At 35.4% G+C, this 137,704-nt stretch overlaps 20 protein-coding genes, 1 long non-coding RNA gene and 3 other non-coding genes across 37 annotated transcripts; 11 read left to right on the top strand and 13 right to left on the bottom strand.

Annotated features, from left to right (window-relative positions):
* Positions 1-2,609: 2,609 nt before the first annotated feature.
* LOC105166039 (snakin-2) lies at positions 2,610-6,117 on the bottom strand. Its single transcript, XM_011085248.3, has 4 exons — positions 5,979-6,117; positions 4,458-4,537; positions 3,853-3,904; positions 2,610-3,039 (listed from the first exon to the last, which is right to left on the bottom strand). The coding sequence occupies exons 1-4, from the start codon at positions 6,094-6,096 to the stop codon at positions 2,858-2,860; spliced, it is 432 nt and encodes a 143-aa protein (XP_011083550.2). The 5' UTR covers positions 6,097-6,117; the 3' UTR covers positions 2,610-2,857.
* Positions 5,941-6,624, bottom strand: LOC105166040 (gibberellin-regulated protein 1). Its single transcript, XM_011085249.3, has 3 exons — positions 6,473-6,624; positions 6,344-6,386; positions 5,941-6,252 (listed from the first exon to the last, which is right to left on the bottom strand). Exons 1-3 carry the CDS (start codon positions 6,542-6,544, stop codon positions 6,071-6,073), a joined length of 297 nt encoding a protein of 98 aa, XP_011083551.1. The 5' UTR covers positions 6,545-6,624; the 3' UTR covers positions 5,941-6,070.
* A 2,695-nt stretch (positions 6,625-9,319) lies between these two features.
* LOC105166041 (putative alkaline/neutral invertase B) lies at positions 9,320-13,131 on the bottom strand. Of its 2 annotated transcripts, none has more exons than XM_088882757.1 (5): positions 13,007-13,131; positions 11,781-12,232; positions 10,899-11,330; positions 10,247-10,805; positions 9,320-9,809 (listed from the first exon to the last, which is right to left on the bottom strand). In XM_088882757.1, exons 2-5 carry the CDS (start codon positions 12,186-12,188, stop codon positions 9,514-9,516), a joined length of 1,695 nt encoding a protein of 564 aa, XP_088738883.1. In that variant the 5' UTR covers positions 12,189-12,232; positions 13,007-13,131; the 3' UTR covers positions 9,320-9,513. The 2 variants fall into 2 exon arrangements, with proteins under 2 accessions (XP_088738883.1, XP_011083552.1); XM_011085250.3 differs by lacking the exon at positions 13,007-13,131 and adding an exon at positions 12,843-13,000.
* A 9,106-nt stretch (positions 13,132-22,237) lies between these two features.
* On the bottom strand, positions 22,238-26,592 carry LOC105166065 (uncharacterized). Of its 2 annotated transcripts, none has more exons than XR_016066452.1 (7): positions 25,683-26,592; positions 25,501-25,591; positions 25,181-25,259; positions 24,436-24,507; positions 24,293-24,364; positions 24,132-24,205; positions 22,238-22,810 (listed from the first exon to the last, which is right to left on the bottom strand). It is a non-coding gene; the product is annotated as an uncharacterized LOC105166065 (long non-coding RNA). The 2 variants fall into 2 exon arrangements; XR_002287466.2 differs by having other exon boundaries at positions 22,238-22,745.
* A 1,087-nt stretch (positions 26,593-27,679) lies between these two features.
* On the bottom strand, positions 27,680-31,043 carry LOC148787505 (uncharacterized). Its single transcript, XM_088882813.1, has 9 exons — positions 30,609-31,043; positions 30,427-30,517; positions 30,111-30,189; positions 29,364-29,435; positions 29,221-29,281; positions 29,062-29,133; positions 28,146-28,271; positions 27,964-28,054; positions 27,680-27,726 (listed from the first exon to the last, which is right to left on the bottom strand). Exons 1-7 carry the CDS (start codon positions 30,759-30,761, stop codon positions 28,182-28,184), a joined length of 618 nt encoding a protein of 205 aa, XP_088738939.1. The 5' UTR covers positions 30,762-31,043; the 3' UTR covers positions 27,680-27,726; positions 27,964-28,054; positions 28,146-28,181.
* Positions 31,044-34,045: 3,002 nt separating this feature from the next.
* On the top strand, positions 34,046-39,666 carry LOC105166066 (uncharacterized). The gene is made up of 6 exons (XM_088882629.1): positions 34,046-34,503; positions 34,595-34,685; positions 35,401-35,474; positions 35,575-36,093; positions 37,671-37,742; positions 39,303-39,666. The coding sequence occupies exons 1-6, from the start codon at positions 34,351-34,353 to the stop codon at positions 39,423-39,425; spliced, it is 1,032 nt and encodes a 343-aa protein (XP_088738755.1). The 5' UTR covers positions 34,046-34,350; the 3' UTR covers positions 39,426-39,666.
* A 129-nt stretch (positions 39,667-39,795) lies between these two features.
* On the top strand, positions 39,796-43,554 carry F3H (flavanone 3-hydroxylase). The gene is made up of 3 exons (XM_011085253.3): positions 39,796-41,360; positions 41,995-42,423; positions 43,134-43,554. The coding sequence occupies exons 1-3, from the start codon at positions 40,995-40,997 to the stop codon at positions 43,437-43,439; spliced, it is 1,101 nt and encodes a 366-aa protein (XP_011083555.1). The 5' UTR covers positions 39,796-40,994; the 3' UTR covers positions 43,440-43,554.
* A 1,366-nt stretch (positions 43,555-44,920) lies between these two features.
* Positions 44,921-45,543, bottom strand: LOC105166067 (uncharacterized). The gene has a single exon (XM_011085287.2). It carries the CDS (start codon positions 45,439-45,441, stop codon positions 45,043-45,045), a length of 399 nt encoding a protein of 132 aa, XP_011083589.1. The 5' UTR covers positions 45,442-45,543; the 3' UTR covers positions 44,921-45,042.
* Positions 45,544-46,977: 1,434 nt separating this feature from the next.
* LOC105166043 (uncharacterized) lies at positions 46,978-49,417 on the top strand. 2 transcript variants are annotated; one of them, XM_011085256.3, is made up of 4 exons: positions 46,978-47,366; positions 47,481-47,612; positions 47,702-47,772; positions 49,016-49,417. In XM_011085256.3, exons 1-4 carry the CDS (start codon positions 47,139-47,141, stop codon positions 49,317-49,319), a joined length of 735 nt encoding a protein of 244 aa, XP_011083558.1. In that variant the 5' UTR covers positions 46,978-47,138; the 3' UTR covers positions 49,320-49,417. The 2 variants fall into 2 exon arrangements, with proteins under 2 accessions (XP_011083558.1, XP_011083557.1); XM_011085255.3 differs by having other exon boundaries at positions 46,980-47,366; positions 47,475-47,612.
* Positions 49,418-54,892: 5,475 nt separating this feature from the next.
* LOC105166068 (uncharacterized) lies at positions 54,893-56,618 on the top strand. Its single transcript, XM_011085288.3, has 4 exons — positions 54,893-55,455; positions 55,578-55,640; positions 55,855-55,929; positions 56,029-56,618. The coding sequence occupies exons 1-4, from the start codon at positions 55,084-55,086 to the stop codon at positions 56,410-56,412; spliced, it is 894 nt and encodes a 297-aa protein (XP_011083590.1). The 5' UTR covers positions 54,893-55,083; the 3' UTR covers positions 56,413-56,618.
* Positions 56,619-58,863: 2,245 nt separating this feature from the next.
* Positions 58,864-62,032, bottom strand: LOC105166044 (tubulin beta-1 chain). The gene is made up of 3 exons (XM_011085257.3): positions 61,409-62,032; positions 59,810-60,079; positions 58,864-59,712 (listed from the first exon to the last, which is right to left on the bottom strand). Exons 1-3 carry the CDS (start codon positions 61,809-61,811, stop codon positions 59,036-59,038), a joined length of 1,350 nt encoding a protein of 449 aa, XP_011083559.1. The 5' UTR covers positions 61,812-62,032; the 3' UTR covers positions 58,864-59,035.
* Positions 62,033-63,365: 1,333 nt separating this feature from the next.
* On the bottom strand, positions 63,366-70,285 carry LOC105166045 (arginine--tRNA ligase, chloroplastic/mitochondrial). 2 transcript variants are annotated; one of them, XM_011085258.3, is made up of 18 exons: positions 70,023-70,285; positions 69,234-69,301; positions 68,896-69,035; positions 68,641-68,716; positions 68,387-68,488; positions 68,086-68,301; positions 67,832-67,912; positions 66,701-66,784; positions 66,408-66,512; positions 65,902-66,080; positions 65,505-65,589; positions 65,212-65,398; positions 65,008-65,077; positions 64,712-64,781; positions 64,351-64,440; positions 64,143-64,211; positions 63,926-64,024; positions 63,366-63,751 (listed from the first exon to the last, which is right to left on the bottom strand). In XM_011085258.3, exons 1-18 carry the CDS (start codon positions 70,129-70,131, stop codon positions 63,641-63,643), a joined length of 1,941 nt encoding a protein of 646 aa, XP_011083560.1. In that variant the 5' UTR covers positions 70,132-70,285; the 3' UTR covers positions 63,366-63,640. The 2 variants fall into 2 exon arrangements, with proteins under 2 accessions (XP_011083560.1, XP_011083561.1); XM_011085259.3 differs by having other exon boundaries at positions 69,234-69,305; positions 70,023-70,085.
* Positions 70,286-71,522: 1,237 nt separating this feature from the next.
* On the bottom strand, positions 71,523-75,985 carry LOC105166047 (BRCA1-A complex subunit BRE-like protein). Its single transcript, XM_011085260.3, has 13 exons — positions 75,790-75,985; positions 75,535-75,622; positions 75,267-75,441; positions 75,065-75,155; positions 73,958-73,993; positions 73,724-73,822; positions 73,274-73,401; positions 73,117-73,165; positions 72,904-72,993; positions 72,739-72,792; positions 72,175-72,240; positions 71,862-71,959; positions 71,523-71,784 (listed from the first exon to the last, which is right to left on the bottom strand). Exons 1-13 carry the CDS (start codon positions 75,865-75,867, stop codon positions 71,721-71,723), a joined length of 1,116 nt encoding a protein of 371 aa, XP_011083562.1. The 5' UTR covers positions 75,868-75,985; the 3' UTR covers positions 71,523-71,720.
* A 265-nt stretch (positions 75,986-76,250) lies between these two features.
* On the top strand, positions 76,251-76,347 carry LOC148787504 (small nucleolar RNA Z161/Z228). Its single transcript, XR_016066543.1, has one exon. It is a non-coding gene; the product is annotated as a small nucleolar RNA Z161/Z228 (small nucleolar RNA).
* Positions 76,348-76,460: 113 nt separating this feature from the next.
* LOC148787503 (small nucleolar RNA Z105) lies at positions 76,461-76,533 on the top strand. Its single transcript, XR_016066533.1, has one exon. It is a non-coding gene; the product is annotated as a small nucleolar RNA Z105 (small nucleolar RNA).
* An 845-nt stretch (positions 76,534-77,378) lies between these two features.
* Positions 77,379-85,113, bottom strand: LOC105166048 (putative E3 ubiquitin-protein ligase LIN). 3 transcript variants are annotated; one of them, XM_020695406.2, is made up of 18 exons: positions 84,597-85,110; positions 84,040-84,099; positions 83,106-83,975; positions 82,904-82,961; positions 82,394-82,795; positions 82,237-82,301; positions 80,877-82,133; positions 80,422-80,566; positions 80,079-80,333; positions 79,672-79,981; positions 79,468-79,592; positions 79,262-79,381; positions 78,944-79,075; positions 78,559-78,681; positions 78,375-78,485; positions 78,019-78,162; positions 77,675-77,923; positions 77,379-77,584 (listed from the first exon to the last, which is right to left on the bottom strand). In XM_020695406.2, the coding sequence occupies exons 3-18, from the start codon at positions 83,774-83,776 to the stop codon at positions 77,567-77,569; spliced, it is 4,185 nt and encodes a 1,394-aa protein (XP_020551065.1). In that variant the 5' UTR covers positions 83,777-83,975; positions 84,040-84,099; positions 84,597-85,110; the 3' UTR covers positions 77,379-77,566. The 3 variants fall into 3 exon arrangements, with proteins under 3 accessions (XP_020551065.1, XP_020551064.1, XP_020551063.1); XM_020695405.2 differs by having other exon boundaries at positions 83,106-84,099; positions 84,524-85,113; XM_020695404.2 differs by having other exon boundaries at positions 83,106-84,099; positions 84,597-85,113.
* Positions 85,114-88,727: 3,614 nt separating this feature from the next.
* On the top strand, positions 88,728-94,159 carry LOC105166049 (filament-like plant protein 7). Of its 4 annotated transcripts, none has more exons than XM_088882907.1 (6): positions 88,728-89,066; positions 89,372-89,551; positions 90,028-90,199; positions 90,319-92,785; positions 92,863-92,920; positions 93,435-94,159. In XM_088882907.1, the coding sequence occupies exons 2-6, from the start codon at positions 89,447-89,449 to the stop codon at positions 93,912-93,914; spliced, it is 3,282 nt and encodes a 1,093-aa protein (XP_088739033.1). In that variant the 5' UTR covers positions 88,728-89,066; positions 89,372-89,446; the 3' UTR covers positions 93,915-94,159. The 4 variants fall into 4 exon arrangements, with proteins under 4 accessions (XP_088739033.1, XP_011083567.2, XP_011083564.2 ...); XM_011085265.3 differs by having other exon boundaries at positions 89,369-89,551; positions 90,028-90,172; XM_011085262.3 differs by having other exon boundaries at positions 89,369-89,551.
* Positions 94,160-94,572: 413 nt separating this feature from the next.
* LOC105166050 (F-box protein At5g67140) lies at positions 94,573-97,186 on the bottom strand. The gene is made up of 5 exons (XM_011085266.3): positions 96,997-97,186; positions 96,752-96,898; positions 95,986-96,121; positions 95,161-95,259; positions 94,573-95,072 (listed from the first exon to the last, which is right to left on the bottom strand). The coding sequence occupies exons 1-5, from the start codon at positions 97,092-97,094 to the stop codon at positions 94,860-94,862; spliced, it is 693 nt and encodes a 230-aa protein (XP_011083568.1). The 5' UTR covers positions 97,095-97,186; the 3' UTR covers positions 94,573-94,859.
* A 3,927-nt stretch (positions 97,187-101,113) lies between these two features.
* On the top strand, positions 101,114-101,881 carry LOC105166051 (peptidyl-prolyl cis-trans isomerase). The gene has a single exon (XM_011085267.3). It carries the CDS (start codon positions 101,153-101,155, stop codon positions 101,669-101,671), a length of 519 nt encoding a protein of 172 aa, XP_011083569.2. The 5' UTR covers positions 101,114-101,152; the 3' UTR covers positions 101,672-101,881.
* Positions 101,882-104,047: 2,166 nt separating this feature from the next.
* Positions 104,048-109,538, top strand: LOC105166052 (protein PSK SIMULATOR 2). 3 transcript variants are annotated; one of them, XM_011085268.3, is made up of 13 exons: positions 104,055-104,490; positions 104,607-104,926; positions 105,758-106,080; positions 106,214-106,306; positions 106,390-106,480; positions 107,158-107,251; positions 107,396-107,493; positions 107,653-107,722; positions 107,923-108,026; positions 108,121-108,234; positions 108,519-108,595; positions 108,694-108,738; positions 108,823-109,538. In XM_011085268.3, the coding sequence occupies exons 2-13, from the start codon at positions 104,657-104,659 to the stop codon at positions 109,301-109,303; spliced, it is 1,860 nt and encodes a 619-aa protein (XP_011083570.1). In that variant the 5' UTR covers positions 104,055-104,490; positions 104,607-104,656; the 3' UTR covers positions 109,304-109,538. The 3 variants fall into 3 exon arrangements, with proteins under 3 accessions (XP_088738927.1, XP_011083570.1, XP_020550957.1); XM_088882801.1 differs by lacking the exon at positions 108,823-109,538 and having other exon boundaries at positions 104,048-104,490; positions 108,694-108,742; XM_020695298.2 differs by lacking the exon at positions 104,055-104,490 and having other exon boundaries at positions 104,787-104,926; positions 105,742-106,080.
* An 875-nt stretch (positions 109,539-110,413) lies between these two features.
* Positions 110,414-110,520, bottom strand: LOC148787502 (small nucleolar RNA Z279/snoR105/snoR108). Its single transcript, XR_016066538.1, has one exon. It is a non-coding gene; the product is annotated as a small nucleolar RNA Z279/snoR105/snoR108 (small nucleolar RNA).
* Positions 110,521-115,318: 4,798 nt separating this feature from the next.
* Positions 115,319-116,062, top strand: LOC105166053 (chaperone protein dnaJ 11, chloroplastic). The gene has a single exon (XM_011085270.3). It carries the CDS (start codon positions 115,399-115,401, stop codon positions 115,852-115,854), a length of 456 nt encoding a protein of 151 aa, XP_011083572.1. The 5' UTR covers positions 115,319-115,398; the 3' UTR covers positions 115,855-116,062.
* Positions 116,063-117,269: 1,207 nt separating this feature from the next.
* On the bottom strand, positions 117,270-123,330 carry LOC105166054 (cell division control protein 48 homolog C). Its single transcript, XM_011085271.3, has 10 exons — positions 122,210-123,330; positions 120,283-120,899; positions 119,415-119,567; positions 118,968-119,084; positions 118,775-118,879; positions 118,566-118,631; positions 118,403-118,467; positions 118,089-118,290; positions 117,712-117,849; positions 117,270-117,624 (listed from the first exon to the last, which is right to left on the bottom strand). The coding sequence occupies exons 1-10, from the start codon at positions 123,141-123,143 to the stop codon at positions 117,577-117,579; spliced, it is 2,445 nt and encodes an 814-aa protein (XP_011083573.1). The 5' UTR covers positions 123,144-123,330; the 3' UTR covers positions 117,270-117,576.
* A 7,867-nt stretch (positions 123,331-131,197) lies between these two features.
* LOC105166056 (kinesin-like protein) lies at positions 131,198-134,932 on the top strand. Of its 3 annotated transcripts, none has more exons than XM_011085274.3 (7): positions 131,198-131,581; positions 131,680-131,728; positions 131,865-131,916; positions 132,350-132,513; positions 132,673-132,783; positions 133,559-133,710; positions 134,567-134,932. In XM_011085274.3, coding segments are annotated over exons 1-7 (879 nt in total). In that variant the 5' UTR covers positions 131,198-131,231; the 3' UTR covers positions 134,568-134,932. The 3 variants fall into 3 exon arrangements, with proteins under 3 accessions (XP_011083576.1, XP_011083574.1, XP_011083575.1); XM_011085272.3 differs by having other exon boundaries at positions 134,562-134,932; XM_011085273.3 differs by lacking the exon at positions 134,567-134,932 and having other exon boundaries at positions 133,559-133,785.
* The last annotated feature ends 2,772 nt before the right edge of the window (positions 134,933-137,704 follow it).

Here is a 137,704-nt window from a genome sequence, read left to right as displayed (position 1 = left end):
TCATATTTGATAAAATGTTAGGATATTTGGCGTTATAAGATCTTTTATTTATAGAATGACAAAAAAGGACATGCTACTATTTGAATCAAATAAGTTGTTAATCCTTGACATATTTTGTATTTAAATATTTATGAAATACTTTCATAAATAGTTCACATTAATTTAACTCCAAATAAAAAAATAATAGATAATTTTTTTTTTAAAAAATAAAAATTATTACATAAATTTTTGCTAGTCGAATATTAACATATATATAATTGATATTTTCTTTATCAATAACTATTTCTAGTTGTATAATTTATAATATTTTAAATGTATATTTTCTCAGTAAATTTTTTATATTTAATTATAATAATTTATTATTAAATAATACACTATTTTCTCTTTTTCAAATTAAAAAAATTAAATAAAATGCTTTAAAATGAGATAGATAGAGAGAGCGTATGCGTGTATGTGAGAGGGAGGGGGAATTTATTAAAAAAATACCAAAAAAACAAAATTAGTAAAGTAGGATGATTGTGAATGTTTTAGAAAAGTAAGTGGCACCGCAGTCAGTAACCGCGGTGCCACATTTTTTATAAAAAAAAAAAAAAATTCTCTGTGTCACCGCAGTGGCTAACCGCGGTGGCACATTAAAAAATATTTTTTTAATAAAATCTATGTCATCGCGGTGACATAGAGAATTTTTTTTTTTTATAAAAATTGTGGCACCGGTGCCACTTAATTTTCTAAATTCTTCAAAATCACCCTATTTTACTAATTTTTCTTTTTTTGACATTTATTAAATAAATTCCCCGAGAGGGAGAGTATGCGGGGAATAAGGGTATTTTTGTTTAACGACAATTTAATCTTATAGAGCTTATAAGATGCTTTTAAAAAAGTCAAAAAATTTAATTTTTGTAAAAAAATTATAAGATTCCAAAATCATTTAAAAAAAATTACCAAATACTTTTTTAGAATTTATAAGCTCTCAAACATCTTATAAAATATTTTGGAAAACTTATAAATTTAGCCAAACACCATCGTACTTCCTTGTTATATCTAAAAGTGGTCTGATTATTAATTGCTGAGATAATTTTAAAAGAATATCCTAACTTCATAAATAATTTTCATCTAACCAATATTTTATATCTTAATTTGCATATTTGTTAACGTTAATATGCGTTAAAGAAAATCGTAATGGAAAAAAGGTAATTTAACCTTATGTGATATTATAAATGTGCAAATTATCTTTTTATGAATTTTTTTAGTAATTTACCCCTGTATTTTTTAAAATTAAGTATTTTACCATTCTAAATAGGGGGATAAATTGCTTTATTTTAAAAAATATAAAAAAATAAATTATTAATTTTTTTTAATAATTTAATAATTTACTCATTTATAATATAGCAGATGTTTAAATTATTTTAAACCCAAATCGCAATTGATATAAAGTGTTTTAACTTGGGGAGCAGCTGTGACTGAGCCTACATTTGGGCCTTTTCAGTTGGACAAAGCTGTACAACGGATCCGCACAGTTGTGGCAACTCAAAGCCCACACGCATGCTTAGTTTACGTATTAATTATCAATGTCAAATATATATAATTAATTAATAATATTATTACAATAAATTAAAAAATATTATTAGAATAAATTAATATTCATATTAGTAGGAATCAAATTTATAATTTTTTGTTATTATAGGATCATAATTTGGCCAAATAAATTTTACATTATTGGTGTAATTTGGTGATGCTAAGTGCGTTGATTTCATCCCATTTTGAATAAAAATAAGAAAAATTAACTAATATATAAATCCCATATCAAATAATATATACATTTAAATATAAAAAAATAATTGGATACACTAATTATTTCAAATCAAAGACTATAATTGCAGTCTTTTTTTTTCGAAATTTGATGTAATTACATAAAAATTCCATATAATATAAAAAATTATATCTAACATTTTTTAAATTTGCTTGCATCTAACAAATAAGTTCATCTGTTAATCAAAATTTACCAAATTTATTAATATTAACAAAAAAATTGGTTAAACATTCATGTCTATTTCAAATTGACTTATTACAGGTCCAATAATTTTTTTTACAATCAAATTATCCTTATACATCTTCACCCGTTAATACGTGTTAGAGCGATGTAAACTTAAGTGGTATTAAATATAATTTTTCAAAATATAAGTATTTACATGTAATTATATCAAATTTCAGAAAAAAAAAAATATAATCATCCCAAGATTGTATTCAAATGAACAAATAAATAACAGAGAATTATAATTATAGACAAACATTTAGAGCCCGTTTGGTTGTGTTTTCATTTTCATTTTCAGTTTCCAACAATTGAAAATGTGTAGAAATGCTTTATTGATTTTTGTGTGAAAATTGAGAATATGTTTGGATTAGTTGTTTCCAAATATCGGTATATAGGTGTGAGAATATTAAATATAAGTATATGTATTTTTGATGTGACAGAAAGACAACTATGACAAGCCCATGTAACCTATATAAATTTCAAATTGAGAATTAAAATAGAAATGCATTATCACTAAAAATGACTTGACCAAACAAATTTCCACCTACCTAAACAATAAAAAGTGAAAAAAATCTCATTGAAAACACAACCAAACAAACTTATATTTGTGAGACTCAAAGGTCCAAGTCTACTACTTAAGCAAGACATCCTCGATACATTCAACTTGTTATAATCAATGCATTCTTCCATAAACATTCTCACACATAAGAATTCTGTGAATCAACCTTGAAATTGGACATGACAAATACTCAATACCAGATGGAGTGCAATTATTAATACAAATACAGCACATATAGGGAAAATGAGGTTATTAGCTAGCAAGTTTCAGGGGCACTTTTTCCGGCCACCGTGAGTAGTCATGTTAGAATAGCAAGGGCAGACGTCAGCGTTGCCGGAGGTGCCTGGCGGCACGCAGTTGCACCTCGCGCAGCACGTCCCACAAGCCCGGAGGCACACGTTCTGCCTCGATGATTGTTGGCATCGTCGAGTACATTCCTTCCCGCAATCTGTGTATGAACATCATGTACATAAAGTATTTTTTAGGGGATAAATCAAATTATCTCCCTAAAATATTGAAAAAAGGCAAAAACTTGCTTTGAGAAAAAAAAGAGGGGTCAAAGAGCCTCTCCAATCTTTTAATAAAGAAGCATGTCAATACCTTTCGCTGGGTAGTGTAGTTTACTCATCCATTTTACGGTTGATTTTAGCTATTTAGTCTGTAACTGATCACTTTTATCCCTAATTACTAACAATTTGCACATATTTCCATAGAAAATACATAGAATCCATATAAGAAAACCTCCCAAAGAAGAGAGGGCGATATAAATAAAGAGAAAGTGATAATATTTTTCAACTTTTATATTTAGTAATTAGGGGTAAAAGTGACCACTTAGAAACCAAAATAGCTAAATCAATCGCAAAAATGGGCGAGTGAACTATATTACTCAACACAAAGGGTAATAATATGTCTCTTTATTAAAAGGTTGTAGAGGCTCTTTGCCTTTTTTTTTTTCAGGGTTTTTTTTGCTATTTTTTAATATTTTAGGGGGTAATTTGGATTTATCTCTTTTTCTATATATACCGATAACTTGAATTTTATATATGTGACGTGTATTTATAAATTGATTTGAAAGACTCTATTTCAAATTATTGTTTTATTTTTATTCTATATATATATATATATTCTACATACACAACCTATATAAATGAAGTAATCTATAAGATAAAATATCAATAATCAGACGTAGGGTGGCAGTACTTGTGATTAGATTAGTTAGATGCAAGTAATGTTAATATGTTGTTGATAATAATAAATTAACCTATTTTCATGTCAGCAAAAGAGTACTGTCCCATCCCATCGCTGTTGATGACCTGCAAAATAGAGAAAAAGCAAATATTTTTAAATAAATTACTTTATATTTTGAATTAAAAAATTTAAATTCATAACATTAAATTTATTGTGCTTGTATGAATAATTCTACCTTAAAAAAGACTTGAAACTGTTCAATTCTTATTTTAAGCAATATCGGGATACATTTTAAATCTCATAATGTATAGTTATTTGAAATTTTTTTTCTAAATCTACGTTCAGATACATATCTATTCGTCTGAATGGAGCCTTACTGGAGTTATATTTCTCAACTCCATAAAAACTAGAACAAAAAGAAAAGGAATAATGACATTTACATCCCCTAACCTATGGTTTGTTTGCACAAACCATCCTTGCCTTTTGCATAATTACAGAAATTATCCTGACAACAAAAAAGTAGGGTAGTTTGTGTACTGATGCTGATGTTTTGGAGGGTACATTTGTAATTATAAAAAAATAGGAATAATTTATGTAAACAGACTATAAATTACGATGTATAAATGTAATTATTCCAAAAGAAAAAAAAAAAAAAAAGAACCATAAAATTAAACCCACCTTTTCATGTGTTTGAGTAAGAGAGAGAAAGAGGAAGGCAGAGATGAGGCAAGCAGCAGAGGAGTTGGAGATTGGCATATCTGCAATTTAAAGAATTAGGTATTGAGTATGTGATAAAATGAAAGAGAAAAGGGTGGTATTTATACACCTTTTCTTTTCTTGATTTGTTAAGTTGTTGAAATTGTCCGAAAGTGCAGGCAATTGAGGATTCAAGTAGTCGGATTACGGACATCATCAGAATAGAAACAAAATTGTATAATCCAAATTTCATAACCAGGAACCACTTTCCCTACAGGAATTGTATTGGAGTTGTGTGAGTAGTCATACCATCACTTGATTTATATTAGAATAACTTTGGTATAATTATGAATATCTTCTCGTTATTCGAAAAATTATGAATATTTCTTTGATTTTGACGGTGGTCCGACAATTAGCCGAACTCATTACTCTCCATTAGGTTCCATCCATATTTTGTGATAAACTGATCAAAATGTCATCGTGGATTATAAATTATACTTTTACTTATTTAAAAAAAAAAGTATGAAACTTTTTAATAGATTAAGTGACAAGTTTTTTAAAATTATTCAAAATTTTCCATACGTTTCATCCAATTTGTTTACAAATTTTCAATTTTTATTTTTTTTAAGAAGAGAAAAGTTGTGGCAAGGGCAAGTTGATGTCAATAATTTCATCAAACATCCAGTGGTATTTCTAAACTTTTAAATAAAAAAAGATATTCGTAATTATATCAAACATCATAGAAGCTCATTGGATTTCTCTAATTACTCTGTGATTTAAGGTTGGGATTGGCCAAATTGGAGAACTACGATGTAATTAAATCACAAAATAAGTTCGTTTCCTTATTTTTTTTGGAATAATTACATTTATACCCCTTGATCTATGGCCCGTTTACACAAATTATCCATATCTTTTAGATAATTATATATACACCCATCAAAATATTATTATCACTTATACAAACCACCACTTATTTTTTTGAAAAATTAACATTAACATCATTACACAAACTACCCCTACATTTATCGCAACAATATTACAACTGTGAAATATCTGAATTGAAGCATAATTTCTATTTAGAAAGTGAATTCTACTATAAGTTTATGAAAAGGTAAGATGGAATAGAAGCAGTCTTTAGAAATAAATCTGAAATCCAGCTATTTTAAGCAAATTTGTGTTAGATCAATTCGATTACATAAGTAGATCAGATTTGTATTTTTCGCAAATCTAACTTTTTGTGATGTTTGGCCGCTTTTTCAATATTTTTAGTTTTGGAATTAAATTTCAGCCAATCCATGCGTTGGTAGAAATTATGATCAGTAGCTTTTAATTCTAACACGATTATTCTTTACCTAATATACCCCAAAAATATTTTTTTAAATTTTTTTATTAATCTTAAGCATGACTTTAATTTGGAAATTTGACTACAATACGATATTTGCATAATAAATTGTAAAATTGTGAATTCAAAAACCAGAATTGCTTTTTCCTGAAATGGATTACCCAAACTCTGAGATCCTTGCAGTGAAACTAAATGCTTCACATATGTTATTGCAAAGTGCAGAGAGCACTCATTTGAGGAGGGGAAGATAGTCTCAAGGGCATTTAGGTCTGTTGCCATGGGTGGTCATGTTGGCGTAGCATGGGCAGGCGTCGTAGTTGCCGGAAGTACCCGGCGGCACACAGTCGCACCGAGCACAGCATGTCCCACAAGCACGGTGGCACAGCCGTGGCCTGGACGACAACCTGCACCTCCTTGCGCACGCCGCTCCACAATCTAAAAATACAGAAACAAAATTGTGAATGTAGCTAAGTTGTGCAGTGTATATGTTGCATGCATAAATCTTGTTTTTAGTATAAGTGTGCACCTATTTTCTGAAGAGGAGTTGTGTTTACTGCTCTATTGAGTACCTGAACGGATACAAAAAGTATGTATTTTGGTTAATAATTAGAGCAAAAATTGCATATTAGAGAAGAAAAAATGCAAGTGTTTTCACCTCTTGTTCTCCTGCAACAAAATGGACAACAAGTGCAAGAAAGAAGGCAATGGAAACTTTGGAGATGGTCATCCTTATAACTTGCAAGAAGAGATCAAAACATTGCTAATGTTGCTTTCTAGTTCAAAATCAAGAACTGAGGGTGCTTTCTTATATAGGATAAACTATATCATCACTCCTCGATATTAGATTTAATTATACAAACACTCCACATCCTTTGCAAAATTTCAAATACACCCCTTAAAATTGTAGTTGTAATTACAAGTACATATCCTATTCAGAAACAGAATTTTACACAAACACCTCCTCAAGGGTGTATCTGTAAGTTTACAAAGTACATGGAATGTTGTATAATTAGGTCTTACCTCAGTAGATGTCGATATAATTTACCCTTTTATATATAGCAAGATACATAAATTTAGAATAAATTACATCGACACCACTTGAGGTTCAATCTAAGTAAACAAACTCTCCTCGCCCTTTGTACAATTACATGTACACCATTCGAGGGGCGTTCTGTAATGAATCTCAACAGTGTTTGTGTAAAATTTTACTATTGAATAGAGAGGTTATTTATAATTACAATTACATTAGAGAAAATAAAAAATATATATATATTTGAGAAAACTTAATAGATGTAGACGAATACCTAATGAAAATGGATATGGTCCAGGTTTGTTAGGCATCGAATCACAAGATTTCAGATTCATTAATATCTAAGTTTTTGTTGAGAAAGCGGGCACGACAAGTATGTGTTAAGGACTTGAAATTATTTGCTTTATTGAAAAAATAAAGGACATAAATTTAAAGAGTAAGTCCGACGTACAAGAATACCAAACTATTATGTGCATTTAGCTATACATCAAATTCTGAGGGCTATAAGATGTAATTTTACCAAGGGCTCGTTTGGTTGTCTATATTGTATTAAATTATATAAATACTTAATCATATCACATTTAGGTTTGGTAAAAGTCGAAGTAAGGTTACCTTCGATTATACAAACTTTCGCTGTTTTTTGTAAAATTACAAGTACACTCTTTAAAATTGTAGTTGTAATTACAGGTACACTTCTTATTCAGTAACAATATTTTTTATAATACTTATTAAATAAATTTACAAGAACTTCGTGTTCGTTTGATCAAATCAAATCTCAAGAGATATCGACATAATTCACCTTACAGAATAGCTATTAATCTTAGAAACGTCTCATTTATAAGTCCGTAATTTATATACCAATTCAATTTAGTAATATTTTTAGGAAGAAAAAAGTCTATTTCTTATGCAAATTTAGCCATGTAGTTAAGTAAATGTCTCGATATTTCACATCAGGGGACATCTAACACGTGAGATATATCTACTATACAAAAACATAGCTAAATACTTATTTATATTCTAGCATCAATTTTTTTTCTCAAATGTCATCTTGTCCAATCTCATGCTACAACCCAACGAGTCCCGAGGCCAAAAGGTAACACCAAGTTTCACATAACAATAAGGATTAATTACATTTAGGTCCCTCTAAAAATATAAATTACACATTCTCTCAAGAAAGATTTAAAAATACACTTACATCTTCTTTAAAAAAATTCTCCGTTTGCAATTGACTTCCTTTTGTTTAGGGTTCAGACGGAAGATGTTAATGTCAACAAAAAAATTATATAAATTTCTGATTTTATTACGGATGCAATAATTTTTTAATATTATTATTATACTTATTAGGGGATAAATGTAAAGATTGTCCCGAATTATAGCAATTGTTTAGAAAGTAGCCGTTGAAGGTTGATGAATGGACAAAACTAATCATCTTTGTTGCATCTATTTCTTAAAAATATCTTGTTCAAATATTTCAGCTAATATTTCAAGAAATAAATACTACAATACTATACACCTGACCTCATATATAGAAAGTAAAAATATACAAACAAAAAATTGACTAGTTTTTCCATAGGACAATAATTTACGAGTAAATTTTATTATAATTATACCCTTTTGACTTCATATATATTACACGTACCCCTTATAAATATAAAGATATTACTAAATAAACTTTTGAATAAGAAGTAAAATTTAAAATTTATTTAACTTTTTTGAAACCTCGGTATTTTCCGTCTGAATTTTGAGGGGAGAGGGTAAGTTACTTTGGGGATGTAATTCCCTAATAATAAATGAAAAACATAGCATAGGTTGGGCAGACGTAGGACAACATATGACAGCAATTTCAAGTGTTAGCTTAGAATAATTAACGTACGTGGATTCAAAGGGTGGTTGGCCGATCACCTGTGGCCTAAATGTAAATCACTGGACTGAAACCATCTTTCTGGTCCGCCGGCTTTGATCAGGAGGGTAAACGACTATGACCAGTACTCACCTCTCTACCAGCTACCCTCTACAGAGACCTTAAACATACGAGAAACAGACATAAAAGAAAATTGCGGAAGGATCGAATATCACGTGTGTTTTATGGTTCACACGTGAAGAATTGTATCCCGGGGTCGGAAATAGACAAAAACGAGTTAAAGAATCTATATAGGGGTTACCCCACAAAACGCTGGCATGTATGACTAGAGAACTTGACAGGTCCCGTTGTAAGAACTCGTAACATGTTAAACTTTTCATGGATAGAAAATAATATCAAAGGTGAACAGAGAAAGAACAGGGCGGCTACGGCAGCAGCCACTCCAATGAACGACGCCTTAGCATCTACTGCACCCACATAGTCACTGCTTTGATCAACCTCGCTCTGAGAAGCGTGCCACGGCTCTCAAGACTTCACATTTCCAAAGACACACTTATCTGTTATAAAGGCAGAAATACAAGAGAAAACTTAAGAACACCTGAATATCACAATTTCTGAATGACAAAACCACAATCAGATTGTGTTTATTGCCTCTATCCCCAATGTTCCCAAATTGTCTTTTCTTAAAAAGTTCAACGGTGACAATCAAAATCCATACAAAAACGTCGTATTCTTTGCAAGAGAAAAAAAAGTATAGCAGCAAAACTCTGTCGAGTTTCAATTTTTAATACAAGTATACATGCTGTCAACACATCCAAGAGGCAGATCTTTTCATGTGTGGTTTCATCTGTTTGTCTTCCTCCAGCGATATCATGCCCAAATGAGAGGGATCTTCCAGCATCATTTTAGCAACCAAATAACCAGCAATGGACCATGTCTGGTTCTTACGGGACTGTTTCCCCACGTAACGCCCAAGCTTTCCGTCATAGTATTCAGCCCAATGATCCTTCAATAGACGAGTTTCAGCCAGCTCAATGGCACGTCTTGCTAACTGGGGTCGTCCGGATTTGATGCACGCAGCCGTCAGTAGCCATATAAGGACTGCATGAAGCATCAAAAGACAAGCTCTTAAACTTACCAGACAAAAAACACTACAAGAAAGACCTTGTTTTTAGTCATAGCTAATTTACACTGCCTAAAATGAAAACCACAGTGAATATAATTAACTATAGCTATAAGCAATGACTATTGCTCGTTGTCTTAGCAGGCGAGGACAAAACATTACACTACAGTTAAAAACCATAGCAAATACTTGGACCAAAGCTAAAACTATGACAAATATTGATTAATCGTGGGCTATAAGTTTTACATTGGTTTGTGTGTTTGTGTTTGACAGTATTTATCTACCATGGTGTATAAGGCATTCCCATTATAATTTAGGGAATAATCCATTTTCTTTGCAGGGAAACCCAAAAGAATGTATGTATTACAATGTTTCAGAGACACAACAATGGATACAAGAAGTTATAGAAAGTTACCTGGCCAAGAACCGCCATTGTGGTAACTCCAGCTAGTGTTCTTCGGATCACAGCCTGTCACTATTCTCCACTCATGACTTTCCATGGCCGGATAACAAATCTTCAACGGCATTTCTCCGACCAACTCCGCCCAACGTGATTCAATGAGATCCATTATAGCTGAGGCTTGCTCGGGAGTCGCCAAAGATGATAAGATTGCAACACAGTTTCCCAAGCAAAACCAACGGAAGTCCATTCTTGCAGGACTCACATTCCCGATGAAATAACCACCACGGGTTGGCATGAAATCAAACACCCAATCTGGGAGGGAATCAGGCATTACGTTGAACTTGTTCACTGCAGTGTGTGAATACTCCTCTGTCTTGTAACGGTAAATGTCATTAAGCTGTTTGATATCGAGCCAAAAGTAACTTCTCATGTGAAAACTAAGTGCATGCAGACGTTTAACTATTCTATCAGCACAGTCCTTGCCCTCCTCGTCCTGCTTAAGTAGAAGCAAAGCGCACCTCAAGGCCATAAAGAATAATGCCTGTATCTCTATTGGATACCCATAAACACCCTGGAAAATAGATACATTGAAAAACAATTATTTGCAATCCATGAAGAAAATGACAAACTCAACATATATAATGATAGGTTTCATGATACTCACCATTCTGCGATCAATCATGCTACACCCATCAGCGCACAACAGGGTGGGGAATGTATCAAAGCCTTCCGACAGGCATAACGTCAAGATTAGTCTAATGCCCCTCTGGCATTCCGGCATTTCAGCCAAAGAAGTGTCACCAGTAGACTTTGTATATGCTCGCAGCAGAATAATCCACCAAAAGCCTGAATCAACAGGAGCCACTCGACCAATAGCACATTCCCCAAAATCGGCAATTATTGTTTCAAAGTTTCTTACAGGGTCATGAAGTACTTTGAAACTCGCTGGCATCACCCCCGCCCCTAAAGTGAAATTATCCACTTTTTTCTCCCATGATTGAAGCCGCAACGTTTTGAGAAGAAAATTCTTGACGATTTCAGGTTCACCGTTCATCAAGAAGGCTAGAGCACTAGGAACAAAATCTCTGACAAAGACCTGTCACCAACTTATTTTTTAGCTTTTGTAACTTATAATTAGAGGATATAGAAAATTTTGTAGAGATCCATATGCTTATAGAGCCAACATAAACATGCCACAAAATAGATATAAAACTGAAAATTTGAGCGATCATGAAGCAAAACATGTTTGCGGACAACAAAGTAAGCATATAGCAATTGCACAAATTGGTACTCCCTATAGAACATTTCTCGTGCTGGATAAATCATTTATGTATACTGCAATAGAAGAAGTTCAAACGGATTGATGTCTAAGCAACAGCTTTTATTGGCAACAAATGACGCAACTTTCATGCATCACCATAACTAAATCAGAGCCAAGCCTATCTGACATCAAAACCAAACACAGATCGTTTCACAGATAGATAAGTCATTCTCATAACCGACGTAATTTATGGGCACTTGGAAACAAAACTATCACAAGCCTCACCTGATCATAATTTAGTTCTTCAGTTGAATGATCCAACGCAGCGATAGTCCCGACAGGTTGCCCACGAAAGTGAACTATTGACCGCTGCAAGGCAACCCATGCCTCAGCCACTATTGGATGCGTCTCCACACAAGTAAATGATCTTGGAGTGCTTATGCCGGAACGTGCTGGGGAAAGGATACTATCAAAAACACGAGATGAGTTCTCGCTATTTCTGTAAAATTGGCGGGGCGGAGACGAGATCGACAGTTCACTAAAGGATCTCTCATCGAACGATCTCTTCCTCTCTATGTTGACCGGCCTCGGTCTTTCCAACAATCTTGACAAATCTGAATCTCCAATTTCAAAAATCGTCGCATTGGATTCATGATGTCTGGCAGTTCCATTGACATCAACGGTAGGAGACATCTTCGTCAAAAGATTGGTTCAAAACAATTGCCGGACTTAAAGATCTGCAGTTAATGAAAGAAACACCGATGTTAAATAGTAAGGAGTCCAAACTCCCATGAACTGGAGTCAAACCAAAACTGCTGAAATTCTTACAAAACTAACATCACAACTCACGAGCACTCAAGTCAACTCAGAGAAACAGACAACTAATTGTGAGGTCAGAGGATCTTTTTTAAGCACAAAAAACACAAAAAATATCATTCTATCACATGATGTTAGAATTCCTGCATATAAACAGAATATTTAATCACATATGAGGTGATCGGTACCAAATAGCGTGGATCACACCTCCATTACTTTCTTAATCAAAGATTTAAATACTCCATCATTAACAGCTAACAAGGCGGGTCAAGAAGAAAGATCCAAAGGCATCGATTGGATGAGATTTCTTCAATTAATAAACAATGCAAATATTTAACCTCAATCTGAAAGCAAATTATCACCTAACCCACAAACCCTCACTAATTTCTCAAAACCATACAACTCAAGCAGATTATGAACACAAAAAATAAAAAAAAAAAAAAGAAATCAGAAAGAAACTAAAAAAACCCCAGATGAACAGCAGAAAATATAAAAAATTATAGCAAGAAAAGTTGAAGTTGAGTAGCAAACCTTAGAGAACTTTAGGCAAAAATTCAATCTTTAGTGGATATGAGAGAGAGGAGAAGAATTGTTGAATAAAGACTTTGGGGCGAACGAGGCTATTCTTTATATATATACCTATACATATATAATATATCTGCATGTAGGGAGGGAGGAGGGCGGCGGTGACTGACCTGATGATCCGGTTGCGGATTTGGGGTTGTGGTGCTGGACTTCCACATGCTGACATTTAGAGGTCACCGCCACGTCGGATTTTATGGGAAGGTCCGACCGATTATTTGGGGAATTCCACGGATGCCTTGTCCTTTTCTTTCTATTTTCCACGCTGGAACTTTTGCACTGCTGGAAAATACCTGTTGCTGCTAGAGTACGAAATTCTTTCTTACTCGCGTGTCTTGTAAGGAAATGTTGGGTGCTTTTTGACTTGCGAGTGGGAGCGTGTCTCGAACGCGCACATAATGTTCGTGGTTGGGATTTCGGTTTTTTATGCGGACTTTCTATAGTTGTAATGAAGCGATATCTTCCATGGTAGATCTTCTCGGCGCGTACCACTTGGAACAGATCGTACGGCCTCGGCTAAATGGCTTGACGCCACGTGGCGGAAATCGGCTTGTTCCTGCGTATAGGGGTTTGGAATATATAATTAGAGTTTGATTTAAGTGGTAATTTACAAATTCCTCCCCCGAATTACGACCAATTGGTGCTCTCTGCAAAAAAAAACAAAGAAAAGGAAAACTGCTTTATCATAAGCCAAAAGTTGTTTGTATAGACACCTCCAACGTCAACTTTGGGCTTAACTTTTGCATAAGTCCTCGGACAGGGGCCAGCAAAAAAAATATCAACACTTTGACGTTCAAATTATTAAATGATGAAAATTAAAATTGAAGTTGTAAGAATGCAATGGAAGATGATAATTCAATATAAGAATACTCTATAAAACATTTCCCTTCATCGAGGGGGTAAGTCCCCCTTTTATAGTGTTCGATTTCCTACCAACATAAAGAGTCCATTGTCCCAATCTCTTGAATTCTTAGGGAGACGTTGAAACTAACTCATAGTCTTCCTAGATTCTTGATCATCCTCCATAGCAAAGCAACTGTCATCCCTCCTCGCTGTCCAATTGAGGTTCAGTCAGGCATGAGTGAAAATGCGTTTATGTCCAAGTGGCCGCCCCATTAGCTTCCTATATAAGCGTTTCTTGGTCTTTCTCAAGCTTCTTCATTTAATAGTCTCCTTGTATGGATTTGGGATTTCTTTCCCCCTTGAGCTATGTGTGACCTTGGGTCTCTTTTGGGTCTTCATCGGATTAGGCTCCATCCTAGTTCGCATACATTTGTGGGGCATCACTAGTCATTAGCTCGTGCATTCAAATAAATTCTAACGCAATTTTTTTAGAACTCGATAATAGTTTAAATACACTTGAACATTGATACATTTAGTTTGACTCGAATTATTTACAAACATAACCACCTTTTTGAATTCTGAGCCAAGATAAGGGAGAAGGAAACCAAACTCATCTTGCAAACGGACAATGGAGAAGAGCATGCCAAATGTCTTGCTTCGTGGGCAATGAGCACCACAACAAATTGTTGCAAAAATGAGTCCTGAGAAGGTTAAAGTCTAAGAAATTTGTGTAAATAATATTGACGCTTTTAATATATGTATATATAATTATCCAAAAGGTAGGAATAATTTATATAACAAACTATAAGTCAGCAAATATAAATGTAATTATCTCTTTATTGGAGGATTAATGTTTGTACATGGAATGCAAGATTATTTTAAATAAGGAAATTTTGCAGACAAAAAAGGAAATCATAAAGACAATTGCCAAGAAAAATAATGTTCTAAGCCGTAATTACAAACCAAATTAAGTTTCAAGAAGAAGAAAAAATTACACAAAAGAAAAGCTTAAAAGAGGATTATTTTCTGAAAAAAAATTTATAAATGTTAATAGCTTGAGCATCATAATTAATGATGTTCCAGTGAGGAAAATGTATCCTTGAAGATTTCTTGGATAAATAAGATTAATAGAGAAAAATCATACAAAATACAAGTTTAAATAAGAGGATTAGTTTCATGTGTAAATATATATAAAAGATAGATAATTTAGACAAAAAGTGTCAAGAACTTTGCCCAGAATTTAGATATGGGAAACAGGGGAGAAATGAGGAGAAGAGTTGCAGAGAAAAACTTTATAAAATTTTCATTGAAAAATCTCAAAATGTTCATTTCCACTACAAATAGAGCTAACGGGTCTCTGCATTAATTGAAATTACAATTCTCAAAACAATATTCCTAGAATTACATGAACAATGCCGCGCCTCAGACTCTGACTCTTTCCTTTAACAGCAACCTGAGCTTCAGTTGTTCAGGGCTTTGCCACCCACGCCTGTACCAGCTTTTGCCACGTGTCCTTCCTGCATCTCCTTGTCAACCTTCAAAACGACGTCGCTCTCAATCATAATCCCCAATTTGTTGGATTTCCCTAACCCTCTGGAAACGGTGTCGTCCTCCCTTTCAATCCCTAATTCCTCTTCTGATTTGTGCACCCTTTTGATCGAGTGGTTCTGGTCAGTCTTCTTCATCCAACGGCTGTTTAGTGAAAGCGCGTTTCCAGCCAAAGTCGTGACATTCCCTCCTCCTTTTTTTCTTCCTTGTCCCCAACGATCAAACTCTGGATAACGGGCTGCCATGGAATAGTAATCTTCCCAAGTTGCTTGTTCTGGTGATGAGTGTGACCAATGGATGAGAACTTGAGGAACCCCAACATTATTCCTGGGAATCAGCCTTCTTGCCAATATAGCAAGAGGGTACACCTTGTAGACTTCATCTTCTAGCTCTGGTAAATTCACGGAAGGAATGTACTTAGAGCCTATTTTCTTCTTCAAAAGTGAAACATGAAAAACAGGATGTATCCTGGATTCTGGTGGCAGAGCTAGCCTGTAAGCAACTTTCCCAACCCTCTCAATTACTGGGTAAGGTCCAAAATACCGAATAGACAATTTCAGATTCTTCCTCAAGGCTACTGAAGCTTGCTTGTAAGGCAGTAATTTGAGAACTTCATCACCCACATTGAATTCCCTCTCTGTCCTCCTCTTATCAGCATATATTTTCATTCTTTGCTGAGCTTGCTGGAGGTTCTCCTTCAGTAACTAAAGAACCTTAACTCTGTTCTTCATCAACTCCTCAACATCTGCATGGTGACTTTGCAAATAAAGGCCTATAGACAACTGGTTAGGAGGGTAACCATATAGAGCCTCAAATGGAGTAGCCTTTAACCCTGAATGGAAGTTGGTGTTGAACCAAAATTCTGCAAGGGATATCCACTGTGACCATCTTTTTGGATGTTGATGACACATACATCTAAGATAGGTTTCCAAGCACTGATTTACTCTTTCTGTCTGGCCATCAGTTTGAGGATGATAGGCTGTTGACATGTCTAAAGAGACTCCAGTTAAACCAAATAACTCCTTCCAAAAATGACTGGTGAAAATTTTATTCCTATCAGTTACAATACTGACAGGTAATCCATGTAACTTGTAAATGTGATAAAAAAAGATCTTTGCAATGCTAACTGTTGTATAAGGGTGCTTGAGGGCAATGAAGTCGGAGTATTTGGTTAACCTGTCAACTATAACCAAAATAGCTTCCTTACCATCTGACTTAGGTAAGCCTTCTATGAAGTCCATGGGAATGCAAGCCCAAGCTTGCTTAGGTATTGGTAAAGGCTGCAACAATCCTGGGTATGCCTTGTTCTCACTTTTTGCCCGCTGACATACCTCACATTCCTTGACCCAAGTGTCAACCTCCTTCACTTTTGGCCAGAAAAACAACAACTTTAACCTCTGCAATGTACCTGTAATTCCAGAATGCCCTCTTAATGCAGAGTCATGCATTGTTTGGATGATTCTTTTCCTCAGTTCCCCATTGCTGCCTACACATAATTTACCCCCTTTCCTCAAGATTCCAGAGTGATAGCTGTATTCAGGATGTGATTGAGCATCTAACACCTTGGCTTGAATAACAGGTTGAAACAAGGCATCTCCCTCATAACTCATTTGAAGCTCTTGCATCCAATGGGGTATTTGTGTGGAAATAGCATAATTTTCAAGTTTTTCTGCATCATATTCCACTCTTGAGAGTGCATCAGCTACCCTATTCTCATTTCCCTTCTTGTATTGCACCTCATAACTCAACCCAAGCAATTTGGTCACCCATTTTTGTTGGAGAACTAAGTCTACCCTTTGATCATGTATGTGCTTGAGACTCTTTTGGTCAGTTCTAATAATGAAGTGATGACCTTGTAGATAGTGTTTCCACTTAGTGACAGCTAACAACAAAGCCAAAAATTCCTTCTCATATGTGGACAGGCCAAGGTTCTTTGGTGCCAATGCCTTATTGAGATAGGTTGTTGGTCTTCTTTCTTGCATGAGAACTGCACCAATCCCTCTCCCACTTGCATTTGTCTCCACAACAAAAGGTTTAGTAAAATCAGGGAGTGCTAACACAGGGGCAGTAGACATTACCTCCTTTAGATGTTTGAATGCCTCTTCAGCCTCATCATTCCATAAAAATGCATCTTTCTTTAGAAGTGATGTCAAGGGCTTGCTTAGGAGACCATACCCCTTAATGAATTTTCTGTAGTATCCAGTCAAGCCTAAGAAACCTCTCAAAGCCTTGAGAGAAGTTGGAACAGGCCACTCTTTCATACATTGCACCTTTTGTGGGTCAGTAACAACCCCCTTTCTTGAAATGATATGTCCCAGATACTCTATTTGCATTTGTGCAAAGTTACACTTGTTTTTCTTTGCATAAAGCCTGTGTGATCTCAAAAGCTCCAGAACCTTCCTCAAATGGAGTAAGTGATCATTCCAGCTTTGACTATAAACCAAAATATCATCAAAGAAAATCAATACAAACTTCTTGAGGAATGGCTCAAAAACCTGGTTCATCAATACTTGGAATGTACCTGGAGCATTGCATAGCCCAAAAGGCATAACTAGGAACTCATAGTGCCCACTATGTGTGATGAAACTGGTTTTAGAGATGTCATCTTGTCTCATTCTGATTTGAAAATACCTAGACCTTAGATCAATTTTGTTGGAATACACTGCCCCATGCAATTCATCCAGTAGCTCATCTATCACAGGTATGGGAAATTTGTGCTTGATGGTAAGTTTGTTGAGGTATCTATAATCAACACACAATCTCCAGCCTCCATCCTTTTTCTTAACAAGCAAGACAAGGGAAGCAAATGAACTCTGACTTGCCCTGATAATCACTCTTTAGCATTTCTTGTACAATGTTTTCAATTTCTGTTTTTTGACCATACGCATACCTGTATGGAGGTTGTTTCCTTGGAATAGCATCAGGTATGAGATCAATCTTATGCTATATAAGTCTCTCAGGTGGAAGGGATTAAGGTTCCTGAAATACATCTTCAAACCTCTGAAGCAATCCTGTGATTAAGGGGTTCTCCAACTTCTGATTAAAATTGCTGTGAGTTGAAAGGAGCTGATGTACTAAGCTGTAGGTCCTCCTTCCCAGCAACTTACTCAAGGGCCCTGCATTGGAAGCCTTGGGTGTAGCCTTCCCTGTCATTGTCTTCAGAACAATTTCCCTTCCTTTATGAGTCACAGTGATTGTTCCTTCATCATAATCTAACTTGACAGGATTATGGGATTTAAGCCAATCACACCCCAACACAAAGTCACATCCCCCTAGTTGAAGTGTTCTAATAGGATACAAGAATTTAGATTCTTGCATTTCCCACTCTAGCATAGGGCATAGCTTTTGGCTCACCAACTTGTAACCATCAACCACACTCACCTTCATTGGTGTGACCTCTTCAGTCTCAAGGTTCAATGCTCTCACCACCTTCTCATCTATAAAACTATGTGTACTCCCACTGTCAATGAGTATGTGGATCTCTCTTCCATTCACTTGACCCTTGATCCTTAATGTTCCATTGCCTATGCTTTCACACATAGCATGTATTGACACAGTAACATCCTCTTCTTCCACTCCTTCAGTTTGTTCCTCCAGTTGTCCATTATCTTCCTCATAAGCCTTAACTTCCTCTTCATTCATTAAAACATAGGAATACCTCACCTTGCACTTATGTCCAGGCACAAAGACCTCATCACAGTTATAGCATAGATTATTTTCCCTTCTTGCTCTCATTTCAGCTTCAGTAAGTAACCTTCTAGGCTAACTGTTTTCATTTCTCGCCTTGAAGGTAGGCTTGTAAGCTGGGGCTTTACTTACAGGCCTGTAAGCATTCTTCAGAAGATTGTTCTTCAGGGGCTGCTGTGACTTCTTGATAATAGCATGTACAACTGACTCCTGTTTTCTTGCAAACATAATGGCTTGATTGAGGGTTGTGGGCTTCAGTGTAGCTATATGCCCCTTGAGTTCTTCGTTCAATCCACTAATAAATTTCATCATAAAAAACTCCTCACTTAAGTGTTTGTTAAAAATCAACATTTGAGCTTCTAACTCCTCAAACCTCTCTAGATAGGCGTTTATAGTTGTTTCTTGGTGAAGTCTGTTAAAGTATGTTACCACTCTCTCATAGTCCACATCTTCAAATCGTTCCAGGACATTCACAATGAACTCCTGCCAAGTGGGCACTCCTCTTTTTTCCACATAACCTTGATACCACAGTTCGGCTCTCCCTTGCATATGGATCGAAGCCAATGCTGTTTTCTAACCTTCTAGGATGGGTATCATCTGAAAGTAGCGAGTGCATCTTCTAATCCAAACTCTGGCATCTTCTCCATTGAATAGTGGAAACTCCATTCTGTGAATAGAGTTATAACTCATCGCATTTGAGTTGGTGTTTTCTCCACCTTCAGTCTGCTGTGGAGCTATCCTTGAGGAGGATCCCTTGTCCACGGTAGCAGTCAGTCCTTCCCCGAGTATTGATTTGTTCCTGTTGTAGTTCTGCAACTGAACAACTACACTCTGAAGTTGTTGTTGCATAGCAACAATGGTGTGCTCAATGTTTATTACAGTGGAGTGTAATCCTTCATGTGCCTCTGTTAATTGATCAAAACGAGCATTATTGTGTTCCTCAGCTACCTGTCATTTTGATCTTTCATCCACCAGCATAATATCAGTTTTTTTTGTGCTTCTTGCAGTTCCTTTAATCTAGTGTTGTCTGCCATTTTTTAGTCCAAGGATCGGGTGGCTCTGAGGCCAAATGTCAAGAACTTTGCCCAGAATTTAGAGATGGGAAACAGGGGAGAAATGAGGAGAAGAGTTGCAGAGAAAAACTTCATAAAATTTTCATTGAAAAATCTCAAAATGTTCATCTCCAGTACAAATAGAGCTAACGGGTCTCTGCATTAATTGAAATTACAATTCTCAAAACAATATTCCTAGAATTGTATGAACAATGTCGCGCCTCAGACTCTGACTCTTTCCTTTAACAGCAACCTGAGCTTCAGTTGTTCAGGGTTTTGCCACCCACGCCTGTACCAGCTTTTGCCACGTGTCCTTCCTGCATCTCCTCGTCAGCCTTCAAAATGACGTCGCTCTCAATCATAATCCCCAATTTGTTGGATTGCCCTAACCCTCTGGAAATAGTGTCGTCCTCCCCTTCAATCCCTAATTCCTCTTTTGATTTGTGCACCCTTTTGATCGAGTGGTTCTGGTCAGTCTTCTTCATCCAACGGCTGTTTAGTGAAAGCGCGTTTCCAGCCAAAGTCGTGACAAAAAGCCTTTGAAAATAAACAAGTTAAAAGACAAAAAGAACAATATTATCGAAATTACTAAAGAAATAATGTTTTGACTCATTCAATAATACAAATAAAGATTACATATACAAAAAAATATTTATAATTGTGACAAGTTTTAGGATAATCTATTATAATGTACTCTTTTTCTTAAAAGCTGAAAACATATAGATCATATAGAGAAAATTAGAAAGCACGGGGAGCTAAAAGAGGTAAATTTTTTCTCCGTCTTAGAAATTGAGCCACGAGCTCGCTCTGTGACAGTAATGGATTCTTCGAACAGACCAATAATCCTGAGAACATAAAAAGGTTAAGCTAGTTGGGTAGGTGACGAAGACACTCCGACCCAAATTATAGTCTTCTTGGATTCAGAATGACATTACCTTTTGATGAGTACCTGTCAACATATTTATAGAGTGTCCAAAGATATATTTGGTATATGCTCATCAATAGCGATTTTTCTTAGACCATGCTCCCGAATCATAGGTAATTGATACTCCTTAATTGTAGTCATATTATTTTCGTCAATAAAGTACTTAGGGGGATCCTTACCATATTAGAGATTTTACCATCCGGAATGTCCATTATGCCCTTACGTAACGGAAAATTTAAAAAGAAAGAATAATGTTTTCAATAACTCAATAGAACAAAAAGGAAAAATTGTAAAATTTTCAATAAATCAATAGAACAAAGAGGAAAAATTATAAAATTAATCCTGTAACTAAGGGGGTGGCGTTATTGGTCCTGTAATTTTATGATTAGCAATTTTAGTCCTATAAGTTTCAAAAGGGTCGCAATTTTAGTCCTCTGCACAAATTTGGTAGAATTACAATCGATTTTATCCTTTCCCAGCTTTATGAGCATTTTAGTCTATTTTTAATTATTTTTCATCCTAATGCATAATCTTGCACATACTCGGTTAGGATGGCATTAAGACCTATGTTTATTGAAATAATATTTATTTATATTGCATTTAGATATTTTTTTCCACTAACGGAGGAGATTTTTTAAGAGAATAGAATCGGACAAAAATTCAAGCTACAATAGAGAATAATTTTAGATTTTGAAAGATCAAAAATGAAATTTCTTTATGAAAATTCTAGAAAAGGGAGAAGATTATCTCCAAACACCGAATGAGGGTTCGAGTGACAACCCAGAGTATTTTCAGATCTTGAAAAAATAAAAAAAGAATTTCATCCTAGAATTCTAAAGAAGACCATAAAACCGGATCCTGAACCTCTTTCACAGGAGGAACAAGAATGATGGAAAATTCACTAAATTTAGAAGATGCTACCAAAAAATATGGTGAAAAATATAGGCAACCAAAGTACATGGTAGATTACTAGCAAGGAGAAATGAAATGGGTAATTTCCTCTTCACTAATACAATTATGAAAATTATGATTAAAGGAGTGATTAAAAAACACTCAAGCCGGATACATGTTTTTTGGTTTTTATTTGGGTAGAAAAAGAAAAGGATTGGCAACGGAACGACGCTGTCAAAGTGGGACCATGAGAGCTCTCCAGACAAAGAAATGACCAGTCTAAGCATAGCTATTGCACACAACACCAGGCCTTAACTAGATGATATGAACAGAGATAAATTTGCAGAAATTCAAGTAATCAAAAATGGGGATGTGAAAGAGAAGAAAACAATAGAAGATGGGAAGAAAAAATTGCTTAATTGGGTTTCATAATAATGTCTGAAAACTACATCCCTTGCCTTTACAACAAAGTTGCAACAAAATGACAAAATCAAAAAGGAAAATTAAAGCTGAAATGCATTAAAATTCCTCAGAAGAATGTCGGACGTCCTTCCCCTCAGCTGGCGATCGGTGGGATCGTTTTCTCCTTCAGAGACTTTTAAGGACAGCAACTCCACTTCCTCACAGACATGCGCATCCTCAGCCGTCCACGTGGAGCCCAATTGGCTCGCCTTGATGGGTCTGAGCTAAATCCCGAATCTCCTTCCCAAATCGATTGCGCCCTAGCCCCTATGAAACAATGTCGTGAGACTCAGTTGATTTCAATTTATCCCCAATTCCAGAGATTACTTCAATCGAACGGTCCATGTTAGCTCCTTCCATTGTGCGGTCAGCTTTAAGAGTCGCATTTTGGCTGAGAAACGCGGCACTTGATCGCGACAGCTCAGACAGTTGTTCCACAAACCTCTACTCATTATCAGAAGGAATCAATACTGGTGTACCACCCTCAAGCAGGTAACAGTGAAAGGACACTAGACAAAAGAAAAATCACAAGAAAATGTGCAAGCATAAACTAAGTTCTAAATATGCAACATATGAAAACAACCACTAATTGTTCAGCATTGAGATCAACATCCGAAAACCTGCATTATAGATTAACCTTAGTAGGAGAGCACAACGGAACAACTACAGGTGCACACACCAAATTTGTAAACAGTTTAAGACATGCATTATAAGGACCATACCTAGCTATCATTGTAAACTGACAAGTAAAAACTATACCAATAAATGTAAAAGTATCAAGTATTTTCAGAAGTTCTTCGTCATAAAGTTGAGTGCGTATATCATACCCGCACTTCTAGACCTAGCAAGAACACTACCGTCAGATTGCTACAGGGATACGACAAGAAGGGTGAAAGAAGAAAAGGAAATTGAGCGTCATAATATTTGGCTGGAAAATGTCAGCAGAGATATTTTAATTTTAGTTAGACAAAACCAATAGCTAAACACCTCGGCAACAATAGCTTCAAGAAATGTAAATAGTAATTTAGATAATTTAAATAAGTCTTGTACAAAGGAAAATTTTGAGAACAAAGAAAAACTCAAGACCAAAAGGAAATCATAAAAATAAAAAATAAAAAAAATTGTTGGTACTTCTCTTCAGAAGCTGCTGGGGCATGCACAGTCTATTCGACACCTTCTTTTGACATGAAGATGGAGGAGAAATAAATTAAAGAGAAGGATGAAGAGGAGAGGGGCAATGAGAGGGGTAGAACGAAAGAAAGATGAAGAAAAAGTTGTCATAGCCCAAACTACTCATTCAAGCTCTTCTACTATAACCCCGGAATCTCTGATTAATGGTGTTCGAGTGGAGAAAAAGCATTGTAAGCGTGGTATCCTAGAAACTTTTCGACAAATAAAGAACCATTTAAGAGGGTTCTGCCTTGACTAAATTTTTTGCTCAATATAATGCATATATTTGGATTTTGCTTTGACCAAACGACAATCTATATCATGGACTTTTGAGAGAAAATCCAATTAATAACAAATTGGAAAATGTTGAGCCAAAAAATCAACTAAGTAAAACTGAAAAATAAAGTATCCTATATTTTAGGCAGATGTAAAACCTCTTCCCTAGCTAGGTTCTTATTTGTTGAAAAGGTCAAGGTGAGCTCAATACCACAACTATACTACTTTTCCTCCATGGAAACATCATATTCAGAGAAGGGCAAAGGTGCAACAAGAATATATTTCACAGGAATTGGGTGTTAGTCCAGTATTTCCAAAGGGTGCAACATATCATTTTGCATGCATGCATATCTAAGCATAACAGAATAAGGAATGCGGAGATACCTTTAGATTGAATTGCAGCCTACAGGCCTTTCCCCTTCACTTGACTTACGAGCACTTCGCTTTCTATGAGCCATCTGAAGATTTGCAAAAGGCAGATTTGCAACATATCATTTTGCATGCACGCATATCTAAGCATAATAGAATAAGGAACGCGGAGATACCTTTAGATTGAATTGCTGCCTAGGGGCCTTTACTTCACTTGAATTACGAGCACTTCGCTTTCTATGAGCCATCTGCATATTTGCAACATATCATTTGCATGCACGCACATCTAAGCATAACAGAATAAGGAACGCGGAGATACCTTTCGATTGAATTGCTGCCTAGGGGCCTTTCCTTCAGTTGACTTACGAGCACTTCGCTTTCTATGAGCCATCTGCAGATTTGCAAAAGGCAGATTAAACACCTCATTACTCCATGCTACAAGAAAACCTTAAACTACTTAAGTGAAGTACAACTCACAAGTCAAAATGAATACATAGTTTCAGAAAGTTTTGCAGAATCACAGGGGAAGATTTAAACAAGGACAAAACGAACAACTCCTTTTACAAGCAATAATTCTTTTCTCTGTCAACACTGACTTGTAAACTTTGACATATTTCTACCCAACTGAAGCAAATAATTCAAGCAGAGAAATACCTAATAACATACTTTTCAAGCAGAGAAATATTTTTACCCAACTGAAGCAAATAATTCAAGCAGGAAAAAAATAAGTTTAACCTATGTCTACGATCAGCCCAACATATTTCTCCACTGCGAAATATCTAGCAATAGGAAAATCCTATGTCTACGATCAGCCCATGGAATTACCTCATAAAACCATCACGATACATCAGAGGGCTATAGATAAAAGCATGTTTACAATATCACCAATCAGGTTTCTCTGTTATCATATACTATCACTTGTATGCTATGCCAATTCAGAAAATTTATCCAAGAACCACATGCTGCGAACCAGAAAAGCAAATTTAAATTATCATAGCAACCCCTGAAAGAGAAGATTACCAGTACAGCATAAAAAGGATATTAAACACCAATAAGACAGTCACCTTCTCAGAGGTCTGCAAAGGATCTGATTCTTTTTTCGATGTTTCACCCCTTCCACGAGTAACAGTATTCTTGCCTTTTCTGTCGGACAGAAAATCACCAATCACGAATAGAAAGATAAAGAAACTAATGCTATGTTTGGATCTTGGATTTTGGTGACTGAAGTACTAAGCGAACATATTTTTTCGCTTCTAACATTGTAACTTGTACTTTATGTTAGACACTGTCTTCGAATTTAACTTTTCCTCACTAAAATCAATGGGTAAACATAGTCCCAACGTTTTTCAGGTGAAAGCAAATAGAAAGCGAAAGAAAAACTAACCAGATCTATGCTTGTAAGTGAAAGCCTCCCTGTCCTTCAAACCCAACATAAGTTCCGCTTTTGCAGACTCAACTTTCTGCTACATTTTCATCTGCACCAAAAATTCCCAATTATTCATAATTTTTCAACCCTAACTCAACTCCCACACAAAAAATTAGACTTCACACAACCAAGGAAATTACCTTATAAATAACTTGGTGCAAATATTTTCGTCTTTCTTCAAGAAACCGCCTATCTTTCTGCAGATTCTGGGATAACGTCACTAAAGCGTTGAAAACACTATCCCATTCTTTCTCGCGGCCGGCGGCCTTGTCGGGGGATTTGCGTTTCCCCATTCCAGATAAGATGAAATGTGATAAAACAGAGTAAGCAACAAACGGGAGAATAATGTAGTAGGACTGACTTTGGGATATCACAGAGAAGAAGAAGAAATCGCAGAGGGAGACAAATTGAACGTTGGATCGAAATGAAGCCTCCAATGGTCGGAATTTTCAATCATAAGCGGGCAAAACAATGAAAAAGATGGTAGATAAGGTCAAGTTGTCATAGCCCAAACTACTGATTCGAGCTCTTCTAATATAAGCCCGGAATCTCTGATTAATGGTGTTCTAGTGGAGGAAAAGCATTCTAAGTGTGGAATCCTAGAAACTTTTCGACAAATAAAGAACCATGGAAGAGGGTTTTGCCTTGACTAAATTTTTTGCTCAACATAATGCATATGTTTGGATTTTGCTCTGACCAAACGACAATCTATATCATGGACTTTTGAGAGAAAATCCAATTAATAACAGATTGGAAAATGTTGAGCCAAAAAATTAACTAAGTAAAACTGAAAAATAAGTATCCTATATTTTAGGCAGATGTAAAGCCTCTTCCCTATCTAGGTTCTTGATTGTTAAAAAAGTATTCAAGGTGAGCTCAATACCACAACTATACTACTTTTCCTCCATAGAAACATCATATTCAGAGAAGGGCAAAGGTGCAGCAAAAATATATTTCGCAGGAATTGGGTGTTAGCCCAGTATTTCCAAAGGCTGCAACATATCATTTTGCATGCATGCATATCTGAGCATAACAGAATAAGGAATGCGGAGATACCTTTAGATTGAATTGCAGCCTACGGGCCTTTCCTTCACTTGACTTACGAGCACTTCGCTTTCTATGAGCCATCTGCAGATTTGCAAAAGGCAGATTTGCAACATATCATTTTGCATGCATGCATATCTAAGCATAACAGAATAAGGAACGCGGAGATACCTTTAGATTGAATTGCTGCCTAGGGGCCTTTCCTTCACTTGACTTACGAGCACTTCGCTTTCTATGAGCCATATGCACATTTGCAACATATCATTTGCATGCACGCACATCTAAGCATAACAGAATAAGGAACGCGGAGATACCTTTCTATTGAATTGCTGCCAAGGGACCTTTCCTTCAGTTGACTTACGAGCACTTCCCTTTCTATGAGCCATCTGCAGATTTGCAAAAGGCAGATTAAACACCTCATTACTCCATGCCACAAGAAAACCTTAAACTACTTAAGTGAAGTACAATTTCACAAGTCAAAATGATTAAATAGTTTCAGAAAGTTTTGCAGAATCACAGGGGAAGATTTAAACAAGGACAAAACGAACAACTACTTTTACAAGCAATAATTCTTTTCTGTGTCAACACTGACTTGTAAACTTTGACATATTTCTACCCAACTGAAGCAAATAATTCAAGCAGAGAAATGCCTAATAACATACTTTTCAAGCAGAGAAATACTTTTACCCAACTGAAGCAAATAATTCAAGCAGGAAAAAAATAAGTTTAACCTATGTCTACGATCAGCCCAACATATTTCTCCACTGCGAAATATCTAGCATTAGGAAAATCCTATGTCTACGATCAGCCCATGGAATTACCTCATAAAACCATCACGATACATCAGAGGGCTATAGATAAAAGCATGTTTACAATATCACCAATCAGGTTTCCTCTGTTATCATATACTATCAGTTGTATGCTATGCCAATTCAGAAAATTTATCCAAGAACCACATGCTGCGAACCAGAAAAGCAAGTTTAAATTATCATAGCAACCCCTGAAAGAGAAGATTACCAGTACAGCATAAAAAGGATATTAAACACCAATAAGACAGTCACCTTATCAGAGGTGTGCAAAGGATCTGATTCTTTTTTCGATGTTTCACCCCTTCCACGAGTGACAGTATTCTTGCCTTTCCTGTCGGACAGAAAATCACCAATCACGAACAGAAAGATAAAGAAACTAATGCTACGTTTGGATCTTGGATTTTGGCGACTGAAGTACTGAACCGAACATATTTTTTCGCTTCAAACATTGTAACTTGTACTTTATGTTTTAGACACTGTCTTCGAATTTACCTTTTCCTCACTAAAATCAATGGGTAAACATAGTCTCAACGTTTTTCAGGTGAAAGAAAGAGAAGGAAAAACTAACCATATCTATGCTTGTAAGTGAAAGCCTCCTTGTCCTTCAAACCCAACATAAGTTCTGCTTTTGCAGACTCAACTTTCTGCTCCTTTTTCATCTGCACCAAAAATTCCCAATTATTCATAATTTTTCAACCCTAATTCAACTCCCACACAAAAAATTAGACTTCACACAACCAAGGAAATTACCTTATAAATAACTTGGTGCAAAGATTTTCGTCTTTCTTAAAGAAACTGCCTATCTTTCTGCAGATTCTGGGATAACGTCACTAAAGCGTTGAAAACACTATCCCATTCTTTCTCGCGGCCGGCGGCCTTGTCGGGGGATTTGCGTTTCCCCATTCCAGATAAGATGAAATGTGATAAAACAGAGTAAGCAACAAACGGGAGAATAATGTAGTATGACTGACTTTGGGATATCACAGAGAAGAAGAAGAAATCGCAGAGGGAGGCAAAGTGAACGTTGGATCGAAATGAAGCATCCAATGGTCGGAATTTTCAATCATAAGCGGGCAAAACAATGGAAAAGATGGTAGATAAGGTCAAGTTGTCATAGTCCAAGCTACTGATTCGAGCTCTTCTAATATAAGCCCGGAATCTCTGATTAATGGTGTTCTGGTGGAGGAAAAGCATTCTAAGTGTGGTATCCTAGAAACTTTTCGACAAATAAAGAACCACGGAAGAGGGTTTTGCCTTGACCAAATTTTTTGCTCAACATAATGCATATGTTTGGATTTTGCTTTGACCAAACGACAATCTATATCATGGACTTTTGAGAGAAAATCCAATTAATAACAGATTGGAAAATGTTGAGCCAAAAAATTAACTAAGTAAAACTGAAAAATAAGTATCCTATATTTTAGGCAGATGTAAAGCCTCTTCCCTATCTAGGTTCTTGTTTGTTAAAAAAGTATTCAAGGTGAGCTCAATACCACAACTATACTACTTTTCCTCCATAGAAACATCATATTCAGAGAAGGGCAAAGGTGCAACAAAAATATATTTCGCAGGAATTGGGTGTTAGCCCAGTATTTCCAAAGGCTGCAACATATCATTTTGCATGCATGCATATCTGAGCATAACAGAATAAGGAATGCGGAGATACCTTTAGATTGAATTGCAGCCTACGGGCCTTTCCTTCACTTGACTTACGAGCACTTCGCTTTCTATGAGCCATCTGCAGATTTGCAAAAGGCAGATTTGCAACATATCATTTTGCATGCATGCATATCTAAGCATAACAGAATAAGGAACGCGGAGATACCTTTAGATTGAATTGCTGCCTAGGGGCCTTTCCTTCACTTGACTTACGAGCACTTCGCTTTCTATGAGCCATATGCACATTTGCAACATATCATTTGCATGCACGCACATCTAAGCATAACAGAATAAGGAACGCGGAGATACCTTTCTATTGAATTGCTGCCAAGGGGCCTTTCCTTCAGTTGACTTACGAGCACTTCCCTTTCTATGAGCCATCTGCAGATTTGCAAAAGGCAGATTAAACACCTCATTACTCCATGCCACAAGAAAACCTTAAACTACTTAAGTGAAGTACAATTTCACAAGTCAAAATGATTAAATAGTTTCAGAAAGTTTTGCAGAATCACAGGGGAAGATTTAAACAAGGACAAAACGAACAACTACTTTTACAAGCAATAATTCTTTTCTGTGTCAACACTGACTTGTAAACTTTGACATATTTCTACCCAACTGAAGCAAATAATTCAAGCAGAGAAATGCCTAATAACATACCTTTCAAGCAGAGAAATACTTTTACCCAACTGAAGCAAATAATTCAAGCAGGAAAAAAATAAGTTTAACCTATGTCTACGATCAGCCCAACATATTTCTGCACTGCGAAATATCTAGCAATAGGAAAATCCTATGTCTACGATCAGCCCATGGAATTACCTCATAAAACCATCACGATACATCAGAGGGCTATAGATAAAAGCATGTTTACAATATCACCAATCAGGTTTCCTCTGTTATCATATACTATCAGTTGTATGCTATGCCAATTCAGAAAATTTATCCAAGAACCACATGCTGCGAACCAGAAAAGCAAGTTTAAATTATCATAGCAACCCCTGAAAGAGAAGATTACCAGTACAGCATAAAAAGGATATTAAACACCAATAAGACAGTCACCTTATCAGAGGTGTGCAAAGGATCTGATTCTTTTTTCGATGTTTCACCCCTTCCACGAGTGACAGTATTCTTGCCTTTCCTGTCGGACAGAAAATCACCAATCACGAACAGAAAGATAAAGAAACTAATGCTACGTTTGGATCTTGGATTTTGGCGACTGAAGTACTGAACCGAACATATTTTTTCGCTTCAAACATTGTAACTTGTACTTTATGTTTTAGACACTGTCTTCGAATTTACCTTTTCCTCACTAAAATCAATGGGTAAACATAGTCTCAACGTTTTTCAGGTGAAAGAAAGAGAAGGAAAAACTAACCATATCTATGCTTGTAAGTGAAAGCCTCCTTGTCCTTCAAACCCAACATAAGTTCTGCTTTTGCAGACTCAACTTTCTGCTCCTTTTTCATCTGCACCAAAAATTCCCAATTATTCATAATTTTTCAACCCTAATTCAACTCCCACACAAAAAATTAGACTTCACACAACCAAGGAAATTACCTTATAAATAACTTGGTGCAAAGATTTTCGTCTTTCTTCAAGAAACCGCCTATCTTTCTGCAGATTCTGGGATAACGTCACTAAAGCGTTGAAAACTCTATCCCATTCTTTCTCGCGGCCGGCGGCCTTGTCGGGGGATTTGCGTTTCCCCATTCCAGATAAGATGAAATGTGATAAAACAGAGTAAGCAACAAATAGGAGAATAATGTAGTAGGACTTTGGGATATCACAGAGAAGAAGAAGAAATCGGAGTGGTAGATAAAGTGAACGTTGGATCCTCCAACGGTCGGAATTTTGAATTATAAGCGCCAGCTGCCCCCCCCCCCCCTCCCTCCTCGCGAGGAAGTCACTTGAGTCCCTCGACTGTGGTATTCGGCTGTAAACACCTCCAACGGTCGGAATTTTCAATTACAAGCGGCACCTCCCACCCTCCCCACCCCCCCTCCTTCCCCCCCACCCCCTCCTCACGAGGAAGTCACTTGAGTCGACTGTGGTAATGGGCTGTAAACACCTCCAACGGTCGGAATTTTCAATTATAAGCGGTAAGCGGCAGCTTCCCCCGACCTCTCTCCTCACGAGGAAGTCACTTGAGCCCCTTCACTGTGTGTGGTGTTGGGCTGTAAACAGCTTTAGAGTTACCAGTATATAAAAATAAATAAAATTTATTAATTCAATAAAATTACAAATTTTTGGAACCAATATGTAAAAAAATAACATTTATATAATTTTTAAAATAATAAATTACAAGAGACTCTTTTAAAATTTGTTATGATTATTAATACCTATTCATTGTTCGAAAAATTATAAGCACCTCCTTGAAATTAATAAGTGTTCAACAAATACCCTTTCTTGACAGCCGTTAATTCTATATGAGCATTTGTTAGATGATCATTAATTCTAATAAAATGTTTGAAAAATTTTAAATAATAAAAAATATTTGTAATTAGACAAATTTTATGAGAACTATTTGTAATTTAACTTCCTTTTTAAAATATGAATAATATAATTAAAATTAATAAATATGAATAAAATTCATTATATGGAAAAAGTTTGTTACTAGTTGTTTTTACATGTTAGGGCATTGTGTTCCCTCCCCCCATATTTTTTATTTTTTTATTTTATAATCATTTATGCCGCACTTTATGTATGTGCAATTAATTTTAAAACTTAAATATTAAAATATTACTTTTTAAAAATATATATGTTAGTTAAATATTAAACAAAAATAATAAAATAATAAAAATTGTGAGAAGTTATTGAGAAAAATAGTGGGGAAGAGAGAGACTTGGAGGTTGAGAAAAAAATATAAATAATTCTAAAATTAAAAAAATTAGCATATCAAAAAAAAGTCGAGACAATAAATAAAATTTTCCATTATAATAAAGTATAAATTAAGGGAGAACAACTCTTTTGACGTATTCTTTATTCATAGTTTGGAATTTATTTATTTTTTCTTCATCCACTAATGTTCAAATTTCTTCCGCTATATATAAATGGCAAAGATTATTTTTTTGAACTAATTATTTTTTTTCTCTTTCTCATACTCTAAGTATTATCTTTTATTTTTTTAAATTATAATAATTTTAGATTGTCATTTTTCATACAATAAAAATTTTTAGTAAATGATATATAATTATTTTTTAAAAAAATTTATGCACATGTTTTACATACAACTAATTTTTTTATTAAGTACCGACAATTTTTTACACTTTTGTTGATTTATGAAATTTTAAATTTTATGTTAAAGAATAAAAAAAACACATACAATTGTGTTAAAGGCAATGGTCATCCGCAAGGTCGGATGAATATAAAGGCATCTGAAATCAAAACCCTAACATCAATTCATTTTCAAGAAAATCTCATATGTAGTGAAATCTCTCAAAGAAGGATTCCCTTACCCACTGATGTGTGATTAAGAGGAGATACAAGAAAAATGCTAAGAATGTCTTTCATTAAGGGCATTATAGTCATTCAAGTAAGGATCCGCGCCTCTTCCATTAGTCGGGTCGCAAGGACCCGACCCGAATCCGTCTGCCCTTGAAGACCCGGACAATTATAGTCGTCTGATCATGGACGCCGGCCAGTAGGATGAGACCACGTGGCTGGTTAGCACCGGTCAGCGCTACCCTGTTGAGCCCTATATATAGACCCGAAACGCCGTCATTAATGGTAACTATTCTGCATTTATTGAAATCGAACCTTGTGATCGCACACTTTTCTCTTGATCAACCTAACTTGAGCGTCGGAGGGTCATTGTCGGGGACGTACCCGACGAGCTCACAGTTCTTGTCTTATTCTCAGGGTACCCAAAATCTGATTTTAGAGGAGTTAGCTATCTGTGACGAGATCGTGTCTCGGGATCGCTGAATTCGAGCCGGATCACCCACTCTAGCGAAGCTTTTACGCTCCTCGCGCGTTATGCCCTTACAGAAGATTTCTGTTCTATAATAGTTTTCAAGAATTGACAGAATCTTCTTATTTTTCACACCCCAAATGGTGTCACTAGTTACTCCAAGACTGTCATTAAAGAGAAATCAATTGCAATACAACATAACATTTCCTATATCTTTCTTGACAAATATTGATATGCCTCGACAATCGAATACGTAAAGAATTACAATGTGCTTATGATAGCCCCTTTTAGCTTCTAGAGGGAGACTCTTATTTAGGACCCCTTCTAGCTCAAGCCAAAGAATCAATAGATTTGTTCTGTAATAAAAATGGGGTGGTGTCATGAATTTATATTTCAACTATTGTAGAAACAGAAATAGATTTATACCCAATTATGTTTTATTCATATTTATTAATTTTAATTATATTATTTATATTTAAAAAAAAGTGAAAGTATAAATAGTTCTCATAAAATTTGTCTAATTACAAATATTTTTTAATGATTTAAAATTTTCAAACATCATATTAGAATTAATGATCATCTAACAAATGCTCACATAGAATTAACGGCTGTCAATAAGGGGTATTTGTTGGACATTCATTAAATTAATTTTAAAATAATAAATTATAAGTTTTATTTCTTATAATTTATTATTGGTTGCAAAATTTTATAATTTTATTGAATTATACATAAATTTTAAGAGACTCCCTTAAAGTTTGTTAAATAATAAATTACATAAAATTATAAATTATAACATTAAAATTATTACATAAAATTATGTAATACCCCAAATTATAAATTATAAAATTTATAGTTTGTTAAATAATAAATTACATAAAATTTTAATTTGTAATTTATAAAATAACATTTATGTAATAACATTTTAAAATTTTATTTATAATTTGTAATAAATAATTTTATTTATAATTTTATAATATCTCTTATAATTTATTATTGGTTGCAAAATTTTATAATTTTATTGAATTATACATAAATTTTATTTATTTTTATACATATTGGTTCCCCTAAAGTTGTTTACAGCCCATTCCTCGTGAGGAGGGCGGGGGGAAGCTGCCTCTTCAAAATTCCGACCGTTGGCGTTGGGCTTCATTTCGATACAACGTTCACTTTGTCTCTCTCTCTGCGATTTCTTCTTCTTCTTCTTCTTCTCTGTGATATCCCAAATTCCTAATTCCGACCGTTGGCGTTGGGCTTCATTTCGATCCAACGTTCACTTTGTCTCTCTCTCTGCGATTTCTTCTTCTTCTTCTCTGTGATATCCCAAATTCCTACTACATTATTCTCTTGTTTGTTGCTTACTCTGTTTTATCACATTTCATCTTATCTGGAATGGGGAAACGCAAATCGACCGACAAGGCCGCCGGCCGAGAGAAAAAATGGGATAAAGTTTTCAACGCATTAGTGACGTTATCCCAGAATCTGCAGAAAGATAGGCAATTTCTTGAAGAAAGAATAAAATCTTTGCACCAAGTTATTTATAAGGTAATTTCCTTGGTTGTGTGAAGTCTAATTTTTTGTGTGGGAGTTGAATTAGGGTTGAAAAATTATGAATAATTGGGAATTTTTGGTGCAGATGAAAATGGAGCAGAAAGTTGAGTCTGCGAAAGCGGAACTTATGTTGGGTTTGAAGGACAGGGAGGCTTTCATTTACAAGCATAGATATGGTTAGTTTTTCTTTCTCTTTCTATTTGCTTTCACCTGAAAAACGTTGAGACTATGTTTACCCATTGATTTTAGTGAGAAAAAGGTAAATTAGGAGACAGTGTCTAAAACATAAAGTACAAATTACAACATTTGAAGCGAAAAAATATGTTCTCTCAGTACTTCAGTCGCCAAAATCCAAGATCCAAATGTAGCATTAGTTTCTTTATTTTTCTGTTTGTGATTGGTGATTTTTTTATAATATTCATTCTCTGTTGGATTTTTAGAAGTGTGGTGGAAGACTTTTAATTTGTCAATACTAAGTAATGTTGAGAATTCTGTTAATAGAAGGGTTCAATTAACTATGGGCATAGCATGCATTTAGAACCGAGTAGAATACCAGCATACAATTGGAATATTGGATAACTTGCTGGAATATACTTACAGCTTTTGCATGTCTATATTCTTTTTGCCACTAATTCTCTGAGCATAATGTTGCCTTGCTTTAATAGTGCAAACTGCTTATTCAAAGGTCTGAAAGTGGTCTAGTTAGAGGCTCAATACACTGAGATCCATAAGGAAGTCTTAGCTACTCAGCATGCTCATGCTGACCATCTCCATTGTTACCTCTTAGTTTTGGCAGTTTTTCCTCTAACATCAAATTTAGATGGGGAAATTTATGGTTTTGTTTCTTTTTTATTATTCTTATCTTTATATCTTGTTTTCTGTGGAATATAGAGAATGCGGACAATGAGTTGGCTGACTTTAGAGAATGGTCTGACTATCTCTCTCAGAAATGTTCTGATCCAAAAGTATGCTCTTTATTTATTTTATGTTTTATGGTTGTCCAATTGATTTTTCATTTATTTGTATGTATCTTTCTTCTAAAAAAGTAGTCAATATAATTTCCAGGATACATCAGATGATTTTAGTAATAAAGGGGAAGGCTCGCGAAACAAGGCACTTCAAAATGAGGTGAGGAAGCTAAAAAATGAAATTGAGAAATGTAAATCGGAGAAGAACTCTGAGATTTCTGCTCTCTTGAGAGAAAAGAATTTCGTTTGGAACCAGTTCAAAATGATGGAGAGCGACTACAGTAAACAATTAAGGAAGAAAAGTGATGAAGTTGAGCATGCAAATGAAAGGTTTCAGGCACTTGTAAACAGAGCAGAGGAATTACAGATCATAAATGAAAGGTTAAGAATTGACTTCGGCAAGATGGAATCTGAATCAGTAAAAAAGAGTGAGGAAATCTTGAGACTTTTGAAGGAAATTGAACTCTTAAAATCCAAATTTGGGTCAGCGTCACCCTTGTTGTGCCCATGTAGGACAGATGCAGCAGCATCCGACAGGAAAGTCCAGAATACTGGCACTCGTGGAAGGGGTGAAACATTGAAAAAAGAATCAGATCCTTCGCAGACCTCTGAGAAGGTGCTGTCTTATTGGTGTTTAATATTCTTTTTATCCTGTACTAGTAATCTTCTCTTTCAGGGGTTGCTATGATAATTTAAACTTGCTTTTCTGGTTCGCAGCATGTGGTTCTTGGATAAATTTTCTGAATTGGCATAGCATACAACTGATAGTATATGATAACAGAGAAACCTGATTGGTGATATTGTAAACATGCTTTTATCTGTAGCCCTCTGATGTATCGTGATGGTTTTATGAGGTAATTCCATGAGCTGATCATAGACATAGGATTTTCCTATTGCTAGATATTTCGCAGTGGAGAAATATGTTGGTCTTCCTACTATCTGATAACTAATGACATGGTTGAAGATCGCTTAAGAATTTTGAATTATATCTTTTACTGAATAATACCAAGTTTTGTTTTTGCTCGTAATAATGGAAACAATATCTCCCTATGGTATGTCTCTGAGTTCATTATGCGCTCACAGAGGCCTAATGTTTCTAACGTGAATTTGCTGGTTTTTAGTTCCTATAACTTTTGGGAGACCGATTATGAATTGTACAATATATCACGTCAGAGTTGCTGAGATTGTGTTTGCAGCTGCATGTGTGATGATATCTCTGCATGGACAGTCTAGTTTAACAACTAGCTAAATATTTTGGTGCTGTTGGCGAAACATCAGCAGACCTTGAAATTGCAAAAGATGAGACTTTGTCTTTTGCATTTAGATGTAAATGACTTATACCTTTGGGAGTGGGTGCAGATGTGAAGTACATGAAAATTCTTGGCTGTTACTTTTAGAATAGAATAAGGTCAAATGAGGCTCCTCTGAGGTTGATGATTTGGGAAGGTCTTCAGAAGTGCCGGAAGGGTCTTTGGCAATTGAAGATTCTGCCATATGGAAGTTGGGTAAAATAGAAAGGTTTCAGATTAATTATCTTTGGGAAACTGTGTCCTAGCTATTCCTAATGAACCTTCCGCATTGCATCATTCAGAATCCCTATAAGCACTTTGTGGCACTTTTAAGTGTGATTTGCTAAAGTGTAAACCCTACGCACTGGAGGACTCTGTTCAAATTCTATTTACAACATCAAATTCATTTACCAGAGGCCTGCCCGGCAGATTACCTGCTGATTTTTGAGAAAAATGAAAGAATTATGTAGTTTTTGGTGACATAGGTTAAACTTGTTGTTTTCCTAAATTATGGTTTTGTGGGTTTGGTCTCATTGCTTAACAATCTATTAAGTCTGACCTTATCTTGGGATTTTTTGTAAGTTTTCAAAAAAGGAAGTTATCCGCTTGAATTATTTGTCTATAATGGATAAAAGTATGTTATTAGGTATTTCTCTGCTTGAATTATTTGCTTCAGTTGGTAAAAATATGTTAAATTTACAAGTCAGTTTTGACAGAGAAAAGAATTATTGCTTGTAAAAGGAGTTGTTCATTTTTGTCCTTGTTTGAATCTTCTCCTGTGATTCTGCAAAACTTTCTGAAACTATTTAATCATTTTGACTTGTGAATTGTACTTCAGTTAAGTAAAGGTTTTCTTGTAGCATGGAGTAATGAGGTGTTTAATCTGCCTTTTGCAAATCTGCAGATGGCTCATAGAAAGCGAAGTGCTCATAAGTCAACTGGAGGAAAGGCCCCTAGGAAGCAATTCAATCTAAAGGTATCTCCACCTTCCTTATTCTGTTATGCTTAGATATGCATGCATGCACAGTAATATGTTGCACCTTTGGGGATACTGGATTAACACCCAATTCCTGCGAAATATATCTTTGTGTCTCTTCGTCTTCATTAACTCAAACCCATACTCCACCCACTTGATCTTTTGAAACTCGACTGATGGATATGGGTCAGCCTAGTTCAGTAAACCAACTGAACTGTGCCCAAGCCGAACTTTTTGGCCCATACTAAACACTAAACCAAATTTTTATGGTATTCGGTACGATTTTTTCAGAAATTCTATATTCCGTGCAGTTTTGGCCTTTGGTTAAAATCGAATACCTATTATTTTTTTAAATGCATATAAAATACAGAATTTTTTAACTTAAATGTAAAAGAAGTGTTAGACATGTTTAATCAATGAAGCAGGGATGTTTGGATTGTTCTCTTGGATGGTTTATTTAGTTTAATTGCTTTTTTTTATCTATTGAAATTGTGTTGGATTTTAATATTGGAATTTGATTCTTTTATTTTATTTTGTTTTCTTTTAGTTGTGATTGGAATTTGGAATTGGAAATAATTTATTTGCCTTTACAAGTTTTTAGTATTTCTAAAAGATAATCGGTTATTCTGGTTTTAAAATTCTTGTGTTGGATGGTTTATTTAGTTTAATTGTTTTTTTTTATCTATTGAAATTGTGTTGGATTTTAGTATTGGAATTTGATTCTTTTATTATATGTTGTTTTCTTTTAGCTGTGATTGGAATTTGGAATGGAAAATAATTTATCTGCCTTTACAAGTTTTTAGTATTTTTAAAAGATAATTCGGTTATTCTGGTTTTAAACTGAACCAAAAATTTTCCATTATTTTATCGATATAATTCGGTATTCGGTATGCTACTTTGAGTTACTAAAGTTTTGGTTAACCGTACCGAACGCACACCTCTACTGATGGACCACCCTGACGGATCTTGGTGAAGACAAGTCTGCAGCTACCAAAACTGTAACACTACAACTCTTTGGAAAGGTGTAATATCTTCTTGGGGGAAACTTTCAGCAAGGATAATAAATTAATCTTTTGCAAAAACTCTAGCCCTTCTTTTTAAAGTGCATGTTCATAGTTGGAGGGTTATGCCTTCTGCATGGCATGGAGGAGGACAATGAGGTGGAAGGAGAGAAAGTATTGGTGATTGATTTAATTGTAAAATAAGAAGCAAATAAGAACATCAGCGGGTTCTGTGAGTTTACAAACCATGGACACGATGTTGGAGAATATAAAGGGAATTAAATAGATAAACTAGTTTCTGGAAAGATTTGTTTGGGAGAAACTGAAATTGGTTTCCTAGAAACTAAGAGTGAGGTGGATGAGATATGTGAGTGTTATTGGGAGTCAAGAGTGTCATAGGACCTCTGTGATCTGTTTGCCGCTTGGGAGCGGTGCCCCCCCCCCATGGGAAGCAAAAGTTCGTTTGTTTACTTTCCCATTGTTCAAATTTAAGTTCTACAAGAGATGACAGAGAAATAAACTGTGTATCATTATTCATAAGTACATTTGGTATGTGCAGGGAAGCAGTAGCTCGAAGAGAAAAGCAGCTGAAGTTATTACCATACCAGATACTCCAAAACTGTTCACATCCAACTTCAAAGTCCCTAAATTGAAGTCCTCATCGACTCCACGAAGAGTTTGAACTCTGTTTGCAGCATCTTCTACCCCTTGTTTTGGAAGGTTAGCTGTGTACCTAATATTTGCTTCCCTTCCACCAATTTGTGTTTGCTAATTTACCTAATACTTGAGTATTGTGTGTGTAACTTATACTGTTGTACATGTAATTTGATGTGCAAATTTCTTGCACTGTTGTACTTTGGAGTTGGTAATTGGATTGTCATCCTCTAACTGAACTATGTTCTCGTTATGGGAACACCCAGTAATTGCTTGAGATATTTTGAAATATTCTAACCCAAATCAGATTTGGCAGGATCTAAACTAAGTAACGTGATTGGTGTATAGTTTAGGAAAAATCGACCAAATCAGATTGGGTAAGAATTCCTATTTTATGTTGTAACCTACTCATGAGCAAGGAGCTTGAGCTAGCCAGGCTAAGGAAGAAGAGAGAGCTGGAGAAAAGCCGACCATGAATTGAAAGTGCAGCTTCACTTGCTAATATGGAAAAAATAAATTGATAATGGGAAAAAAAAATAATATTAGTGCTAATAAAAAATTCATATTTAATTAAAATTTATTATTAAGGACACGGTGTTTAATTTTCTTGTATTCTTGAATTGGTCAGAAAACCGACTTAACTATTGAAAATAGAAATTAAAGTCATGTACGTTCATTTATAGGAGCAACATGCATTGTTTGTGTAATAAAGGAAGTTAGATATACTTGTGTTGAAATGATTTGAAATGTCGAGAACAGACTGACATTTGTTTAAATTAGATAGCACATTGTAATGACTAATTAATTAAATTTAATATATTTCAGTCCAAAAACATCACAAAACAAAGTTTTAAAATGTCTGACTGGCAATTAATTTTACACGACGCCCTTTCACGACTGTCCACAAGGACATGGAGAACGGTACGCAACAACCATTCCAAACTCCGACCTAATATTTTGCATAAAAACAGAAACAATATAACTATCTCTGCTATTAAAAATAATGGTATTTTTATTTTAATTGGATTAATAAAAATATTGTAAGAATTCATTGAGAAAATAAAAACTATATACATAGAATGTGAAAGTTGAAAAGAGAGAAACGTACAAAGTTAGTTAAATAATGTTAAAAATAGGTGGGGTGAAGAAGAGAGGAACTTGCAAGTTGACGAGAAAATGAAAAGAAGTTAGGAGAGAGATTGTAATTATTCCTAGTAATAATTATGGTGAGTGACAACAAGTGTGTGCGGAACGCCAGACCTTTACTCATCTTAGATAAAACTTGTTACCTCTGCCCAAACACGGCCAAGTTTCCGACGTTAGCTGATCATGCAGTTGAATGTTAAGTGGCCAGAAAGTTTAGGTGGTATGCAGTACTCCTTGGTTTCCTCGTGTTCTAATTTTTTGGATCTATAAGAATTAATTATACTAACCCCATTAATGTTTGTAGTGATTGTTCAAGTATCTTGTATGTTCGTAGCTGAATCTACTAATCACACGAAAAAAAAGTTAGGTGGATGGTACGGATGCTGATAACTATATATAAAACCCCGAAATTCTTGAAATGACGAAAACATCGTTTGTATGAACCACAAGAATGGCTCCACAAGTGACATGTCTAACTCAGCTAGCAGAGGAGAACTCCCTCCACCAAAAATTCATCAGGGATGAGGATGAGAGGCCTAAGGTGGCCTACGACCAATTCAGCGATGATATTCCGCTGATATCGCTTGCTGGAATTGGGGAAAGCAGCAGCGAGAGGGCTGAGATATGCCGGAAAATAGTGGCAGCCTGTGAGGAGTGGGGCATTTTCCAGGTAGTTGATCATGGGATTGACTCCAAGCTCATAGAGGATATGACTCGTTTGGCTCGTGAGTTCTTCGCTTTGCCTGCGGAAGAGAAGCTTCGGTTCGACATGTCTGGAGGGAAGAAAGGTGGCTTCATCGTCTCTAGCCACCTCCAGGTATGTACGTACATAGTTTCTATAAATATCAAGCTACTATTAAATGATTCTCCAGTCTAATCGTTTAAACTTTCAAATGATATGATTGTTTGCATTGACAAAAGCTTGCGATGGAGAGAGATCATAGTTTTCGACAATGACTAAATATTCAATATTAAGTTGTGATATACTAATCAACGAGATTTTGTTGAGAAAAATGAGATTGTCGATTACTTGCTAAATTGAGATATAAGTAGGTAAAACTCTTAAAAATAGCTCAAACGTACCTAAAACTTGTATATTTTTAACTTATTTTTTGCTAAGTATAACTGATCAACGATTTATTATAACTTATCGAGAAAATTGTATTTTCTGTCCCAAAAATTAATGTTTTTACGATTTTGATTTCATTAATTTTAAAATCACCACATTACGGCACAAAATTTTAAAAAATTTACAATTTCAATTTAAAGTCTTAATTTCGCTAAATTTTCTGACAAGAATAGTCTTAATTTCCTAAGATTTAACGAAGCTCGTGCCAAGTGCGTACTGGGAAAAAGATAAAGGGCATGTTAAGTCTCTAATTATAATTACTTGAAAAAATTTAACCAATGATAAAAGGTTATAAATGCGTTTTTCCCTATTTTCCGTGAAGGGGGAAGCTGTGCAGGACTGGCGTGAAATCGTGACATACTTTTCTTACCCGGTTAAGGCCCGAGACTACTCGAGGTGGCCCGACAAGCCGGCGGGTTGGCGGGTCGTAACAGAGGCGTACAGCGAGCAGTTGATGGGTTTGGGTTGCAAACTGTTGGAGATTTTATCGGAAGCCATGGGTCTTGAAAAGGATGCACTGTCTAAAGCTTGTTTGGAAATGGATCAGAAAGTGGTTGTCAATTTCTACCCGAAATGCCCACAACCGAATCTCACTCTGGGCCTCAAGCGCCACACGGATCCGGGTACCATTACTTTGCTGCTCCAGGATCAGGTGGGCGGGCTGCAGGCGACCCGAGATGGTGGCAAGACATGGATCACGGTTCAGCCCGTGGAGGGGGCTTTCGTGGTCAATCTTGGTGACCATGGCCATGTAAGTTCATATTTGATGGATTAATATGCCAAAATAAGTTCATTTATTGTTTATGTTTATGATTTCGTTTATTGAATAATTCGCATGCAACATCTTATATATAAAGTTAATTTAGAGTTAGATCTTTTCTAAAAATACGAAAATTATACTTTCTTCCAAAAAAAATTTTAAAATTATACTTACACCTCCTTCAAAAATTTACTATCTATATCAGACCCTCAATTTATTAGAGTTTAAACAAAAAATCTAACATCGGCAAAAAATAACATAAATTTTTAATTTTACTTATGTAATAATTTTGTATTTATAAGAAAAAAAGTGTAATGATGCTAATCTTACACGCACTCTCTCTTTCTCTCTCTCTCTCTCTCTCTATATATATATATATATATTATATATATTTATCTCTTTATAAATATAAAAATATATATAAGAATATTAAATGAGGGACAAAATTAAAAAGTTATATAATTCTTTTTTTGCTAATATATATATTAGCATTTCCCGCTCAAGCCTAAAGGAAGAGGTGAGATGTAAAATTTTTGAAAAGGATGTAAGTGTAATTTCAAAACTTTTTCAAATGAAACTGTGATGTGACAAATTCAGACAGGATCTGAGTGTAATTAACCATATAGTAAATTTATTCAACTAATCAACGCCGTTAATAACTTATTATCTTAAAATAATATAACATATACGAAAACGAGCAGTATCTAAGCAACGGGAGGTTCAAGAATGCGGACCATCAAGCAGTAGTGAACTCGAACTTGAGCAGACTATCAATCGCAACATTCCAGAATCCAGCTCCGAATGCCATAGTTTACCCGTTGAAGACGAGGGAAGGCGAGACGGCGGTGATGGAGGAGGCGATCACGTATATGGAGATGTACAAGAGGAAGATGAGCAGGGACCTTGAACTAGCCAGGCTCAAGAAACTGGCTAAGGAAAATAAGGAAGAGGAGCTGGAGAAACCCAAACTTAAATCCTGCAATGCTCTTCAACAACTTCTAGCTTGATGTTTGTGTACTGCATCTCTAACATTATGTGTGTGTGTTGCTTTGTGGTTTGTTTGGTTTTGTCTTGTAATGAGTTATAGACATGACATGATAAAATAAAAATATTAATTCAAATAAATAATTTGATATTTGCTTTATTTTTATATTTTTTTTCCTCTCCTTTTCATCGTTTGATTATATCGTATTTTGAATTACACGTCATTTGACATATAATTCATTTAAATTAAATAATTGAATAATGACATTCATTTTATTTCAAAATTTAAATATATATATATAATATTCTTAATTTTTTTGTGATTATTTTTTTTAATTTTATGATTTTTTTTTGCAGTGTTTTCAAAAAAAAAAAAAAATCTAATCACCATTCAAAGAGCCACTCTTTCCCAACCCCCAAATATCCAATTCCACCTTACTTGTCAATTCTCCTAACAATTGGGCACCCCAACAACCTTTTGCGCCCACCGCATGCAACAGCAGCCGCTCGCCCTAACCACCATAGGAAAGTTTTTGTCCGAATTTGATTCCATCGAACTAAATCAATCATATAATAATTGTGGTATATTTATTATATAATAAATTATTTTTTAAAATTATATATTAATTACATAGCAAGTGTGTTATACTTACTATTTAATTAATTCGTGTCTAATCAATGATTCGAATTGTAATTTCCTACTATGACAACACAAACCCCTCTACACCTATATATCTAGCTTGGACCAACTTCTCTTTTATTTTTAATAAAAAAAATTGTAATTTTAGTTATGGAAGTATGAGATTAACAATTTTAATTTTGTAAAAATATTTCTTGATAACTTTTTCAATAATTTAATATTTTTGCATATTGAAGACAAAATGACCCAAAAATCAACTTGAAAAAGTGAATGAGATCAAGTTAATTGGATGCACTTTTCATCATTTTAGCAAATTCAAATCATTTTGTTTTCAATATGCAAATTCTTAAAATTATAGAATAAAATTCTCAAAATCGTGCATGACTAATATTGTCACCATCCATACCTAAGGGACTAAATTTAATTTTTTTTAATTACAAAAAAAATTGGTACTTGTTTGAAAATATTTTATATTTAGACATAACCTGCATACAATCACCAAACTCTCATTTTTAGCACTCTATCTATTTTATAAAAAGAAAAAATATATTTTTAATTTATGGCGAGGGTTTTCTAGTAATCGTGCAAAATGAGCTGCATGATCTTCAATAACATGATAAGTGAAATATTTTAAGCTATTTTTAAGGAAAAACAAGAAACGCTTAAATATATATATGAAAAAAGTATTTTCATTCGTTCGTCATGTCGATTAGATTTTTTCTGTTATAAAGTTTATATATTTTATTTTACACTCCATTCAACATACACACGTTATTTATGAGATTTTTTTCAAAATAAAATACACGATATCATTTTTATATAGATAGCACATATATATTGAATGATATAAAAAATGAAATCGGATTTACAACAAAAAAAATTCAATTCATAAATCATGTATATATATCAGTCACACAATTAAAAACCCTCAAGAATGGCAAAAACGACTACTTTTACCACACGATCAATAACCCAAGTCCGAAATCCTATATGGGTCTAAACCAAGCAGACTGAAACGAGGATTGATAATAAACCATGACAAGCAGCAGTGCCAACACCACCACCAACCCCACCACCGAACTTCCGTCGTTCGCCACCGCCTCGTACACAGATCGCCGCACTCCGAAGGCGTAGCGCCACCACCTGCGGTGGATAATCATTATGTTCACCACCAGAACCCCCACCAGCGGCAGCAGCAGCAGACCGAGCCTAAACCCCATCTTGCTCCTCTCCACCCTCTCCTTGAACTCCGAATAAGTCGCTAAAGACATCAACATTATGAACAGCCCAAAGAACACCAGCAATGGCAGTGGAGGTGCAGATAGTGAGTCTAGGGTTTGATCCTTCCAGCTTGCACCCCTTCTTTCTCTCACTAACCAACCCATTTTTTGTTTCTCTCTTGTATGAATTCTCTCCTCACTTGGCTACTTTTGAGGAGTGGTGAATGTGTAGAATATGAGTATGTTGATGATATTTATATTTGGACGCGATTTTCTATTTTAAATCCTATTACATCTCTCTCGTTATATTTGATCAGATACACACTATAAAAATTATTACGTTATCTATTTTATTTTAAAAAAGATTTTATACACCGTACATATTAAATAAAATAAAAATACAACAATTTCCTTTTTAATAATTTAAACTTTTATATGAAGTGATCGTCCCACATAGACAAGTCATGAGTGGAATCCCATCGCCACCCATTTTTAAAAGAAAAGTTTCACATGCATGATTTATATATAAGGATGTTAAATATTAATATTAAATAATTCTCAACAATAAAAATTTAAACTTTTAGATGAAATGATCATATTTAGCGGTTATATATATAAAATACATATATTTCTATATTTAAAAAAATATTGTGTGTATATATATAATATGAATTTATAACAGAAGATTCTGAATTGATGTTATTATATATAGCATAAATTCTTGATGATGAGATTGTAATATTGATGGGTTTGGGAGGGGATCGATGCGAAAAGGGGAGTTTTAGTTCTTTTCATATTTACCAAGGAAGAGAAAAAGGCAAAAGAATATATTCATGCACCAATCTACGGCTGTAATCGTGCCCCATACATATATACACTCATCATCCTGCAACAAAAAGTTGTATTTTGTGGACATGGAATATTTAGTTTGTGCGGTTGAGAGTAAACTTAAGTGCAAAATTATTTATTAGAATTTGTTAATGCATCGTGACTTCAATAAATAGCGTGTCTAGTATTAAATACATATCAGATATCGATACGATTTCAACATATATTGAACGTAATATTTACGTGTCCAAATTTTAATATTTATAATAAACTTACAAGTACAATTTATTTTTCTCTCTCATTTATTTCATGCTTCTTTCATTATTCCTCACACCACAATTTTGTCTTTTCATAAATTTTTATTTTCGTTTAATCTTACATCATAGTTCTAGTTTATGTGTTTTAGAAGAACCAGATGCATCACGAACGGGTTAGCACAGGGGGCTGGTGCTTTCCCGACTCCTAGTCCCAGGCCCATTAGCACCAAAGCGTTAGGGCCGGGGACATAGTTGAGGGGAAGTGACGGCTCCCCAATGAATGTCTGGGCCGAGCCCAACAGTCGAAGGAATGAGTGATCCTCAAGTGAGGAGCACGAACGACTGACTTCTCGGAGCGCGCACGACCAATTAATCCTTAAAACTTAAGACCCAACCCCCCAGAATTCTAAAAGTGGACTATATGCCTTTATGCCCCTTGCTCTCCTTGTTATTCTCAATAGAACTATTAATTTCAAAAGTTTGTTAATTAGGGATACGTCAGAATGGATTGGGCTTCCTAAAAACTTAACAGAAAGCCCACTATCTTTGGATAAAAGTAGGAGTCTTAGGCCCATGAGCTGAGCCCAGATCAATAGCTTTGAATGAACACGTAATTGTATCCGTTGGTGCCAAAAAGAAATAAAGCAGACAAAAACCCTTTCACTCTCTCTCTCTCTACTCTTCAAGTTTTTCTTTCAGACAAAGATCATCTGAAATTCAGTTTTTCTTACTAAAAATCCACATTATCAACTGGTATTTGATTGCAACATTCGCAGAATGCCTGAAGAAGATCCGAAGCCAGTGAAGAAAGAGGCAGTTGAGGACGAGGACGAAGAAAAGAGCATAGCGTCCGCTTTTGCTAGCCGCAAGAAGAAAGTAGCCAACAACAGCAATGCCGCCCCAAAATCGAAGCCACAAGTCCAGAAAAAGGTGAAAAGAGAGGAAGCAGATGATGATTTTGAAGAGCCCACGTCGAATAAGGCCTTCAATAAGGCTAACAATAAGGTAAAGACTTCAAATTTTTTGTGGGTCCTGTTTGAAATTGCTGATCATAGAGCGGGATTCGGTGTTCTGGTTTTCTTGAATTTGATTTTTGGTGGGTTTTGTGTTAAGGGGCAGAAGAAGAAGAAGAAAGAAGAAGAGGCAGAGAAGACAAAGAAAGGAAGTAAAGCTGCTGACAGCAAGGATGCTAAGAAAAGAGAAAAGAAAGTGTTTGATTTACCAGGTCAAAAGAGGGATCCTCCTGAGGAAGTACGTTGTGTTTTGGTCTTCATGTTTGAATTTATGTTTGATTTTTATACCTAGAATGACACAATGATTGCTTGGTTTTTGGATTTCAGAGAGACCCATTGAGGATTTTCTATGAAACCTTGTTCAAGCAAGTGCCGGCTAGTGAGATGGCAGCAATATGGTAGGTCTTTTTTGTTTCTGAAAGCTAATGTCAGTAATGTCTTTCTAATGTTTCGATTTCTAAAGACAGCTCGGCAATGAATGTGGATTGCTTCTTGCTCCAAAGAATGTTACTTGATGTAGAAATGTTCTTGTTTGTTGGAAGTCTACATGGCTGCCCACTGTTTCAATCTTAGCTTCTATTCGTCATTCTATAATTAGCAAAGAGATTAAGAATTACCTAATTTCTATCTGAGGTGAATACTCGAATCAAATAGTTGAAATCTAGCAATATTTCTTGCTGATATTTATACCACAGATTATAGCATAATTGTCACAAGGTCTTAGAGCTAACAGTTTATTCTGGACGCGTGGCGTGATATAAACTACAAAACGTATGCCTGTTGTTTAAGCTAGTGAAACACCCATTTTTATAATGTTGCATAACGATAAACCCCATCGAACGAATTCTTATGTAACCTATCAAGACTTAAACTTTGAAGTGTTGGTTGGATCTTATGACATACCCTTTCTTCTAACTTTTCCTTTTTTCTTGTTTCGCTCTTACATTTTCTAGTTAAGTTTTTCAAATTACTGTTCATTGAGTAGAATCAGTAAGAACAGAATACTAGATTCTGCTTTTCAAACCCTTGAGGTTTGCATTTTAACATGTGTCTGTTCTTTCCAAAATCAGTGTTAATATGGAGAAACTGTCTGCTGTAATTTTGATCACTTTTATGTTTCTAATTTATGTGCGTATCGCTATATACTTTGAACCTACAGTAAACATAATACTTACACTTTATTATATTATAAATTTATTCAACCATATATTTGTCGATGCAGAAGAGCAACAGGTTTTCTTATACTTTCACTTCTCCTGCCTTCCTCAAACATAAGACAGTATTATGCAATTAGGTTATGCCATTCTTGTCAGTCGTTATCATCTTCAATGTTTTATTCTTAAATCAATGACCATACCTGGTGGCAATTCTATCCATCAACGTAGATCATTTCCAGTTCTACCCATCAGCCATAGGTAGAAAACCTTCAGTTTCTATGCTCACTTAATGATCATACTCATCATCGTTAAGATTCTTTTTTCGAGTGTGAAGCGATAACATTTTCAACTCCGCCTTCAGCCAGATGATATTGGTCACTGCCTTTCCACAGTGCAACTCCCAAAAACAGTATTTATATGGTCAGGCAGAATTTTTCTTGTTCGTTTTCTGATAATTTTCGTTTGCTCTCTAACATCATTGTAGGATGATGGAGTCTGGTTTGCTTCCAAAGGAGGAGGCAAAGAAAGTTTTCGAGAGAAAACAGAAGAGGGCTCAGCAGCAAAAGCTCAGTTCACCAACGAAAACTGTTGTCACTGTTAAGAAGAAGGCTGAATCTGTTGCTATTCAAAAGAAATCATCGACGACCCAGAAAAAGAAAACACCAGATACCAAAGTTGCATCGAAGCAGTCGACGAAACGCAAGATCATGAATGAATGTTCTGAAGATGACACAGATGATGACTTTGTATTGAGTGCTAAAATGTCTAAGAAACAGAGAGCATCTTAGGTTGTGGAAAATTGCCCATTTTTATCCTCTTAGGTATCATGTACTACCTTAAATCTTTTACTAAAAGACTCTTCTTTGCCTCTTTGGCCTTTGCAGTACATATGGTCCTGAAAATTTTCTTTTTAAGTATATTTTCATTGTGATTTTTTTTAAAGGTAAATTACTATGAGGTTTTTTAAAAATTTTTATAATTACAAATACTCTTTGTTGTTTGAAAAATTAAAAAAATTTTATGGAATTAAAGATCGTCTAACAAATACCCCTTAAATGGATTGTTATAAGGGGTATTTGTTAGACAGACGTCAATTCAAAAAAGTATTTGTATTTCTTCAAACAATAATGGAATTCATGAGAGTTCGTTGTAATTTATTATTTTCTTTTAATTTTATACATATATCTTGATTGAGCTTATTGATGTTAAATCTTATATTGAAAATGAGATCTTGAATTTTTTGAAATAAACTTCTCGACCCTATATCTTGATACGATTAGTAATGACTCTATGATTTGCATAAAAAGAGGGTAATTACAATGACTTTTTCTGAGATTTGACATAATTACGAATACCTTCTTTTTTTTTTCTTTTTTTTTTTTAAAAAAAAACCACCTAAGGGTGGGAGGAGCTTTTCGGAGTCCTTGATCCTTCTTTATTAAAATTAAAAAGGGAGCAAATTTACAACGGGGAGTGCTGACTCCCTATCATGTCTAAGAAGTTGTAAAAAGGAGTACTACTCCTTTACAAATAATCACCAAAAGCATAAGTAAGGAGTACTACTCCCTTACAGATAATCACAAAAGCATAAGGAAGGAGTACTACTCCCTTACAAAAAGAGCTAAAATAGAGGATGAAGTTGGGGAAAATGATCCAGTGTGTCAAAAAGTTTCTGCCACTACACTCGAATCATCGTTTTCAACTAGTACCTGCAAAACCAAGCTATACAAGCAGTCTAGGAATTATCACAAAAAGTTGCACCAACTATAATTGAGATCGACAAAATGAGAGAGGAACTAAATATACATTAGCCACATGAGACCTCGACTCTCTCTAAAGATTTGAGATTTCAGCCTATAACAGAGTGCTAGGTAGGAATTATGTAGCAGCAGATCGCGACAGCATGCAGGACTGGCATAGATCAGTTTTTGCGTAGTAGCAGAAACAACACTAAGCAGTTTGTTGAAGCATACAGTGTCAAACAACACAGACACACACAACAACGTGAAATACGCTATAGTAGACCGCAATTTTCAATAGCGGGCAGACAACAAAGCAGTGATAGAAACAACATATATTAGGGAAGAAGACAAAAAACAGTAAACCAGCAGCCCAACCAACATTCATGTAAAGTGATGTCAATCGTTGTTAAGTAAATTATTCAATGGGGATCAACAACAATTTTAAATTGAACATGTGGTAGGCCGTGATCTACAACAAGCTTTCACACACACTTCCTGATCTTATTTCCCTTTCGCAAAGTGCCTTCGTTCCAGGAAGATTAATTGGGGACAACATTCTCATGGCTCAAGAGATGATTCATCATCTTGACCTCAGATACAATAAAGGCAATTTGGTAATCAAACTCGACATGGCTAAAGCATACGATAGAGTCAATTGGAATTTCCTCCTCACAGTTTTGCAGAAGATGGGCTTCCCCCACAGATTCATCACACTCATCAAGCATGCTATCCAAAACTGTTGGTTCACTGTTCTTGTCAACGGAGAAACGGGAGGATTCTTTAAATCATCCCAGGGTTTAAGACAAGGGGATCCACTTTCTCCAGCTCTCTTTATCCTCACAGCAGAAGCATTCTCAAGAGGTCTCGAACTCCTCTTTACCGAGAATCCGGATATGTCCTACCAGACTAAGTGTGAGGTCAAGATATCACACCTCTCATATGCTGATGATATTATCTTGTTCACAAACTGCAAGGAGGATAGTTTGATCAAGCTAATGCAATTCTTGAAAAAATTCGAGGAATCCTCCGGGCAGAAAGTCAATCATGCGAAAAGTGCATTCATTCCCGGGAAAAAAGCTAACCTGATGGCACATCTGATCAAACATATCACTGGTTTCTCCAGGAAGGCGCTCCCCGTTACCTACCTTGGGGCTCCCCTCTACAAGGGAAACAAGAAGAAAATTCTCTTTGAAAATTTGATCGATAAAGTCAGAGGGAAAATTGCTGGATGGGAACACTCTCACCTCTCTTACGGGGGTAGACTTCAATTAATCAAGACTGTGCTATATTCTATGCCAATCTACCTCCTCCAAGTTCTCAAACCCCCTATAGGAATCATACAGAAACTTGAACAACTTTTTGCTAAATATTTCTGGGATAGCACAACGGAACAAAGGAAAATCCACTGGACTAAGTGGCAAAATATTTGCTATCCTATCGAAGAAGGTGGACTTGGGATTAGAAACCTTCGAGAGATGTTCACAGCATTCTCCTACAAACTTTGGTGGAGACTAAGGCTCAACAATTCTCTATGGTCAAAATTCTCCATAAGTAAATACTGTGGAGGATACTTTCCCACGCTTTCCAAAATCTTCACAACTGATTCTAGTATCTGGAAAAGACTTTGTAAAATTCGAACAGAAGCACAAGCGAATATTTTTTGGAGTCTGGGGGCTGGAACTATTTCTTTCTGGCATGACTGGTGGCTACCGGAAGGCACACTAGCGAATATCTTGGGTACTCAATACAATCTTCATGTCCCTGTTAACTGGTTCTGGAACAACTCTGAGTGGGATGTCAACAAACTCCAACAAGCTGTGCCACAACACATGATCGAATTGATCATGGAAGTCCCTATTACTGAAAATCAAATTGACTCTCTGCACTGGAAATTGTCCAAGAATGGAGCGTTTACTACTAAATCAGCTTGGAATGAAATTAGAAGCCATCAATCTCCTCAGCTCTTCTACCGTACTCTTTGGTCTAAATTGATTATCCCAAATATCTCAGTGTTTGTCTGGAGGTTAATTCATAACTGGGTTCCTGTTGATGAGAGGCTTAAGCAGAAGGGGATAACAATGGCTTCCAAATGCTATTGTTGTGAAGCAGAAGAAACCATACCACATCTTTTCTTACACAACAATAAGTCTTTGGAAGTCTGGGGCTATTTCGCAGCTAAATTCCAAATTAATATCCCCCAAACCAATGACATCACCATTCTCATCCAGTCTTGGAAAAACAGAGTCTGCGCTAAACCACACATTAGAGATATTATCCCGATCTTGATCCTCTGGAACATATGGAAGCTCCGGAATGATGCTAAGCACAAGGGGGTCGCATTCAAGGCCACCACCATCATTCACAAAACTCAGGCGTACCTGCATAACCTCTATAAAAGTGGTTTGTTGAAACCCATACACGTGCAAGGAGATTTTTTCGCTGTTAACACTCTCAATATCCCCCTCCAACCGAGGACTAAGCAGCAAATAGCTACAATTGTTCATTGAAAAAAGCCTCAAGAAGGGTGGTACAAATTGAATACAGATGGAGCGTCTAAAGGTAACCCTGGCATTTCTGGTGCGGGCGGCATCCTCAGAGATCATCTGGGTCAAGTCATCTTTGCCTTTCAAGAACCCCTTGGCACTACCTCTAACACCCAGGCTGAACTTCGTGCCATACACAGAGGATTAAAACTATGCATTGAAAAGGGATTTTACAAGATTTGGATTGAAACTGATGCAATGGTTACTATCAAACTCATATCCACACCACGACAAGGGGCATGGAACCATCAGACTATCCTCCAAAGCATCCGGAACCTCCTAAAGCAAACAGAATACAAAATCACTCACATTTTTAGAGAAGGCAACCAAGTGGCTGACTTTCTTGCTAATCAAGCATGTACATCTCATTACGAATACCTTCTTGTTGTTTGAGAAATTACTAATACCTCTTGATTTTAAAAACAGTTAAATAATTAGCCAAATTCGTTATATTTTCATCCATTTTTGCGGTGAAATGATAAAAATGTCATCGTAGTGAAAAATTATAATTTTATTTATTTTTAAACTTTCTTGATTTTTTTTACAGACCAAGTGGATATTTTTTTTTCAATTTCAATTTTTTTTCCATTCATCCCGTTCGATTTTTTAATTTTTTTTCAAAAAAATACAATAAGGGTAAAATTGACAATTTCATACCTATATCAAAGAATTACATAATTTCATCAAATATTAAGGGAGTATCTGTAATTTTTCAAAAAATGAGAAAATATTCGTAATTATGTTAAACCGTAAGAAAATTTGTTGCAATTTACCATAATAAAAAAAAATATCAAAGATAAATGTCGTACATTTGAATTTTCATAAGTGTTTTGAGAAATATTTCTCAACTCTCGATCAAATAAAACAATCTATAACATATAAATCAATCATAGTTTTTTTTCTTTATGAAATCAGACCCATATTCTAAAGATTTTTCAGATAATTATATTTACTTTTGAAATAACCCTTTCAAAAATATCAAAACTTAGTCAACTATGGTTTTCAGAGATTGACTCACTATTGTTTTATCTTATTTTATTTGAAAAAAAAAAAGTAAATGTCGTATTTATACATTTAATAAAATATAATATATAATAGAATTTAAAAAAATATATAATGTGTTATGTATATATTAAATGAAATTAAATATATGATATAACCTAAAAAACAAAGTACAAATTGAATCAAACAGTTGGGGGGGGGGGGCCTTTATCTATAAAAGCATTATACAAATATTTACATGAAATTCAATATTATACCCATATTTGCTTTTATTAATATAATAATAATATGATAATGATGATAAATAAATAATAAAAACAATTATATTTTTGATCCCATATAACATAGAATGTGCAGATTTGGTCCCGTTGTTTACGATCTTAGTACTTTTAGTTTCAAGTGGCAACGGGCCTTATAAATTTGATGAAAACTAGTGTGAGTATTTTCACTCGTTGCTTATACGACGGAGGTGGCTTTTGTTTATTGCAAATAAATAAATTCATTCATTAGTTAAAATTAATTGAATTTGTCGATATTAAATCAAAATCTATATTTATTATCGATTGACTTATTACTTATTTATTGCAGGTCAAACTCATTTTTCTAACGGTGATATTAGACCTCCTCACAAACATTAATGTGCGAACATGTATAAGGGTAGTTTTATTTGACTTGCAATAAATCAATAAAAAAAAGTCAGTTGGGGATAAATATACTTTTATCCGATTTTATTATTAATCAGCAAATTTAGAGAATTTTGACTAATAAATATATAAATTTATTAGATAAAAGCGAATTTCAAGGGTACTCAATTTAATTTTTCAAACCACATGAGTTTATGTGTAATTACATTAAACCTCATACAAGAAAATGTATTTATTCCTAACAAATATTCTCTCGTGACTTATTATGGTGAGATATTTATTAAACCACCCTTAATTTTAAGAGATATTTGTAATTAGGATAAATTTAGGGGAGTTGTTTTTGCAATTTACCTTAAATAGTACTTACTAAAATAAAATCTGATTTTTTTGGAAAAAAATGCATGCATTGGCATAAACCCTAGGCGACACCCATCTCTAGTTGCTCGGCACGTGGCATCACCAACTCCCTTCTCTCTCCCCTGGATTTTCCCTTTTTTACAAAACCTCTTCTTCTTCTCTCTCTGGAAATCCGCCATTACCGTCTCCTTATCGCTTCAGGAGAAAAAGCAAAAACAACATTGGAAGACAGACAGAGAGAGAGTTAGCAGAAAAAAAAGGACGATGAGAGAGAGCAGCAGTATTGAACAGAGTTCTCTCCTCGCGTCTGCTACAGAGGATGAAATCTCTGTCGCTCAAATTCTACTCGATCTTCCAGGTATGATCGGATTGCTGGACTCTCTCGCCGGATTCCAATGGGGTAGGAAGAGGAGGAGATCTAGTTTGGTTGAGGGTCCATCGTCTTCTGGTGCACCCTCGTCGGGGTCTCCGTTGTTCCATAGGACCGACGTCGAAATTGAAGAGAGAAAGACCCAAGCCAAAGCGGAGCAGGACGCCGCCGCGGCCACCGGAAGTCCGGTCTCTCCGCTCCATTTTTCGCCAAGTGAATCTGATGAAAAGCCCAGGCACAGTTTGAAGAAAAGTTGCAAAAAAAGGGTATGTTGTTTGGAGCTTATGCAACTGGATTTTTGTCTCAATTTGCTCCCGTTACTTACTTTTACCCTTTTTTCATATTTTAACTACCGAAATTTGTCATACTTGTGTTCATTGATCTGCAGTCAAAGGAGCAGTACGTTGATATGATAGAAGAATTAACTCAGCGCAGGGATTTGCTTAGAGGGGTGAGTTTGCAAAATACCTTCCTAACAGAATTATCTCTTCCTGCTCTTCTCTTCATCTTCTCCCTCTATGTCTAACTGTTTTACTCGACGTGGGTATCCCTTAACTCCGTCAATTCGTCAAATATCTCCCACATTATCTTATCTGTTCTTGTTTATAGCATTCTTGGTACCTACTTACTTTTCTGTTAACTTTGGTCTGTTCTCTACTGAACAGGAGATTGAAAATGTGACCAAGTATTACAACAAGTTGAATGCCTACAATTCACAATTGAAAGCATTGAAACAAGAGGTACTAATATTATTAATTGCTTATTTCTTGTCCAATTTTTATGCCTATGTCCATGGTGAGAATCCTGGTTATTTGGTTTCTATTTTAAATCTTACACAGGTGCTAAATTCTTGCATAAAAAGAGAAGACCCTGAAACGGAAACAAGCAGATTGATGAATCTTGGAATGCAATTAATCCAACATAACCAAATTGGTGTAGCGCCTCAGCAGCAGCAGCCGCTGGTTGCGGATGAAATGGCAGAGAAATTTGAGCATTCATTGGGCCCAATTAGAACCCAATTCTACAGTGGGCTTGGACCAGTCAGCTGCCATGTGGGCCTCCCTGACCTGAACAGCTCTGCTGAAGGGGGTGCGTTGGATATGAGCAGTAGAAATGCTGATAGACGGTCCAGATGTGCTGAAGCAAGGAGGAGGAGGAGAGGTATCATGAAGATCAAGGCTATGAGGAGTGCTTGTGGTATTAAATTGGGAGGAAGGAGATGAGAATGAGATTATGTATAGGTTAGTGTTCTTTTTGTTGATGTTTGCAATTCTTTATAATTTAATATCTGAAAGTGTAAATAGTTAGTGAGAATTAGAGAAATAGTTGACTGATGAATCTCCTTCTTGTCAAGATTCATTTCATTTCATTTCATTGTATTAATTATTTTAATTTTGGTTAATTGCTCAATGCTCAATTTCATTGCTCATTAGTTAGCTGTCGAAACACACTCGATGTCTGCTCATACTTTAATTTTTTATTGCAAGATTTTAGTTAGTTACTTAGAGTTCTCACCATTGATAAACTTTAGAAATATAACTTTTTATAATATTTATTTAATTAAACGAAAGATAAAATAGAAAAAATGAATAACTTATCAAATTTATTCTTCTTATTAAATTGTATAAATATATTTAAAAAATTTGTTACGCAAAGGTTGACTTATTTTGGGTCGATGTCATTGACTACATTGTCAAATACAGCTTGCTTAAAAAGGAAAAGAAGTCGTCCCAAATCATTAGTTTACATTATGGGATGAAATTAATGTTTGATAGATAAATGTATGAAAAACTTTGTCCGATCTTGAAAAGTTGAATTTCATAAATAAAATGAGTTTAATGTGTCCAACTACGTTAAGCCCTATTATTGCTACATGGACCCAAATAGCACTGCTGATTATGTAGCGAAGACAGCGGCTTGCAGCCATTTTGGACATTTGTATATCGTTGATGTCTCCCATTTTCTAGAGCAAATTGATGGGATAAATTCAAATTATCCTCCTAAATATTGAAAAATGGCAAAAAAATCCCCTTAAAAAAAAAAAAAAAGACAAATAGCCTCTTCAATCTTTTAATGAAGAAGCATATTATCCACCTTTGCTGAACAGTGTCGTTCACTCGCTTATTTATGCGACTGATTTAGTTATTTTGGTTTGTAAATGATCACTTTTACCTCTAATTACTAAATATAAAAGTTGTAAAATATTATCAATTTTTTTTTATTGCAGCACAGTTTTCTCTTCTTCTCGAGGTTTTCTTCTATGGATTTTGTATAGTTTCTACGGAAATATATGCAATTTATTTAGTAATTAGGGGTAAAAGTGATCGATTACACATCAAAATCACTAAACCAGTCGCAAAATGAGCTAGTGAACTACACTACCCAGCGAAAGTGATAATATACTTCTTTATTAAAAAAATGGGGAGGCTCTTCTCCCCTCCACCCTTTTATTTTCAGGGGGATTTTTTGCTCCTTTTTAATATTTTAGGGAGTAATATGGATTTATTCCCATATTGATGTAATGTTTGTACTAGAACAACATCCCTTTTTTCTAAAACTTTTATTTATACTAATATGAAAAAGAAAGATCTACATTATAATGATTAGAGACACCGTTACACTAATTTTTTAACATGACAATTATATACCTAATAATAATTTTAAAATTAATTGTCATAACTTCTGTTTTTTTTTTTAAATAAAAGTGGCTCCGCGTGATTTTAAACACCATTAGATAAATTCTTTTATTTTTTGGATAATATCTTAAATTGATTTTCTTTTAAATGTGATTTGTTGATTTATATATTTATTTTTTTTATAATATATTTTAAAATATAAAAAGATATTTATTATATGTAAGTAGAGACGCTTCAAGATGTCTAGTATTAAAATACAATACATATACATACATGTCTTTTAAAAAAAAACTCGTGTTTTAACACTCTAAAAAAAATATCCCGTGTCCGATACGGAAATGACTCGAACATGCATTGGGTATGTTTGGAATACAGTATCCGCCTCTCCAAAATATAAAGGACATTTTCGAAAAAAAAAAATATATATATATATATATATATAAAGGACACAACATTGATTATCGTATTTAACTTGTTTTAGACACGTTCATTATTTTTTTTTAATAATTTTAAAAATTTTTGGGTTGTCATTAAAAAAAATCCAGCTTAATAAAGAAGAAAAAACATTAATTCACTCCTCCCAAACTAAAAGTTTTGAAATGAAATTACTACAATTCGAGAGATGATCATGATGATTTAATTGATTTGAATTATTAAATATTTTTTCATTGCCTACTTTTAAAATAAACTGATTACGTGTATTTTTAAAACCACATTTGATTAAAAATGTAAATGTAAGATACTTATTTTATATTTTATCTTGATGTTTTTCAAATGATATATTTTAATTTTATAAAAAATTAAGAATATATATAATAATGTTAGTTTCATGTTCTGATTTTTTATATTTTTCTACATTTTCCATGTCTCCATATCGGTATCCATACATCATAGGTGTTGAGCCTTGAGCAGGTAGAGACCTACTCCTAGCTCGAAAAATGGATCTTGAATCCGAGTAAACTCATCAATATCTAAATAAAGCAGACACATGTTTAAGACTCCATGAATTGAATTTTAGACCTCAATGCACCAAAGAAATACCAACAATAATACAAATGATGGATAAAATGATACTCACAAATAAAAGCCAGCAAGCTGGGTATTAAGTTCAGGATAAAGAAAATGAAGCATGAAAACATAATACATGATATATGATAGTAGAAAACACGCAAAAAAGCAGTGAAAAACAAGAATCTATTCATAAACTCTTTCAGTTGTCATACTGCTCTTCAACACCCTCTTCATAGTCTTCTTCATCATCTGCAGTCGCATCCTGATATTGCTGGTACTCTGCCACCAGATCGTTCATGTTGCTCTCAGCTTCAGTGAACTCCATTTCATCCATGCCCTCCCCAGTGTACCAGTGCAAGAAGGCCTTTCTTCTGAACATGGCAGTGAACTGCTCGCTCACTCTTCGGAACATTTCCTGAATTGATGTTGAGTTCCCCACGAATGTGGATGCCATCTTCAGCCCCGTTGGTGGAATATCACACACGCTAGACTTCACATTGTTGGGGATCCACTCAACAAAGTATGAAGAGTTCTTGTTCTGCACGTTAAGCATCTGCTCGTCCACCTCCTTTGTGCTCATTTTGCCCCGGAACATGGCAGAGGCTGTCAGGTAGCGTCCATGGCGAGGATCAGCAGCACACATCATGTTCTTTGCGTCCCACATTTGTTGTGTTAGCTCAGGGACAGTGAGAGAGATGTAGTGTTGTGATCCACGAGAGGTAAGTGGAGCGAAGCCCACCATGAAGAAATGAAGACGAGGGAAAGGTATCAGGTTCACAGCCAGCTTCCGGAGATCAGAATTCAGCTGGCCGGGGAATCTCAAACAACAGGTTACACCACTCATGGTTGCAGAAATTAAATGGTTCAAATCACCAACTGCAAACAAAGGATACCAAGAAAGACAAGCATTAGAGTTTACCCTAAAAGCTCCAAGCAAAATTTTTATGTTCTATAATAAATGGTGGGTACTCACAGCTTGGAGTGCTGAGCTTCAAAGTCCTGAAACAGATGTCATAGAGAGCTTCATTGTCGAGGACCATGCATTCATCAGCATTCTCCACCAATTGGTGCACTGAGAGAGTGGCGTTATAGGGTTCAACGACAGTGTCAGAGACCTTTGGCGATGGGAAAACAGAGAAGGTGAGCATCATTCTATCTGGATATTCCTCTCTGATCTTTGAAATCAACAGGGTACCCATGCCAGAACCTGTGCCACCTCCAAGAGAGTGGCATACCTGAAATCCTGGTCAAATGAAAACCACAACATAATGTAATCATTAGCACTTCTAGCAAATGCGTTCACGGGATTTATATGGACGAGGGACGCAACAATTTCCCAATCCCAATTATGTGATAAACAAAGAAAATACACACTGTTTTTGTATTTGATCGTAATGATAGCATGATAGTTGTGTATTAACATCTCATGAAATGTATTGCTGCAATTCCGTAGACCATGACACCAATTAATTTATGAACCTAGAGTCCTACAATCTTAAAGGAAAATTTTGCTTGGTAAGTCAGAATCCACAAAAATATCAGGAATTGAAACTCATACAACTAGTCTCCACTAAATAAATCCACTAATTTTCTCCAAACAGAGACATGATCATGAACAGTATGCGCTTTATTCAAATTATTGTTGGCAAGAGAGATCATGAGTCCATTTCCATAAAAACAATCTGTCAATTATGAAAGCAGAGAACAACAATTAGACATCACCAGAAAAAGAAAAGGACATGACCCCATCAGGTTGGTGCAACAGTTTCACTACCATTAGTACAAGGACCAGACAAGTCCAATAATTGTCAAATTGCCAGAGGAGAAACTGTCGGTGTGATAGAATGACAATGCTAATAATATGAATTGCTTCCAACATGAAAGGGAACACGAACATGCTCCATTATTTAAGAAATTAACATTATTAATATAGTAAATTACAAGGTAGATAAGGGCTTCGATCTCAATGCATAGCATATTCAACTGTGATCTATTCTATTCGAAATTTCTATTGGTGATTACATTCTTAACCAGAGAACTTGCACGATAGAGATTGAGCTATTAACAGATTTATGATTACATTTATAAATTCTACGGTACCAGATGACCTAAATAAGCATTTGAAATCGCAGTTAAGGTTTCAGGTAAAATGACATATTAGATCTCTCTAAATTTAAATCAATCGTACTCCCTAGGAAACATCACGTGAAAATCTCCAGTTCATGATCTATCAGCGTAGTGAAATAAGAACAATAGAACACAGGTTGAGAAAACAAACAAACAGAAAGCATATAAATTCGACCCTTATTATACAAGAAATTAGACGCAAGAGAAAGCATACTAAAGACTTAATTTATGATTAGCAGAAACAAAGAAAAATTTAAAAACAACGACACCGGGATCACGCATATAGAAATAGAAAGTAGATACCATCTACCTACAACATCACATGCATATACACACGTAGGGAAGAATCAAACAGAGAGCACATAGATTCCACGTAGAAATATACTATAAACCAGCAATAAGCAGCATATTGAAACAAAAAGAAGAATATCCGTATCTCACAAACCTTGCAAGCAATCACAATTCTCGGCCTCCTTCCTAACAACATCGAGCACGGAATCAATCAGCTCCGCGCCCTCAGTATAATGTCCTTTCGCCCAGTTATTCCCCGCACCCGACTGCCCGAACACAAAATTATCCGGCCGGAAGATCTGGCCGTAGGGACCGGATCTGATTGAATCCATTGTACCAGGTTCCAGATCCATAAGGACGGCACGCGGCACGTACCTCCCACCAGACGCCTCGTTAAAGTAGACATTGATCCTCTCTAACTGCGTCTCGGAGGACGATCCATCGCCCTTGTACTTCCCGGTGGGGTCAACGCCGTGCTCATCGCAGATCACCTCCCAGAACTTGGAGCCGATTTGGTTCCCGCATTGGCCTCCCTGAATGTGTAGGATTTCTCTCATGTTTGCAGACGTTTACTTCAGGGGATTCTTCTCCACTGCGTGTTTGTGTGGGCGGAGGGGTGGGGGGAGGGAATGTGACTGAGCTTGGGATGATGATTGTGAGATGTGGGTAGTTAATAAGGGAGAGGGAGGAGAGAAATAGGGAGGAATGGAGGGAGGGAGATATTTGAAGAGTACCGTGAATTTCTCTCCAATCTCTGCAGTGAACCAAAAACGTGGCGGGGTCATTAGCATTTTGTGGAGAGAGGCGTTTTTATACGTTGAAGGAGGAATGGTATTGGTTGGAGGTGGAACTGGAGAGAACCGGAGCGACGGTGGGGATTTGGATATTGGCATGTGAGAGGAGGGAATGAGGACAATGAAACCGCTGGATGCGGGACCCAGGAGTTGAGGAGGTCGGATACTCTGTGTGCGCATTTAATTTGGGGTGAGTGGGGATGCAGATGCAGTGGTTGGATTGGGGCTTTTCACCATTTTGAACGCGAGGATTTTAATTATTACCGCAGGGGTGGGACCCACACTCCCTCCCAACTTCTATCAATTCATCACATTCACATCAGCAGTGCCAGTGACTGCCGTCCTGCTTCAGTTGTTTGGAAATTCTTCTTTTCTATTTCTGTGTATAATATATTAATTTATTGACTCTCAATAAGTGTAAGAACAATAATACTCTTTTTTTTATATGTATCTAAATTCAATTATTTACATACTGAACAATGCATTCAATTCTAATTTTAATCGACCCTTAACGAATTTTATATATAACTTAGTGGTCGAAGCTGATTGTATATAATTTAAAATTTTATTATTTTTTTATTAAATCCAATTTTAAAAAAAGCTAATTAAATTATCTATCAATACTATTATAAAAAAAAAATTGTTGTACCAATTTTATTATCCTATATTTCATTTATTTCTTTTAAAAAATTTAATAATTTCATAATTATATTTTTTCCTCCTCATATTTCTCACACCATTATTCTTTTTGTATACATACAAAAACCCCGTGCAATGAAGAAAAAAAAAGATATATGCGAGCAAGAGTTGTTTAAAACAATTCACATTATAAAGGCCTTAAATATATTAAGAAATATAGATTGTTAACAAATTGGATTGTTAGATACCTACACCTCACCTCACCTGCACACACACAACAGTATCTCAAACTCCCAAGTCAAATTGAACGTTAGTTCTCTATATGTATTTTAAAATTATACTCTGCTTTAAGCTTTGATCTCAATCAAAACTAATTAATTACTAAAACTGATTCTCACTTACGAAAATCAACTCAAGAAATTCAAAAATCGAGTAACTGATCTGGGTTCTCCTTGGCTGCCATGTATTCACAGGCCATTCTTCTGGATCTGTATCATCATTTCATTCACCAGAGTTATATCAGTCTTGAATATCTCCAACTCAACAGATGCATAAATCCTGCTTCAACTGTATTTTGCTAAGCCTTCGTACCTACCAGAGACTGACAGCTCTAACACAATCTCTCATACAAGAGTTAATTAGTGACAGCTAAAATTGGTACATTATGAACATCAAAGATGAGCCAAAATGAAATATTTGTAAATATTATAATCTCAACACCTTCCTCCTTGTATAAGACAGCCAAATGGATGCATTTTATGGTGCCTTTCAAGGCCAGATTCCCTTTCCGGCTGAAGCTCTTTTCTAGTTACATGTATGCATCATATAAATAAATCCTCCAGAGTCTACTGGGTTTAATTTACAACGTCAAAGCATGTCAGGTTCCCCTTAAAATGATAAATAACTTTTCGATTGGAAAATCACAAGTTTCAAATCAAAAAATTGGGGAGGGCTTAAATTTTGTAAACAGGAGTAATTCCAAGCAAATGGAAACATTTTCTCATTACAACTGCTGTTGCCTCACACAGCAAGAGTCTACTCGTCTCCTCTGCTGATCCCACGACCTAACAAAATATTTGCAAATTGCAAGATTCAGACAAGTGGAAATTCAACAACAACAATATTAGGAGATATTCCATATGGATGTGCTCTAATTCATGATTCAAAGTTCATGATTCTCACCCTGGATCATGGGCAAAATACTTTTTGTGTAATACTAATTAAAGGCTTCTTCATACCTGACAGTTTGTGTAAAATCTAGTGAAGTCTTCCGATAAATTGTACAAATATTCACACAACACATTTGGCAAAAGATTAGTGCATGCCTCCTCGACAACCTGAGAATATAGAATCATAGTGAGACCAAACGCAAATAAACTAACAGGCCAAGTAGTATTTAGGATCCAGGAACAAGGAGCATATAGTGACGGGAATATCTATAATCAGTTTTATTACCTCTGCAAACTGAAGCAAGTGAAGTCCTAGCGTACGTTCATCGGGATGAACCAAGTCTAACGTCCCAGTCTGTTACCAATATAAGCAAGAACCAGTGAATCATAAAGTACTCTTCAAGTTCATCCAAAGAAATGTTTGCTGAAGGTTAGAGTTAATTAGACAGCATCAAACAGTTGGTATTTTAGAACTAAGAAGAGGGTTAGCCTACTTTTTTCAATTCTTCTATATCCTTCCCGGATTTCCTGATGATTGAGCAGATCCGAGCATGTGCATACAACAAGTATACAGCAGTATTTCCCTGCACATACGGAACAAGGCAAGAATGACATAGAGTTAAACTGAGGCTAAGGTAGCCACAACAAGGTAAGGGTAATTGTATCAAAACCATCTTTCATTAATTTAAAATCCATAACAATACTTCACTAACCATATGAGTGAAGACGACTTATAGTAAAATGTTTAAGAAAGAAGTTCCAGCAAAAACAATACTCTTTTATATTGCTAAACCATAAAATATGACTAGTATCATTTTCTTTGTTTATAAAACTCATAGCAGTTGATGAACACACCTTGTCATTAAGCATCTGGTCAAAACTGAAGGTGTAATTGGTTGTTCTATTATTCTTCAGATCCGCATATCTGTTTTATACAAAAAGAAATAATACTTTCTTCAGACGTCCTGTTAGCAAAAGTTACAGGAAGAGTAGCGACCTTTCCATCAAAACAAACTAACTGGCAGGTGCATATGCCTCTGCTTTTGCAATCTCATGTTGGATCAAGTTTATGTGCAGCTAGCATTCTTTTGTATCTACTTAGGCTGGAAACAAAATTTATCAGGAAAACAGGCATAAAGAAGGATACTCACTTGACAGCCCCATATCCAACTGCTTCAGCAGTTTTCTCAAGCTCCTCTTCAGTCCAGTCCTTAGCCTTGCCTGGCATACATTTGATTCACTTGTGAGGATCAGATTTCAGAGCATAAGTAGCATGATATAATAACACAGTTATATACAGTTCTGGGCCACCTAGGTGACCCAGCAGTTGTCTAGACAAACATAAAGCAACCAACCTCTTTCAATTAGAGCAGCCTTGCATTTACTTTTAGCTTCATCAAGTAAATCAACCAGTTTGACAGTCTCAGTACTGCGAGTACGGAATCGTTTTCCATCTTCCCCAAGAACAAGCCCAAATCCTACATGGCTAGCTTTGGGATATTTAATATCCTCAGCTGGAAGCCAACCAGCCCGTTTGGCAGCCTTGAGAACATTCCAGAAATCTCTTTAGCCTCAAAACTCATATGACTGCTAGAATAAAGACATGATGCGCCATGTATAGGCTGCCATATTCAGATGTCTAACTTACAGTAAAGAACATTTCAAAGTGCTCTCGCTGGCCAACATCAGTCACATATATAATCCACTCAGCCTTTTCCTCATTTAGTCGATACCTATACATTGAACGAGTGTAAGTCTAGTAACAAAAGCACTTTCCACAAGTTTCATGGCAGAAGCAGCATACAAAGTGACTGACAGATCATAATTTGATCAAGCAATAATGGTTATGATGGAAGGCAGCGCTAGTATAAAAATGCAAAGACAGGTGAACAAAAAAGCTTTCAGCAGATGATCTGAAACTATTCTAAACCAGGAAGAGACTTCTCTCAGGAAGTACTATATATACTCAACAGAAAGAATTAGAAAGGATTAGAGAAAACTTCCATGAACCAAAAATGAGTGAACAAAGAAAACTGGAAACTCACCACAATGCAGCAAGATCAGTTGAGGCATAGTTGTACCCACCATCCTTCTTTACAACAATAAGTGGTATATTTTTCCCTTCAATAAAGATAACACGTGCACCTTCACTTTCTTCAATTAATCCCTTTTTACTCAATAACTCTAGAGCCCCAGGAATATATGGATTGTAAAAGCTTTCCCCCTGGTGAAAAGGAACAAAGACTTAAATGAATGCACATTCCCTAGAAGCCCCATAGACATCAACGATTGTTTAGCTTTCTCCTTGGTCAAAGGAAAATGTACTTAAATAAATGAACATTACATATCATCAGAAAAGAAATTAAATAGGAGACAACCACACCTTAAAGACATCAGCAGTTTGGCATAATCACCTAAACTACAATACATTAGTCATCATCTTGATACTTCTATGAATTGCATAATGCAGACATTATACAGATCTTGTTGGATATTTACCAAAAGCTTCAAATAAATCAGCAACAGCATTTAAACAGAGTAAGTCCATTACCCTTTCCTCCAAGTGAACTCCAAGCCGCTGATAAACCTTTTCATATCCTCTTCGGCTAATTTCACAAATATGAGCCCAGGCCTTCCGATACTTCTCCTCCCCAGCCTGTAATACACACATAGATAGAATCATATACAGAAAGTATAGATGAGACACTTATATTATTTATTTGGCTTTAACTGATGAATTAGAAAATGAATTTATAATTACTTCTAGATGATAAACTCAGACAAGAAAGAACAAACACGACAAAGAATCAACCTCAACAATCCTTAAGATAACAAATCATTTACCTGCAGACTGACTACCGCCCGTTGGGCCCTCTCCTTGAAGGCAGGGTCACTGTCAAATCTCTGCTTCGACGCCTTATAGAATGTCTGAGAATGCAGCACTTGAGTAAATAGGACAAAGCTTATAACCATAGTTTCATAATCTTTTTAGTGAAATACAGCATTCATATTTATTTTCATGCATGCATGCATAAGCAACAATAACAAAATCAAAATCCCAAAGAGAAAAAAAAAAGAATGAAATTAATTATTCAAATTATGATAATAATAACAATTTATCACTAAAGTGCAAATTAATCCCTGATAGACAAAATGATATGGAGTTCAGATATATGAAGAGAGGGGGAAAAGCACATCTAAAATTGGAAATGATAGATTAAACCATAAGCATCTAAAATGTTCACATGATCAGCATCTCAACAAAATCACAAACAAGCCATTGCCAACTTCAACTATTGACTCTGGGCTCTAGCTCATTCGATAGTCAATCTAATTAAGAGGTAAATTAGACCACAGGAAATCTGAACAGTGCTTCAAAGATATGCATTCTCTGTCAAGGAGTGCTCAAATGGAAGGAAAATGATGTTCTTCATTGAAACTTCAGCTAACAAGGTGTTGATAATATAAAAGCCAAAACCTAATCATGAACAGTGAATTAGCAAGTCTTCATCAGAAGAGGTAAGAAATGGTGAACAAATGCCAAATGCACTCAAAATCAGAAAACAAACGGTTGGATAATAAAACGTGGAAGTTCTGGATGGAGATCTTACATTAGATGTATTTTGCACCCAAATAAAAATTATAAATCTCTGTTGATTCTAAATGCATGGAGGAGATTACCTATCATATTATTATAAATAAAATCAAATTATATGCTTAATATCTGATTATTGTTTGAGAGATGGGAGAGTCCATTGTTTAAGTTATTACAGTTAAAGATATTCTTTAGTTGCTAGCAAACAATGTTCAATTATATGATATGACGGTTAACAGACATGATCAAGTGGTTAAAATGAGCACAAATCCTTATGTGATATATGTACAAATTATGAGCTCCAAACTCATCTTGAAAAGAAACCCATGTAATTCCAAAATTCTGTAAGGACCAAAGGATATTCAAGATTTTCCTCTCACCTCCAGGTCGCCAATGGCTTGATCACTGGCAACTTCTCCACTTGGAAACTTTTCAAATAGGTACTCGATTAGCATGCCAAACTGAAACCATTCAAAGCATTAGCATCCAAAGAAATATTACCAATTTAAAAGAGCTATGCATCAAAAAAAATAATTGTTCAATCTAAAAGAAGCTATACCAAGCAAATGAATCACTTCTCGACGTTAAAGGGATATAAGTTCCTATAATTGGCAACATGCAGATAATCACATACCTGTGTCCCCCAATCTCCAACATGATTTCTGCGAAGAACCTCCACATTTGAATATTCCAGCATACGGGCTAGGGTATCTCCAATAATGGTTGATCTCAAGTGACCAACATGCATTTCTTTTGCTATGTTCGGTGAGGAGAAGTCAACCACAGCCCTCTTGACAGGAAGCTTAGGAGCCCACGTCTCAATACCATCAACTAGCATCTTCTGAATGCTCTGCACCAATTTGAATAACATTTTTCATACACAATAGTATGAAAAAGTCAGCTGAAAAAAGAGAGAAGTTCTGATAGTAAATTACCTTGGCTATCCATTGCCGAGACAATACAACATTTACAAAACCAGGTCCAGCAATTGAGCAAGAATCAACCATTTCTGATGCGGGGAGATTTTTCATAATGGCCTATAAAGTTAACAAATTAATTAACCAGTCTCAAAAAGGCATCAACTTAAGATATAAGATTGATACTATGGTATAACACATTATTTTCTTCTTTAGATACAAAACTCACACCATAAAGAGAATTGTAAAATAGCATATATAATCATCCGTACCTGTCCTATTGGTTGGGGACCTTTGAACTGGGTGCTCTTCCCTTTAACTTTTGACCACAAGCCCATGGCATTGTTGCTGTAACAAGAAAGGGTTTCATATCTTGCAATATCACAGTAGCAAAGACTAAAAGATTATCTATTGCAAATGACTATTATGGTTTTAACAAATCAACTAAAACTTTAAAGGAAAACTCGCTTTTCCATTAGACATGTAAGAAAATGAATTTTGCATAACATAAAAAGAACAAGAAATACCATTGATAATCACCGAATTTGGGGTTTTGGCACGGAGCAATTGCAGGATCTACATCCAACTCCTCAGGGACTGTTATTCTCAATGATTCTTCAAATAACTTTGCTAGTTGTTGCTTAAGACTTCCACCTGTCACCTCATCCTGTTTGATGACACATTAAATTTTTAGAACTTATAATAGGTATGTCATATTTGTAGCCTGTTTCAGTTTCCTTGAGTCTAGTAAATGCATATACATGTGCATTAAGCTTACATTCGATAATTATCTTTGAATCTACAAATACAGTGCAAGTTTTTCTTAGAAATGAAGCTTCTCTAATAAATAGTTACATGAACTTACATTTGCCATAGTTATTGGGGACGATGCCTTAGCTCTGCGAAAAGATCTTCGAGAAGTTTTAAGAATACCTGTCTAGTTTCATGAGAACCACAAGAAAATCAACAAAAGCAAGTACAAAGTAACATCTGATCTCAAGAAATTGCCATGATAGGATACAAAAGAAATTAAATATGTCAAAAATTTATAGAAGCCATCAAAAAACAAACTCAATCATGCTCCTGAGTATCTCTATACAAGTACCAGCATTTAGTTTACAACTTTCACCAGCACAAAGTTACCCATGTTTGTGGTAATCATATTAGAGTCTTAAATACCAGATAAATTGTCTCATCAAAAATCAACTTTAACTTCGATATGATAGTAAGCATTTGATTAGCATGCAACTAGTTTTCAGTGCTCTCCGTCTACAACAAACCCAGTTACTGCTTTAGGGGGGGAAAGAAACACCGAATTTGTCCATAAAACTCTCGCCCTCTCATATATCCGCTTCAATCACACTTGAAACGGAGCATCCATTATATAATCTTTACAACAACATCAATTCAATTTAAACTCCGTCATTGATACATACGCACATAATAATAAACCTAATTTCCAGCTCCGCCACTCCTATAGATAGACCGGTCAATCAAAATGTGTTCACATTTCACGAACTTCACAAATCGTAACCTCCCTAAGATTTATAAAAAAAAAAAAAAAAAACAGAAAAATTGAAAACATACGGCGTCATATCAAAGCATGAATACTATATAACACATGCAAGCAATGAAATGAGAGTAAGAGTCTTACAGTTGGTGGAGAAGGAAATGGAGGAGTGAGAGTGGACGAGAGAGAGGCGACTGAATTGGGGAGGAGCGAAAACCCGCGGAAGCAAAATACTAAACTGTGAGCAGTTCATTACAATAGAGTCTTTTGTGTGTTTATATACAGATGCAGTGCATGTATCTCTCTATTTCACCCAGTGAAGGTGAAAGTGCGCTCTTTTCTGTCTAATTGGCTGTGGACTCAGGACTATGGTGGAACTGCGCCGAGCTCGGACGCCTCTTTAGGGTTTTCAAGGGATTAGGATTGTCTGAGTTATTTATCAAAATATTATAAAAAATAATAAATTCAGTAAATTCTAATGAGTGGATAAACTTATTTGTTAAATGAAAGCAAACTTTAGAGATAATAACTCTACCCATTTTGCGATTGAGTTGCAATTTTTTATTATTTGAAAATATTTTGATAAATAACTCTAGGATTGTTTGTTCATATTTTCTTGCGAGTTAAAAACACTTCAACGAGATCCAAAATGTGAAGCCGTAGTGTTTAAAAAATTATTAAATGCATTTTCGTCCAAGGAATTTGAATGTGGATGCAAAATCATTCATAAAATTTAAAGACTCGATCTATATCGTCATGCCCTCAAGAAATGAAAACTATGTTAGGTTAGCATCCATATATTTCCCAATAATTTTCACCTAGTAAAATTATATCGATTTTAAAATAAATTGATTTTATCATTTTAATAGCATTGTTTTTTCATGATAAAAAAGTGATATTATTGTTATAAACATTACTAGGTAACAATAAAATAAAATAATAATTATTATTATATTAATGTCAGGTAAAAATTTAATATGATAATAGTCAACACTAAAAAAACATTAATACATATAAGGATAAATTTGAATTACGTTACTGATATCTTTGAAAAAAATTATAAATATCTTGGATGGCAATAAATCTAAAATGAAATAAAATAGAGAATAATTTATGATAAAAACTCTCGATAGAGATAAACTTATCTAAATTCAAAATTCTATCAAAAAAATGATTGTTTACATGTCAAAATAAAATGCAAAAAGACTATCAGAAATACATGTGGTTTATATGGATGTCTTCAATAATTTTATTGTATATAAATTACTTTTGTCTACTTTAGTACTATGAACATGAATCGTTAGCTATTACACATTATCTTGCAGCTTACTAATTTTTATCAAATGTGAGTCAGAGTTCAAGTCTATGTGACATGAATCCACGGGTGGAAATAGCCATGTCTGCATCGTGTAATTGCATATATAACAATTCATTTGTGCAAAATGTTCACTATATATCTTGTTTATTCTCTTTGCATAAATGATTTAATTCAAAATTTAACATATTTAATCAAGTTTCATATCACAATCTATACCTGTTTTCATATTAAGAGAAAAAAACTAAAAAAGAGTAGGAGTTTCTTTCTCAGGCAGTCTCAGTTATTTTTCTTTCTTCACAATGCTTGTGTTTTCGTTGAAGCAAATAGGCAAAAACATTATGCACATTAACACTATGCCACTCTCATTGTTCATAGAAAGTACAGAAATTAGGCAATTCCAAGCTGTGCCACTTTACATAAAAAAAAAAAAAAACATTACAAATAATGCAGCAGGCATATAATACAGCGTCGTCAAAACGCAGACACCGTCCTATGAAATGGCCCTGAGATGCTGAAGCATATGCTCATTGCTGATTCAACTGATTGCAATACTTCTTGAAGTTTAAACACTCTTCTGCCAGAAAGTCGCTGCCACAATAATTCAAAAAGAGTATTAATTAGGAACATTTTATTGTCTATAGGCATTTCCTGAAAACATTACTTACAATATTCGATCAGCCATTTCTGATGGTTCCCATCTTGGACTCCATGGATATTCTGCTAAATTAGGTGACTTGACGGGCATACCATTGGAATTGAAATGCTGCAGATACACAGGCTAATCTCATTAGATAAGGATAAGTCAGAGAAGGGGTAGGCTCACACGGAACATTTCACCTATTGCCAGATTCAACAAATGTTTCTTCCATTTTCATCCAAATTGATAAACAGTAACAGCATCTTCAACCATGCACAATAGATAAGGAAACATTGGTAAGGTTGGACAGTCAGCTGACAAGTGATTGTGAAGATTCTCACCTGGGAACTCTGAAGTGTTAAACCCGGTTGCTGCTTTGGAAATTGAAGAGAGAGAGAGAAATGGACCTGCCAGAACAGAGCATATGAAAATGAGGCTGCCAACAGAATCAGACAACCAACACTGCAGCAAAGCTACCAATCACCACAGGGTAAATGGTTTCCCAAGTAGCAGCAATTGTTACATGACAGTTTATTTGAAAGTAAAGGATAAACTGATAACCCGGCCCACTCCCACAACCACAATGTTTTGTTCATATTTGAAAAAAAATTGCATACAGAAGATACTCTAGTGCCAGCAATGAACTTATTTGAAGCTACCAGTCATTGATTATTAATATCTGGGGCAAAGAATAGGTACCAAAGGGATGGTTAAAGGTTACAAGGTCCAAGAATTATTTCAAAGTGCTCAAATAGATATGTGACTGATAGTTTGGATAATATTTAAATGATCCATAGATGGACAAGGAAGAAAATGAACAGTTCTAGTTGGTCCAGGAAAGTTGTGTGAGGGTAATACGATGCAATAGATTTGCAAATACAGAGACTGAGACGAGTGATTTCTACCAGAAAAGTGAACACCCCAGATGAAGCCAGGAATGTCGCCCTCCTGCAAAAGACCTGGGAATCAAAGAAAGAGACCTGAGAAATTTTTTATTAAATAATTCCAGAATTTAAAAATAAGAATCCAACCATAAGCTGTTCAACTGCTCAAATGTAAAGAAAGCACACCGGATCAGCTTCTATTGGTCTTCCAAATAGCGGTACCAATGCCGTTATAAACTTCCTCCTTGTTTCTACAGACAAGACTGCATCTTTAATCTGTCGAGGAAAAGGGATGTTTACAATATGAAAGATGTTAACAACCTGCTGCAATTAATCATTTCTTTGGACCAATGGTTACGTTTTGAAATAATGCATATGTATAAAAGAGCCAAAGCAAACCTGTGATTCCAGCATCTCCTCCAAAGTGGGAAGATATTCAGCTGTGCACCTGTAGAGAATACAGATCAGATATATTACAAAAGACAAACAGATTTGACCAAGTAGAATGTAGTAAAACAATTAAAGGAATCCCACTCAAAAGCATATGTATTCTTACATCCCATCCAACCAAGGAGGAAGTCTGAAATCTTCAATGGAAAATATAGCTTTCAACTCCGCAGAAGAGACCAATTTTAGCCGCGGAGGTGGAGGTGTAGACTGCTTTTTACCAACTGGAAAAACAACCTACAATTACGAAATGATGTTGATGAGCAAGTAGATGGATGACTTAACAGAGGAAGTGGAAAGGAAAGCCGAGACAGTACAAAAAAATTAAGTTGCCCTATTACAGTGCAAAAACAAATATTCTGCTCCCCAGATTACAACCATAATAATTGACTGCTTATGTGGCTTTTCTTTTTCCAAAAAAACAAGCAAGAAACTACTAGGTTCTGGCAACTTGTCTTGCTGGCCTCGGATTGGTTGAAGTCAAATTTTATTCCATAAGCTGTATCACTTCTTTGAGATTATACCCAAGGCATAAGGACAACATTTTTGCCAAACCAACCTGTAAGTATATCTTCTGTGGATGCCTCCAAGTGGACCCAGCAACCAGTTTATTTAATTCCATATCCAGTAAAGGAACTGCAAATTTAACCTCTTCTGGCTACACTACAATCAAATGGCAAAAAGACCACCCGGAAAGTTAGACATGGTGTAGCAAGTCAACATCTGTAAATGATATAATGACCAGAAAAGGGTTTAATGGTATCGCCCAAATATGTTTATCATCTTCAGTTACCTTGTCAGTGCCTGAAGTCATATACATCTCAATTCCCTGAACAAATATGGAAAAGCTTTAGAACTTGTTAAGAAATAGAGCTGCATCAGGCTTTCATAGGAAAAAATGGGCAACAACACATGCATATAAAGCAAGAAATGCAAAACAAGTTCGTAGATACAAATAATTAGAAATTCATATTGGTTCAATTCACTCCTACTATGCAAGTAGAATCGTTCACCACATAAAATAATCAATAAGTTACTGAAAAAGAACGTACGAGTACTAGACATTATATCCTTGGTCAGACATCCAAATTTCCCCCAAAACACCAAAAAATGATGCATGGCCAGCAAAATTAAGCTATTTACAATATTCTTAGAATCATTCCCCATATATAATTAGTACCTCCAGTTGTACCCACTCATGTGGCTCCTGAAGCCAAAACTCAATGGCATTATTTGATCCATGCAATATAGGGTAAAAGAATAAGACATTTTTGGTCTATGTCAGTAACAACACGAACAGATTTGATGCGGACCAATACTGAGTTCCAACACATAGGACATCACTAAATACAAATCTATTGAGCCAAAAAGAAACACTAAACATATGTGACCAGAGGGAAACAAGACATGACCTTAATCATCTATTGATCTCAGACCAAAATATTCATATGTAAACGCATGATGACATGTATAACATTTTCATTTCAATTAAATGTCAGAGAGAACAGCAAGCTGAAGCAGATAGACTGGACAGGGCCTATTATCTCTTTCTAAGACATGCATGCAGTAACCAACATCAAGTTATTACAAAAAGAAAAAGTACCAAAGAACCAACACAGTTCTTAGTTATTGGACTTCACATGTACATATGAAGCTATATGTTGGTGTTAATAAGTAACCGAATTTCTCGGGTCAAATTTCCTACTGAAAGGACAAATCCAGTGAAACAGCTTTGTATTCTGAGAACATATAATAATTATATGTGCAAGAAAAGAGAGCAAAAGACAAAGACCAAAAAGCACAGACAAACTCGATGCTGCTCGTGTTCTGGAAAGCAAACAGCAAGCATTCATATGCTCATCTCTTTATTGTTTACGTGGAAACTCATCCAAACACTAACCTCTCTTGAAAGCATAGTACTGATTTCAAATTTCAATCTGTCATCATCAACCTCTTCAATGCGCCTCCTCTGGTATGCAATATATGCATCCCTATAATATAAATTAAACAAAGACACCCAAAACCTCAGTGCCAGCGCCCCATAACATCTAAGAAATCAATTCTTTCCCTACACTGCAGTTGGTTATAGGAAAAACAGTCACCTGAGCTCTATAATAAGAGACAACAACCGAGCTGGATCCTTGCTGTTCCAATCAGCCAAACTACTTTTACGAGATTTTTCATTGCCACGGTAAACTGGCTGGAAACTTTCATCTTCAGGTCCGAATATTATATCCGGAGCGGCCAGCGGATATATAGCATTATATATAACATCCCCTAATTCCATATTCAAAATGCAGAGTTAAAAAAAAAGTACAAATATAAAATTCAACTTCTATAAACCCAAAAAATGAGTAAGAAAACACTCACATTTGATATAGTCAAGGCAATACGGGATGACTAAAGTGAAGCGATCAAGTAAGCTAGGGTTTTTGCATCCGGACCACATTAGCTCCACCTGCAACATCATTTTCTCTTTCGAATGAACCTTTCTCAAATCCTAAATAACCCTAATCTTTCAGCACACTGTAAATACGAAAAACAGAGGTGCAAAATTTCACCGTCGGATACGTACGCATATAAGTACGCGTACGTACTCATATTCCGGGGCAACAAAATGCATACCTTGACGGAGAAAGGACAGTGGCTAATGAGATAATTGAGCTGCGCGGCGATGAGCGGCGGCACGGTATCGATCGCCATTTCTGTGATGGTTCAGCGATCACTGAGAACAGAGAAACTCAGGTCTGACCATTGGAGACTGAGGGAGATTCTTGGCCTCGCACTGATTATACGGCCCAGGGTTGTGCGTGGTCGCACACTGGGCCGATTCCACGTGTTATTTTACCATTTTTCCTTTTTTTTTAAAGAGAAAATGCTGGAAGGGTAAAAATGGAATTATACAGAAACCGAAAACCCTACTTCCGCAACGGCTCCCCCTTTAAATAATGTCTGCTTTGAGCCTCATTCTTACTTGGGATCGCGAAGGCAAATCGATATCTTTTGAATCTGTTGTTCGTTCTCTCTCTGTGTTCGTAGTTATATATCTTTTGGAGTTTCTTCGTTTTTCGTAATTGCATTATTTGGAGTCAAAGGATGAATTTGGATTAGAATATCTCACGACGGTCGTCTGAGGCACGCATCTGTGCCGCTTTGATGTATTAATCCTATCTTCTGATGAACTTCCATCTTCCTCCCTCGAGTTTTTTTTTTGTGGTTTTTAAATTCTATTTACAAATTATTGCTTTATGTGTATGTGAATTTGTTTGCTTAATCTTTATATTTATTTTGATGCGGTAGCATAATGAGGATGAATTTACAATATTCCGATAAATTCATGAAGGAATATTTACCTCCTACTCATTCTGAATGCTTCCTTTTTCTTTCCAGATTTATTTTTTTTGGGAATTAGAAATTTTTCTAGAGTTTCATTCAATTATCAGTTTCAATCTTTTCGTGTGAATAGATGAATTTGGATTTAAGGATATAAAAGTTATAATAACAAGTTATTGAATTTATTTGAATTATTTAACATTACAATGGATTTTAACTTTATAAGTTTTCATTTTCAATTAGTTTTCTACTCATTATAATAAATTTTAAATTCCATTGTAATGACTCAATTTTGAATAGAACAGATTGGCACTATGAGGAATTAAAACCGATGAGATCAAGCTAGTTGGTCTGGTCCTTGATATCTTCTATTAAATACCGCAAGTCCTTTTCATTCTGAGTGCTACGTGAAATTCACCAAATTTGCCAACAGATGTTCTTACTCTATCACAAAGTTTGCCTAAAAAATATTCAGAGAATGAAATTGTTGAAAATCCTGAGCAAGCTCTGTAAGTGTTTTTTATGGGTCTGGAGTTTATCCCTCCGGCAATTGCTACAATGCCTTTGGGATGAATGCAGCACCCTACACTAATTCACTTCCTCAGATGAATTCAGGTAAAGTTTCTTACAAAAACTTACCTGAACATCCGGGAGGAAAACATCAGTTGAAACCTACAAAATTATATTTTTAATTCCATAGAACGTTAACATTTTTTGTATCACAGAATTAAAAAATGTTACATGGTTCCAGGCATTAATTCTGTGGGACTACATATGCAATATTTTTTAATTTTATGGGATCAAAATCTTAATTATGTAAAATGTGAGACAAAAAAGGCAACACCCCTTTGTCCTTACTGATCAAAAGTGCAATTATGCCATTGAAGCACAGAAGAATTCTCATTCTGTAAAAACTATAACATGATGCCATTTGATTCATCAGTTATGGAACCAAATCTTGATTTGGTAAATGTGGCTCTTAGTTTATAATACAAAAGAACTCTCTGTAGGTTATTTAAAGGACATCACTGTTGGTGTATGCATGCAATCGTCTTTGGATTAATCAACTTTAGTCCAAACTCCACACCTGCAATCAGCCCATGAAGTGAAATGATCAACTCCCACTTCTAAAGACAAGTAATTTGGATGACATGAGCAAAATGCTTGAGATGTTAACCTGGAGCCTGCCATCAGAGGTCCCAGCAAAGAGCTTCTGTCCATGAGCATCAGAAGCAATGGTCGTAATTCTTGTGTTCCCGCTTCCTGTTTTAACGTAAGCAATCTTCGTCAATCGGTCCTTGAGCCATACTTCAATGATTCCACATTTTGTGGCTGTAAATATGAAGTCATTGTTTACAGTGGTCTGTTGGATGTCGAGTCCGGTTGGCAAAGATCCTATGACTGCTTTGCTGGATAGTTTGAAGACCTAATGGAATTTGATTTGAGGGGAAATTTTGTTACTTTGTGAGAATTTTTGCTACTTTTGGGAGTGCAGATTTAAGATTACAAAGGAGCTTGTACCTTTCCTGCTATACCATCCACCGATGACCCGCAGGCATATAGAAGACCATTGTGGATTTCTACTGTGTAAATTGTTTGTTTGCCAAGTAGCTTTTTGGCACCAGAGTAGAATATGGATGATGTATGTGCTCTTAAATCCACCTCCTGTTATCATTTTCAAAATTCTCAAAGACAATTGGTACAATTTGAAATTTGTAACTTTCTTTCTCGATTTTTTCACTTGCCCTGATTTTTCTATAGCTTCTTTGTCAAATTTTATTTTTTGTAAAAGAAATTTTATTGTCCTTCTAATGTAGAAGTTTGTGCAAACACAGTAACAAGGAACGTACATTATAAAGCATGTATGGATTTTCTACCTGGATAGAGTAACCAGAACAACCACAGTAGAGTTTTTCCCCGTCCATCGCCAGGCACTTGACTTGTTTGTTGAAGTTAATGCTCTTTGGAACCCCTGACCAATTAAAAACCTGTACAAGACCAATGTTCTTTAAGCATTACGATTTTATTTATAGCCAAGATGATCTGAGTTAAAATGCAGACCTTAACTCCATTTCCTTGAGATGAGAAGCAGGCGAAACTGGCGTTAGCTACCAGTGCCAGTACTGCCTCTTTTACATCGTGTACCTGAATGCAATGTATTTCCTCCTGTTTGATTGACCAAACCTGGCAAAAAGAAACGAGATGAAGATTATTCTTGGCAATGCATAAGCAAGTGGTACAGGATCTAAAGAACATGCCTTGGAGTTTTGACATCATCTAAAATTCTGGAAATTTTTTGACAAGTCTATAGAATAGAATCATTCTTGTGCGTTCTCTTCTTTTTTGCTAGAACATACTTTGTTGCTCTAACTTATATCTAGTATCTTTTAACTAATATGCCTCAGGTTTTGAGTTTCAGATTTGAGCATGAAATGTGGAGACTTACTCGTATGGTTTTATCCAAAGATCCACTATATAGCTTGTCACAGGACGGAGGAACATACAGGCATGTTACAGCCTTTGAATGTTCACGAGCTTCTTGAATTAATCGAGGAGTGCTCTTTCCAGTGTCCCATACCTGATGCAAGGAGAAAATTTTCAAGAATGAAAGAAACGAAAAAGAAAAAAGAAATTCTTGCTGGACGTGGGAAGAATTTCAATGCCAAAACAGCATCATTGAACTTAACATGGCAGCCAATAATCGCTACATGCAGCTAAAATGGTCAAGTAATGATGCTCAACCAGATTCTTGAGTCCATCATACCTTTATAGTTCCATCAGAATGGCTGCTTATCAACCGATTTCTTATGTGTATCGTCGACAGTATTTCTCCATTCATGGACACATCTAACTCAGGACCTTCAACACAGGACCACAAATCTGCCTGCATATATATCATAAGGGTAGTGTTACTCAAGTATTGTTATGTATCAACTTTGCAGTGGACAAGGATTTGTGTACACTACTCACAGCATCAATAGAGGGTAAGTTCATCAGTGCCTTCATTATATCATGGACCACCGTGCAATTCTTCTTAAGCCTCCTCAAGGTTTTCCATATACTTTTGGCATATAAACCCATCTCTTGCAGCCCGCCTTAAACATGGACCGGTAATTTTAGTTACTGAACCAGAATGACTGCAGTGGGAAATCTACTGAATAAATGAGTATTTACCTGGTTCACTGATAAATCCTCTCAGAGCAAGTGCAGCTAATATCTTCTCCTCAAGGTTCTTTGATGATTGCAGCACATTTATGAACTTGTCAAGCAGAGATTTGCAAGCAACATCTCTTATGCCACAATCAGGAAAACTATAAAGCATATACACAAGCCATGTAGCCACAACAATACAAGACTTTGCTATATCTATTGAATTGCTTTTAAAGCATTCCTCCAAAGCTCTAAATACCATGCCTCTCTCATAGTTTGTAAGTACAAACGCCATTCTCTTCTCCCAGGTCCTTGTTGCTTTCTCCTCCTCTTTCTACGTATATGTGTTCATTAAAACTAAATGAATACCTCCAGCAAAAATGATGTTATGAAGGAAAAGTAAGCAAAGGAAGAACTACACAACTTCATACCATTGCAGCAAATTTAGTGTCACTGGTTTTGGTTTCCTCCCCTCTCATCATAGCATTGTAAGGTTGGTCAAATCCTGCTATCTTTAGTAACCAAGATTCCATGTATGGTTTCCTTGAAGCTCCTTGATGTCCTGAAAGAGATGATAGCATGCGAAGAGCCATAATTTGAGAAGAAGGGAAGTCCTTTCTCTGAAGTGCTTCTAACAATGCTTCCATGGCTTCTTCCCTATAGATGCTCATCTTGCGGGGAGCAGTCTGGGATTCAAAATATTTAATCAGAGTCCTAAATCTCTCAGTATACTTTGAAGTGTAGCTAAATTTACAATAATGAAGAAAAACCGACCAACAGATCAAGCTGAAGAAGAAGGAAAGCAACAGCAGGTTTCTGCTCCATTGGGGACATTTGGAGATAAACCAAAAGGGTGTGCATGGTACTGAATGTTCCTTCTTCTTTAATTATCTGCAAAATCTGGTTGCTCAACGTTCTCCTGTAGCCGAAAAAGTTTTAATAGGAGAATAACTTGATCACAAAGAAAAAATGCTCTTTTGCCCCAAAATAAACGTGTAAAGAAACAGTTTTAATAGGAGAACAACTTGATTATTCATCATTAGTAATTGAAGTTAATGCATTGTGATAGTGGTTTTGTTTATTTCTGGCATGCAGAAGAAGAGAGAACTGAATAAAGACTTGATTGTTAGGACTTACTAGAGGAAGAAGCAACCAAATAATACAATAAAATCAAACTGCTTAGGTGGTAATTTGGAGTACGATGAAAAAATGGTGGAATAATGATTTACCTGCTCAGCTGAACCAATTCACAGAGAAACTCTACACATACTCCTCTCACACTATCATTTCCACCATGAAATAATTCAAGAACAGGAGATAACTCAATTCTGTTTGCTATTATATCCTTGCATGCTATATCAATTCTGATGCAGCATAGAAGAATTGACATAATGGACTGTCTTCCATCTACCCTATTGAGACAATTCAGCAAAGCAGGAATTCCATTCTCTGTTATAATGGTCCTTGCATTATATGATCTGTCTGTCTTGTCTCCACCTGCAACAATTTCTTCAAGCAATGCTATAGCAGCGTCTTTAGGTGCTATAACATATTGAAAATCAGCACTATCTTCACTTTTGTTAGAAATTATGTGCAGAAGAGTGGTTATTAAGTTGTGAGAAGAAAGATGAGAAAATGATGGTCTGAGTAGGTACAGAAGAACAGCAGCATCAGCAAGTCCCTTTTTCAGTAAATCAACCAAGCAATAGAAATCAGAGTCTATACTTGTCAGAAGATCACCGACACGATCATCTGCATATATCAGCCTTGACAGAATGTATACTGTTGTCCTGAGAACATCCTTGTTCAAAGATGCCGGCAATATTTCCATAAATCCATTTATGATAGTCGGTGAAGATAAATAGGAATGAATTCCTGAGTCAACATTGGAGTCCTCCCAAATCTTGGCTATTGTCAAAACTGCTGCTTCGCATTCTTTCAAGTCTTCAGAATTACAAAGACAGAGAATATAAGGTTTCAATGCATTGATCACTGTTTGAATGGAAGCTTGAGATATTACACTGGTTGGTGATGTTGACAATGCAGCTCGAGTGAATCTTTGAGGTTTGTGCTCAACATCATTGCTAATGCTTCTTTGAGATAGTAAGGACTCTGACCGCGTGTCATTCAGGGAAGTGTTGCTTAGACAGTTTCGTGGAGTTTCTGTGCATGAAAATTCCTGAGCAAGGTCAGGATGTTGCTCTTTCCAAGAGGTAATTAGCCTCTTCAGAACATAATTTGTTTTGGGAAGTGAAGCTGCAGATAGAGGTTGTCGTGTGATAGGGCATGTTGTATTTCCTCTGTTCATCCATTCTTGAATGGCTTTTCTTTCATATGTTTGTCCCGTTTCAAGAGTGACAGGATCATTGAAGATTTGGCCAGTAATAGGGCAGACAAAATCTTTCGGTGGCCTGGACTGGGATTTCAAAACCTCAGATGTCGGAGAAGATACATAATTCAGGGTCCAATCATCATCTTGAGGAGAGCTGACACAGATTCAAGACAAATTCAGCATTCCTAGATGTACATTACTTGGAACTCTCATAGGACAGGAGATAAGGCGAAAAGAGAAGAGCTTCAAGAACAGACCTCTTTGATTCTTGTTGAACTCTTTGTCTGTTTCCAACACTTCTCCTCCCGGTTTTCAACTGTCCCTGATTGTCTATGCCACTTTCAGTGTAAGCCCCGAAACACAATATGCAAATATAACTATTAGTTTAAAACTGAAATTAGGTTTGAAACATACTGCCATTTCTCCGTCTGAGTCTGCTGAGCTAAAGCTTGAATTATCAAAAGATGAAAGTGGAGAAACAGGCAGAGAATTGGAAATAGAGGAATCCATGGGACGGGCTGACAGAAGGCGTAGCATAGACTTTTGCATCTTTCGGGAATTTGTGGCTGCTCCTGGAGAATCCAAAGGAGAGCTACTCCGAGGAGATTGTTTACAAGTTGTAACCTTTATGCTTTGTGTGCTAGGTGTGGTCTCCTCGTCCTTGTTCCGACTGATGCTTCTGCTAGATACCACTGACCTAGTGTCATCATCTTTTTCTGCTCGAAAATTATTCGATACAGTTTCAGGTGATTCTTTAGCTTCCATATGGTCATCTGGATTCCCACCAGAATCTTCACATGCCTCAGGCATTTCCTCCTGACAATTAGATGCACAGAGCGAGAAATCCAGTCATTCACAAATCACAAGTGCAAAACTACAGAAGAGTTTCAGTTGACCACATAATAAATCCAAAAATGACCTTACCGAAGCATCCCAGCCAGCAGAATTTTCAAGATTCTCTGAGATAAACGTTGTCTTCGAGCTGATTGAAGAAAAGAGAAACCAGTCCAGCATCACAGGTACTTATGAAGTTTAACGTAAAGGCAAAGAGTAAGAATGACTAATCGAAAGTTGCAACATAATGCCCTACAAGTTTCTGGAAGTTACAAATACTAGTTTTATTTACCTGGAAGCATTTCTTGTGTTTTCTTTGTGTTTCAGGACAGGGGAAAAGCCAGCACTCTTGGGCAAAATAGGACCAAATTTTACATAATCAGGAATCGAGCGGCTGCTAACCTCGTGCAGAGGCGTCATGGGTGGCTCAGCGATTGGCAACATGGGAATTGCCTTCCTGCTGGTGGCAGAATCATAGTTCATGCAATCTTTGTAATACTTTGCATAGAGCCTTGTATTCTCATCCAAAGATTGACCATAAGCCTGTTCCAGTTCTTGAATTCTCTCTGCTTGCTCCGGCCGCACGGACAAAATTAAAGATTCATTAAAATATTGATCAAAATCCACAGTGAAGGACAAGTCAGAGGTATCAGGGATCACATCCATCAGTATCCTTCTCCGTTCCTCTGAATACCACCCGACGATGGAGCTCATATGGGGAAGGAACAATGATTTCCAAAGCTCAGGAGCAAAATCCACACGCGAGAAAAATGGGTCCACAGTGAACATCTCCAAGATGTGAAGTACTGAATTGTGAGTGCTATTCCTCAACTTCCACAGGTACGAGAGATTCAAATGCGCCCAAGCCGAGAGGTAAAAGTTAGGGACTCCAGCTGTTTTCCGGCCAGAATTCAACATAGCACAAACTTGCAGCATCTTCTCTGCATAGTCTAGCCGAGCCATCTTAGTTTCCAAATTGGACGTGTTCAGTGCCTCTTCAAGGGCATCGATACCCCAATCAAGATTGGCTAAAACAGCTTGATCAGAGTACCCAACTTCCGTTTCTTTGTCAGGGCTCCCGTTCCCGGCTGCTAATCTCTCAGCACATTGTTCTTTGTGTTGGGTCCTTTGTTCTTTATCTATCAGCCTATCTTGAATGAAACTATCAACGGTAGTGATTAGTGATCTGACAATATCATTTTGTTCCATTTCAAACCGATAGTTACCAGCCATTTTTCTTCTGTACAGAATCTGAAACACAGTTCAAAAATCCATTCCTAGACTTCCTGTCCACAGTCACACAAAAATGCATAAAGCATAATCAGTACTTACAGCCAAGTAAAAATTTATATAACAAACAACAAAAAGAGTTGATGCAACTAATTGCTAAACTGACAGCCAATTTTCATTTTCAGTTTTTTGAAACAGTAATTAAACCGAAAACATCTTTGTTAGCAACTAAACCAAACATGTTCTCATTTCACAGGAAAATCTATTCAAAATTTAAAAAAACACATATTTTCTGCTGAAAATGAAAACATAAACAAACAGGTTGAGATTTCAGCGATTTTGATTAACAGTCATGATGGTTTATTGTGTAAAAAGTAATAATAATAACAACATAACATGCTGCAGAAATCGAATCAAAAACCATGATCAAACAGAACACGAGTAAATCAACACTCCAACATTGAAAACTCAACATGTTACCTCCCACACCACTGGTTACCCGACCAACTGTGTGTTGTGTGTGAAAAAGAGTGGTAGAGAAAGAGAGCAATACTTGTACTACAGAAAGCAGAAAGCTATCACACGAACAAGCTGAGAATTCCAAAGAGCGAAGCCGTTGAACAAGTAAAAGCAGCTGCTCCAAATCGCTCGATCCGTAATATACCCACAAACAAACAACAAATATCATCAACAACAAAATTAATTTATTCCCTCAATAAGGACAAAATGTACTAACATTCATCAATCAGTCATCTTAAACAAGCATATTCTTCAAATTTATTTAAAAAAAAAAAAAAAACAATTCAAAAAATGGGCGGGCAGGAAAACGAAAGCCGGCTCTAGCCGGCGTTTGACTTAGCTCTGCTCTTGATCATCAAAAACTTTGATTGAGTATTAATTAATTAATTAATTATCTTAACTAATATTGGGATTTAAATACTAATGGGAAGAGAGGTGACATTGACAATATGACAGAAACGGAGTGATCTTTTGCTTCTGTGTTTTAGCTTAATCAATGGTATTCACACGTCAACTCAAAAAGTAAAATCTCCTCGTCCACATTTGATATTTTTATAACTAAATTCTTTATAATTTGAGAAATTATATTTAACACTTTTAAGATTTGCATTTAATAACTTAGTTCCTTCATTTATTAAAATTCATCGAATTTGTTGATATTAACAAAAAAAATTGAAAAAAACATTATATTTATCCTTGAATGACTTATTACTAACTTATTGCATGTCAAATAAATCTTTTTATAACCAAATTATCTTCATACGTTTTCACGCGTATCACATATAAAGAGGCACATCTTTCAGCGGTAGTTTAATCCAAACAAATTATTTGACTTACAATGAGTTAATAATAAGTCAATCGAGGGTATATATCAATTTTCATTCAATTTTTCTGTTAATATCAGTAAATTTAGTAAATTTTGACTACCGAATGGACTAATTTGTTAGATAGAAATAAACATTAAATCTCAAGAGAATAAAGTGCAACTATCCCAAACTAAAATGCTAACGACGTAACCCAGAATTGAATTTTTTCAACAAATTAACCATAAAATACAACATATTCATATAAAGTAAAATAAGTATTATATTTTTGTGAGACTCAAACTCATAATTCAAATTTATTTATAAAATTTCCTTTTTTTCTGTTATTTAGATGAAAACTCAATTTTAACATGGAATTATTGATATTCGTATTGAGTTCAATACAATTTACCCCTATGATATGTAAAATAAGTAAATAAATTCCTTTAAATAAATAGTAAATTATCCCTTATATTTCCTTTAAATAAATTCATATTTATAGAACTTCAACTAAGAAATTTGATCACAATGAGAGGTTTATGGTGTGAAGAGTAAAGCCATTAATGCGTGTGTGTGGAGTGGGATTCAAGCAGCAAATTGTTTTGATTAATTAATCAAAACCTAATTGCGATGAAGAGTTTCAATTTGGCGGGGACGGCGCCGTTTAAAAGCGTCGCCAAGGAAGCCCAATCCCCTTAGGCCCTATTTAGTTGGGCTCCTATTAGCCTGAATAAGGAAAATATTTTATACTAACAATAATTACACCCTTTTTTTTTTTTCATGAGATTTAGTATAATTATACTTAAAAACTTATGTGATTTGAAAAAATATTTAGTATTTTTAAAATTTATTTACATCTAATAAATAAGTCTTTTTGTTAGTCAAAATTCACTATATTTGCTGATATTGACTAAAAAACTGAATGAAAATTGATATTTATTCTCAATTGATTTATTGCAGATTAGATAAGTGTTTTTATAATCAAATTATCCTCATAGTCTTCAAGCGTTAGATGAAAAAAAAATTATTTGACCTGCAATAAGTCAGTAATATATTAATCGATGATAAATATCAATTTTTATTCAGTTTTTTTGTTAATATGAACAAATTCGGTGAATTTTAACTAACGAATGGACTTATTTGTTAGACGTAAGCAGTTGTGTTGGATATGAATTCTCAAATTACGAAGAATTTGGAGTCGCCGATTGCTACTAAAAATCTAACAGACCTTTTCAAAATGTGGATGGAGAATCCTACAATCCGTCGGCCCCTTCATTCCATCCAGCCTCCTGGTCCTGAATTACCCTTTGAGGAGCCATCCGTGTCCAGCATTATCCATCCATCCATCCATCCAAAATATAGCGGTTTCCATTTGACCATTTTGATGCGTCATTGGCGAACTGCTGAGGTAGATGGTGATAGGAAATGGTATTCGACAGCTTTGGCAATGATTAATTACACTAAATCTTAAGAAAGGAAAGTGTGCATACTTTGAGTGACGGGCCTCGATATAAAAGTTATCATCTCTTATTAGTGCTTTTCGTGCTCTACACTCATACTTACTTTTGAAGTAATCAATGAAAAAAATAAAATAAAAGTTTATCCTAATAACAAATTGAGGAGATGCATAATTACAAAGTGTGGAATGGAAGCAATGCCAAGGGAATATCACCATATGTTGGCTAATTTAATTTAAAATAATGCTTGTGTATTTCTTTAATCAAGTCACAATCATATTAATTAGTTCAATTTTATTTGGGCATGTGTCTTAGGAATAATTGTAATTAATTAATATATTTGTTACTCCTAAACATGTAATATTAGGAAAATCCAAATTTATTCGATTGGATAAGCATACATTTGAATATTACGTATTTTTATGTATATTGTTATTTCCTCTTAAATATATTTATTATTTTCCATAATGTCATAAGATTGTTTACTTTTCCGTATATTTTTTATTCAAGATATCCGCTTGAACTAACCGTATTAAGTGACTTGGATAATTATTTTAATAATATAAAAAAATATATAGAAATATAATTGTTTTGATTTTCTTGAAGATGTAATTTAATTCCGGTGGTGGCATTTAAAAAAAATTAATAATAACGGCACCGTGATCTCGAATTCATGTGCCATTTTTTATAAAAAAATAAAATTAAAATACCGTCATCTTAGATCGCGGTATTGTCCCTATTTTTTAAAAAAAAAGAATTCATCAATTGAGTCTTAATAATCAATTGGGTCTTAATAATAAATCTTGATATTTTTATTAAGACCCCATTGATGAATCTTTCCTTTTAAAAAAAATTAGGGACAATATCGTGATCTTTATTTATTTATTTATTTTTTAAAAATGGCACCTCGATTCAAAATTATATGTCGCTATTTTTTTTTAAAAATAAAATATGGCAGCATCGCGATTAAAAATCACGGTGTTATCTACTTCAAAAAAATCAAAACAACTCCATTTCTATATTTTTTTAATATTATTAAAATAATTTCTCCGCATAATTGAGTCCATTACAAGGCACATATGGAACAATTTGTATAATTAATAACATCAGTTGATCCGACCAAAATAAAAAAAGTACATAAATATGGGGTGGTTTAATAGTTTTAATGTAAATGATGGGGTATATTGTCCTTTGGGTCGTGCATATATCTGTGGGCACCCTATGTCAATATTGATGCTAATTAAATATATCAATAATTTGAACCAAAAAAATTAAAAAAAATTCTTCTGAATGTAAATTCTCAATCTTACCACACAACTAATATTTGATATGCTCGATCAATATTAAATAATGAAAATTATGTACAGCGTCCTTATATACTTAAGTTTTATTTAAGGTAAATTATAACAAGCTCTCATGAGGTTTAACATACTTATAAATACCTCTCGTTGTTTGAAAAATTATTAGCATCCATTGATTTTAACATTCATCTAATAACTAGCTAAATTCGTTAGTTTTCATTAGGTTTTAATCAATTTTTTGTGTGAAGTTGACTGGAATGCCTTATGAATTAAAAATTATAATTTTATTTATTTTTTAAGTTTTTTTGAACTAAATGAATATTTTTTTTTATAATTTATTACTTTTTTCTATCAATTTCATTTGATTTTTTTATAATTTTAATTTTAAAAAATAAAAAGAAATACAATCAAGGGAAAAAAATTGATAATTATAGACTTTCATAAAAATATATAATTTTATACTTAATAGATAATAAAAAATATTTATTATTGTATTAAATCATAATAGATTGTAATTTTTAAAAAGATGAAAACATATTTTAAAAGCAAACAATGGCGTTGTGGCAGTTTTAATGTATGTATGGATTGGGGTTGGTTTATGAGATGGACAGAAGACATGTCACATGAATCATGAAATGATGATATTTGATCAAAAATTGAAAGCGACACCGACGCGCCCGCTCTTTCAGCTCCGTCCGCTCAAAAGTAACCCGCCGAAGTCCCTTTTCAAGCAATCCCGACCCGCCCGACACTCAGATCCACCCTCACACTCCCCCTTTTTCTCACTCATCCCCAGAGAGAGAGAGAGAGAGAGAGAGAGAGAGAGAGAGTTGCATATAAACACACACTACATTCACTATCATCTTCTACGTATTTGCAGGATTTGCTCTTCGTTTCGCGCAAGTGAAGCCACCTCTCTGCATTTTCCTCTCTCGGAAGACCGGTAGGTGCTAATTGAATTAATCAATGTCAATATTTTCAAGTTATTTGCTAAAGATGTCATATTACTCCGCAGAATGATTCACTAATTGCTTCTCTGCATATTTTTTTTTTGGGGGAATGTTGTCTGTAGCGATCCATTGGCTGCCTGTTGACTATTTAGGGTTCATTGCTTAGCAATATCCATTTTTGTTTGATAAACACTGTTTGATTTTCAGCTCTTTTTTTGTTTTTGGTTCAGTCCTTGTCTTCTATGATGAAATGTAGCTGGTGCAGATTAGTGACTGTTTCTGTGGAATATTTTAGAAGTGACCAGGTCTGGTATTCGATAATGTTGCTGCTATTTCCGAGTCTTTTTTGAGCTGGAAGATACTGAAAATCAAAATGGATCAGAAGTCGTGGCTCTGGAAGAAAAGATCTACCGAGAAGACATTAGTAGCTGATAAAGCAAACAATTCTTTGAGCAGATTTGAAGAAGAAGTAACTGAGGTCTTGTTGTCAATTGCTTAACATATTTCTTGACACATTGTCTGCAGCTGTGGACTTAGAATTTAAGAATTTCATCGGACTTTTTATTTTCCATTTTGCATATGTATGATGCACTTGCAAATTGGTCTTTTCTTTTTCTGTGATCATCGATTGTTATCCAGCGTTTAGGCGATGGTTTTCTTTCTTTCAACTACCATACGAATTCCTCTGAATGAACTTATGTTTAATGACCTGAGTGTTACAGTGTCAACTTCACACTGATAACAGAGATGTTATTCGACTAAGGTATGAGAATGAGCCTGAATTGATAGGAATACAGAGATCACTGCACAAGAATAAACCACTCAACCTGTAGAAAGTACTATATTCAACTTGAAACCAACGGAATAAATTTGGTTGTAGAAACTTCTGTTTCTAGGATCTTGCATTTGCGTAGTGTTGCAGACACAAAATCTTATTGTACATTGGTTTTACAGGTACAGAAACTTCAGAATGAGAAAATAGAATTAGAGAGAGATCTTAGGATATTAAATGAAAAGCTTTCCTCTGCCCTTTCTGAGTCCAATGCCAAGGATAATATTGCAAAGAAGCAGGTGAAAATTGCAGAGGAAGCTATTGCAGGTGATCTTCCGCTCAACAAAATGCTAAGTAATTTCTTTTCTCTGATTACCACCGATACATATTAATACCCAGGGAAGAATTTTTCAAATTTTTTCCTAGAAAATTTTCACAGTGAAATATCTCAAGTTTTCAATACGCATATATAGGATGGGAGAAAGCGGAGACTGAAGCAATATCATTGAAGCAAGAATTTGATAAGGTTTTACAGCAGAAAGCTGCTTCGGAAGAAAGAATAGGCCACTTGGATGCAGCTTTGAAGGAATGTATGCAACAATTGCGTTTTGTTCGGGAAGAGCATGAGAAAAGAGTTCATGGTGCAGTCGTAAGGGCGTCGGAAGAATTTGAGAAAATAAAGATTGCTCTAGATGAAAAGTTAGCAGAGGCAGGTAAGAGGCTTGCCAAATTAGAAGCTGAAAATTCTCAGCTTATGAAAGCTCTATCAGGAAAGGACATGGTGATTGAAGATTTAAGCAAATACAGAACTCAACTCGAGGCTGATTTTAATGCTCTTATGTTGAGAGTAGACTCTACTGAAAAAGAAAAAGCTTCTCTGAAGTATGAGGTTCGTGTTCTTGAGAAGGAGCTTGACATTCGGAATGAGGAGAGAGAATTCAATTGCCGAACAGCTGATGTTGCTCGAAAGCGACATGAAGAGAATGTAAAAAGAATTGCAAAATTGGAATCGGAATGTCAAAGACTACGACTCCTTGTCCGAAAACGGCTGCCTGGCCCTGCTGCTTTGGCAAAAATGAAGAGTGAAGTTGAAATGCTTGGAAATGATCAAGTTGGAACTAGACGAAGAAAATCAAATCATTCACCGACTAGTTCAATGAAATTTTGTGTTGAAGTGGCTCCTGATGCACCAAGCAAGAGGATCGATCTCCTGACTGAGCAGTTGTATACAATGGAAGAACAAAAAAACCCTCTCAAGGATACCCTTAACAAGAAATCGAATGAACTCCAGTTTTCCAGTACCACATTTGCTCATTTAGCTTCCAGGTTATCAGGAACTGAAGGACAGGTTGAAGAATTACTAAAATGCCAACCAACTTATGAATCAGACAAAGACTTATGTTTCTTGAAGGAAAATTCTCTGGTAGCTTCATCTGATGTGGGCAGTGATGACAAAGCCAGCTGTGCTGAGTCCTGGGCTTCTGCTTTGATATCAGAGCTTGAGCATTTTAAAAATAAGAAACAATTCGGAGCACCATTTCACAGAAATGTGGGAGCTTCAGACATGAATCTCATGGATGACTTTGCCGAGATGGAAAAGTTAGCAATAGGATCTGCCAATTATTCAGCTGGAAGTTCCCATCATGAGGAAGGTAATACGATTAATGGTACTTCAGGAAGAGAACCTGATGGGCATTCTTCGTCTGCACCTGGTATGGAGTTGGCTTCACTTAATAATTGTCCATTAAAACCTTTGATCTCGGGCCAGGAAATTCAGTCTCAGTACATAGATGCCAATAGAGTTTCTGGATGGCTTGGTGATATGCTGAAAATGCTTTTGGATTATAGTCATGCATCACAAAGAAACCCCCAGGAAGTACTAGAGGATATTAAAGTTGCTTTGGCAGACAATAATGTAGATACTACTGCTGATGCATCATGTAAGGAAAATGAACATGTTATTTCGCCATCACCGATTAAGTCATCGAATTTGGATGCATTTGATGAAGGAAATGAAAATGATTCCTCAAACACCAAGAGAAGTATCAAGAAATTGCGGTCAGATGTGAGCATATCAGTACACAAGGTTCTTGAGCTCCTTGAAGGAATAAATATACAATCACAAGACAATGGTGCATCAGAATCTCTCTCAGGGAAGGATGATAAGCTTTTATCATATAAGAATGCAGAAAACCCTACAGGTTACATGGTTCGAGTTTTTCAATGGAAAACTGCTGAACTCTCTACCATTTTGCAACAACTTGTTCAAACTTGCAATGATTTGTTGGACGGAACAACTGATCTTGAGCAGTTTGTTCAGCAAGTAGGTTCTAACTTGGAATGGATAATAAACCACTGCTTTTCCCTTCAGGATGTTTCGAGCATGAAGGATGCTATCAGAAATCATTTAGATTGGGATGAATTGGATGGTTCAAGAAGTGAGAGTGAGGTAGATGGTGGATTTGCTAATCACTATGCAGAATGTAACAGACTGCATATCCGAAGAGAAGATATGCGATATCTTCCCATAGTTTCTACTCTGAGTGCCGATAACAGTGCTTGTCAAATGGAGGAACTTCAGACTCCTAGAAAAGAAGAGGCAAATAAGGAATCCTCAACTGTAGATTTGGAGGCCATACTTCAGCCAGAAATTGTTAAGGGTGAATGCTTCAGGATTCAACCTCAAGAATCCAAAGACAAGACTGAGAATCATCTCCCCCAGTTGGAAATTATGAAGCAATCTGAGGGCAAAACTGAAAATCAAATTGAAAAACAAAAGATGATGAAAGAAGACCTCCAGGCCCAGGTTATGGAAACCAATCATGAACTGAGGAAAGCTTGCCAAAAGATTTTACATTTAGAACATGAGCTGGAAAATAGAACTAACTCTTGCAAAAAACTTGAAGAAACATGCCATGACCTAAAGATACAGCTAAAGAGGTGCATTTTTGTGATCTTTTCCCATTTGCAAACACATATTACCTTTGCCTTACTGTTTTCTAAATTTGTGATTTCAGCATGACGAGCAAGGAAATTCCTGATAATGGAAAGCACTGGGAAAAGCAACTTCAAAATGTAAGTTATGCTGTCCGATTTTTTACATTTGGTGTCCAGAAGTTATGTGTGGAGGTCGAATTTTTATTCACGATCTCAATGTTGCATTCACTTGGACTTCCTGGTATTTTAAAATTTTAAGAAGTCCACTACATTAGCGAAGTTTCATGCAGGTGTAATATCCAATGAACTGATTGAACAATACCAATAAATGGCAGGACAGAGAGAAACCATTCACTTGCTTACTGAAAGAAAATAGGCCTTGTTAGGTCGTGTATCACTAAAGAGTAAACTGGATTCCGTGTAAAAAAAACTTCTCTGTTTCCTAGTCTCTTGCTTTACTTTTGGAACGAGAAAATGAGACAATATTGAGATATTTATCTGTTAAATTATGTGGATATGAACGAGTAGAAGTGAAAAACTCTGTGGTAAACACATCGTATTGCTTAAAATTAGTAAATTTGCTCATCATATTAACTTATGATGTATACTCGGAACAGGTTTAATTTATTAATTCATATCCAATATCATGTAGGATTGGGAGATCACCGCAGCTTCAGAAAAATTGGCTGAATGCCAAGAGACCATCCTAAATCTTGGGAAGCAATTGAAGGCACTGGCTTCACCTAGCGATGCAGCTCTCTTTGATAAGGTAATATCTACCCCTGCTGACTCTGTTGTTACCAGCCTCTCAACTCCCCGGAAAAATATTAGCCAGCGATCGTCCCTACTTGATAAAATGCTAGCAGAGGATAAGGCTCGACTTGTTGCTTCTCCGGGAACCAAAAATGATACTAAAAACGGAAATGACAGTTCTGCTGTTAGTACCAATGCAGCAATGGAATCTTCGAGCAAGTTCACTGATCTGAGCGGAACTAATCACGATGAGAAATGTAAAACCTCAGCTGCTTCCATGGATATTGTCCCGTGCAAGAAAAAAGGAGGAAGAAGTTTCTTCAAGAGGCTATTTAGGCGACGAAAGAAAGGTAACAGCCTAAAAACATCCTTCTCATAGGCTGCATTGCTGCAATAATGATTTGACTCGAGGAATTGGATTTTGATTCTTGTTGTTTGTTACCTGTGCTGGGTATGTGAAATGGTATTTTTGTCTAATTAGAGGAGTGGATATATATAGAGAGAGAGGTTGGCAAGTTTTTGTGTGCATCACTGTATCTTGATGTAAATATAACCACAAAAGAAAGGTCAGAAGTTCCATCAGTGCCTCCAGAAAGCTAGTGAAAAGCATGCTTCAATCTTTCACCTGATTTCCAACCTTTTTGTTTATGTTTTCATTTTTAGTGGAAAACATGTGATTTCAATTTTGTATAAATTTTAGTACGAATATGAGAATATATTATGATAAGTTAATAAAATTGTGTATGAGAAAACATATAAACAAAAGTATTTGGGTTTAATTACGTTTTTTAAAACCGATAACATAATCAAATAGGCTTCATTCTTGTGCTTGTATACTAATAGGGTAATCATTTTTCTTGAACAATACTATCAAATACACCTTTTTCAACTTCAAATATGTGTGTCAACATCATAATTCACGGAGTTTGATTGCAATACATTTGTTCAAAATCAAATCATAAAATAGTGAAATCAGCTCTATACATGGTTTTAAACTAATATAAAAATTTTATTATTATTTTACTTAAAAAAAAAGATTAAGCAATACTTTATTGAATTGGATCTTTTATACAGCACATACATCAATACTTAGGCATGAAAAGGTAAACTGGCCCGACCACAACCACAATCCAACCATAAAATCAGTCATTCCCAGCGAAGATAAAAACTGAAAAATCACTCTCTAATAGCTCACAAGTTTTATTTTTTATTTTTTCCTGAATCTATAAATACAAGGTTGATCAACCTGTACACGCCATTGTGATCGATCACCAATAAATTTGAGAAATATATGCAGTTTCTTCTGTACAAAAAGATTGCTTTGTCAGTAGATAGGCCAAATAGGGAACCTATCCTCGTGCAACACAACTCCTTTAGGCTGAATTTGAAGGGCTGGCTTAATCGTGAGCAGGGCGACGAAGCAGTTGAGGGGCACCCTCATACCCCACACATTGATGGACTCTAGTTTACGGCATTTATTTACAACAGTGATAAGTCCATCCTCTGTTACTTGTCGACACCCCCACAAAACAAGACTCTGCCAAAAAAAGACATTAGTGTCTTGGTTAATGTCCACACATTTTAAGGTAAGGCTACACTGATAAATTCAAGAATGTTTTGCGTACCTTCAGACGAGGACAGCTATCTGCAATGGCAAACAGGGATGCATCGGTGATAAATGTACCACCAATGTTGAGGTGTTCTAGAGAAGTAGCCCTGGAGATCTGCATTGGAAATTAAACCAATATATAAATGTAGGCAAGTATGAAATGGAGTGAAGCTGGTAATTGGGGATCAAGATCAGTAGATAGTTAATTTATAAATTTGCACGTTGCTCAGCGAACTGGAGAAGACTGTTGGATATTAACATGGGAAAAGGTGGCTCTAAGTTAGCCGATGCAACCATGCTCTTTTTTTATATCTACTTTATGAGTAACAAAAGGCGAAATTCTAAAGGAAACAAGAACACCACATCTCCATGAGCATATTGCAGTTGAAGGTAATAATCAATTCCCCGAAAAGACAGTATCTACCCCATACACCTTTCTCTTAATACAACCAGCAACATACTTTCGACGTACGTATTACTTATTACCAAAACGTTTCTCAATTGCACTACAACCTGTGCGATCATATTTTATTTTACAGATTCTTCCTTGACAACAGAACGGCAATAAGTACAATATGAAAACCAGGGTCCAATGCCTTTTGCAATATACCAAACCTCAAGAGAAGTCTATATAATTATGTACGTCTATCTTGCTTTTTGAAGCAGTAAAGAACTTTCTATATCACTTCATGACATGATATTCTTTAATCAAATGGCAAAAACCTTGCTCAAACTGAAACATCAAAATGTTGCAACAAAACACCATACTTTATCAATGAATTTTACTTCATTATTGCTGCTCTGACATACTCTTCAGTGCAAGAAAGAATTGACTGCATACCAGTTGAATAACTCCTTTATCCGTGATTCCAGTTGAACCCCACAGAGAAACTGAAGATAGATTGCCAACACATTTTGCCATGGACAATTGGAGAAGCCCATAATCAGTTATTTGACAACCCCATCGACTCCTCGATCTACAGTTTCATAGGAATCAATATCATTAACTGATGCATCTCTACTTGCCACCACAGCAATGAGTAGTCATTTTGTTTTTCGTTTAGATATGCAGACTTACAGGTATTCTTTCTTTCGGTCCCTTTATAAATAGTTTTACTATTAATATGAGATAACACATATTTCAATTGTAAATAACCACCCATAGCCTAGCCAGCACCGCCACACCAAAAACTAATGCACATCGCAATTATTTAGGTGATCCCATCATCCTGATTGCATCTCATCCAGACGCATCTTCAACACTACTCCAACTCTCATCCAAACAACCATCAAGCTCCAAGAAATAAAGAACAAGAAGATTCTAATACAAAAAACTTCACCATCATACATATTATTCCAATCAAGAATCCCCAAAACAGTCCACGTTCCAGTTACATAATCCATTATAATCTTAGCACTAGAATTAACAGTCACCACAAAATTTTTAAACTACACTAGTTCCACTCAACAAATGCAGATTCCACACTTAGAACTGGAATTTAGGAGCATCAAACTCAAAAGTCAAAAGACCTTAAAGCAACACAAAATTCCATTTATCAATCCAGACATACAAATATACTCATGTAAAGCTCAACAAGAAATCATACATGTCAAGCTCCTTGAGACTGTAAGCCAAGAACACCAGTCGCGTGGTGGACTCATCATCCATTTTCCACCCTGAAAAACTCAGCTTCTCTCTCCGGGCCAAAGACTCCTCCACCCCCTGCTTCCATTTCCTGCAAACCCTACTAGCCCTAATCCATATACACACGAAAAAACACAGATTTTCACACATAAACAACACACAATTCAATTCAACCAAAGAAATGCATTTCCAGAAGAAGGGACTCACTGAGCCAAATCTTTGAAGCAAGTGATCAGCGAAAAGATATGGGCTAATAAATCACTGGGCAGCCGATCAATTTCTGCTTCTTCAACTCCTCTCCTCATGTCGTCGAACCAAGAATTGGGGGAGGAGGAGAAGAAGAAGGGGGAATAACAAGGAAAACAGTCTAAACAGAGAATGGGTGGAAAAAATTGAATTAAATACGTAGGCTGATGAAAACAAGAGAAAAGTCGTGGATGAAATGAGCACAAGGTGTCGTCATCTTCTTGTCACGTTACTTTCTTTCACTATATTTAATCTACCCTGCCAGAATCTTTCGATTCATTGGTTGCTCACTTATAAAACTACCTTCTTAGATTCTCTATTTTTGGAAGTATCAATATTAATATTATGAATTAAGTATACTTTTTTTAAAATTCAACATAATTATAATAATTTTTTTAAATAAAAATACGTTTGGAATGCGATCATTGCTAGACGGACGTTAAAATTAAGACTGCATTTATAATTTTTAAATAATAATAAAATATTTATTATTATGTCAAATCTTAAAAAAGGTAATTTTAATTTACCTTAAAAATAACAAAAAGGATTAGATACCGTTTCCAATTCCACCTTTAAAGTATGCATGTGGTCGCATTCACCTCCCAGAGGAAAATGCTTTTATTTATTTACATCCCTAAAATAAATTTATTACAATATAAATTACTGTAAAGTATTTATATAGCTGCTTAAAAGTTTACGCAATATTTTTTGTTAATTTGATATTTTAAGAGGTGAATGCGACTTAGGTATTTTTAGGGGTGCAAAGAAATATTATTTCAGTATATTCAAATTCAGACATAAAAATAACAAGCTATTATGATTAATTAAACACTTAAATTCATGCGACACGGACTTTTGATTAGAAGGCTTCAGTTTTATCATCCGAGCAATATCTCATTGGCATTTTTTATTGTCGTGAGATGGATATTTGTAATTTTTTTTTCATATTAATTACGAGGAGGCTGAAATGACATATGCACCCTTACCTTGGATGCTTTTTCCAATTTGCGTCCATATATTTGAGGGGCATTATGGACATTTTACTCGTGTCGGTCGGCCACTCTCGATTGTCTTATTGAATCTTGATTGTCAATCTAGATATAAAGGTGGGGTCCAACGATATGGTGTGACCAATAATTGATTTGAATCAAAATAAAAAATGTATTAGGTTGGTATTTTACCTTCATTTTTCAGTCTTTTTTCTAGGGGAGGAAACATCAAAGTGTATTATTATTTTTTGAAATAAAATAATAATTCAAATTAAAAAATAATAAAAGACGTTAAATTGTATCTAATATAAATAAATTTAATTAAACTTAGTATTTTTATTTATGTAAAAATAAATAATGGGACCAAAAATAAAATTTTTACGCCAAATTTCCCTAAAAAAGGGTTACCTCATGTGACCATTTCCCTCGAATCAAGTACTTAAAGATCATGTGCCACGTATGTGACTCCTGCTAATCTGCCATTCTTTTTTTAGTAAATTACATTAACACCTACTGCGGTTATGACAAAATGCAGAAATATTCTTTATTTTTTTGTAAAATTATAGTTAAACGCCTCCAAGGCAATATTTTTCAGAAGGTATAAGGTATTTCTGTAAGTTTTGCTTTTGAATAGGGAGTGTAATTGTAATTACAACTATAACTTTTAAGGAGTCAAACTGTAATTTTAATAAAAAATAGGGAGTATTTTATGTGTTTTAGCCTAATTTCAAAAAGTAAAAATATAATTTAGCATGATGAGGGATAATGAATGAGGATGAGGGCATCAAAGGAATTTCCTCATAAGGATAGCCGTTGGATCCAATGAGGGTGCAATATGTCTAATTTGCCCTTCAGAAGGAGAATAATAACCATAGAAGAAGCGTTATGGGAAGAGTGAAATTGTAATTTTAACTCTCTTACCATAATGCATATGAGAATCTAATTCTATGGTGTACGTACTTTACGTCTGGAATATGTGGCTGCATTTGACGCAACAATACAGAATAACAATATTTAATACATACCTTTTTCATTAAAACACACTACAAATATTATCTTTTTATTTCACTTTCCAAATTAATATTTTAAATTTAATTATCTAATTAATTTCCCGGATTTCGTATATTGGAAATTATAGTTCCTTCCAAATAAGTAAAAAAAAAAATCACCTAAAAAACTAATTTTTTTTAGATATAAAATGAGGTTAATTTTTTATTTGAGAACTAAGCAGTAGTAAAAAATATATAAGTATTTGAGAATCGTAGAAGCAAAGAGATGTAAAAAAGTAGGCAAAGTGTTCCACATTATTTGCAAATGAGTAGCTTAAGTGGCTTTTAAGCTCCAAGATCTTCCCTCCCTAACGAGATGACTTTTTAAGTGGTGTGGTGTGGAGGCTTGAATTCGAATTTAGAGGCTTTACCCCATCACTTGAAAAGGATACAAAGGCCACAGTCTGGCCTTATCTGCCAGTTGCGTTTTTATTTTTGATGCATCCCCATTTCAACTTGGGAAAAAGTAAGCCACTCATCATCACCCTTCCCGAATATTTGACTGCTTTTGAGCACGAAATTTTATTCAAATTCGACTTGATCAAATTTAAATCCATTATATAATAAGTGTAATATATTTATCATATGATTGGATTGGTTCGATCGAATCATATTCGAGTACAAATTTTCTTAACAATTACATAATGTTTTGGGCAAATTAGAACTAGTTCCCGATATTTAATATAATTATGAATATTTATTTATTATTTAAAAAATTATAAATATTTCATGATATTTGATAAAATTATGTATTGTCTTGTCGGATGTTTGAAATGATCAACTTTACCTTTAGTGTTAAAAGAAATTCCAACAAAATGAATGAAAATTATAGAAAAGAAGTATTCAAAATTTTTTAAAAAATAATAAAATTATAATTCATAGTTCACAAGGGTATTTTGATCAATTTTATCTAAAAAAATGGATGAAAATTTAATAAAAACTAACAAATTAAACTAATTGTTAAACAACCTTTAAAATCAACGAGTACTAATAATTTTTCAAACAATGAGAAAAATTCATTATAATTTACCAAGTCTTTAAGTATTTTATACCGATTATCACAAACACTCTATACACACTCATCACCATACTTGAGCCATTGAACGAGCAACCACATGCACATATACATCATTTTTCCCATTCAACTATATATAAGTGTCGTAAAAATTGAATGATTTGTGTTTATAATTATTTTTCAAATAAGGTGATCATAATGTATTTATTAGTGAAATATTGACTGTTGATTATAACTTATTTATTGAATCCCATTAGCGTACAACAATATTACATCCTATTTGTACGCATCGAAAAGACTAATAACTCATTTTCAGTTACGTTACCAAAATCTTAAATTATATTTTTTAGCACTCGTATAAAATTCTTAATAGAAAAGTTCATTTTTTCAGTGTACCTAATCAAGAAAGATAGCGTCTCTTTAAATAACTGTAAAGAATTTCACCGCTATGATAAATTTATGCCTTAAATAAAAACTCACAACGTAGTAATAAACTCAATTACAAATATATCATATAAATGCATAAATTGTACGTAATATTACAATTAAATTTATTAATAATGTATTGCAAATATTAAATAAATATCAAATTAAAAAAAGGCACGTTAGGTTAAAATAAAGTAGTGGAAAATAGTTTAACAAAAAAATTGAGTAAATAAGTTTATCTATGTGTTAGATTAGTACTTAAATTTGAATATATTGAATGATACAGTAATAAATAAAAAATAATTTAAAAAACAGTTGAAATACTTCTTTTTCCATAAAAATATATAAATTATTATTTAAATAAAAATACACAGAAAAAGGCTAATCAATTTTGGACCATTGGTGATGCAACTTTACTGGATTCGCGTTGCATGCATCTTTACTGTGGGCCCGTTTGGCGTGCCCTCTACGTGATGCTTATTCTGCTGGCCCCACCCTATTTAACCCATACAAATCACCTACACGACCCACACGAGACACGTGTCTGTATGCGTTCGGAATTTTTACACCGCCAGTCACATTATATAAACTCCACGACAGTTGCAAGAAAACGCACAGCACAAACTCACCTCTCTGCAATGGCAAACCCTAAGGTTTACTTCGACATCACAATTGGCGGCCAACCCGCCGGACGGATCGTGATGGAGCTCTTCGCCGAAACGACGCCTCGCACGGCGGAGAACTTCCGCGCCCTCTGCACAGGCGAGAAGGGCGTGGGACGCTCCGGCAAGAAACTCCACTTCAAGGGCTCAACTTTCCACCGGGTGATCCCGGGGTTCATGTGCCAGGGGGGCGACTTCACGGCGGGGAACGGGACGGGAGGAGAATCCATCGACGGCTCGAAATTCGCGGATGAGAACTTCATCAAGAAGCACACGGGGCCGGGAATCCTGTCGATGGCGAACGCGGGGCCAAACACGAACGGGTCGCAGTTCTTCATCTGCACGGCAAAAACGGCGTGGCTTGACGGGAAGCACGTGGTGTTTGGGCAGGTGGTGGAGGGGATGGACGTGGTGAAGGGTGTTGAGAAGGTGGGATCGTCTTCCGGGCGAACGGCGAAGCCCGTAGTGATTGCTGACTGCGGTCAGCTGGCTTGAGTTGATTGAAGAGTGGTAATAATAGCGATCCCAATAAAGTGGGGCATGGTTTGCTTATGTGGAATTATCTGAGCTTAATTGTGGATGGAATGAGAAGTTGCACTTGCAAATTTCTCCAAATCTCCTATAGTTAATTTGTGTTTTCATTTTCCATTGAAAAAATATGATTGTTTTGGGTATTGATTTAATATAATAATTTCATTAGTTAAACATATTCTCTTTTAACAAAATTATACTTTTAATTCTATAAAATACTTTAAAAAGGCCTCAAAATTTATGGATTAAGTTTTGAAATAATTTAAAATTTTCATATCTTGTAACAGTTTCTTCTGTAGTTATAAAAGAGTTTTTGGAATTTATGATGCTAAAAACCCCACAAGAAAATGTCCAAACAGTCCCGGGTTTAAGCTACTATATATATATATATATTTCATTAATCAAAATTTTCATTATAAATATTAAAAGTAATTAAATATAACAATGCATTTCGTGTTTATTTTAAAATTATTAACAACAATTAAAAATAATAATATTTTTTATATCAAGTATAGTGCTGTAGGCCCATACTAAAAATCGAAATCGTATGAAATTAAACTAATGATGGGCCATGTCATTGGGCTGAATTTCAATAAAAGCAGCCCAAATTCTTCTACAGTAAGAATGTGAAATGGGTAGAGCGTAGACGTCCGGATCGGGTGTGGGTGGGTTGAACCCTCCACCACGCACACCCAACAAAACGATACATCCATAAATAAATCCAAGTAAAGACGTACGACTTTCCTCCTCCCTCCTCAGATTATTAAAGAAATCGTGATACGTCTGACCGTTTCTCTTCTCACAAGTCACCTTGCCTCAAATGACGTTTATTTACTCTATTGTTAGGGAATGGTTTTACAGCTGAAAAAGTCAAATTGCAGTTGTTACCCTTTTGCCTAGTTGTTTCGGGCGTTTCTGACAATGACAGACTGAATAATGCAACACACGCTTTTTCCGCTTCTTCTTCTCAAAATATAACATTATATTCAAAATTATCGAGATCGAGACTAATAGTTCATACTACGTCACTAATTACTAGAACATTATCGTGCAGAAACAACTCCCTCTGATACGTTTACGTGTTGCAAACCAATCCCTAATATAAGTTGATAGAGGAATTCCTTATGAATATTTTATGCAGTATTCATTTTCAAATGATAGCTTTGATGGATAAATATCATTCACAAGTTTTGTAATATTTTTATTTAAATTACACGTCACCTCAAAATAACGTATATTAAAGATATTTGTCAGTAAATCCCAATATTCTCTTGTTACGAAATATAAAAAAACAAAAAATGAAAAGATGACTTATGATTTTGATTTTGGAAAAAGTACAAATGAAGTGTTGATAGAACATTGACTTCACTAACTTTTGTTTCTTTAATTTAGAAGAATGAATAGTTTAAAGGTTGATGGATTTGTTCAAAGATGTACCTAATCTCTTACTCCATTTTTGGTGCATTCTTTTCATCACAATTAAGCACTTTAAATATTATGGGATTTGTAATTTTTTTAATTTATATTACATTAAATTATGCCAACCAATTCAACAAACGCTTGTGATTATTTTTTTTTTAAAAAAAAAAGAATGAGAAAATAAAGAAAAAAATTACAGTCAATCATAATCTTCTAGAGAGAAAAGGGTACTAAAATAGTGTACAATAATAGTAACATATAATATTATTTGAAAATTTATTTATTTTTAATACCAATCAGACTATTATTTTTATTTATTTATTTATTTTTACAGAGACAATTCATTATTACATTCAAATATTAAAAATATATCAATATGAAATAAATTAATTCTTAAAAATAAAACTAAAGATAAATTACAATGAGCTCTCTTGTAGTTTACCCATTGGTCTACCCTGTAAGATTTTCATCATTTATTATGTAAACTATGAATTATAAATTTATTTATAATTAAAATTTTTTGAATTTTTTTTATTGATTAAGTGCATATCTTTTTTCAAAAGTTTTCAAAATTTTTCATCTATCTGTTCGATACTTTTACAAGTTTTAATTAAAAATAAAAAGAGAATTAACAATTCTAGACCCCATTTAAAAATTATTTCATTTCATAAAAATCAAGAATATTTATAATTTTTTTAATAATAAAAATTAACTATAATTATATTAAATTTAAAAAAAAAAGTCGTGATGATTTACTCTAAAAATAAATTATAATTTTGAAAGAACCTACTCCTCACATGTATTTTAAAGAAATGGAACCGTAGAGTAGGATTTCGCCAACACTACAGTAGAGAGCTTTGATTTGAAAAAGTAAAAAAGGAGACCTCAAACAGAACAAGACAAGGAAAAAAAGCTGGTCAAACCGTAATATGATTATAGTATTTACGTGAGACGAAGACAAAGGGGCAGAATAGTCAACCAAATCCTCCGACGACTGACAGCAACCACCGCCGGGGGTCTGACTCCGTAGCAGTAGTAGCTCCATACAATAAATTTTTCCACTTGTTTTGCAAATTTGACAAAGGAAAAAACGAAAGAAAAGATTTTTATTTTTGTGGGAAACAAAAGAGAAAGTCAAGAGTTCACTGCTGCTGACCCGTATTCCGTGTCCTTTTTCTTGGGCAATTTTTTTTTCTTTTTCCGGGTTCATTAAATTCAATGAATTCCATTTAGTTTAATGAAATCTGATCCAATCCCAATCTCTAATCAGATTTGCTGCGCCCATTTCACGCGGTTTTAGTGCCATTTTGCCAGTTAGTATACTCTCTTCTTTCTTTCCCGTTTCTCTGACCATTTCTGGACAGGTATGATTAATCGTTCCAAGATTTTGATTTTTTTTCTTGATTTTTGCGATTAATTGAGTGAAATTTTCAGGTGGGCATGCTCTGGAACTGATTATCTTTTGTTTTTTGGGTTGAAGGTTTTGTTTCTTCTTTTTTGTATGTGAATAGGTGTGGATTTGTGTATACAATGGGAGGGGTTTGTTCAGGAGGAACTGTAAAGAAAAGTAGGAAATCAGTGGAGGTTGAGCATGAGAAGAGTTCTGGGTTTTCAGGGAAGCTGAAGTCCATGGGGAGTTTCGGTAAGAAGAAGAACAATGATGATTCTTACACATACCATGATGAAATTGATGTTTTTGAGAAGGGCCCGCATAATAATTTGTATGATTCCGGTGAGCTCAACCTGTCGATTTCCCGTGAATTGAAGCCATCAACGCCAGCCAGAACACCAGCCAATAAGGTATCTATCTGTGATATAAGTGTAGATTACGTACTTTTGTGTCTTTCGTATGCGATTTTGATTTTGAGCTTGATGTGATGCGTGAAGAACGTGAGTGGGTTCACAATTTTGATTGTGAGAAAAAAATTCAGTGGTTCGAGTTTGAAGATTTGGTGGGATGGATTTCATAGACTAAGTTTGAGAATTGCGATTGTAGTTATGAGTTATGATGTTCTTTGCAGACAGGGAATAGTTTGATCAAGTTAAAGTGGTTGTATTGGACAATTTCGATTGTGATACTGCAAGCTTGTTTTTATGTTTGATGGTTGAATAATAGTTTAATCTTATGAGAATGAATAAGCATTTGTTATAGCCTTGGGAAAGAGCTTAAGCCAGACTGATTCATGGTGGATGTGAGTCGCCATCCGCAAACAATCTCGTTATTTCTGTTCTTTTCTGTGTCTGCAGACTAGACCATGCATTTACCAAAGTCAGGGAGAATCATTTAGAAATACCGGGCCTGTTACTAACCAGATTAACTGCATCAGTGCTTTGATTGTGTGAGCCAAATTTTGGAGGTGTAATCATCTTTGGCAGCAATTTCTGTAGGTTCATCGTTAACTCTGAATGGGCCATCTATTATTGCAAATATGGCTATGTCGGTGTGACACAAGCTCCTCGCATCTATTGTCATTTACTGCTTCTCTAGAGAGACTAAGATGATAGCACAAACACTTTTTCTTGCTTGTACTTTTCCTTTAATCTTATATGTCATTTCTTTTACTTGTTAGTAAAGAATCAAAGCTCCAAATGTTTTGCACTGACATTAAGGTTAGTTGTTTTTTATGATAGGCACCTCAAACGACATCTTTTCTTGGAAAGGCGGGTATAGTAGGGCTAGAGAAAGCAGTGGAAGTTCTAGATACTCTAGGCAGCAGCATGACAAATTTGAATTCTGGTGGATTTACGACTGGAGTGACGTCTAGGGGAAATAAAATTTCTATACTTGCATTCGAAGTTGCCAATACCATAGCCAAAGGCGCAAACTTGTTGCAGTCTCTATCTGAAGAAAATGTCCAGTTTCTAAAAAAGGAAATCTTGAATTCAGAAGGAGTGCGACAGCTGGTTTCGACAGATATGGATGAGCTCCTCAGGATTGCAGCTGCTGACAAAAGGTATCAAGCTATTTGTCTATTCTTGCTTACAATTCTCTCTCTTTCTCTATCTGCGCCCCGCCAATTTCCCCTATGATTCATCACCCCCGTTAGAATTGTTTTTCTTTTGTTAATTATTTTCATACTTATGCAGGGATGAATTTGATGTTTTCTCTCGCGAGGTAATTAGATTTGGAAATCTGTGTAAAGACCCACAATGGCACAATCTAGATAGATTTTTTTCTAAGTAAGTGAACAATTCCTGTAAATAAGCCTACTCATTTCGGTCCCGAAGAACGACACTCACTGAAACACCTCTTGGCTTGCTAGGTTGGACTCAGATCCCGAAGTTAATAAACAGCCAAGAGAAGAGGCAGAAATGACTATGCAAGAACTGACCACTTTGGCCCAACATACCTCTGTGAGTAAAATCCTCTCCTATAGGTTCTATTACTGTCGTGTTCTCCATTTTCTTACTGGATGCCTACAGCACACTAGTTTTGGGATTTCATGTTTTCCATATTTCCGCACACTGAATTTCTGTAATATACTATTCTGTTTCTAAATGTTTTGTTAAAATGTACTGCCATTTCCTATAGTAGAACATGTTAGGCATTTCTTCTGTCAAGGTTTGCTCGCAACGTTGTGAAAACATTTGCCCTCACAGGCCAGCTGACCTTTCTAGTTAAAGAAGAGAGGGAAAAGGCTCGTTAATTGTGTGCTTGAAACTTTTACATTCTCTTTCGTTTATATAACAAATACTCTGTCAACTACCACAATAGTTTTATCTTTCTAACCCAAGATATGCATTTCCACTGTTGTTATAATGACAACTACGGTAGGCATATGCAACGTATTTGCTGATTTGTTGAAGTTGAATAAGTACGCCTCCAATAAATTTACACATGATTGATGATATGAAACTTTGAAAATAAACACAAAAAAAACTAATGATTTGTAGGTAACTCAAATTTTAAACCAGCCATGTGCGATTAATTAAAGATAATACTTACATCTCTTGACTGTTCATATATTGAAAAGTTGAAGCCTCAATTTTGTCTATTAGTGATGAAAAGCTCAATGCTGCTGCATGTGCAGGAATTGTATCATGAGTTGCATGCTTTGGACAGATTTGAGCAAGATTATCAGCGGAAGCTAGAGGAAGTAGATTCATTGCACCTTCCTCGAAAAGGTTTGATGTTTCCGTAATTTAAAGGAAACTCCTGTCAGACTGATTATAGCTTTAGCATACCCTGTTACTCTGTGTCTGCCTCGGACCTCTTCTGGCAAAAGGTGAGTTATCTTAATTTGTTAACATATATTTTCGTAATTGTAGGAGAGTCTCTCGCAATGTTACAAAGTGAGCTAAAACATCAACGCAAACTTGTAAGGAGCTTGAAAAAGAAATCTCTTTGGTCTAAAAGTTTGGAGCAGGTACTTAAACTTTCACATTCATATTTTGAGGAGCACTTGCTCTCGATCATGTTGGATTGCTTACATCATTATCTTCTGATCGTTTAGGTAATTTGGAAAATAGAATCATGAAATTAATATAATGAACAGCGCTAATTCAACCTCATATCTAACCTGTAGATTGTGGAGAAACTTGTTGACATAGTCACCTTCATTCATCAAGAAATTTCAGATGTGTTCGGAAGTAATGGTATGAATACGTGTTTTTTATATTATTTGTTCCTTTCCTTTTCTTGTACTTATCCTCTTCATATCAAGAAAAGTGGGATAATATCAGTTGCTTGGAAACCGAAGACTTGAGTCCTTTATGTTAAACATCATTTTTTTGCTGTGTTGATAATGAACTTTAGATAATAAACCTCTCTTACTTTTTATTCATTAATATGGCAGGGTTGCAGCCACCCGGAAAGGTTTCTGCTAATAAACCAGAAAGACTAGGTGTTGCCGGTCTCGCTTTACATTATGCTAACATAATCACTCAAATCGATAACGTTGTGAGTTCATCAAAGACCTTAGTTCTTTCAATGTAACACATGTTTGTTTGCTTTCACTAATAGAACTTCATCTTGATTGAATTCTTTATTAAAGGCTTCACGCCCAACTTCTCTTCCTCCGAGCATGAGAGATACATTGTACAATGGTTTGCCACCAACTGTCAAGGCTGCCCTTCGCTCCCGACTACAGACCGACGAGAAGGAAGAGGTATGTTCTCCCAGCGACTTCACCTTATTGCCTTTTCCTTTTCTCACTATTCCTTTAAGCTGTGTTTGGATCTTGAACACTACTGGGGCAATACAGAGAGAACTTTGTCTTGCACAATTGTTTTAGTTTAAATTGCTCGAAAATTGCATCCGTTTTTTAGGTTTCTTGTAATCATGTCTAGATTTGCCGATATCCTCGATCTTTTAGAGGACCTTTGTGCATGTCATTTTAATTTCACATTTATAGGGTCTCTAGATTTAGCTGTTTCATTGTACATTTTGCAGCTGACAGTACCTCAAATCAAAGCTGAAATGGAAAAATCTCTGCAGTGGCTCGTCCCGGTAGCAACAGACACTACTAAGTATGGTGCTTTTTCACTGTTTGACAAACGAAAATGAATTCGGCAATGTTTTGTCTTCCCTTCATTCTACCTCATCAACTTTGTCTCAAATTTTTCAGGGCACATCAAGGGTTCGGATGGGTCGGAGAGTGGGCCAACACAGGGTAAGTCAGTCAAAATTTCTTAATTTTCTCTTAAATCTCCATCCCCTTGTTGAAACGCAATCTCCATTTCTTCTTCCTCAACAGTAATGAATTCGGCAAGAAAACAAGCTCGCAAAACAACTTGATCCGCTTGCAGACCCTCTACCATGCTGACAAGCGCAAGGTTGAGTCTTGGATTCTTGAGCTTGTAACTTTGCTTCACCGTCTCATAAGCCTCGTACGATACAGAGACAACGGACTCAAAGCTCAACCAGCACGTTCCCCAACTAACAAAGGATCAAACGGCATTTCTGAAACATTAAGCAGGAGCAACAACGGCAGAATGCATGGAACCCAGCTCTCATCCGAGGACAGAGATCTTCTGGAAGATGTCATGAAAAGAAGGAAGTTCGTTCCGGGACTTAGCAAAAGCCAAGAATTTGTGATGGCAAAGAAGAAGAAGAATAAGATTTTTGCATTGAGTAGGAGCACTGGTAGCTCCCCTCGACGAGGAATGAAACATCAACAGGGCGATGTTCTGGATATATTAGACGGTCTAGATTCGTCGTTTGCAGTTCCCAGGTGAGATCTCAGATGAAGTGCTTATTCTTTTATTTGATTCAGCTCAAAGTATATGAATTTCGGGGCCTAGTGTATATAGCCTGATGACTGTTGTATATTTTTTTGGAACAACATAGCCATACCGTAAGTAATATGCTATCGCGTGTTATTTTTATATATTAAAAATTTTGTATCTGGAGGAAAATTCTGCGTTTTATGGAAAGTCGTCGTCCCGACTCCACTCTTTGATGGAAAATAAAGGCTATTTGATGATAGAGTAGGAGGAGAAATGCAGAGGCAGACGCTCAATGCCATAATTCTTGCTTTTGCTACTGTTGGAAGAAAACAGCAATAAATCAAAAGCAAATATTCATCCGGATTGTTATGGAAATTTTCAACAATTCCCAATTTCGAATTTGGGGTGTTTGCATAAACCTAAATTAGATGCTTTTTAGATTATAGCTTACAAAATTAAGTTAAATGCAGGTGTTTTGAAATACAACTTCTAATTATGTCTCTCTTAAAATTAAATTAATTTAAGTTAAAACCTTTAAGTTGGTGAGAACATGCTTATTATTTCTTTGTCTTAATTATTTTTTGTAGATATAAAAAATACTCAACAATTATTAAAATCTACCTACCTGCTAGGGTGTTTACGTAATTTCACAAATAAACGGGTAATATTTACCTCCAAACATTTTTCTTTTTATATCTTAATCACTTATTCACTTCTTTGAAAAAGTTAAAGCATGACTCTCTTCATCAAACACCCCCCTTGCATCAACCCTCCATTTGGTATTGATTCGTAAAAGGGTAAATTACACTTTTGATCCCTATACATTGTGTTATAATTAATTTTGCTTCTTAAGCTTTTTATGGTATGATCTTAATATCTAATTTTTTATAAACTGTTTACACTCTTGATCTATTCAGTTCAATATTTAACATCTTTAAACCCAATTTTAACACTTGTACTAACCAAATTTAATTCTGACCCAAAATTAACTTCAAGTGTAATTTTCCCGACACACAAAATCTAATCCTAAACCTAAATTTCCTGTTCTAAAAGATAACCTCATTAATTAATGAAGGATTTGTTTGGGGGGAGGGTGTTGATAGGTATGACCAAGTAACAGGGATCAGATTGGTTAAGAAGTGGGCGTCCCAGTTGTCGTAACCAGGCTTGGAGCGGACGCCCCTCTCGCATCTCTTGTTGCGAGCATTTACCACTCATCACATCCCCTTAAAACTTGCCTGAAGGATCATGCTTTTCATTACCGCTCCACCATTTTTTAAACCAAACACCATGTACGCTTCTGCTTGTCCTCTCCCGATGTGGGATTCTTACTTCCCTCCATTCTCTCCCTTTGTCCACAACAAGACGGGTATGGAGCGAGTTTGATTGAATTTGAAACTCGTCTCATTTAATTTTAATTGAATCTAAAACCCATCTGGACCAGCCCCCAGCTCGCTCGTTCCGACTATAATCAGACCCCAGGCTCACTCCATGACTAAATACTTTTATTGGTATTTGTGTTTATATACAGTTGGTTAAACCAGCCCAAAAGTGAATATAAAACATTTAAAAAATAAAAGTTTGGGTTAATTTGATCACACCCCCAATAAAATAATACCAAAAAGTGCTAATGTTTATAACTTATGAAATTAAAAATTGCTAATTCTGTAACGAATAAGACAAAAAATAAAATAGACCTAATTTATGGGACTAAAAATAGTATTTATCCTAAATTTATATATACATCTTAAGTATAGATTAAAGCAAAGATTTGATTCTCCACCTCCGCGTTTTACATATGTTATTAATAGCTCATACTATTAAAATTCTAACTCTGAATAATCCCAACCAAATATTGCACAAATTTACTATTGTCTAGCCCGCCAATCAGGTACAGTAAAAAGACAAGTCGATAAGCTTAATTGACCCATGTCAAATAGTTAACATGTCTAATCAAAGCCACACCAATTTAGCCAAACAAGAACTTGAATAATTTCCTGAGTCTCCATCCGATGTAACATGAAAGCCATGGTACATGCAGTCATATCATGGTAAAAACAAGTGGAGAAAACCACATGACATGCTCCAGTTTTTCATTTTATTTTATTTTTGTTTTCTCCTTCAGTTATCCAAATCTAAGCTCTATTTGGATGTCAAAATTCAACGAATTGTATGTTCTGTATAGAAAACGCTTCAGCCGACCTTTTGGAGTCTCTTAGAGCGACAACAAGGATTGGTCCCCTAGACAACTCCTGGAGTGAAAATGTCGTAATGTTAAAGGGGATCAAGACTCCCAACATGTCATTTTCTCCTATCAGCAAAATCAAGACACATGGAGTTCCCTTATGAACCAATTAATTAAACTTGGCAATTAATAACATTCCTTCTGTGTTCCGTTACAAATTAATAAAATAAACTAACGGTAATTGAGGCCAAAACTCTAATGAATTTTTCACAGCAGATGAGTTTCTTGAATCGCTGAGGTGGTTAAAGATATCCTCTCTACCTGGAGGTTACTTTAGGAATAAAGATGTCTTTCGCCATTCTTCTTCAGTTACCACGTGTCCTTGTCTGGGTAATTGATGTTTTATTCGATCTCTTGAACTGTTGATGTGGTTTAAGAGGTCCTATTTAAATGTCATTTGGACCATCCACGGATGCCTCGTGGTATGAACCTGATTGTGCTTGGACCTCTATGTTGGTTGGGGGATTTGCATCCCCTGGGCTGCCCTATGAGCCTTTGTGCTCTTTTTCTCGATTCTGAGTTATTTAGGTCTTCTTAGGTCAATTTACTTTCTAGAGGCACCTCCTACCTAACTCACTCAGGCATATTGGGCCTTTATTCGTATTGGATTTCTAGGGCATCATGGGCCCCCTTACTCTGACTAGGTTTCCTTGCCCTTCGAAAGTTTCTTGGGTCATGTATTTTCTTTGGCCTTTCATGAACTCGTTCTTCCTTTATGGTCACTGCATATTTTTGGGCTAATTTATTTACATGAGCATCAATATATATGTATGCTATATGTATACTTTTTTTCTAGATAAAATAGATTACATAAATTTTGCATGTAGTGTGGTGATTTTAAATGAAATAAAAAATACAATAAGATTTGAAATAAAAAATTTGATCTGACAATTGTTTTGGATGCATACTATCAAATAGTGTACATGTCATTCATGGGTTAATTACATTGTTCCACCCTTTATGTGGGTGGAATTTCGATTTTGGTCCATAATGTTTCGTATCCTCGATTTCAGTCCCTAAATTTTTCTTTTTCTTTTTTTTTTTTTTGTTTGACAAAATTGGTCTGATTATTAGTTTGGCCAATACCCTCTATCGTATAATAAAATAATCAATTTGATTTCAAAATTTTAAGGGTAATTTGAGGGTTGATAAGATAATTGTTTCTCCGAAACAATAATTCTATTCAACCCTTTAACCTAACTCTAGGTCCAACACATTGGGCTTATCAATTGGTAGGCAATATCTAGATCCAGACTCGGACACATACCTATTGAAATAATTTTTTATGACGGATAGAGTCTATATATTAAAATATCCGTGAGTATGAACATTGGTGCGAGTAAATTTTTAATACCCAAAAATGCATTTTTAGTCATTAATTTGATTATTGAATTTATAAACTCTTGCTAAATCAATACACTATTTATACATTCAAATAACTATTTTGTACTTGATTAATTTATACTAATCTAGTATTAATTTATAAACATCATAGTTTTATAAAATTTTAAGCCAAATTGATCCATATATTTAGGGCATTCAAGTGAATGTATCTTATTATTAATAGTCAAGTGTGTTTTTATCTATTTTTATTTAAATTAAATAATTATCAGTTCCCAACCAAACTATCCTAATATTGTGAAAATATACCTCATCACATGTATTAATGTGTGAAAACGTATGAGAATAATTTGATCATAAAAAGATTTAATTAACCTGTAATAAATCGATAATGAGTAAATATAAATTTTTATTTGATTTTTTTGTTAATATCACAAATTCGGTGAATTTTGACTAACGAATGAACTTATTTGTTAGATTAAAGCAGATTTAGAGGTACTAGATATAATTTTTCAAATTACTAAAAATTTACGTATAATTATATTAAATGGTGATAATTACATTCACTTTTTCTAAAGTTTGGTGTAATTACACTAGATTGACTTATTGCATGACAAATAATTTTTTTTCGATTAAATTATCCTTATAACGGCAAGATAGACCTCTGATCCATTAACACATGGAGATGTATGAGGGTAATTCAGTTATAAAAATATTTATTTGACCTGCAATAAATCAGTAATAAGTCAATCAAACATAAATATAGATTATTTTTTCATGTTTTGTTAATATCAACAAGTTGAGTGAATCTTGATTAACGAATAAATTCATTTGTTAGACGAAAGCAAACTTCAGGGATAGTAAATGTAATTTTATATTATATAATTTTTTTACATAATTAGATCAAATCTCGTAAAATGAAAGTAAAATCATTTTTAAATTTTAAGAAAAGGGAGTGGAATTATCCCAATAATAAATCCCACTTCCCAAGGGACTGCAAGATCCAATCAATTTGTATTTGTGTTTATTAGTTCTTAAGTGGCTTGACGTAACGTTTTCCGTTTGGTATCTCCGTCAGAAGTACGTGGCGGTGCGGCGTTTCTTATCAGAATATGAATATTCAAATTCTCACCGTCAACAGAAGAGGATCAGAAAGTCAGAACCATGTGCTCCCCCTCAAATTATGCTTTTCATTAGTCCTCCCCCGGTGCCTTTCCCTACTCTCTCTCTCTCCAACCATATATGTTCGCTTTCTAAGTTAATTTGTCTCCACACACAACCCAATAATTTTATAGTCAACTCAATGAATTAATATTTTCTTTTCATATTTTATTATAAATAAATTATAATTATATTATGAATTGAATCATCAACCATTAATATACTACTACAATAAGTTAATAATTATATATTTGGGCCTTGTTTACTAATCGGTACAAGAATAAGGTAGAATAGAATTCACCCTTAACAGCATTCCGCATTAAATGAAATATGAATATCAATAAGATGTTTACTATTGAGGGAAATATTTAGATTGACAATTTTAAATTATTGTATTTATTTGAATAATTATATGGTACTAATAGTTTTAAATCTTTTAATTCTTATTTTGCAGAGCTATATTTGATGGTCTCATAATTGAGTATCAAATCTGTTTAGGGCGACTTTGGCTTAGCGGTTGCAAATTAAAATTCCAATATCTCCTCAAATATGTTGCATAGAGGGAAAAATATGTGAGAAATTCAATTATGCTTCATTAAGAATTAAATGTATTTTTTGTCTGTAATTTTGGTCGTTTAGCGTTTCATTCCACAATTTTTTAGAATAGTATTTTGATTATAGTTTTGTTTTAGTTTCTGCTATTTTAGTCATCGTTATTCACTGGAGTTCACCTCCACTTGTGAGATTATTGAACTCTTGTAAGGAAAAATAAAGAGACTGAGATAACAAAAATTAGAAAAAATATAAAAAATCAAAATGCTATATTTAAAAGTTGAAGGGTAAAAATACTGACACGAATTGGCCAATAAGACGACAATCCTAATTTTAAAATGTCACATGAAAGACATGCATTTTTATGAAAAAAATAGTGAATTTCGATGAAAAAATAATTAAAATCAAATCACCTAAGAATCAAAATAATATTTTAATAAATTAAAGGACGAAAACGTCAAATGACCTAAATTTTCAGATAAAAAGAATAGATTTAAATCTTTTCTTGATTCAGGGGGTGCAAAATGATATTTTTATAGTCTGAGGAGGCAAAATGTTAAATCTACATAGTACAGGGACCAATTTGAAATTTTACCCTATTATCAATTATTGAGGCAGCCCATGAGCATTTTATCCACTTCTCCCGCCATATGGATAAGAGACTTCACCACACACGCGTCATCACTGAGTCTGGACCATTACTCCCGCAAGCACTCCTCCACCTCTATAAATAACTGACCCATGTTCAGAATCTTCATCTTCAACGCCATCCACAGCCACATTCCAAATCAAACTCTTCCTTCTAATGGCTTCCACATCATTTGCACTCCCGAATCGCAAACTAGGCCGCAGATTCTCCGCCATTCCGCCGCCGCATTCCCCGCTTCTCCGTGTCTCCTCCGGTTACGCCACCGCCGAGAGGATCTCCGTCTGCCGAGACGGCAACGACTCGCCGACGGCGTACGAAGTGCTCGGGATTCAGACCGGTGCGACGTGTCAGGAGATCAAGTCCGCCTACAGGAATCTGGCCAGAGTTTTGCATCCAGACGTCGCGCCCAAGTACGGAGACGACGGCGCATCTTCCGCCGACGAGTTTATGCGAGTGCACGCGGCGTATGCTACTCTCTCGGATCCAGATAAGCGGGCGGTTTACGACAACTCACTGTTCATTCGACGGCGGAGTGCGGCGGCTTTTTCGGCTAGCGGTTATTCCGAGGCGAGTGGCCGGAGGCGGACCTGGGAGACTGATCAGTGCTGGTGATGAATTGATCTCGACTTTAGGCTTTCGGTTTTGCAGTTAATGAACTTTTGTACAGATATTTCACGCAAAGATTCTCTGGTGAACAATATTTAAAGTTATGGCTAGTGGACTTTGTGATCAGAAATAGAGTACCTATGTATATAATTATGGTTTGTAATTGGTCGATACTTTGTCGTTATAGTAATGGCCATGAAACTGAGATTATCAACCCTACTCTTAAGCCGTGTAGAGTTACTCTTCCATTATTCTTAATAATTTTTCTCAATCATAATTATTGATTAAAATTCAAGTTTGTCTAGTTTTTAATAGAATTTAATAGAATTTAGATTTCCACCAATAGTAAATCAATGCTTCTCCCTCTCTCTCTCTCTCTATATATATATATAGCATTGATTATTTTTGTTAAATATATTTTGAACCTATAAAATATACATATAGTCGCATTCACTTCAGATAATAAAATTCTCTGTGATAAAATAATATAGCATTGATAAGGCTAAAATGCCATTCTCATTTAAGTTCTAGACTTTTATTTTACTCCCTAAATTATGCTTTAATTAAAAATTACTCAAATTTTAATTAAAAACTAATATTTGTAGCTTATAATTTTTTATAAATTATATAATATAATACAATAAATATTTACAGGCTCAATATAAGCAATTTATTTATATTAAAAAAAACACGTAAATGTGTAAATAGTGATGTGAAAAAATGAAACATAATATTTTAACCAACATGCCCACAAAACCATTCAAATTGGTTCTCCCAGGACCTTCCCTCATTCCTTACCCATTAATCCCAGTAAAGTGTAAAGCAGACCCACATCAAAATAGTATTTACACTTCATTTACGTTCATCTACTTCTCATTATTCGATTGCACAAATTTTCATCAAAGGCGAAAAAGAGAAGAAGCAAAATCATTCTTTTCTTTTGGATCTCTTACCAGTGCTCCTGCAGTGGCATTCTTGGAAGGAGCACTGCAAGATCAATGAATCCCACCACTCATTCTTTTTTCAATCCCACTCCTCAACCTTCAATTTCTACGCTCTGCAACTATGTATACATAAAATTTAACCACAAATTACAACAAATAAATTTTAATTTTTTAAAACAAAAAATTAGATAAATTTAAGTTTTATATGCGATATCTTAGTCTTAAAATATAATTAGTTGTCTTTGAGATTACTTTAACCTCTTTTTCTTATTTTTTAAGTTTGAATTATTATTTGGTTTGAAATATTTTAATAATTTTTTTATGAATGATTTTTATTTACTGATGATTTTTATTTAATAATTCTGGGGGAAAAGAAATAGAAAAATATATTTGGAGTAGTGATATCATATTATATCATGAAGAGATTGAGAGTTCAAATCTGGTGATGATGTTTTCTTTTTCATGGTGAGGACCACATTTGATAGAACCTTCAAACACAAGATCACTAAATAGAACAAGAACATTAATGTTCCTTTCTACTACAGCCTCAGATGTATTTCATTTCTCACATATACAATAAAATCTAGTTGGAACCAAAAACAAAATTTATAAATCTGCCAGGAACAAAACCTTCCACCTGAAAATGCACAAGACTTCCTTCCCCAACAGATAACTCGACAATTTGGTGTGAACGTGTGCACATAGACACACTGAGCCAACCACCACACGTCCATCACAGGACCGCTATTGCAACAATCCTTTAGAGAAATCATCAACTCTACTCTCATGCAGCTTTGAAGCTTTCTGATAAAAGCTTGTAATATTGTATTTGCTGCAGCCAAAAGTATACATTGTTAAGGAGAGAAAAAGAATGCAGGATTGCTGGGGCATAAAGAATGCAATAGTAATCCAAAAGCACCTTGTCTGAAACAGAAGGAGAGATTTTCTCCAAAGCTCGCCTGAAATGTACATCTTTGATGGTCCATGGTACGCCATCCAAACTTCTGTACGATGATGTTAGTTTCTCTTCAAGAGCAGCCATGGCGGCTTCGTTCATCTACCATTAAGAAATACTCTTATCAGAAAATCCTAGTCTTACTGTAAGTGAGTATGAAGTTTCATACAGGTGAAAATATGTCACTTGTTCTGTAGCTACAAAGGATGTCTATTGTTCTATTTTTATGCATAATTTCCTGAACGGGTAGATAGGAAAGAAAGTGACATCAAGTTGACTTATTTTATTTCTGAAACAATAATCAAAAGGGAAGTCAGTGCCAAAGGCAGTAAAAGACACACCAAAGCAGAGAGATCAGCGCCACTGAGATTTTCACAAGCACCATCTCTGCCAAGGGCCATCAAGTCCATATTAGCATCTATTGGCTTCTTCCGAGCAAGAGCTTTCAAGATCATCCCTCGTTCATCTGGACTAGGGAGAGGAACATACAGAAGCTTCCCAAATCTTCCTGGTCGGAGCACAGCACGATCCATAACTTCAGGCCTACCAATATACCAGCAAGATAAGAGAGGCTAAAATAAGGGACCAAAGATAAACATTCCAGCAGAATATTTTCTAATTTCCCATCAAAAGAGCTGGAAACAGCTATCTCTACCTATTTGTAGCACCAATTACATAAACACCCCGTCTCTGTTCTGCACCATCCAGTTCTACCAATAGCTGCAATGGCAGATATTGTCCATTTCTCAGTCCATAATAATGTCCGGACAATTTACTGCAAAGGGAAGAAAATACTGGAGACGGGTTATTTTACTAACCTGGTTCAAGAGCCGCTCAACAACCCAGCCCCCTTCTTTACCACGCTTCGTCGTCAGTGCATCCACCTGATATTGAAAGTCGTACAAATTGTTAATCACTGCCAGAGTGCAAGTACAAAGGCAAAGGGATGACTAATATCTAATTTACTTGTTCTAAAATGCATTGATCTTATGTAGAGTTGCAAAAATAAGGAACAAGAAAGAAGTACCTCATCAAAGAAAAGTATACATGGAGAACATGTCCTTGCACGACTAAATATTGTCCGCACTGCCAACTCACTTTCACCAACATATTTATTAAGAAGCTCAGGACCCTTGATGTAGAACAAAAGTTTACCGTGAGAATCAGCAAATTTCTGTTGATCCCAGCAAAATTATGGTGAGATAAAACCAGGAGAGAACCTTAATATGTATGAAATTTGCCCCAGCTTCATTAGCAACAGCCTTGGCAATCAATGTCTTTCCGCAGCCTGGAGGACCATAAAGCAAAAATCCTGTCTCCAAGTCCACCCCAAAGTCCTAAAAATTGAGAAACTTTTTCAGGGCAGCAAACATCTGAGAATTACTCAATAAAAGGAGGACTCAGAAAATCTTATGCTGTGGACTTCATAGTTTTCTGTGTGATTGTCTTACTTTTTCCAGAAACAGACGCTAAAGAAATCCAAGTGTGTTTTGATAGAGGAGCAAACATATGAGACTGAATTGACTTAAAGTTACACGAAGATAGACAATAATCTAGATGTTGGGTTGCCTGCTAAGAAGTTCAAGCAAAAGAAGAAAGTAAAACGAGTCTAGTTTTGTTGCAAAGCCATAGCTCAGCTCAATAAATAAAGAAATTAATTACAATACCTCATAATCTTCAGGAAACTTTATACGCCTAACTATGTAACGGTCAAATTCCTCCCTAAGCAAATGAAGACCTCCAACATCATCCCATTTCACATTTGGTATAGTAGAAAATCCTTCTCTTCTAGATGAAGGTTGAACCATTTTAGCAGCTTCCTGCCATCAATTGGATTGGAATATGATATGCATCAAGACATCAGAAAACAACAGAAAAATCCCATGAAACGTGAACCCGAAATGAACAAGATCATGCAGAAGTTGGAATAATAAAAGTGAAAAGAAAAAAAAATTGCAATAGCATTAGTTAACTGAATAATTTTCTCCAATCATCAGTTGACAAAAAGGTAGCTGGCAAAAAGATGCAGGTATAAGTAATTTTCCGGCCATCTTTCGGAATGTGCAACATGGAGTGATAAATGAAGTTGACATGAGTTGTACTGCAGATGACGGTAGTTTGGAAAAATTAAATAAAAAAGACACTATCAAGAGAATGTAGATATATTTGCTAAGAGTAATTCGGACCTAACGTCTGTGCCACCTAGGTACATATAACCCACACAATTCTACATAGGGCACATGCAGCAGGCCACATAGGAAAACATGGCACACAAAAGGGATAGGTGCGACATATTACAGACTAATAACCAATGACAGATTGAAGAAAGATATGTTTAAGAATTGTAAAGTTGCAATGCCAATGTCAACACCATTTTTCTCCTCTTCATTACTCTCGACAAGCAGCAGAGGGGAAAAGAGATTCACACATAACAGCATAGAAAGATTATCCAGCATTGTCTAAGGATGTAAGGAAACCATAATCCAGCACATTCACTAGTTACCAATGTGCAGACTATAACTGAATCTCAATTACCTCAAAATCGGCCATGGTTATGCTGAGTTTCTCCATTTCTTCATGGGACCATGGTTGCCTCCACCAATCTTCATTAGAATCCCTGTCTTGTGATTCTTTTGAAAGCTCAACCTTTCTCTTGTCTATGATTCTCTTCATTGCAAGGTTACCAGCCTTGTTGGCTAGTGCTGCCAAATCTGCTCCAACAAATCCTGGAGTGGACCTAGCTATTTTCACAAGATCAAAAGCACCTTCAACCTTAAGATTGCATGTTAGCACTGAGAGAATCTGAACACGTGCGCATTCATCAGGAACTCCTAAAACAATTTCACGATCAAATCGTCCAGGCCTCCTCAAGGCAGGGTCAACAGCATCAGGTCTATTTGTTGCTCCAATAACAAGTACATAGCCAGGTCTGCAATTAGAACTTTCAGAATCTGCATTGTCGTCGTTGGGTTTCACAAGCCTGTGCGATTCATCCATGCATGTCATCAACTGTGTCACAATGCGCCTCTCCATTTCCCTCTGCAAATTTTCCCTTTTTGAAGCAATTGCATCAATTTCATCAATGAAAACAATAGATGGTGCTGTCCTGTATGCTTTTGAGAATAACTCTCGAATATTTTCTTCTGATGCACCTGAAAAGGGTCACAAAGGGAAAAAAGAAGAAAAAAGAACTTGAATACTCCAAGAGCTTTAAAACGTATGAAAGAAAACCACAGGAAAGTAAGCTATGTAGATAGAAATTTATCATCAAACAACACATTCTAAAGACTAAACCAAAGACAAGTGAGAAAACCAAAAAGGACACCTAGATTTAGCAACAAGGCACACAATGGATCTCAATTTCAAAGTATAAAATGCAAAGTCAGTCAAAGTTGGCACTGGTCAAACAATTCGCTCCTGTTTGCTGAATAATTTGGCAGCTGCAAAAGGACTTGTTTTGAGTTGATCTCAACAGTGAAATTGATTTTAGGAAATTCACCACAATAGAGAAAAATCAACAACCACAATAGAGAAAAATCACCACAAGTGGATATCAATCACCACAATAGAGAAAAATCAACCTTTCCAATGACACAAAAAAGGGAATTCACAATCTTATAGTTACACAAATAAAGCTAGAAAAAGAAAATGAAGCTATCTGCCTGTATGTGGCTTCCAAAGAATTTTGTGTATCGACCTCGACATTTTTTAGTAGTATATGGCACTAGTTCCATGTTCAACTGTTAAACTAAAGAGGATGATACACTGGTTGTCTCAAGTAGTATATAATCCTTGTTGGTTCTCCAGCTGGTACATTGTAGATTTGGTCCCCAAGCTCTGAAAGTGGAATGAATTGGTAGGATGCAGGAAATCCATCTAATTATAATGAACTGAGACATCGGGTGATATGTGTATAAATATTGGAACAAATCCTTATCACATGAAACCAATTCAGAATCCCTTTACATTTCATCAGAGTAGGTTCAGGTAATTGCAAAATTAGAATGCAGCATCTGGCAACTAATTCTCATACAGACTTAGACATCTATTTGAGGCCAGAAAACAGGAAGTCGAATTGTTTAGAAAAAGAAATCCCACATTGCTTAATATTAACAATTCAAGAATAAGGAAGAATCGAAGTCTCTCTTAAGCTGAACCTAATTGAATGGTTAAATGAGAAAGTTTGAAGCTGGATGTAAGTTATCCAAAGCTACACCATTTTCAGCTTTGGCCTTTGTGCATAAACTGGGTACTCATACATGAAAGTACAATATGGAATTTTCCACTGTTTTATATATAGGCTACATAGAAGTGAAAATATTCAAGCTAGTGCTCCAGCAGCAGCACATACATAAAAGCTGATAGTCTAGATATTTCATACTTATTAAGTCCCTCTGAATAATACCAGTGTTCTTCACTATTAAGTCATACATTACAATAATCCTTGCTTTAAATGTAATACCTGAAACTCCAGACACCAGCTCAGTAGCAGAAATTTTGTAAAATGGCACTCCAGTCTCATTGGCAATGGCATGAGCCAACTTGGTTTTTCCACATCCTGGTGGCCCATGCAATAGAATCCCTGCCATAGGCTTCACGCCCAAGTGACATGGTATCTGCGGATGATACAATGGCACAATGACCTCCATCTTCAATTCCTCAATCACACCACTCATTCCCCCTAAATCCTTAAACATTGGCCCATTAGCTTCATGCCCCTCCTTGCCACTATTATTATTCTTATTAATCATACTCAGATCATCACCTAATTTACCTTCTTCAGTTACCAAGTTAACCTTTTTCATATCCTTGTTATCCACAACCTCCAACTCCAAGACTTGTTTAACCTCTATCCCCTTCCCCGTCTCCTTCGATTTCCTACGCAAATTTTCGCGTAGCATCGACTTCATCAAGTCAAGCTCCGGTTCGAATTTCTCCCCATAGACGGCGTCGTCCGAGGTAGACACCTCCTCATCGGACGAATCATCTCCTTCCGAAGAACTGGCAGATACCACAGAGGATGACGAGCCGCCTCCTCTACTGTTCAAAACGTCGTCATTCCTATTCCTCAAGTGTCGAGCTTCAACGAGCCGCAATTTTTCCTCCTTCTCATCGATTTTCCTTCGTTTCTTCATAAGAGGAGTATCACCATCATCGTTAGAATCATCCATGTCGTCGTTTCTTCTGCTTGATACCTGAATAATTTGTTGAACACGTTTAGTGAATGGCTGCAGCTTGTGCCGGGCATAGTGTGGGTAGGTGGAGCGGAGGTGGTCCACCAATTCCTCGACGGTTCCGTGGTTCTTCTTCGCAGCGGACTCGATATGCCGGCGGAGAATACTGTCGAAATTGGACCTAGATTTTGCTCCTTCGCCGCCGCCGCGTCTCCTTCCCATCCTCAGTTGTTGCAGGGAAAAGAAGGTGGTATGAGGTGAGAGAAATTAGGGTTTTGATTGCATGAAATTAGAAAGAATTACTGCCACTACCATGAACGCTGGAGTTTATAATGTCTTGTAAAATTTAGATTATTTGACAGAATATTTCCAAGACTGGAAAATATATTCAACCCTGCACCATTATTAGCACTTACCGGACTAACCCAAATATACAAAATAGTATAAACTATAAATTAAGAATTTGAAATATTTCATAATTTAGAATTATCCAAATAAATTTTAATTTTAAATCTATCCATTCAAGCCTAAGATAGAGAAATTAATGAGGTTGACAGAAGAGGACGTTGGGCTTCACTATGGAAAGAGGAGACGCAATATGCCCAATAATTTTGCTATTGTGGGAACAAATTCAACTTAAATACCCAAAATTGCCATCCATTTGTTCTTTTCATTTGTGACTTCACTATGAAAAAATAAATTTTTTCCTTCCATTCACTTTTGGTGATAAATATAACTCATAAAATTTGGTTCAGATAACATTTGATCAGATTTAAAACGTAATGTATAAATCAATAAGGATAACCGAACATAATTCATGTGTGTAATATGATTTGGATTAATTCAATAATAGCTTTATTTAGTGAATAAAATTGAGGTTTCATGAATAAGTTGAAGGTTATGGTTCAAGTATCATCAAACTTGTAAATTTTTGTCTCGTGCAAAACGAATTTAATTTTAAAAGTGTAATGTGGATAAATATGTAAAAGTTGGCTCAAGCCCATTAGAAAAAAATACAAGTGATATGGGGTAGTGTGTAAGAGTAAGCCGAGACCCATTGGGGTGCGGGGGTCACCAAGAACACTTGGGATCCGAGTGGGTTGATCTGAGCTGACTACTCGCAACTCAGAATTGGGAGCATTACACGTGGCATGATCCATGGCCACCAACACTATTCAATAGGTACGTACATTTATTATCTTGTTACTCTATATATGTGATCTTGCTATTCGATTCAATAGGTATGTGAATTTATTATCTTGTTACTCTATATTTATAATACTGTGATTCGGTGTATGACCTGTTGGTTGATTTAAGCATTGAAACATCATGATATGACACATCCAGCAACTTTAATTGTATTTTTAAACTGTTTTTTTTTTTTAAAAAAAAAATGGATCATTTTGTGGAGGATCAAGACCCGATGATCAGGTGACCACTGGAGTTGATCACAAAGAGACCAGATCAACGAGTTAATTATTTTTTTATTATAAAAAAAATATTTTATTATAATTTTTTTTAAAATAATAACAAAAACATGACGAGTCGTGATTTCAAATCGCGACTCGTCATTAAATAAATGCCAAATAATGCAAAGCTTCCCAAGTCGGGAAATAAAATCCCGACTTCAAGTCGGGATTTTGTTTCCCGACTTGGGAATTTTGCTTTTTTTTTTTCGTTTAAATTATTATTATATAATTTAATTTATATATAATTAAGTTTAACAATATACTAAAATCCAAAATTAATAAAATTAACATTGCATTAACTTAAAAATTACAATTAAGGGTACAAATGTAATAGTTATTTATTTTGTACAATTGTAAAAAATTACATTAAATGTATACAATTACAAATATAAAAAATGTCCACCCGTTCCACAATGTCGTCTGTGGCGTTGACGTCGAGGTCTTCTAATTTCCTCGCCCACATTTTGAACTGGCTCATTTTGCGCCTCATTTTCTTCACCAACAAATCGACTTGATGTTTCAGAACTTGACTCCACATTGTCACGATATGCACCAAATGATGGAAATGGAATTGGTGAAATATTATATCCTTGTGTAAATGGTTGATTAAAACCAAGACCAAGGTCAAGAGAAAAATCTTGTGTTTGATTTAACATATATGGAGTCGATTGAAACCAATCACCTTGAGATGGTTGAGGCATATAATAATCTTGAGGCGGTTGAGGTACGTAATAATCTTGAGGTGGATATACTGTAGAAGGACCAGCTATATCCACCCCAAAATCACGACGTTCAACTGAACCAGTTGACATTCGACTAGAACTTCTTCTTTGCCTGTGGGATGTTGTGGGAGCATCATCGGATGGAGAAGCAATTTGTTGTGGCTGTTGGGTTATAGCCTCCCTGATAATATGTAACCCATGTTCAAATCTATCCACCAATTGACTATATCCTTCGATATTTGGTGGTCTAGATCGACATAAAGTTTCAAGGGCATTCACCTCATTTGCCTGAAAAGTGTAGAAAAATAATTAGCCTTGTGTTGTTAAAAATATATATAAAATAAAAGATGTAATATTATATAATAACGTACCACAACTTGCAACATAGGTGCTTCTCCAGGTTGGTACCCGCTTTCCACACGTCTATCAGTAGATGACGACACGAAATTTCTTATTATGTTGTAGTACCACTCCCAATAACCTCGTTCTGTTTCCCTTCTATTAGAAATGAGTGGCCTATGTACAACCGTGTCATATCGTCTTTGCCATCTATTGATGTATTGTATGTGTTGCAGAGACCAATCTGCGCCCGCGTGATTTTTACGGGAAATCTGATGGAGGCTCATATCACGGGTATCCGTCGATTCTGGTACATTCTGCCTCATCCCGAATTGGCGAACAACTCGTTCGGGACGATGCATTTCAACTATTGCGTAGAATATCAACGGAACAGATGACCTCCACAACTGGGGGTTCAATTCATCGGCGTAAGCCATAATGACATCCGAGTCCATGTCATACGGCTGCCATATGAACTGTAATAAAAACAAAAATGTAAATTAATATGAATTTAATTCACGGTATAAATATACGAATAATATTAAAATTTAGTTACCTGATCCGCCTGCATCTCATCCAAAATTTCTCGTATGACTCATACAGTTCCCCGAACTGTAGTGATGAAAGTGTGCTGACAATTCCAAGTAGCACCATATGGTGCTGCTGGGAGCCAGCGATTGTTGTCCATTTGCACTTGGCCCATAAATAGCCGTTGGGCACCAAGTCCAGGACAAAGTGGCGTAATCCTTGACCACGCCCAAATCTACACGAACAATACAAATATGTGTTATTAATGAATATCAATAGCAAAAAAAAAAAAATGTGTAAGACTTTTTAAGTCAATTTTACCTGTAGCAATTGCAGCGCTCCACCAATTGCCGCTTTGCCTTTTGTGCTGGCATTGCACAATTCGCGATATAAAAATGCCAGCACAGCACTCCCCCAATTATAGTTCCTCGCGGTTTCTATATCTTCTAATTTTGAAAGATATAGTAATGAGACATAGTTACCTGAGGAATCTGGGCACATCAATCCCCCAAATAAAAGTAATGCAACGGCACGTGCGTACTGGACGACGACAGCCTGGGGAGTATTATAAGTAATTTCGACCGCCGCCAAATGAGATGTAATTGCCGATGTCTGTAATCTCGAGCCCTTCAACACATTTGCATCCGGGCTAAAGCCTATGTAAGTAAGGCAATATTCTTGCCATTGTTGTGTTGTGCGGTCGAAATCAATTCCAGTCACCGGCTCGCCGTCTATTGGGAGTGCCCAAATTATTTGTACATCTTGTAGGGTAATTGTGGCTTCCCCTATACGAAAATGAAAAGTGTGCGTCTCCGATCGCCACCTCTCCACTAATGCAGTGATGAGGTGTTGATTTAATTGAAGGCGTCCGCACCTGTAAACTCCATAAAATCCTATTTGGTATAGGATTTTTTGTACACGCTCGGACATATTATTTTGGTTAAAGTAGCTCCAAAAGGTACCATCCGCACGCCGTGAAATGAGTACGGCGTCTAGGTCACCATCTGGAATATCGTCAGACCTATGTTGGGCTTGTTGAGATAATACAGTACTATCACGAGGATCATAGACTGATCGTCTATCCATTTGTGTGGAAAAAAAAATTGAAGACAAACTCACGGTATAAAATGAAGGTGGGTGAAAATTTTTGCTGGTGGATGAAGTGAGTTTCCACCACCTTCATCCGTCCAATTTATAATGGTGGATGAGGGTGGGGGAAAATTTTAATTTTATAAAAAAAAAATTTTTTAAAAATTTAAAGGCTGGCCGCGATCAATGGTTGGCAGCCACAGCCTTGGTCAAAGGCTGGCGCTGCCAGCCTTAATGAGGGCAGGCCGCTGCCAGCCCTCATTAAAGGAGGGCTGGCAGCGTGCCAGCTCTCCTCATGCTGCCAGCCCTCCTCATTAAAGGGGGCTGGCCCTTTGCCAGCCCCCTTTAATATATATATATTATATATATATAATATATATAATATATTTATATTATATATATTTATTATATTTTTATATTTATATATTATATATATTTATTAGTATAATATATATTTATATATATATTTATATAATATGTACTTATATATGTACATATATATATGGCTCTTTAAAGGCTGGTAGGTACAGCCTTTGAATAAGGCTGGTACATACCAGCCTTTGCCAGCCTTTATAGGTCGCGACCTACCTGAATAAATGCATTACTACCCGCCTATATATATGCGTACATCCCTTGTTTCCGTCATCTAGTTTCAAAACATTGAGATTTTTCTTACAACATATTCATATCTTGTTCCTCATTTTTACGTAGAAACTTGCAACAAAATGGCTTCTTCATCTTCTCGCATTGAGATTTTTCTGTATTTTGGTGGTGAATTATCGACCGATGGATGGTCTGTTACATATGATCAGACGCCCATTGCAGCAATGAGGATCCCTCGTTCATCCAGTTATGATCAATTTTTATCAAAAATCTACAAAAAAATTGGTGTTGATAGCTCCCGATTTTCGTTGAATGTTTCTGCAAAACATTCGTGCAGCTGATACCAATAAAGGATGACGATACATTGTCATTCTTTACTGATCCTACAGCTAGATTTCCACTAATGAAAATATTCGTCGAAACGGTGGAAATCCAGCACGATGATGCTCCACAAATTGGCCGAGGTTGGGGAGCTTTCGATTCCCGGCAGTTGGTGGATGACAACTCACAAATGAGTCAACAATGGGGGGAATACATGGCGATGTTATCGAGCCAAGGATTTCCGTCATCCTCCAACTACGAAAATTTCACAGGTACCTATAACTCTAATTTCGATGCAGGTACTTCTAACCCCGATTTTGGTGCAAGCACATCACATTATGATACAGATTGTTATACTCCGAATGTGGTGTCTGTCACACAAGGGCTCGATAATATTGAACTTAATTACACAGAGCCCACCCACTCACATACTTCATCCACCTCCCATTTTATACCAACTTCTGCACAACACATTGCCGAGCCAGAAGACCCTATTGCGGACAGCCTGACTAATGAATCAGATGTAGCTTCCGAACCGGATGAAGTGGATTATCCAATTCCACCTGAGGATGAAAACGAAGATGTTGACATAAATGTTGTCGCCGAAAATGTTGCACAAGGTACGTCAATATCCTCTCAGCCGGTTACGCCACAACGAACTTCTCAGGAAACATTTTACCGCTCCATACCATTTTTTGAACAAACATTCCCAGAGGTACCAGTGGATTCTATTGATGTACCGAACTTAAGGTATGAAAAATTTTATGACAAAAACGAAGGCAGAATTGATGTGGGAATGCTTTTCAAAAATAAAGTAGCTTTAATCGAGGCGGTGAAAGATCACTCAATACGATATGCCCGACGCGAGTATTGGGTACCTGAGAGTTCAAAGACCAAGTGGAAAGTTTTGTGTAGGCATACCACCGAAGGTATATATATATATATATATTTTTGTTGTATATGTCTAAACATACAAAATTATTCGACTGATTCGTGTTTATTTTTTGCAGCTATGCGGTGTAGATGGGAGCTGCGAGGTATTTACAAACCAAAAATGGGAAGGTGGACAATAACAAAATACGGAGGGGACCATACATGTATATTGAATCAAATGTCCCTCGAACACGGTAATTTAGATAGAGTATATGTTGCTTCTTTATTGTTAGGACATGTAAAATGCAACCCGTCGTACGGAATCAAGCATGTCATCCAGACTGTGAAAGACCATACTGGATACGATATAGCATATCAAAAGGCATGGTACAGTTTGAAAATGGCACGTGAGATGGTTTATGGCACATGGGAGAGCTCCGTTCAAAAGCTACCCAAATACTTGGGAGCTCTCCAAAAATATAATCCAGGAACGATTGTTGAATGGCAACATAAAGCCCGCGACACATCAACCGGTGCATATGTGATAGGGTACGTATTCTGGGCGTTCAAGCCGTACATTGAAGGGTTCCAACACTGTCGCAACCTTATCAGTGCAGATGGGGCCCATCTATACACAAAGTACAAGCACAAGATGTTGATTGCTGCTGCCATGGATGGAAATCAACAGGTACTTCCTCTTGCTTTTGCTGTTGTCGATGAAGAATCACTTTTATCTTGGAAGTGATTTCTTAGACAATTGAGCAGACACATTATACGAGGGCGACGGGGTATCTGCCTTATTTCTGACCGCTATGCTGGTATCACAAGAGCTGTACGTGAATGTCCGGATTTCGTGCCACCTAACGGCGTGCACCGATATTGCTTGCGGCACGTGTGTTCCAATTTCAACAGTAAATACAAAAATGTTGTGTTGAAGGATCTTTGTTGGAGAGCTGGCTCTGAATATCAGATCAGAAAATTCAATCGCACTATGGAGGAGATAAAGAAATAGTCCCTCGAGGCGTTTCAGTGGTTAGATAGGATCGACAAGGAAAAATGGACAGCATCACATGACGGTGGATGGCGATGCGGAATTCTGACGACAAATATGTCGGAATGCATAGATGGAGTATTGAAAGGGACTCGCCGCCTACCGTTGACAGCAATTGCTGAGATGACGTTTCAGCGAAGTGTCCATTATTTCCGTGAGAGGTTAGCAAGAAGTACTGTAATGTTGACCAACAACCAACTGTGGACGGATTTTGCATATAAGATGTTCACACGTTGGCATCAAAATTCTGTTGAACATACCGTCACCAAATACCATCAGTTCCAACAGTCCGCCTCGGTTGTTACAAGACGTCACGGTGGACATGGAGTCAACACCCATGTTGTCAAAATTGTGAACCGAGAATGTTCTTGCGGCAAATGGACTCAATTTGGTCTACCTTGCAGTCACGCTCGAAAGGTATGCGCTGCATTCATGATTAATGTTGCATCAATGGTGAAGGATTATTACGATATAATGACTTATAAGAATACATATTCTAAGTCATTTGAACCTGTACATTCCGAATATTATTGGGATGTACCGGGATTTGAGTTGGTCCACGATCCTACTATTCGCATCTCTTCGCGCCCTGGTCGAAATCAAACAACACGTATTCACAACGAGATGGATTGGGCGCAAAGGCGTGCACGACAACAAGCACAACAAAGAAATTCTTCAACACAATCGGATGTGCCAGTACCGGCTAGCCAAGATTAATTGTATATTTTTTTTATTTTTTACAATTGTACAAAAATATACACTTTTACATTTATAAATTTAATGTAATTTTTTACAATTGTACAAAATAAATAACTATTACATTTGTACCCTTAATTGTAATTTTTTAAGTTAATGCAATGTTAATTTTATTAATTTTGGATTTTAGTATATTGTTAAACTTAATTATATATAAATTAAATTATATAATAATAATTTAAACGAAAAAAAAAAAGCAAAATTCCCAAGTCGGGAAACAAAATCCCGACTTGGGAAGATTTGCATTTTTGGGCATTTATTTAATGACGAGTCGCGATTTCAAATCGCGACTCGTCATGTTTTTGTTATTATTTTAAAAAAATTATAATAAAATAATTTTTTTTTATAATAAAAAAATAATTAACTCCCAGATCAACGTCATATGTAATAAAAAAAAAAGAATTTAGAATAGATTATTGTAATTTTAGTTTATAGTTTTTCATTATTTTAAATGTGGACTGTATTTTCGTTGGGCCATCTTGAAATGCTTGAGCCCACTACTAAACTGGACTAGAGTTCTATATTTCAGAGAAATATCCGAGCCCACCGCACACGGACAATGGCTCACGTTTTGCGGCCGCTAATTCTGTGGCCTCGGTGGCGCCACCGTCCCCCGCCGTTCTATCATGTGCTCAGCCTTCACTCGTCTTTAGCTCGCGCTTCAACTCGCCTTCAGTTCTTCTCCTTCTTCTCCACCTCGTATCGCGAAGTCCATTTCAGCTCGCGCGCTCTTAAATTGCGTGACTTTCCTCCGCCCTCTGATGTTAATGAGAGCGACGATGAGTCCTCCTCTGACAGCATCGGAACGAAGAAGAGCCGGAACGAGAGGAAGCGCGAGGCGCGACGCGCCGTACGCTGGGGTATGGAGCTGGCCAGCTTCTCTCCCCCTCAAATCAAACGCATTCTTCGGTATTGTTATCTGATTTGCAATTTTATCTTGCTAGTTACGAAGGAGGAATGCAGAAGTTAAGCATTTGATTTTTTCTTCCGTGCGTTCATGTGTTCAGAGTGGCTGCTCTTGAGCAAGAGGTGTTTGATGCTCTTATGTTAGTGAAGGTGATTTATTAATATATTTGTATTTATGTACATATATATTCTTTTTTCCTGTTACGTGATGATATCCAAATGGTTTATTTTCCTGTATTTTGTCTTTGTTGTCGAAGAAGATAAGGTGTTTGATTTATTGTCGCAGAGACTAGCCCGTGATGTTCGAGAGGGAAAGCGAAGACAATTTAATTATATTGGTGAGAAAGGACTAAGGACACTGTTCATTAATGATGCTGCATATGCTTATATTAGAGAGAAATAAAGCAAATTTGCTTGTGATAAGGGATGTTAAATTTGTTTGATTGACTCTCTTATAATTCTTGAAGAATTAGTGGAAAAGATGTTGGGAAAAGCAAAATAGGAGTATGATAAGCGGACTCTTGAACTGAGTTTTTACATATGCAATGACTTTGCTTTAATTACAATAGGTCTCTGTTAAGGATTGGAGGGCGGGCACTACTTTCTGCTGTATGGAGGATGCCAAATGACTTCTGTTTCGATAAGAATAGATTTTCAGAAACTTTTGTTCAACAAACCAAAACTTGGTCCTTATAATGTTCATGATGTATTTAAGATTACATAGTGCATCCCAACTTTTTATGCATGTAACACGATCAGCTGATATGGTAGGAAGACTACTCCGGGAAGTGGAGCCTGAGCTAATGGATGGCTTAATTCAGGCCACAAAAGATGGGGACCAGAGTAAGTTTCAAGATTTGTCAGGCTCAGAAACATTGGTCATTGATAATGAAGAAGAGGGAGAAGAAGAAATTGCAGAAGAGGACACAGAAGAGGTATGGAATGTGGGAACAGTTTAACTGTCTCGCTAGTTCATCCTTGCCTTAATTTCTAATGTGCTTGAGGAATGTATATTGTGTTCATGATCTTGTTTTGAATGATTTAATTTATTTTATTACGTGTTTGCTTTGTATAAATGTACAATTACTTCACAGGATTCCATGGACATTGCTGTCGTAAACAGATGGTATGATGGCCTGATCAATAAGGACATTAGCATTACCAACGAAATTTATTCACTTCAAGAAGTTGAATTTGATCGTCAGGTTAGTTTTATGATAGAATCTGATTAGAATTGCTAGCTCAAGAGTTTTGTTTGAGGTGATAACTTTACTTTTGTTGTCCTTCGCCAGAGCTCTTTATGATCCATATAATTTATGTTGGTGATTATTCTGTTATTTGCTCCTACAACACACTTCAAAATTAGTTGCTCACCTGGAAGAATAGGAAAAACGTAGTTCAAAATGAATAAAACTTGAACCTGTGAGTTGAGAAGGCCATACGTGTCACTGTAATCCAGGAAATAGATGTTGTTATCTCTGATTGACACTTTCCAAAATGCTTATGAAAGCTTGAGCGTATTGATCCAATATAGAAATTTTGTACTTCTGTCCTGTATATTAAATCCAATCTAACACAGTACCTTGACTTTGTATATCTGCAGTAATAAGTCTGCCCCAGTAACTCTTTTGTAATGGTGCAGAAATTGCATTTTGCTTTGACCTGACCAGTGGATTCTGTTCAGTAGAATGACTAAATGACCAGTTCCTTCCTATTAACTTAAACTCGAGGATAAGGGGAAGAAAAAACGTTATTCTAGCTATCGTCTTCTTGTTGCATTTCGAGAAGCTTGGCTTGAGATGGCTGTTTTAAGCTTTCTGACGAAATGCTTGCTAGACCATCCTTTTCTTTTTTTGAGCATTCACCAGAGTACTAGAACCGAAAACAAAATAACTGGCAGAATGTGACAGTTTACGTACTTGATGCTTCAAAAATTCTCTCTTACTGATGTTTCTAGTCTCCTCTATCTTACTATACTAGGAGCTCCGACAATTGGTTAGGAATGTGCAATCCACCCTACAACTCGAATCCAGTTTAGAGGAAAATGGAAAACCAGATGCGGCTGCTGCGAGTGCTAGAAGATCTCTCACTCAATTTCTCCGAGGTCTTGCCGAGCAACTTCCAGCTGCATAGTATGTAAACTTATCTCTTGTATCTCATTAGTATTTAGAAAAATTTATACTACAGAAATACATGAATGTGTTTCATCCCCTGTGTGTTATGATGGAGCGACATCAACAAAATTCTGAAGTAATTTAAAGAATTCATTTAGGCTTGAAGACAACACAGAAACCCGTAATAATTGGTATTATAAGCAACTTTGCTCAACGGTTTCGAGCTCTTTTTTAACCTAATCCTAAGAACAAATATGACTCTGTTTACTATTTCTTAAAAATAAGCTTTCTAGAACTAATTTTGATAAATTTCTTACTCAATAACCACACTAAGAACATTTAATTAATTGTTTTAGAAAAAGGGTAAACAAATTATATTATATTAACAATTAAATGGGGTTAAATGCAATAGGTCCTCTTGTATTTGTACGCTGTTAGGCAAAGAAAAGAAAACCAACGCCACCCCTTGTCGAAAGAGACATCAATTTCTTTTCCCCCAAAAACTCATGGTCTGTATCTAATTTCCAGGGGCGTATCAATTATAATCAATCTCATCCAAGAAAAAATTAAAAAAAAACAATTGGTACTAATTTAATCATGGAATTTTGTTTGTTTAAATTAGATTTGGTCGAATCAAACTAATCACAAAGTAAGTGTAATATAATTTTTTATGTGATTGATTACTTTATTTGAACTACACACTAATTATACTATAAGTGTATTGTACTTTCATATAATTGGTTCAAGTTAAACTGAACCAATTTGTGTTAGAATTTCTCCTTAGTCAAGCATTTAACCACCCTCCAAGGGAAGGAACAGGTCCGATATTATGATTAACCTATTGATCTGCCGCTCTCGCATCCTCCCAGAATAGATGATGGCTAGGTTGGGGAAGGTCTCCACAGACGACAAACAGACAGATGACACTTACGGCAAGAGGTCAGTTGTCTTGAATGAAAAATACAGATGCCAATACGCCACAAAATTCAACTTCATTATCTCCGACAACGACGTCCGTCTTGTTATGCCCACAGGCTTCCTTCTTGCATCATCCAAGCTCATGAGTGTTAGAAAAATAGCCCATCTCTATAAACGTCAATTGTGTTTGGCACTTTCTAGCGTGATGTTCTCTGTTGAAAAAGTTGTGGTGATTGACGAAAACCGTCTGAATTATTGAATTCTGTCGAGAAAACTGTATGAGACACGATGACTAATTCTCCCCCTCGTGTGAATATTCCTACATCTTCTAATCCTTTGACGTCAATTTAGGCAAGAATGTCCACTAGCTCAACCTTGTCCTTCCCGAATTACAAATTCACAGCCAAATTTTAGGGGGGTTGAATATTTTGAACATACATCGCTTTCACAACGATTCAATTCAGTTTCATTGTGGGAAGAGATAATTAATTATATGATAAATGCAATTATTTGTGTCCATTTACCCTATAAATTTTATTGGTATTAGATCACGAGAATAAAAAAATCGATCATGATGGATTATTTGACGTTTCGTTCTTACCAAATAAGTGAACAAATGTTGGCATAGTTGTAAGCTCAAGTGTCGTAATATATTGTGTTAGAAATGGCAAAATTGACCATTTTTATGTTGCATGGAATTACTTCCTTCCGGCTTATAAAAGTGAAATTGGTTATGGAGTCATTTTCTGTCAACTTGACACAAAGTTGCTAAATTCATTCAAATGGATACAGTAAAGTAGCTTTATTATGTTGGGAAACCTAACTCATACAGCAATTCGAGGCTGGAAGTTGCAGGAAAGGAGAATTGGATAAGACTGCCCCACCAGACGCACTCACTGACGCCACTTGATACTCCAAATGACTAAGATTTTTAAGTTGATAACAGAGTGAGCATTTAGAAAAAGAGTCTCAGTCGATGTTAAACAAAAAGGAGAGAGAGCCTAAAAGGGTCTCAACTTTGGGCTTTCACATAAGCCCATGAAATGAAGTCCAAAAATAGTGTAACACCCTAACAATAATTCCAAGAAATATCAGACTCAAACAATAACTATTGTAAAATATCAGAAATAATTAAAAAATAAAAAAAATCTAAAGAAATGCATGAAGAGTGATCAAAATGATGGAATCTCGTAATAAATGGTGCCCCTTGTGATAATAATAACAAGAACTTGAATTGTCTTTAAAAAAATAATTAAAATGATATGAAGATTGTTTCGTAATTCTTTTCAAGAATTGATGCTAGTGGTTGAAGGTAGGCGACTGATACTAGCCAGCATGTCTTGAAATTAAATAATGAAAATGGGGTACATAGGAAAATTCCAACACCATAGTTTGGTTTTTATTGCAAGTTGCTGCTTCTCGGAATTTAGGATAAATTATGGTAAGATTTTTGTTTCTTCTTTTCTCTGTAAGTTAGAACTATTCTCTAAGATTTAAGCCATCCCTAACTTGTAAAAGTACAAAGTTTGGACCAACTCAAGAAAACTCAATATATATATATATATCAATTAATGTTAGAAGAAATATGATAAATAATTTACCCATATTTAAAATCATAAAAAATATAAATTAATTAAAATTTAAAATTGTAGTATTAACCAGTTTTTGCTCCAAATAATGGTATAAAATATACATAATAAACAGCCAAGCAAGTAGGTCAAACGGCCATTTACTTAGTGCATGAGTTATTATTTGATCCACAAATTCCATCATAAAATTATTTAATACTCCCCACATGAATTATTACATTTTAAAAAATACATTCATATAATGAAATAATACGTTTTACATTAGGGATGACAATGGGTTCAAATTAGACCACTCTCCATCGCATTGAGTTTTGAAGCATTTTAATTGAATTTATATAATTAGTGACCGTATCACAATTATTATTTATTTTTTTATCATTAATTGTCTCTCTCTCTCTCTCTCTCTTTTTTCTAATGAGAATAGAGAATTTGATTCAAAATTTGCTTAATAGAAACAGAAAATAAGAAAAGGGGGTTTATTGGGATTTTTCAGTCAAAGTACAAACATTATCTGATAACAACCCTAATTTGAATTACCTGTCAACCGTAAAAGGTTGCCACTTACGACTTTTTCATTAATCCTTCACTTATTTCAGTGGAAGCCGCCACCCGCTTCACAATTCTCCACCTCTTCATTTTAAATCCTCATTCCTGCCTCCCAATTTTTTTTTGCATTAATATATATATATATATATATATATAATAGTGAACGTTCAATACACAATTTTTTTTAATTTGTACATTAATTTTGCATAAAAAAAATAGCGAAAATAAGAAAAAAAAAGTTAAAATACAAATAATGTTCGTACGGGTATAATAGTCATTTCATCAATAATTACGGACCATCCAAATACTTGCTTACCTACCACAAGGCTACATTGCTTTCTTTGATAAGACGCCAATCCCCATTCCTTGTCGTTTTTATGATCTCCAATCTTTGACTACTGAACGAGCAATACTTTTTGTTTACTTTGAAAATTTATAATCTGGATTGGTCGACATATGAATTCATTAAAAAACGTTCAGTTTTTACTAACAACATTGTTTGTGTTACAAGAAATAGTGTTACAACATTATTTAATAGGTTTAAACGAAATAAAAAAACAACAAACTATTATAGAAGTAAATATATACCCACATTTGGATAACTCGAACTCACTACCAAAAAGTTGTAAGACCTAAACTTTACAACTTACTAGTCAATACATTTCTCTATTCTTTCTCATTTTTGTGGTATCTGATCGTTGACTGCTAAATAAGCAATATTTCTAATAACTTTTAGAATATAGGATCTGAACTGATCATCAAACGGGGTTCATCGAAATACATCCCAACTTTTATTGTTGCATGCGAGAATCTCACGTCTCACTTATTTTTTAAAAGAGATTCGTGAATGATTATATGGTAAAGTGAAAGATAAGTGGAATTAAATTTCTTAAAGATGTTTTAGAAGAAAAAAACACAAAATTCTATTAAAGTGGTCTACTATTTTAATTTTCATTGCA

The sequence above is a fragment of the Sesamum indicum genome, linkage group LG7 (assembly GCF_026168435.1).
Source record: "Sesamum indicum cultivar Baizhima isolate 11 linkage group LG7, ASM2616843v1, whole genome shotgun sequence".
Taxonomy (NCBI): domain Eukaryota; kingdom Viridiplantae; phylum Streptophyta; class Magnoliopsida; order Lamiales; family Pedaliaceae; genus Sesamum; species Sesamum indicum.
This window is presented reverse-complemented; position numbering and strand designations above follow the sequence as displayed.

Coding starts and splice junctions, on each gene's coding strand:
- LOC105166039 (XM_011085248.3), bottom strand. CDS start 6,096: ATGGCAACAGACCTAAATGCCCTTGAGACTATCTTCCCCTCCTCAAAT. Junction 4,538..5,978: donor GCAAGGATCTCAGAGTTTGG/GTAATCCATTTC, acceptor TTTAAATTGCAG/ATATGCCAATCTCCAACTCC. Junction 3,905..4,457: donor TTACTCAAACACATGAAAAG/GTGGGTTTAATT, acceptor TCTATTTTGCAG/GTCATCAACAGCGATGGGAT.
- LOC105166040 (XM_011085249.3), bottom strand. CDS start 6,544: ATGACCATCTCCAAAGTTTCCATTGCCTTCTTTCTTGCACTTGTTGTC. Junction 6,387..6,472: donor TTGTTGCAGGAGAACAAGAG/GTGAAAACACTT, acceptor GTATCCGTTCAG/GTACTCAATAGAGCAGTAAA. Junction 6,253..6,343: donor AACTCCTCTTCAGAAAATAG/GTGCACACTTAT, acceptor CTGTATTTTTAG/ATTGTGGAGCGGCGTGCGCA.
- LOC105166041 (XM_088882757.1), bottom strand. CDS start 12,188: ATGTCTCCTACCGTTGATGTCAATGGAACTGCCAGACATCATGAATCC. Junction 11,331..11,780: donor AAGAACTAAATTATGATCAG/GTGAGGCTTGTG, acceptor AGTTGGTGACAG/GTCTTTGTCAGAGATTTTGT. Junction 9,810..10,246: donor CAATGGCGGTTCTTGGCCAG/GTAACTTTCTAT, acceptor TGCTTCATGCAG/TCCTTATATGGCTACTGACG.
- LOC148787505 (XM_088882813.1), bottom strand. CDS start 30,761: ATGGGGAAACGCAAATCCCCCGACAAGGCCGCCGGCCGCGAGAAAGAA. Junction 29,282..29,363: donor GGCAGCAATTCAATAGAAAG/GTATCTCCGCGT, acceptor TATGGCTCATAG/AAAGCGAAGTGCTCGTAAGT. Junction 28,272..29,061: donor GGCTGCAATTCAATCTAAAG/GTATCTCCGCAT, acceptor TCCCCCGACAAG/GCCGCCGGCCGCGAGAAAGA.
- LOC105166066 (XM_088882629.1), top strand. CDS start 34,351: ATGGGGAAACGCAAATCGACCGACAAGGCCGCCGGCCGAGAGAAAAAA. Junction 34,504..34,594: donor TGCACCAAGTTATTTATAAG/GTAATTTCCTTG, acceptor TTTTTGGTGCAG/ATGAAAATGGAGCAGAAAGT. Junction 35,475..35,574: donor AGAAATGTTCTGATCCAAAA/GTATGCTCTTTA, acceptor TATAATTTCCAG/GATACATCAGATGATTTTAG.
- F3H (XM_011085253.3), top strand. CDS start 40,995: ATGGCTCCACAAGTGACATGTCTAACTCAGCTAGCAGAGGAGAACTCC. Junction 41,361..41,994: donor TCGTCTCTAGCCACCTCCAG/GTATGTACGTAC, acceptor TTTTCCGTGAAG/GGGGAAGCTGTGCAGGACTG. Junction 42,424..43,133: donor ATCTTGGTGACCATGGCCAT/GTAAGTTCATAT, acceptor GAAAACGAGCAG/TATCTAAGCAACGGGAGGTT.
- LOC105166067 (XM_011085287.2), bottom strand. CDS start 45,441: ATGGGTTGGTTAGTGAGAGAAAGAAGGGGTGCAAGCTGGAAGGATCAA.
- LOC105166043 (XM_011085255.3), top strand. CDS start 47,139: ATGCCTGAAGAAGATCCGAAGCCAGTGAAGAAAGAGGCAGTTGAGGAC. Junction 47,613..47,701: donor AGAGGGATCCTCCTGAGGAA/GTACGTTGTGTT, acceptor TTTGGATTTCAG/AGAGACCCATTGAGGATTTT. Junction 47,773..49,015: donor AGTGAGATGGCAGCAATATG/GTAGGTCTTTTT, acceptor ACATCATTGTAG/GATGATGGAGTCTGGTTTGC.
- LOC105166068 (XM_011085288.3), top strand. CDS start 55,084: ATGAGAGAGAGCAGCAGTATTGAACAGAGTTCTCTCCTCGCGTCTGCT. Junction 55,456..55,577: donor AGAAAAGTTGCAAAAAAAGG/GTATGTTGTTTG, acceptor ATTGATCTGCAG/TCAAAGGAGCAGTACGTTGA. Junction 55,641..55,854: donor GCAGGGATTTGCTTAGAGGG/GTGAGTTTGCAA, acceptor TCTACTGAACAG/GAGATTGAAAATGTGACCAA.
- LOC105166044 (XM_011085257.3), bottom strand. CDS start 61,811: ATGAGAGAAATCCTACACATTCAGGGAGGCCAATGCGGGAACCAAATC. Junction 60,080..61,408: donor GAATTGTGATTGCTTGCAAG/GTTTGTGAGATA, acceptor TCATTTGACCAG/GATTTCAGGTATGCCACTCT. Junction 59,713..59,809: donor GAAGCTCAGCACTCCAAGCT/GTGAGTACCCAC, acceptor CTTTGTTTGCAG/TTGGTGATTTGAACCATTTA.
- LOC105166045 (XM_011085258.3), bottom strand. CDS start 70,131: ATGAACTGCTCACAGTTTAGTATTTTGCTTCCGCGGGTTTTCGCTCCT. Junction 64,782..65,007: donor GTTGGATATGGGGCTGTCAA/GTGAGTATCCTT, acceptor TGTATAAAACAG/ATATGCGGATCTGAAGAATA. Junction 64,441..64,711: donor ACCAGATGCTTAATGACAAG/GTGTGTTCATCA, acceptor CCGTATGTGCAG/GGAAATACTGCTGTATACTT.
- LOC105166047 (XM_011085260.3), bottom strand. CDS start 75,867: ATGGCGATCGATACCGTGCCGCCGCTCATCGCCGCGCAGCTCAATTAT. Junction 72,241..72,738: donor CTGGGGTGTTCACTTTTCTG/GTAGAAATCACT, acceptor CTGTTCTGGCAG/GTCCATTTCTCTCTCTCTCT. Junction 71,960..72,174: donor TAACACTTCAGAGTTCCCAG/GTGAGAATCTTC, acceptor GTGTATCTGCAG/CATTTCAATTCCAATGGTAT.
- LOC105166048 (XM_020695405.2), bottom strand. CDS start 84,046: ATGGCTGGTAACTATCGGTTTGAAATGGAACAAAATGATATTGTCAGA. Junction 82,134..82,236: donor GTTCAACAAGAATCAAAGAG/GTCTGTTCTTGA, acceptor AATCTGTGTCAG/CTCTCCTCAAGATGATGATT. Junction 78,682..78,943: donor CTTTGGATAAAACCATACGA/GTAAGTCTCCAC, acceptor TCTTTTTGCCAG/GTTTGGTCAATCAAACAGGA.
- LOC105166049 (XM_088882907.1), top strand. CDS start 89,447: ATGGATCAGAAGTCGTGGCTCTGGAAGAAAAGATCTACCGAGAAGACA. Junction 89,552..90,027: donor TTGAAGAAGAAGTAACTGAG/GTCTTGTTGTCA, acceptor TTGGTTTTACAG/GTACAGAAACTTCAGAATGA. Junction 92,786..92,862: donor CTAAAGATACAGCTAAAGAG/GTGCATTTTTGT, acceptor TTGTGATTTCAG/CATGACGAGCAAGGAAATTC.
- LOC105166050 (XM_011085266.3), bottom strand. CDS start 97,094: ATGAGGAGAGGAGTTGAAGAAGCAGAAATTGATCGGCTGCCCAGTGAT. Junction 96,899..96,996: donor TGCTTCAAAGATTTGGCTCA/GTGAGTCCCTTC, acceptor TATATGGATTAG/GGCTAGTAGGGTTTGCAGGA. Junction 95,073..95,160: donor ATAGCTGTCCTCGTCTGAAG/GTACGCAAAACA, acceptor TTTTTTTGGCAG/AGTCTTGTTTTGTGGGGGTG.
- LOC105166051 (XM_011085267.3), top strand. CDS start 101,153: ATGGCAAACCCTAAGGTTTACTTCGACATCACAATTGGCGGCCAACCC.
- LOC105166052 (XM_011085268.3), top strand. CDS start 104,657: ATGGGAGGGGTTTGTTCAGGAGGAACTGTAAAGAAAAGTAGGAAATCA. Junction 107,494..107,652: donor GGTCTAAAAGTTTGGAGCAG/GTACTTAAACTT, acceptor TCTAACCTGTAG/ATTGTGGAGAAACTTGTTGA. Junction 108,235..108,518: donor AGACCGACGAGAAGGAAGAG/GTATGTTCTCCC, acceptor TACATTTTGCAG/CTGACAGTACCTCAAATCAA.
- LOC105166053 (XM_011085270.3), top strand. CDS start 115,399: ATGGCTTCCACATCATTTGCACTCCCGAATCGCAAACTAGGCCGCAGA.
- LOC105166054 (XM_011085271.3), bottom strand. CDS start 123,143: ATGGGAAGGAGACGCGGCGGCGGCGAAGGAGCAAAATCTAGGTCCAAT. Junction 119,568..120,282: donor TAACCATGGCCGATTTTGAG/GTAATTGAGATT, acceptor AATTGATGGCAG/GAAGCTGCTAAAATGGTTCA. Junction 118,291..118,402: donor GTAATTGGTGCTACAAATAG/GTAGAGATAGCT, acceptor GTATATTGGTAG/GCCTGAAGTTATGGATCGTG.
- LOC105166056 (XM_011085274.3), top strand. CDS start 131,232: ATGGCTCACGTTTTGCGGCCGCTAATTCTGTGGCCTCGGTGGCGCCAC. Junction 131,582..131,679: donor CAAATCAAACGCATTCTTCG/GTATTGTTATCT, acceptor TCATGTGTTCAG/AGTGGCTGCTCTTGAGCAAG. Junction 131,729..131,864: donor ATGCTCTTATGTTAGTGAAG/GTGATTTATTAA, acceptor TTATTGTCGCAG/AGACTAGCCCGTGATGTTCG.